The 144,179-nt window shown below is 40.1% G+C and overlaps 5 protein-coding genes across 6 annotated transcripts in view; 3 read left to right on the plus strand and 2 right to left on the minus strand.

The window, feature by feature from the left end:
• The window catches only part of LOC141798403 (homeobox protein otx5-like), a 4,852-nt gene extending 4,230 nt beyond the window's left edge, over positions 1-622 (plus strand). The window contains exon 3 of the mRNA XM_074680325.1: positions 1-622. This exon is cut by the window's left edge and continues 1,725 nt beyond it. The gene's annotated coding sequence lies outside the window, so the exon portion shown is untranslated.
• Positions 623-20,716: 20,094 nt separating this feature from the next.
• Positions 20,717-26,520, minus strand: LOC141798406 (histone H3.3A). The gene is made up of 4 exons (XM_074680328.1): positions 26,387-26,520; positions 25,224-25,367; positions 24,807-24,960; positions 20,717-22,386 (listed from the first exon to the last, which is right to left on the minus strand). The coding sequence occupies exons 2-4, from the start codon at positions 25,349-25,351 to the stop codon at positions 22,258-22,260; spliced, it is 411 nt and encodes a 136-aa protein (XP_074536429.1). The 5' UTR covers positions 25,352-25,367; positions 26,387-26,520; the 3' UTR covers positions 20,717-22,257.
• Positions 26,521-28,003: 1,483 nt separating this feature from the next.
• LOC141798405 (histone H3.3A) lies at positions 28,004-31,007 on the minus strand. Its single transcript, XM_074680327.1, has 4 exons — positions 30,850-31,007; positions 29,783-29,926; positions 29,147-29,300; positions 28,004-29,055 (listed from the first exon to the last, which is right to left on the minus strand). The coding sequence occupies exons 2-4, from the start codon at positions 29,908-29,910 to the stop codon at positions 28,927-28,929; spliced, it is 411 nt and encodes a 136-aa protein (XP_074536428.1). The 5' UTR covers positions 29,911-29,926; positions 30,850-31,007; the 3' UTR covers positions 28,004-28,926.
• On the plus strand, positions 30,443-40,582 carry nop53 (NOP53 ribosome biogenesis factor). 2 transcript variants are annotated; one of them, XM_074680321.1, is made up of 13 exons: positions 30,443-30,525; positions 31,490-31,766; positions 32,153-32,229; positions 32,374-32,476; positions 35,120-35,322; positions 35,667-35,722; positions 36,587-36,682; positions 36,866-36,967; positions 37,077-37,241; positions 37,378-37,553; positions 39,388-39,454; positions 39,834-39,910; positions 40,021-40,582. In XM_074680321.1, exons 2-13 carry the CDS (start codon positions 31,561-31,563, stop codon positions 40,079-40,081), a joined length of 1,389 nt encoding a protein of 462 aa, XP_074536422.1. In that variant the 5' UTR covers positions 30,443-30,525; positions 31,490-31,560; the 3' UTR covers positions 40,082-40,582. The 2 variants fall into 2 exon arrangements, with proteins under 2 accessions (XP_074536422.1, XP_074536421.1); XM_074680320.1 differs by having other exon boundaries at positions 32,371-32,476; positions 40,021-40,580.
• Positions 40,583-50,878: 10,296 nt separating this feature from the next.
• Positions 50,879-104,621, plus strand: gjd1b (gap junction protein delta 1b). Its single transcript, XM_074680324.1, has 2 exons — positions 50,879-51,992; positions 96,739-104,621. Exons 1-2 carry the CDS (start codon positions 51,922-51,924, stop codon positions 97,586-97,588), a joined length of 921 nt encoding a protein of 306 aa, XP_074536425.1. The 5' UTR covers positions 50,879-51,921; the 3' UTR covers positions 97,589-104,621.
• Positions 104,622-144,179: the final 39,558 nt, after the last annotated feature.

Below are 144,179 nucleotides of genomic sequence, written 5' to 3' on the forward strand. Positions count from 1 at the left end.
CACAAGTGGAGCAGGTTGTCTCCGGAGTGATTTGTAGACTTTATCATAAACATGTTTGCTGAAAAACTGCTGCGGTGAGGTATCCGATGGGAGAGAAGACTGCACCAGAGAAAGGGAAGGGACTGGGCCGCTCTGCAGCCTCCCTTTGCACAGAGAGTTCGGTGCCTCTCTCACACTCCAACCTGTAAAGATGTGATGGCTTCCACTTTATGTGTTTGATGTTTCTTTTGATTTTTGTATTAGATTTAAACAATATTATGTTTCTTTTAAAAATTGTGGATTCATTGAAGTAAAATTGTGTTAATTTGTTTTGAAGTTGATATTATTATCAGTATTATCATCCTTAATATGTCTTCAGCTGACATGGACGTTGCTAATAACTTTTTTTGTTGTCTTTTTTTGTAAATATTAAAAACTTGAAAATGCAATCATGTCTGGTATCAGCGATGAGCTGTTACACAGACGCTCCACCCTCCTACACAATCTTTCTTTCTTAATTTCTAGAAAACTGCCAACTCTTTTTATGTTTTTCTGGTTTCTGCTTCTTCTTTTTTTTCTTTTTTTCAAACTCAGGGGTTTATCCAATAAAAGTAGCAGTAATAGGATGCAATGCTGTTTATGCTGACTGTACTTTTATCTTTTGCATTACTCTAATCTTCTCTGCTTATTTTTCTGACATGAATTATTTTGTATATTTCATTTGTCTCCTGTGTTTGACCAGTCTCACCACTACCATGCTAGATAGCGATGATGTTTCTGAGACATTAAACAACTTCATCAAAACTCCCGTGTTGCTGTGTATTTTTTCTGATTTACTGAAAGGCCACACCTGAGACATGTTTTATCTCTCTTTACACTGGGACTGTATGAGGAGAAATGGGGCCTGCCAAGCATCCACAGAGGGGACACTGGGAATCGGTTTCTGTGAGCGTTCCAATAATCCAAACACGAGGTTGAGTGGCATCAGGCAGAGATGAGAGGGAGCAGGGCAGAGAGCTCCAAAAACAGATTAGACCCAACAATAATACTGATTCCCAATGCTCCAGCCAGTCCCAAACTGAAGTACTGAAGAGATGGGCAGATTATTGCGGATCGGCGAATGTTTCTGAGGGTCAGGCTCAGGGCCACCGGGGTCACTACGAGTGCACTGGATGAAAGGTTTTAGCACATCGTGTTTGTTTGGATGCTTTTTTGTTTAGAATGGATAATGATGAAAACTCAACCCAACATGTAACATTCTATTTTATCTGGAGCTGTTGGTCTTAGCTACACTGGAAATGCTTTCGTCAGGCAGCTTGGTTTTGATTCCAACAAACATTCCCTTGGCACATGTCATTCACTACTTTATTTCCAGTTTCCTACACTTTCCACTGTCGTCTCTATTTTACTAAAATATTACTGCTTCAAAATCAACTTGAAGAGAAATGAAAGCATCAGCCTTTGCTAGTGCTAATTCTATAGCCAGAGCTAATGTTACCCACGTGTAAAGAATAAAGTTTCTTACTGAGTACCAGCAAATACATGATATAGGCTAAAACCAGTGGTGATTGCTATTAGTCTGAAAGGGAAGCTCAGCTTCCCCTAAAATGTCCCTAAAAAAAGTGGTGATATGTTCTGCTGTGTGTACAATTCATTCACAAAATACGCATTTGAATTTCTTCATCTTTTGTTCAGAATCAGCTACCTATCACAGGTAACTGGCTTGACCCCCTTCTCATTCATCCCACAGCGTCTCCGTGCTTTAACACAGTCAGATGCTGAGCGTCTTCTGACTTCAGCGGGGAAGCATAGAGTGGGTTGTTCCACTGTGGAAACTGGACGGTCATCGGATGAACACCGGGCTTTGTCCCGCCCATCGGACGCTAAGCGTCTCTGGGGGTCTATGAGACAATGGGCTGGCCTAGACTGGGCTTCTGCATGATGACTGGATGATCTGTCTGAGGCCGAATCCCTTTTTGATTGACAGTGAAATGAGCCAGTCAGCGATCTTGTAGTATAACCCTCCATCTTCTCAATTGTTCTGGACTGATCCAGAGGCTTTATCGATCCCCAGCAAGTTTACCTTTCTTAAAAATGACCAGCGTTGAGAGAACACTCGTAAAATCCCTGGAAACAACACCTGGTTGGTACGACAGGGTCACAGATCATTTCTTGAAAAGGAACGGAGGGTAGAATTTACGCTAAAATAAATAAACAAATTTATGATGTAGGCTAGAAAAAAATGAGCTTCCCCGCCTTGACTGACCAGCGGCTGTCACTAGCTAAAACTTGGTGGCAAAAGGAAACCAACAAAATGCTGTTGGTTTTCTTTCATTTGACTTTTTCTGGCTGTGGACCCCTTCTACTTCCAGAACTACCTTCTTGGTGGCATAAGTTCAACAAGGTACTGGAAACATTCCTCAGAGAGTTTGGTCCATATTGACATGATAGCACCCAAAGGTGCTCTATTGGATTGAGATCTGGGGACTGTGGAGGTCATTTGAGTACAGTGAACTCATTGTCATGTTGAAGAAACCAGTCTGAGATGATTCCAGCTTTATGACATGGAGCGTTATCCTGCTGGAAGTAGCCATCAGAAGATGGGTACACTGTGCTCATTAAGGGATGGACATGGTCAGCAACAATACTCAGGTAGGCTGAGTATACCATTACACCAGCAGCAGCCTGAACCTTTGATACAAGGCAGGATGGATCCATGCTTTCATGTTGTTGACGCCAAATTCTGTCCCTACCATCTGAATGTGGAGCAGAAATCCAGACTCATCAGACCAGGCAACGTTTCTCCAATCTTCTATTGTCCAGTTTTGGTGTTGCTGTGTGAATTGTAGCCTCAGTTTCCTGTTCTTAGCTGACAGGAGGGTCACCCGGTGTGGTCTTCTGCTGCTGTAGCCCATCTGCCTCAAGGTTGGACGTGTTGTGTGTTCAGAGATGCTCTTCTGCAGACCTCGGGTTGCAACAAGTGGTTATTTGAGTTACTGTTGCCTTTCTATCAGCTTCAACCAGTCTGTCCATTCTCCTCTGACCTCTGGCATCAACAAGACCTTTTGGCCCACAGAACTGCCGCTCACTGGATATTTTCTCTTTTTGGGACCATTCTCTGTAAACCCTAGAGATGGTTGTGGGTGAAAATCCCAGTAGATCAGCAGTTTCTGAAATAGCCCGACCAACAACTATGTTAAGTTCAAAATCCCTGCAGCAAGTTTGATCTTCAGCAGGTCAACTTCACCGAGATAGATCCACATTATCACAGCTCCTGTTTAACAAATTTGGACCAGAGGAAAAATCACCCCAGTCTATCAAAAGAGTTATGTCTGTCTAAGGGTTTTTCTTGGCTGATTTTTCCTGTTTAGTTCAAGCCTTTCAGTTAAATTCAGTCACATACTCAAAAACACTAACCACTGCTATGCTACGTCATGACCAGTTCTTGGCTAGTAGCAACACCTTTGTAATCATGTTTGCCCAGTAACAGTGAGGGTCTGCCTTCTGACTGGGATTTAGCCCGAGAACAGAGAGCTGGGTTCAGCCTCATGGTGACACAGCATAACCTGGCCACACAGCCCAAAAGCTCTTTACAAAGAGCCGTACACTACACCCAGTGACCAGCTGGGGCTGTGATGGGTGATCGTTTACACTCCACTTGTGGAAGTTGTCGCACTTTTACTGTTAGAGCTCAGCTTTAAACTTTTGAAGTTTTTTTGTGTTTCTTGCATTTTGAGCTATTTGTTAAGGATGCAAACTGAGGCTCATAGACATATGAGGATGTAAAGATATATAGATTTTTATATGTGTACGTAGTCTTCTTCTCGTGCCCTGCAGGCAGCGTGTTCCTGTAATCCCCTGCAGCAGCAGCAGCAGCAGCAGCATATGGGCTCTGCAGCACGGAGACACAGACGCAGATACACTCAGGACTTAGAAATATGAATCATTTCTTTCCTCACTCTAATCCCTCACAAACAAGCTGGTGGCCAGCCTGCTCTGGAGGCACACTGTAATCATGCCACGGGCTGCTGCCAGAGCCGACCAGCCTTCCCATCAACCCCCCCTCCATCCTTTCCTCCCTTCTTCCTCCCTCCCTCCTGCCGGCCTGCAGTCCATTTTCCTCTTAATCGATTCCTAATCCCGTGGCCGCCAAGCATACACACGCTGGACACGCGCTCAAACACACACAGCTACACACTCACGCACACACACATTTGCGATGATACATATAAAAGCACAGGCTCTCACACACACACACACACATGCATACAGACCATCCTTTTCAAACAGGCAGCAAACCACGTTCACAGAGACAACGGTGCGCACAAACACACAGTTCACAAATGTAATAAATTGTTCCTCTTGTGTTTTATATAAACCTGGACCGAAGCAATAAAAATGAAAAAGAAATCCATTACAAAACAGTTCTGAATTAAAATCTCTTTAAATAAAGTGAGGGACATTTTGTCCTGTTGTTACAGAACAAAAGTCAGACCAGGTAACAGCAGTAAAAAACAACACTCTTTATATATAAGTTTGCTGTGAATTCAGTTAAACTTAAATCAGTGAGCTTGTATTCTTGCTCAGTCTGTGTTTACCAAATCACACTTTGGAAAAACTCTTGTTGAAGTTTGGTTTGAATTTTCACTCTTTTTTTGTCATCATGGAAGACTAAGGTCAGGAGGTTCAGTTCAGCCTCAGGGGAAATGTTCTTCACCAGCTTAAAGTGATAATACAGTGACTAACGGGAGCTATAAATCCCAAGAGGAACATGTCAAATGCTTGTAACATGTCAGTCAGGAAGAAGGTAGGAATAGAGGGCATTGTTGGTAGTAAAAACTGTGAGAGAAGTAAAGAAAAACTCACAAAGGTTTCAGGTAAATCTCTACAATCAGGCTCTGTAGTGATTTCGGTTTGTACCCTGAGCATTATTGTTCTGCAGCAGGCAGTGGTTATAATCAACCATAGACTGGATGATAATTGGAGGTAGTCTCCATGTCACGTGTCTGTTCCTGACAGAGGGGTTATGCCAATCGTTGGTGGGGGCCTTATTGGAAATGGGGTGAGCTTTCCAACTTGTAGCTATAGGGCGTCATATGTGAAGTTGCGCCTCTGATTGATCTTAAAACCTTCTAAAATGCCAAGCTAGAATGAAATTTAGTCTCTGTACAGTGTGTGCTAATGTTGAAATTAGCGATTTAGACCCAACCTGTTTTTTTTTTAACCAGGCTGTAAATAGTTAAAAAAAAAAAAAATTCTTTCTCTGGCTTGGTGTAGATGTGGATTCTGGTTTTATCTGCTGCCAGCCTCAAGAAGAATCTCAAAGAACTTAAACTTGTAGCATAGCCTTTATTTCTTAAAACTGGATGTTAACTCTTGAATGCAACCCTACACCAACTCCATTTTTCTGCTGAAGTTGCTGACTAGTTAGACTGTAAAAAAATGCTTTGCAGAGACAGGAAGTTATAGCCAGAGGTCCTGTAGGGACAATGGATAGTTATAACAGAATACCAAACTATTGCTCCAAGAAGCTTTCACAACATAAAACAAGTGGTTTCCAAGATGAGTTTGTGTAGGTACTTCAGATTCTGGGTTTGTGAGGTGTTCATTCCAAACTTCTGTGGGTTATGTTTTATCCTAAATCAAGACTATAGACCCAGAAGTATCATTAAGACCTGGACACAACACTGCCATTTAAAGCTAATCACAATTTCCACCCAGAGTATTGTCTGAAAATTCCTTCAGACAAAGTCATATTAAATTGTTGGTGTCCAAAAATGTTTGGATCCAGTGTTTTATCCAAAGATGTGTCTTCAAGTTTAAACAAATGTTTTTAAAAACTAAGATGTACCAATGTGAAGATGGTTGAAAAAAAGGCCTTATGGCCATGGCCAGCTGGAGGAACATTAGGGTGCCAATTGAATGGCTGCTAACCTGGTGAGTAAGCTTTGGGCTCACATACCAAGCTGGACATTTAGCTTGGACTTAATTAGGACCATTTTGTCCAGTATCCTGAAGACAGTAACGTCAGGGGGTTGCCCAGCTGGAAGCTCTTGTGACTATATTCAATCTTAGAGTCAGAGGGGAGGACTCAGGCTAATTCACTGATTTTTTTTTAAATTCATTTTTTTATAGTTAGTTTTTGTGTTTTTAATATTAGACGAGACCATAATTACTCAGTTTTGAAGTAAGGCTGAAACATGTGTTTACCTGCATGTCCATCCAAGTGCTGTCACAGGGGGACCAGCTCTACTCACACATACACATTTTTTCTGTCTTATTCATTTTTCTTGCCTGAGTGTTAACACTGGTTTAATCTGTCCTCCTGCTGTTGTTTCCCTCCTCTTTGATTACCCTAACAAGTTTCACCTGTGTCTTTTTGTCACACCTGTGTGGCTCTGTTTTCCTTCCCTGTCGAAGTTTTTTTTTATTCTCAAGTGTGTGTGTGTTTTCAAATGATTGGTTTGGTTGGTTTGATAAATCTTTAGTTTCCTGTAGACTAGTTCCTGTAATGAATTTGCAGTCATTAATAAGAAATAGCCTATAATGAAGGACAACCATTTAAAGCAGTTGAGCTAGTTTATTAAATACATAAAAAGCTTTAAATTCCCCTCTATAATTTCCCCTGTTGTCATTGGGTTGGTTGTACAGACAGCACGATCATTTGAATAAGTCACTGAATAAGATTTACAAATGTGCAGTAATGCTGCTAAACCACGCAGTGCTGCGGTGTAAGTAGGTGTGGGTGATCTGTAGCTAGTAGTGGTAACAGGATCAGTATTACAGTATGAATGGATCAACCAGCCACTGTCAACCTCAGCATACACTTCTGCTAAGGGCTTTACCACAGATTACAACTTAACACCTAGTTAATATCACTAATAGTAAAAGTCAGAGTTTAGAGCCACAGATTAATCATATGTGGGACTGAAACGCTGGATTATGGGAGTGTTTGGATTTAGGTGATGGGAAATCAAATGTGATCAGAGGCACCAGGGGGATATTTTTGTTGCAGGAGTCAAAAGGTTGCTGATGTCTTTTTGACCACATTTATAATCTTTTCAATGTTTTCTAAGCAGATCTTTACCGCTCAACGCTCATCTATCAGTGTGTGTGAGCTCTCTGTGTCTTTTTCAATGGATTGGTCTGCTTTGAGTCAGTATTTTACATAAAGGAGTGAGCTTTGAGGTCAACAGGAAGTTGAATGCCTTGCTCAAGGGCAACTACAAATTTATGCATTTTCTCTGATTGAAAATAACAACCTATTTTTATTGTTTCATTTCCTTTTTGGTGCACCTATCCTCAAAATTACCTGTATCTTTCCTTTTTCCCAGCATCCTCCTGTTCCACCATTACTCCCCATGTTCCCTCATTCCCTCATGTGCCCCCTCTTCCTTGCCACCTCTCCCAATGTGCCCCCTTGTCCCCTCCACTCCACCTCTCCTTGCAGTTTGTTATTCTTGCTGATCTAATTTAGAGAATGTCCCAAATCCTCTTAGTGTCCTGCTCCCTCAGCGCAACACTAAGTGAATTAGACAGGATTACTGTCTCCCTCTTCCTCCTCCTCCTCTAACTCCTCTTCCTCCTTCTCGTCTTCGTCTCTATGCCGTTCCTCTCCCTCCATCACCCTGCTCACCCTGTCTCTCTGCTCCTGTGTCCATCTTTCTGTGGACATTTCTCTCTTCAGCGGCAGGATTAAAGCCTTCTCCCTCTCCAGATGACAAATTGGTTGCAATGTTCCCCCGGTGACAGATGCTCTCGCAGGCCCAGTGCATCATGGGACATAAAGTATCGTTAATTAAACTTTGACCTCTTGCTAATAGAAATGGAAAAAAACTCTGACATAACACAGCAGGAAGTGCACCAAACATCCACACGTACATCTGCACAGGGAGATGGAGTCAGAAAGAAAAATGAAGCTGCCGATCAGAAAAACTCCCTCCTTTGATTTTTCTACTTCTGCTCTCTCGTTTAGCAGAAACATCAAATATTCACAGGAAACAACGAAGACAAAGACGGGTTCCCCTGCTGTGTGATACGTGACCAAGGATGGGTAGCAACCCGGAGAAACCTCAAGTCCAGTTAAGCAATCCAGGTCCACTTACATGCCAGTGTGGTATGGTTTAATCCTTGGTCTGGCTCTTGCAGGTTTTCCCTGAACTCTGCCGTGCCAGAACAGGTCAAACTAGGCTCTCTAGTGTTTTCCAGGACAAAAAAACTCCTCCTGTAATGTGATTTAGTTGCATCAGTTTATTTCCTTTGTATCATCCAGGACTCACAACGTTTGGATTAAAGGCAAAACTTTTAACAGAGAGCTACATACGAGATGACACAAGACAGGACGAGATGCAAGTGGCTTTCTTTACGCATACTGAGTTAACAGGATGCAGATGTAGAGATGCAGGAGTTACAAACACAAAAATCCAAAATAAAACAATTACGTGTCCAGAAAGCATCACTAAAAGGCAAGGATCAACCTTCTGCACAAAGCAGAATCTATTTTTTTCTTTGAATTGACATTGCCTTGAAAAGGTCATTGCAGCATGGTTTCACTAAACTAAACTAAATAGTTTAAGTGTATTATTCTACTTTTTTAGAATCTAGGGACTGTACCTTTATTTCTTGTAAAAACAAAACAAAACAAAACAAAACAAAAAAACAAAAAAACAACAACAAAAAAAACTGTTGTATTTGAAATCAGCTCTTCGTTAAAGGAATGAAAAACACATCCAGTTTTCAAAGGTTAGGGCTGTTTGGGAGCATGTCTATCAAACTGGCTTCAGCATTGCCAGCATTTGGATTGATCACTGTTTTAATTTGTAAACCATCTCTGACCAAATTTCCTATTAGGAGTTGGTTATTTTAGCATTTCTAGAGCAATCCAAGACCCTAATCTGAGGACAGGACAAATTTTTGCCACCATTATGAAAGTTTTATATCATCTGCAACTACAGGAGCAAAGAAGAATGGTTTTAAGTAGGGGTGCACGATTTGTCGGTATCAATATTGGTATCAGGCTGCACAGTGGCACAACTGCAGCCTCATAGCAAGAGGGTCACCGGTTGGCTAGTGACCCTGTGTAAATGGTTGTCTGTGTCAGCCCTGTGATTGGCTGGCGACCAGTCCAGGGTGTACCCCGCCTCTCACCCAATGACAGCTGGGATAGGCTCCAGCCACCCGCGACCCTGAACAGGATAAGCGGTTCAGAAAATGAATGAATATTGGTAAGAGATGATGTTGGTCATTACTTTAACATATCATCAGCAGTTAGTTTTTGTAAAAGTGGGCCGATATTTACTCATTGACTGCCAGCCATTTTCAGAGCATCTTGAATGATCTTTCAAGCCCCAAATAATATTGTTTTCTATGACAATGTAAAAACCAAAACTACCTTTGAAGAGTGGACTTTCTTCTTTTATGTCTCTCTTCCTGTTTGTGATCCAAAAAACAGACTAAACATACTTTTTTGATCCCATTCATCTTGGGCACTCCATCCTTTGATCCTCTCCATGGTCGTCTTTTTTCTCGATTGCGCCGCTCTTTCTCTCTGAACTACCTCAACACATCCTCTCAGATTGTATTTTTTTTTTTTTTTTTTTTTTTTTTTACCAATATTCAAAACAAAATGTGTCCCATTCTCAAAACTTTTGGCCATGACTATAGTTCACAGGGGGCTGTGAGCTGAGCTGTCATAGGGGCAGAGGCTTGTTTTTAGAACATGAGTCCTTCATTTTTCCACCTTCCCAAGTTTTAAACACAAGCCAGATTATCAACTAGGGATTCCCTTAAAGAAGAGGATCGAGGTTGAAACCAGTAAAACGCTGAATGGATCAAGTTCATGTTAAGCACCAGCTTCTCTCTAAGATGTTTTGTGAAAAAACAAGAAAGGCATGTGTCTAAAAAAATTATTCACCTAGTCAATTTATGCATCCTTCAGTCAGGACTTGTTTAATAAGATGAGTGCAGAAAGTTGATTGCGTGTGGTTTATGTGTTACATAAACATGGCCTGTCTTATAGAACAATGAGAACACTCACATCTCAATCATACTGGGTTAGTCGAACTGGTTCTGCTGTTTCAAACACTTTGGTTTCTTCCTGCTTTGAAGCTTGCCATCCCAAACTGAGTGTTGTGCAGAGTTCATCGTGAGCTCCTGCTTTTAAACTTTGCCCCATCACCTCAACATGTTTACTTTATCTCTGATCTGACTTTCTTTGTTCTGAATGCACCTTTTATCTCCTGATAAGACGTTTTAAACTTCCTACTCTGCAGAGCTCCACTTTGTCAAACACACTTTGCTGCATTTAGAGCATCAGTGTGTTTATTCGTCAATCCTGCTTTTAGTGTAAACCCTGCATATCTTCATCCCTCTGCCTCTTTATTCTTCTCTTTCTTTGTCTCTGTCCATATCCTTTCTCTCTTTCCTTCTCCTCTCTTCATGCTGGCCATTTAACCCCCCACCCCTCCTCCTCCTCTCCACTTCTACTCCCTCACTTTCAGTAATTCCAGCGTTGCCTCTCTCGCTTGCTCTCGTAGCTCGCCCTAATCCAGCTCTGACCTCAATCCCGTGATGTAACGGATCATGTGATGTTGGGGGGGCAGAGAGAGAAATAGAAATGAGAGGAGAGGGGGGAGAGAGGAACAGGGGACGTGAAGTGGGGAAACATGGTCTAATCCCTGGACCAATCACACACTGATGGAGGGGGGTCAGGGGGTGCCTCCATTAAGTTACAAAATATTAGTCTGACACACACTGATGCAAGAGCAAACACACACTCGCATACCAGCACATGCACACACACACACACACACACACACACACACACACACACACACACACACACACACACACACACACACACACACACACACACACACACACACACACACACACACAGCCTTCCTGTAAACAACAAGTCAACATGTTTGTTTCATCTCTGTGACTCAGTGGTTATTTACATGAAGAAAACCACAAACACATCAACCAGGTTGTTATGACCGACACATGTTTGCTAAGCATCATGGGTGTTTTTTTTTTTTTTTTTTAATGTTGTTACAGGGGGAGGACAATCTTCCTCTGAGGCCGGGGCAACAAAACAAAAACCAGATTGAATTCATATTTTAAAAAATCAATTTAAGACTTAGAGGACATTAGACCATGCAGAATGTTATAATGTGGGTCAAATATAATAATAATAATAATAATAATAATAATAATAATAATAATAATAATAATAATAATAATAATAATAATAATAATAATAATCCCTACAATGTAATCAAATATGAAAAAACACAATATTTGGATCCACAACATCCCAATTTCTGTTTCATCCAAGTTTCTTCTAAGCTGAAATTAATTCAAAGTACTTGCATCAGGACTTCTTTCAGAGTCACAGTGTTACAAAGAAACATCTCCCCTCAGTCCTTTTGTTTTTCATGTTCATTTAACCTTTCCTTAAACCATCCCAGAGTCTGACCTACACTTAAAAGCAATCTGAGCTGTCATGTGCTATTCTAAGAAACAGATTACTATGTGAACAATCAGGGGAAATGGGATCAAACCCTGAGCATGTTGAATTTCTTTGTTCTGATTCACTTGAGTATTCAGCAGAGTGGAGTGGTGGAGTGTGTGTGTCTGGTGTAATCATGTAACTGGTCATCAGGGGGAGCAGCTGAGAAACACTAGTACGATGACAAGAAAGCGTGTCCACAGAGACTCGTGTGCGCTCTCCTCTCCCTCCCTCTCTTCTTTCTGGTGGCTGTGTGACTAGAGAAGCACATGGCCTGTGAGATGCAGGCCAGCACACGCATGAACACTCACATACTCACATACTCACATACACAAATTCACACAGTGATGCGCTACAAATGCTTTTTTCATGTAAACCTGCTGAAACGCAAAAAATACAAAAGCAAAGAAGATGATTGTGGTGATGAAAGCTTTAACATCACATCCAGAGGTTATCACAGTCCAATATGAAACAGTAGACACTTGGAATCTCTTTTAAACATGTAGATAAAACAGATGTCTGAGCATTTTTGGTCCAGCTGTCAAAAGTTTTAAATGAACATTTGGCATATTTAAACTAATTTTTTAATGCTAACTTATAAAGAGCTTTGATTCTCATATTCTTCACTCAGTGAAACTTCTGCAAACACAACGTATCAGAGAAGAGGTGTTTTATCATGGACATCATGCACCATAAAGGGACTTAGAGCCAATCTCAAGTCTACTCCTTAACCCTTGGTTTTACACACACGCACATCTGGTTAAGTGGTGTCCCAATTCTCTGTAAGGTGAAGGTGAAGGGCTACACAGCCTTTGAAAGGAAGACAACCAGGGACCTCACTTGAATTCAGGGGGAATGACAAATTTCCCAATGACTTTTTTTTTAACAGATATCCAATCTTTTGCTACTCCACACACATTTTAGCCACGTTTTCAACTTTTGGTTGTATTCTGAAATCGCTTATTATAGTGTATCATCACTTTGTAAAAATGTGTTCAAGTGAAGTGATGTGGAAGTGAATAAACAGTTGCTAGAAGTGATGAAGTAGCAGGAATTGAGTGGCGTCTCATTTAGAGACGCTAAGAGATGTGTTTTCATTCCTTCACTTCCCCTTGGCCCTTGAAACAGAGGACCAGCGGGAAGATCTTGGGGTAGATAAAGGTGTAAGACCAAGGGTAAGACCAAAGGGAAGGGGAAAGAGTGAAAATCATAATTGGCCGTGTGTCTCAGAGACCTCATTCCCTGGTTTCTGAGGACAAGTTTTTGAAGCTGGAACAGCAATTTCCTTATTGGAATTATGATACAATATAATCATTATATTATATATAATCAGCCTTGCATCTGAGGTCTGGCCAACCCTGGTTATAAAGTGGGAACAACAACATTTACAAATACAAAAAAAACCCACAACATTTTGAACCAGTTGAAGTCAGTGGAGGGATTCCTAACTGACGCCACTTAAAATAAAGATACATGTGAAAAGAGGATGAAAGCCTCTGGCATTTGAGAGTTGGTCAAGAACACCTCAGCAGAGTCCAAGAAGTGGAAGAATTACAACTGAATGATCTTAATGTTATCTTGACTTTACACAGATCCATCTGTCCAACAAGGAGGATGGATGGATGGATGGATGGATGGATGGATGGATGGATGGATGGATGGATGGATAGATGGCTGGATAGATGGCTGGATGGATGGATGGATGGATGGATGGATGGATGGATGGATGGATGGATGGATGGATGGATGGATGGATGGATGGATCATTCCAGATGGATGCGTTGGGACATCTTTAAAAGGAAGTCTTCAGAATGAATCCTTATCTTTATCAAATGCATGAACTACCTGAGCTGATTCCTTTTGTGCTCCCTCCAGAAACTCATTCTGGGCTCTTGTGGATTGAAAGATTTTCCTTGCTACTCAACTTCCTCACAAGGCTGGAAAAACTATATCACTTCATGCATGTGTCGTGTGTGTGTGTGTGTGTGTGTGTGTGTGTGTGTGTGTGTGTGTGTGTGTGTGTGTGTGTGTGTGTGTGTGTGTGTGTGTGTGTGTGGGACCATGGACCCCTGCAGTGTTGCTAGTTGAGTAGCAGGTTGTGCTAATGGCTCAACATGCTTAATCCCTGGGAGCAATTCTGGACCCCTCCTGCACCCTCAACCCTGGGTCACCCCCCACCCATACACACACTCCCCACCCACACACACACTCACACACACTCCCCACCCACACACAAACTCCCAGTACACACACTCCCCATGTCTCTTTGTGCGCTGGCACACTACAATAATCTGAGCTCATGTAGTCTGAACCCTCTCACCCCCCTGCCCCAGCCTCTGCCCACAACCCAAACACACTCATTCAGTCACTCCCATCGCTGTGCTTAAAGCTGGTCTGTCTACCTGGACTTGGTTCTTTCATATCAGAGAAACAAGTGTGGTTGAAAAACTATCACCGTCCCAGTTCTCTCCATGCAAATGTTTAGTATCCAATAGTTTTCTGTATCACACGGTTTTGAAATAAATTCATGTTTCACTACATGTCACTCCTCTTTATTTTAACATCAGTTTATGAGTGAAACGTTTGGTATTTTAGCAGTTATTCCCACATACTCCAACTCCTTTTAAAGCTACTATAAGGAACTTTCAGTTTGTGTTGAGTCTGCCCATACAAAGGAACAGTGACTTTAGATAGACTTTAGATTTTTAATATGGTGACCGCCATCATTTGACTTCATAATCCCTCATCAGAGAAGAATGGGTTGGGACACAGTCACTTAGACAATGTCCACATTTCATGGAGTTTGTGGTTGGAAACACAGATGTTTGATATAAAATGTTGCCACCACTGGGTTAAAAGCAGGTTCACCCTGTACAGGTCACAAGTTTATAACAAGTCTAATGTATCATGCCATTGACTACTTAGCAGCATACAGTGTCACTGTATGCTACAACACACAATATTGTTTTTCTTTCTTTACACTCTGACTCACACATTTGGTAGGGGAGACTGGGGACAGTTGCAACACTTTTTACATTACCCTCAGTTACTCTGAGAATATTTGGACTAGTCTCACCAAATCTTTACATATTAAACCTACATCTGTCTGCTAAATGCCCATACCATTTAAAGATGGCTACATATAACATATTAATCACAATATTAATTTGAATAGAGGACTTCAGACGTTGCAACTGACCCCAAACCTGGGGACAGTTGCAACACAGATCAGGGACGGTTGTAACATATATATATATATATATATATATATATATATATATATATATATATATATATATATATATATATATATATATATATATATATATATATATATATAAATAATTTTTCACCAATTATCCTCAGTGTTTTGTCTAAATAGGACAAATACTAATTTTATGACCCAGAGTGGGCTCAAATTCAATTTTCTTTTCTGTACAGCTTTAAGGTGTTTAATTAGTTTAGTTTTCTTTAAAACATGGGCCTACCTTGAGTCAATGTGCAGGTGTTACTCGAGCTATAAAAACTCAATATTGCATTTTGGGACAAAAAGAATGGAATAATTTCTTTTTTTTACAATTTCTCTATTTAGATGATTGATTCACTATATGACAAGTTTATATGACACATACAACATACAACAATAACTAATTGCTAATTTTTGCTTAAACAAGTTATTTGGGAAATTATTCTGTTTATCATTAGCGTTAGTTTCTCCATATGATTGCATGTTCTGTTCATCATTAGCAATAAAATATATTAATGTTGACTATTTTGAACTAAAAATCCTAAAAAATATGTTTGTGTGGTCTCTTCTAATATGACTAACCTAATAGCATAGGGACAGTTGCAACAGTTGCAACTGTCCCCATGGTACAGGTCATGACAAAACGCCATGTGCCAGCTAGCCATATTGACATTGACACATGCTCACCATGTCATTTAATAGTCAACAAACAGTGATTCAAACTAGATAGGTTTGGATTCATTCATACTTAAGGTCAGGACAGTATGACAAAAAAACAGCTCATGAAAAAAGCTACTTTCATACCTCCAAAACAACTTTACTTGATAGAAGCAGGACCAGATGCTCAATATGGCCTCTCTCTTCTTGGTGGGTAGAGGGTCTAACTGAGCAGGTGCAGTGTGAGTGTCATCACTCTAGCATGTTTCTAATTGGAGAAATAAGGCTTGTTGCAACTGTCCCTTGTTGCAACTGTCCCCAGTCTCCCCTATGGTTAAGTTGCTGATAGACAAAGTGAAATCAAATGTCTGTTGATTTCATACAGTGCTGGCTCTCGAGAAAAAACCTTTCTCTGGGTCTAGTTATTTGTGCTTTTGCCGTTCCATTGTGTCTGCCTGAGGGTCACCTTAGTTTGAGTTTCCAATGTGTGGCCTGTGTCTCTCAATGATGTCAAAGTCACATTAAAAGTGACCTGGCAGTTCAAAAAATTCCACTATGTTTATTATTCAGTGCCACATTTGAAAGTGGCCTGACTCTGTCTCAAAAAAATCACATTCATTGTGACTCAAGTTGTTAACACTGTCAGAAACAAAGCAGGTACAAGTCACACTTAAGTGAAAAAACCCAGCTCAGGTCACTTTTAACTGCAGCCTGAACATAACCTTTGAATCAACAGTCAGTCAGTATGACATGGTTTACAGGAAGAAGTCTAAAACATGCAAATTTCTTGTTATGACAGGAGAAGGGGTTCAGAAAATAAATGAATGAATTTCTTGTTGTGAAGCAGCAGAGCAAACCTCTACAGCAGCATGCACCACATCAAAATCTGGAGGCTGTAAATCAGGGACTTCCCATTCGTGCCACTATAAAATACAGTCATGCCCAAAGTGGCAAGACTTATTTCTTTTATGAAATAAGTAACAATCAAAAAGAAAGTCTCCTCTGATGGTTTTCCATGCTTAGCTATGCAGTAAGAAATGCTATAACTTCCTTCCATTGTTTTTAGCAGCACAGAAAGTTTTGAATGTGTTGCTTTGATTCGCATGCTTTGCTAACACTGTTTAGCAGCCAAATAAATGGGATTGTGAGCAAGCCGACTGATGTCCCAAGATATTTATGGTGATACACTTGCAAGACACATTGGCACACTTGTATCGTCAATGATTTAAATTTATTATTTAAATTTATTTGTTAAATTTTTTACATAGGAACATTTATAGTGTGCTAAACTTCTTGTTGAGTGTTGAATAGAATAAAACACAATAGTTTTATCTGTTTTATTCATTTTGTCCTCTGTCTCATTGAAATTACGCTTTGAGTGCAAACATAAATAGCCTCACATGCCAGCTGTGACACGAGCCCTAGGTTGCCTACCCCTGTGTAAATGATACACACCCAAATTATTAAATATGGAAATAAGAAGTCGACAAAAATGAGAGCTACAAATATTTTCCCTCTATATTATTTTTACGTCTCAGTAAGTTTTCATATTTGTTCCAGTAAAAACAATATGTTTTGGTTATTCTAAGAGTTTTTGTTCAAGATAATAAGCTTGGTGTGAAGCATGTAGAGACTTTTTATAAGACTTTTTTTTAATCATTATTATTTTTTAGAATTACCGTTACTTCTCTTGTGTCCTGCTGCTGCTGTAAATGTCAATTTTTTTCCTATTGGAGTAATAAAGGTTTATCTTATCTTTCAACAAACAATTAAACTACTCAGCATGATTATGTTAACACTGAAGTTGGTCTAGAGGTTTTCCAGAAGATGTACAAAAGGCTACCAGATAGATTTCAAAAGTTTTATTTTATCCCAATCAATCTGTTTGTTTACATAATCATAATTACACTACTGCATTCATGTGGTTGAATACTTATCATGTACTGTTCATCAGCCCCCCCCGCTCCATCTCTGACCCCCGCACACACACACACACATAGACTCTGTACCAGCTGTGTACTAATCTGGGCTCGACCTCCCAACCTGCCTCTACCCACTCGGCCCCCCAACACACACACATCTCTCTTCTCTCTTCCTCAACATCCTGGACCCACATCTCATCGCTTCCCACCCAGGCACCACCTAACCCCCCCCCAGCCCCCTCTCCACCACCACCATCAATCCCAGCACTGTGTTAATCTGGTGCTGGTCTGACGGTCAGCACTTTGAGCAGCAGACAGACAGATTGGCTTTAATCCCCTGAGTGCCACAGATGGAGCGCCACGACGCAGACCGTAGGGAAGGCGAACACACAGTTGTACACAACACACAACACAACACACATGCAGATACAAATGGGGGCATCACACAACATTCTGGTCTGTATATGAAGGCATTCTCCAGGTTATTCATCCCTCTGTCTCCATCTGCCCTGAAAAATCACTCCTTTAGAGCCGGTTTGACATCCTTAAAGACAAACACACCCAAACAGAGACAAAAAGTAAGACAATAAATCAACAAGTAAATCCTAAAACAAAGGACTTCTCTTTACACTGACTGTGGCTGATAAAAAATAAGACCTGAACAAATCTGTTGGCCTGTTTTGCTCCATTTCCCTCATGGTAACATACAGCTCCTTGTCTGCAAAATGAAACATTTCTGAAAAAGTTATTTCCAGATTAGCACCATTATGCAAAATAATGCATTCATTATAATTCATATTTATGAGGCTTATTTGGAACAATAAAGGCCTGACTCTTAGTCCCACATACCAGGCTTTGCTCAGTATTTAGGTCCAAATCCTGAAAGAAATGCTGCTTTGATACGCCGCAATAATCCTGCAGTTAGATTAGAGTTAGCATTTTTATTTTATTTTAATCCAAGGAATGAAACTATTTCATCTTTAATTACCTATGTGAACTTTTTTGTAACAGTCTGGGAAATGTTTGACAAGAGTGTGACAGTAAAGGAGAAAACAGAAAGATGAAAATAACAGAATATTTAGTTTTTTTTTTTTATTGTTGCTTGATGCTGTTTGGAGTTTTCAGTATTGGAATTAGCTTTTGGATAAAAATTTAAAAAGATTTGATGTATTGATACCCAGGTGTTACCACTCAGGGAAAAGACAAAGCACTTCCTGATCCTGTTGTTGAATATTTGATAAGTACTGGAATTGAAAGGGCATTTAAATTATTTCGACTTAAGAAACGAAATACCCAGTCTTTGATGCTCAGTTCGGTAGCTGTCTTAATTAAAACTTGATCAGCCTTTTTTGGGTCAATATGACCACTTTTGGTTCAGAAACAATTGAACTATTAGAAATGTAGACTGGGACAAAGTCCATTTCTGAGCTGCAGGGGAAGAAAACAACCCTTTCTATGAGAATTATTCATTGATTTTGCTCCAGTCAAGTAAATGGTAAACTGAGTTGTATTTATGAAATGTTGAAGTGAAGTGAAGCACTTTTTACACTTCCCCTCGTTGACTGTATCACTGGAAGCACCTTAGGGCTCAGTGTCTTGTCCACAAGAGTTTCAGCATTTGAGCTCGGAAATCATTTCTCGCCTTCAGACTGATAGATAACCCTTTCTACCTCTATGACACAGTCACAGGAGCACATACAGGAGTGAATAAAAACAACTTGAGCTACATTGCTAAGTTAAACAGGGATCAAGTCACCACCAAACCACCAGGAACAGTAAAAGGTGGAACAAAGGGAAATTTTAAGGAAAGTTGACATAGTTAATTTGACAAATTGTCTTTTTTCATGATTGACATCTTTTCATGTTTTGTCCATCTCAGTGATAATTATCAGCTTTCTGTCATTAACCCCACATCAAAACAGAAATTGTCAGGTCTAAGGTCAGGGAAAGGAAATACTCTCAGCTCTCTAAAATGATTTGACACGTGTGAATTGTGATGCTAACGATGCCTTGAGTGTGTTTTTGTGTCTGCATATGTGTGTGTGTGTGTGCGTGCCCATTCAAAACAACAGGATTACACACTGGTGTTTGATTAGATGTTTGTTTGTCTCTGTGTTTCATTGTAATGAGAAAAGCCAAGGCCACAGTGACATGAGTGAATGTGAGTGTGTGTGAGTGTGTTGCATTGTAATGAATATGGCTGAGGGCAAATCTTTATCCCTTTTAATCAAGGAAGTAGAATGATGAAATAAAAAAATAAATAAAAAAACAGTAAAAGGGAATCTCACCAATGTGTGTTTGAGTCTGGAAAATATAACAAAGCAACATGACGTTGAAATAAGTAAAAAAAAAAAACAAACTTCCATCTAGGGTGTCTGGTATTTAAATCTTATTTCTTATGAGGAATATCAAATGAGAAAAAAAGAAAAAGAAAAAAGGACACAGCCATCAGTGTTAAAGGTGAAGCAGAATGTTCCTCATGCTAGTCTTTGTGGGTTGCAATGAAACATGGTGCATTACTGCCATCTAGTGGTGTGTTTTTCATCCAGCGGCCAGGATATGAGGAAAACCTGCAGGCACTGTTTCATCTGATCTGAGAGGTTTTATAGGTTCAACATTCAAAATCTTTTTAAAAAGTACATGAAATATACTTTCCTACAAGTGAAGGAACCAAACATTTGGCTTTAGGACTGGAGATGTACTTTGAGGCATCTGTTTTAGCATCTGAACTATGTCCTTTTTAAGAAAAAAATGAAAAGGTCATTAAATTTGCAGTTACTACAAAATTTAGACAAAAACCAAGGCAAACTACAGTAATTCCTTTTACTGCGCTCCTGCTTTGTACAACAGGAAAACTAAAATGTTGGCATTCAAAGCCAAAGAGCAGTAACATCACTTACTGCAGTTTGGCCTTGCTCAGAAATGTGGTGCTGTCCAAAGCCAAAATGTGCACCGCATTCACCGCTCACTTACTTTGTGGTAAACAGTGGTGGTTTTGGGGGTGTTAACAACTGTGATTATTGTAAATAGGCCAAAATGCTACAAAATTAAAACCAATGTGTTTGTCTCATTTCCAATTAAAAGTATCTTGTTAGACTAAATGTTAGCAGTATAATTCAAATCCAAGTGTAGAAGAATTATCCTCGGGCTGCTCTGTTACTGAGTCACTGGAGCTCATTTCCTGAGTTGCTTATATTGCAGGAAACATCTCATTAAAGGAAACATCTCATTCAAAAATCTCGGATCTTTTCACATAAGGCCAGGCTTGTTATGAGGAATGTTTAAGTTTTATTTGGTCACAAACTGTTAATTAACACTGCACTTTCTTTGGAGACCAATAAGATCTCTGAGTGGTTAGTGCCAACAAAACAACAAACTACACCATTCAGATAAGGGAAGTAAGTTATACAAGTGTTTTATTTCTATAAAAGAAACACTTTACCCGTGCTCTTACATGAGAACTTCAAACTGTTCCTTTAATAGGATATAACTTCTGTATTTCTTATAATGAAAAGTGGATCAGTATGAGTTGGCATGAAAGACAGAAAACAAAATCCACTTGAACTGTAAATGAGTGTAACATCCATTTATTACCACCTTATATGACAAATCTGGAAATTACAAACATTGTTTAATTGAAACATTACCCTCAACATTTCAAAAAAGAAAAATAAAATCAAACTGAGCTAAAAAAAGAAAAAGAAAAAAAAAGCTAAAAGTCAACCTGAGAGACGATAAAACGACGGATCTGAAGGAGAAAAAAAAAGAAAAAAGGGGGGACATGTACAGAAAACATGACCAGTATTATTAGTCATGTAACACTGAGCAACAGTTATTTTTTACATTTTAATCAGTTCCTTTGTTTTTAAAAAAAAATCATTTTCACACTTGAAGATCTTTTGGTTTCGGATAAAGTTAAAAACCACATGAACCTCTTTTTTTTTTATTAAAGGTCTTTCATTTAAAAAAATCAGCCGCTGCTACAAAAGCTCTCTGACACTGTACTCCAGTTCTCAGGCTTTGGCTTAAAATAGAGGAAACCAATTCTATCACCACAAAGCAGGTGAGGTTCAACTCTTCTGTCTTCAGGAAAAGAGTGTCAACAAGAGGATCAACTTTGGTGCCAAAACAGGTCAGATGCTCGGTCTTTCAGTAGAAAAATCTCTTCAAATTAGATTTTTTTTCCTTTTTGTTCTCTGTGTTTGAGTCTGATTTATCCCCCCCGTGTTTCATCACCAAATAGTTAAAGTGAAAAAAATATATATCCTGTTTGTGCGAGACTTTTTCAAAGGAGAAAAAAACGACAAATGACAGCAAATATCAATGTGGTAATCATAAAGCAACTCCAAAGGTGCTGATGGATTGTATACATGACTGTGGTGATCAGACCTGACGCTCACGCACCCTCTGCCATCAAGATTTTGCCTCACTTATCTCTGCATGTTTCAGCGAGGCAAGTGAAGAACAGAGAGCAGGAGAAGAGGTCTGGGGAAGTTCTTCTAGCACCCTGCTGCAGGAAGAGACCAGAGTCCCCCAGCAGACAAATCCCCTCCCTCTCCTCTTGTATGTCCCCTTTACATATGTATATTTGCACCGCTCCCATCCCCGAATTTTTCCCATCACTCATCATCCTCTATCCCCATCGTCCGATTAGAGTCAGTGCAATCTAGGAGACATACGCTTGAGGAGATCTAATCACCAAACAGTCAAACATGCACAGAATGAGAGTACCCTAGAAGTCTGCTGCCAAGAGCACTAAGAAAACACGACTATACACTTTATCCATAATATAATCAGTTTTTCTCTACACACTACTAACACAGGGAGGGAGGGAGGGAGGGAGGGAGGTGGGGAGGTGAGGGGCAGAGGGACGGAGAAACAGACTGGTGAGGGGAGGTCAGGAAGAAGTTGAAAGGAGATAGATAAAGAGGAGAGAGTGTTTAAGCACGTTCCCCACGGATGCGACGTGCCAGCTGGATGTCTTTGGGCATGATGGTGACACGTTTGGCGTGGATGGCGCACAGGTTGGTGTCCTCAAACAAACCCACCAGGTAGGCCTCACTGGCCTCCTGCAGATGGAAGAAAAACAGAACAGGTAGCACTTGTCAGATTGGGTTCAGATAAAAAAGCAGATACTACCATTTCAAAAACTTTGTTTCTTCAATACGTCAAGACTTCAAGAATAACTTTAGTTGAAGCCTAAAAACCAGCCACCTTTAAACATCAGAGCTGATGTAGTGCAGTTTGAAATGACCCAGGCCCGTATGCACGTTCTGTCATTAAACAAAATGGACCATTAGTCCTAACGTTCTGTTAAGGAACGGCCCATTTGACTGCAGCATTAGCTGCATGCATAACTGCAAATAATCGTCCAGTTAACTAATGACACCTTGAAAGAGACGCAGGTGCAGATTACGTCATAATCAAGGGAAACCTCCCGGAAAACCCCATCCAACAAACTCAAACTGCGCATGTCTATCACTCATAAACTGGTGACTGGTCACAGTGTGACCGAGAGAAGATCAAGAAAAAGGTTTTTTAGAGGAAGAAATGTAGATTTTATTACAAGAATACACAAACAGCTGTTTTTAGTGAGTCAATCAGGTAAACAAAGAGAACGAGAAAGTTTGGCGATCCTAAACAAAGTAAATGCGTGTGGTGTTTCTGAGTGCACTGTAGGAAACCTCAGAAATAAAATCAGTAATATGAAAGCTGCTTGGCGGATTGCCACAGCAATGACCCAGTACCTCAACGAATAACTCTTGAGGCAGTTTATGGACACCAACATTTCACCACACACATCTTGGAAGGACCCAGAGGTATAAAAGCAAAGAGCGAATCAAACTTGTTAAACTGAGGGCAGTGAGTCTCACCGGTTTGAGACTTTGATTGTCTCCCTTGTCTCATCTGTTTACTGGAAATAATGTCATGTTTCCTAAATCTAAATTTGCTGTTTGGCTACACATTGCCACCTTTCCAAAGGATTGTCCACTGTCTTTATATATTTAGTCTCAAATGGTAACGTATCGCGCAATGTCCTCCTTCAAACAGCCGAACAGGCGCTGTAATCCTACTGTTAGCACCTGTAATGGTGGGGTCTACCTCCATTAAATTTAATGCTCTTTTTGACTGTTAATCTGGTTCATACACCACTAACCCATTTTTTATCATGGATAGTACAAACGGTCCGTTTTACCCGCTAATGGCTTGTCATGCATACTGGCCCAGGATTTTGAAATAGGGGTTCTGATGGGAGGGTAGCAGGGAGGTCCCAGACACAGACTACACCTGTGACTGTGACTAAGCTCCCTCACACCTGCACATTTGAGACAAACGTGCTGCTTTTGAACAGCTGATTTCATCCTCTACATTTACATTACCATTTCACATTTCCGCTCCTAGATGTCCTAAAAAAAAATCCTCTTTTAATATGTCTTTCTATAATTTTATCAACAGGTCTAGACTTGTTAATGTTTGAAAAGTGTCTTGAGATAACGTCTGTTATGTTTTGGAGCTATATATATATAGATAAATATTGATTGGTTTGTTGATAGTATGTTTGAATATTCATGAACCATACAGTTTTGGAGGAATCACATCCCTGGTTACAAACTGCAAAACTTGGTCGGCAGAATTTCCAAGTTTAGTGACAGCATATACTGATAAAGACTGTAGCTACGTTTCCATTACACCTAGAATTGCACAAAGTGTAAATATCACTGTAAAGAAATGGTGATGGAAACACCACATTTTTGAAAACCTCTCAAATTTCGGATGAGAAGTTTTTACGCTCTCATGGGGTGGTTTTTCAGAATTTTTAATTTCGAGCTTTATCGCAAAAGTGCAATGAGACACCTTTATCGCAAAAATGTGCCACGTTGTCATAACAACGAACTTCCATCACCTCCTCGTACGTGTCCACTGCCACACATGCAGACTTGATATTTTAACAGCTCTGATTTTAGATCTGTGTTCAGTACAGATGTTTGTGTTTCTGACCGTCAGTAGTGAAGGCATCAGGAAGTCTGTGAGCGGGTTATAGTACAGCAGGAGAGCGGGCGGAGGTCTGTGCGTGTGTGTGAGAGAGTATGTGAGCTGGAGATGACGATTTTCATTCTGTTTTGTTCCTGCCTGTTTTGAGTAGGCATGATTACTGCTGACAGTTTGACCAGTGAATAAAAACACTAATGGTTATGAATCGGCATCGTCATGATGCAGTGTCCGGATGGACGTTACGTACTTTACTCAAGTTGTGTACAATTCTAGTTGTAATTCACTACTAAATTGTTCTTTATCCAAACTTCAGAAATACTGCTTCTATGTTGCGAAAAAGTGTAGTGAAAACGCAGCTAGTGTCACATAACTAGTTGGGCGAAGCTGTAAATAACTCTGCTTTGTTTTTGTAAAGATACTGTTTCATCCCTATTCTTAAAACAGTTCACAGTTATGGTCTGGTAGTCATGTGTGAGGGGTATAAAGTAGCACAGACCTGCAGAGCACCGATGGCTGCACTCTGGAATCGCAGATCGGTCTTGAAGTCCTGGGCGATTTCCCTCACCAGGCGCTGGAAGGGCAGCTTGCGAATCAGCAGCTCAGTGGACTTCTGGTAACGACGGATCTCACGCAGAGCCACGGTACCAGGTCTTCACAGTACACAGGCAAAACATAAAATAAGACCCTCTTTTACAAAACTCTACAGTGAATGCTACTAAAATTTACAAGCAAAACATTTTTTTTCATAAATTCACGGAACTTTTTTAGTCAGGTTTGAAATATTGTTTCTCCATGTTTTCAAGATTTTCATTGTTTTTATTAAAGCTTCAAGTCCTTCTTAACAACTTTATAAACACTGAAAACTTATCATTGTGCCTAATATATTTTTTAGTCACATGTGTGGAAATGTCACCTGTAACGATGAGGCTTCTTGACTCCACCAGTGGAAGGAGCGCTCTTGCGAGCAGCCTTTGTGGCCAGCTGTTTACGAGGGGCTTTGCCTCCAGTGGACTTACGGGCAGTCTGCTTGGTACGGGCCATGACTACTGAAGATCACCTGAGGACAATGAGCAAAAAGAGACAATAAGAACAACAATTACATTTAGCAACATTTTTTTGCAATATATTTCATAAACAAGGATTTACTATAAAGTTAGCAGATTTCATTGTGCTTGTTTCACAGTTTTTAAACAGATATATAACTGTAAATGCACAGCAGCCTCTCAGCGCTCTTCTAACAGATAAAGTATGTGTTTTGCTCTTTTATATTAAAATTAAAATATAAATGTATTGTGTACAAAACAACATACTCTCAAGGTCTGATAATTGTACACATGAGGTTCCATTTCCTGAATGATAATCCCCTCCTAAAATGCCACCTATGTTTTTCAATGCAATCTTCGAATTACAATAAAGTTTTTAGGTGAACACAGAACTCTGAATAAGTTAACTTTTTAGGAAAGTAAACATACAAGGTATTCTTTATCACAGTCAGTCCGGTAAACATCAATCAAAGGTAAACTATGAGACTATTGGCTGTAAACAAACACACAACAAATGTTGTAACAAAAGAACCAATCAGCATGCAGAGTCTTCCCAGTGGGCGGGCTCTGCAGCTGCGTTCCACTGTTGCGAGCACCGCCTCCTCTGCTCTGATGATGGCGGCGGTTTGATGCGCAAACGGGATAAAGACCCAGGGCAGAAGAGCAAAGGAGTAGCTCATAAACAACTTAAATTTTACGAAGAACCACTATTCCAGCTTACCGGTGAAGGACACAACAAGACAGAAGACATTTCAAGGAACTCGTAGATACACATAGGAAAGCTTTACGAACAGGAACAGCTGCGTAGAACCGAGCTGAACCGGCGCATAATTTGAAACCGAATTTTCCCTCATCTAAACGACTGCAGTAAAGACTGCATTTCACCGTCGTTTCAACTGCCGTGTTTGTTATTTTCAAGCGCGACAAGATTCGATATTTTCTACTGTTTGTAGGGCTTATAAATTTAAAAAATATACAACTTTACAAAACAAAGTTAACTGACGGACAGAGGGAAGTATTTTAAGAGGCTTACCTAAGGGAAAAGTGAGTAGAAGTCGGTAGAGATGTTTCGCTTGTCTCTATTTTCTTCTTCGGATCCACAATGGGAAGCAGCGTCCAGCGGGAAAATGGCCGCCACGTCAATCATTAGTCCCACAATGCAACAGTGTTCACAACATTTGTTCTTACTTTTATCTGATGAACAAACATACAAGTAAACAAAGCGTTATTACGATATTTAAAGCTCCAGTTAGGTATTTGAATTCGGTTTCGCTGACGGAGGTGAATATGTGTCGCTGCTGGGTATTTTTTTTTATGAAATAATAATAAAAAAATGTTATTACGGAATAGTTGAGAAAATTTAAAACAAATTACGGCACAACTAACTCTGGCCGACCCAAATACAGCAGTCTACACCAGCACAGCAAAATGTTTCAGAAATCCTTCGAAAAAGAAAATAGAACATATCTCTGTTGTTTTTATACATTGTACAACCAAATTGGAATGGAGAAACTTTGTCAGTCCATGGTTAAAAAAACAAACAAACAAACAAAAAAAACGACTTTTGAATTAACATCAATAATAATAAATAAAAACACAATAAAAATCAAAAAGTGGTTGAACCCTTCAAACTTCTGTAAAGTCCCTACTTATTTTTAGTGTAACTGTATTTTGTATTTAGTGCAGTTATTGCTTAAGGGTAAAAACTTTCTTTTTATTTATTTTTTTAAGCACGCCTCTTCTGGTTCCTATTGTTCTGAATCTTCTGCCAAGGGGCATCAGTTCAAACATGTGGTGTCCTGGGTGTGAGTGGTCTCTGAGAATGTTTCGGGCCTTTTACAGTCACTGTGAATTGTAATTGTCCAGGGAGGGAAGAGGGCGGCTGTTGTCTTTTTTTGGGGCAGTGATGATGGAGTGTCTTTCTTTCTGCTGCTTTGCAGCTGGCACACCACACACATGAAGAACGTAAGCACGCATCCACTCTTAAAAGGGCTGTGGTAAAATAAAACAAGCAGGTTTTACTGCAGATGTTTTGAGATATTTAAACCAATTCCAGTCATTTCGTGTCTGATTTCTACAGTTCTGTAACAGTCCAGTATCAGATGTCAGACTGTTTCATTCTCTTTACATGGGGGCATTGGACACTTTTTTGGTGTCATAAAACAGATTAACTAGACCACCACTCAGACAGGAAGTCTATTCACACTTATTAATCACAATGTGTCCTTGAGTTCTCCAGATAATATTTTATCATTCACGTTTTTGATTACCTGGGGGAACTCTGCATCCTGTGCATGTTTACTATGATCCAGTGCTCCTTTTTTTCTGATTGTTTATAATGTTGTATGCCTGTTTTGTTGTATAGCCAGTCTATGTATATAGCCTGTCCATTTTATATGTAAATGGTCATAAACTGATGTAAAATCACCTAACAGGAATTCTTAATATGGTACATGTGACCTTTATTGTCCTTCAAGTTTGCTCCTGTGGGTTTTTTATTTAGTTGCTGACCAGCTGGCACTGCTCAGAGCATTAAAAAAAAACAAAAATAAAAGTGTTAATGAAGACAGTATGGAGGTCAGGTGCCCTCAGGCTTCTGTTTCTTTTAATAATATTTCTTTCCATGTCACCCAATGTGTGAGATAATGCAGGTCAAAATGAAAGTGAACAGTTGTGAAAAATGTGTTGTTCTTGAGGGGTTAAGGCTGAAGTTTTGGAATGTTTTACATAATTAGAAACAGATCATTAATGTAGTTACATAAGATTTCTCAGCAAAGAATACATAAGTTATGTCGATTAAGGCATTCACTAGCACAGCTTTAACCACAAGGATCTGTTTATTATGTTTGTATGTGAATTTTCAGAGTACAAATATTTCGCTTTTAAAAATGAAAACATAAATCAAAAACATTGTAGAAAAAAAATAGGTTATCAACCTGAGAGAGGAACAAAAAGTCAAATATAACCTTGACAAAAGAAACGTGGCTGACAATCAAAAATACGATAAACATAAATCTGCTACATATACGCCGCGTGTAATCTGCCAAAGATGCGGTGTCATCACAGGACAATGACGTTCTTAATCCAAAACCAAGTTCAAACTGAGATTTCCTTTGATACACTGAACAGTAGAAATACACTATTATTGTAAAAAAAAACACTATGTTTACAACAAATTTCTATTAAAAAAAAAAAGACAGAAGACCCATTTAATTGATGCATATGACTGTCAGAAGATGAAAATGTCTTTTCCTTAATGCTATTTCCTATGCCAACATCATATCACACACTATTCTTGGCTTGCAAAAATGCCATAATCATAAAGACAAGGCATTCTCTCTGAGCTAGCAGGTTAAAAGTGAGGAGTGTAGCTGTGGCTTAAAGTTTCTGACAAACATGGTATTTCTAAGGAAACTCTGCTACTAGTAGCACCAAAGAGGACATGATCACACATTATACGGTTATCACAATCATATGATATATTTATAGAACCTCAACCCAAACTACTAAGTATAGAGGAAGGAAAGAGTAGTGAAAAGACAAGAGGATAGCATCAAAAAGTCAGACAACATTTTAAGCACGCTCCCCACGGATGCGACGTGCCAGCTGGATGTCTTTGGGCATGATGGTGACACGTTTGGCGTGGATGGCGCACAGGTTGGTGTCCTCAAACAGACCCACCAGGTAGGCCTCACTGGCCTCCTACAGATGGAAGAGTGACAACATTTGTTTTTGATTAGGAATTGTTCAAATAGTAGAAGCTAGATAAATTCTAATCCTTCATGATGCTGACCTGCAGAGCACCGATGGCTGCACTCTGGAAACGCAGATCGGTCTTGAAGTCCTGGGCGATTTCTCTCACCAGGCGCTGAAAGGGCAGCTTGCGAATCAGCAGCTCAGTGGACTTCTGGTAACGACGGATCTCACGCAGAGCTACAGTACCAGGCCTGAGGGAAAAAGCAAAATCATAGGAAACTAGATTTTGATCCTTAGCACTTTCACTGACTTCACCACATCAAACTTTGTCTTAAAACATGTTTAACTGTAGCCCTTTTTCCTGAATGGGGGTCTAAGAAACATCATGGAACAAAATTTAAAACCCACTCAAGTTTTTTTCTAAAAACAAAATTGTGTCACATTTTACAGAACTAGTACAACATATTTTGATGACTTGTCAGTGAAGTTGGAAAAAAATATAAAACAAATATTGTGAATTCAATTAATAAGCATTGTGAAACATTTCTCTGAACAAAAGGAAAAGTGTTCATTTTATTTATAAATCAGTTGGGTTGTAAAATGTTTGCATATGCAGACACATTGTTTTCTTACAAGGTTTATCTTTACCTTTGTCATGATTTTTCTGAGTATTTTGAGAGATGTTCTTTGAATTAAATTAAAAAAATCAAGAATATGATGCCTGTGATCTCACCTGTAACGATGAGGCTTCTTGACTCCACCAGTGGAAGGAGCGCTCTTGCGAGCAGCCTTTGTGGCCAGCTGTTTACGAGGAGCTTTGCCTCCAGTGGACTTACGGGCAGTCTGCTTGGTACGGGCCATGACTACTTAATATCACCTAAAAAGACATAAGGATTTAAGCTTTAGTTTAGAAAATATTTAAGGCATGTGAGCAATAAAATGGTTTTAAACACTTAGGAGGTGACTATTTTAAAAAAATGAAACGTTACGTTCATTTCAAACTTTCACTTCTATTTTAAAAAGTGTAAATTCGTATAAGGGTCGCGGTATTTTCTTCTTTTTTATTTTTTGCTATTTTATTTTATGCAGCTTATGCAATAACCGTAGTTGAAAAATGACAGAGAAGCCATCCAATCACAGCCAAGCTAGTCATTTCGTTAACCAATCAGGCCGTTTCTACGAGACTCTGGGGCGGGATATTGCCATCTTTTCGACCAACCGCAGCTCGATGACTACGAGAGAAACCCCACCCCTTGCGCAGTGATCTAGGGTCTGTTGGTTTCTTTACACTGCGCTTCCCGGTTGCGTTCAAGCCTTGATTTTCTATTCAGAATGAGCTATTTTGAAGAAAACCGAGCGACACCGCCCGCTCCTACTGCCCGGTTCATTAAAACAAGGACACCTAACAGATTATGGCTGGCTGCTGGCTTCAAGAATGTAAACGGGAAGGAAAAAACGTTGAGGCAAACGAGGAAGGTGATGATAAAACCGTCGAAATAACGTGAAAACCGCGACTTTAAAGTGGGATTTACTTGTTTAGGATGAAACTACAAACGTTAGAGGATCTATTAGTGAACGATATTTTGTCAGATGACCCCTCACTGTAGGCGCATTTCCGAGTCAAATTCGACTAGGATCACAAGTGCCTTTTTAGGTCCCCGACTCCCCGAGCAGGCAGATAATAGCTCGACAGCTCTGCGTTTTCTTTTCCACCGAAAAAACACGAATAAACACATCCATCCTAGAAATCACACGACATGAAATGATACATTGGCATGTAATTAAAAAACTGGTACCTACCTTGGAAAAATTAATGATCGATAGAAGCTTGAAAAGGGGAATTTATTCTTGAGTCTCTAAAGCGTTGTTCTCGCAATAAAATGAAGGGACGAAAAAAAGGAAAAAGAACATAGGAGAGCAACAGGAGACACGTTTCCCATGATGCATCTGGAATAAACATACAACATACACGGTGCTTGAGAGACACGCATGTCCATACTTATGTTGACAAAGTCTGAAAACTTTACTTTTCTTTTTAAACACTGGATTAATATAATTTGGGTAGGTTTTTAAACAAATTTTGTTTACCCTCAAAGAAACAAAGGCTCCAGTCCTTAAATTATTTTTTTTTTGTCAGAGAACAGAAAATAGGTGATGTCATGCCCGTTCCCTTCTGTATGTAGTATCTTTCAAGTATTTAATCACATTAAGTAAATGACGAATAAATAACCAGGGATTGTGATCATAATGACAGCTTTCTATTTTTGTTCTCTCTTTGCTTGTTTGTTTATTTGTTTGTTTGTTTATTAATATGTATACATTCTCTTGCCTGCAAAAAAAAAACAGGGATTACACCATTATAAATTATAATACACTGAAAAAAAGTTTGAAGTTTTATTTTAATTCAGACAGTTTTCAAATTTGTCTATCGTTCCTGCAGGTGGCGCCACCACCAACAGCAGCAGCAGCACAAAAGAAGAAGCAAGGAGCTGAATCGCTCACTATTCCATCATGGCGGCGGCCAGGAGGTTGAAACGCGTGGTGGCCTCACAGCCAGGTTTTCTCACTCTAAACGCCTCTACAAACCCTGAAGACTTGGTTAGCAGCCGGAGAAAACGCGTCAACAAAAATAAAAAGAAAAGTTGGCACAAACATAGCGACATAAACGATGTAGAGGAGTTTTTAGAGGACGTAAGACACCAAGAGCGGACCACAGGGTGAGTTTTGTTTGACTGTTTGTTCGATGAACACCAAGAAATGGGTGTCGTAAATGTCAGTTTTGCTCCAAATAATTTCTTTGTGTCAGTTTTCTAGTGATGGAGAATATTTCATCAAATTTAACCACTTGTTTCCCTCTGATGCGATGTTGTATATGCCACGTAACACACATTTGCTTTGGGTAACCATATTCTCTGTTTTTACTTTTAACAATTTCAAGGGAGTTTACGCCACATCAAGACATTCTCAATTTTAAGATCCCCAATTCCTGTATAAACAAGGCCATTTTTGTCTCTTGTCTTTTAACCATTAACATTATCTCTCACTAGTGACATTGGTGGACAACAAAATGCATGTGACTTGGTATGCTCTCTTTGTGTTTCAGGGGTCTGCTGTCTGAGAAACCAGATGACAGTTTGTTTTTTGTGGATATCGGGCAGCCAAAGACAGCTGAACAGAAGGGTAAGTTTTCAATAGCAGATTGAAACACTCCACGTTTGTAACTAATGCTAATGAGCAGCAATCAGCTCCATTTGTGTCCTTACATTGTAGCATGGATTAATATAAGTCTGATGCTCAATCTAAGACTTTTTTTCTACAAAGTAGACGCAGAACCCCTTGAAGAGAAGAAGAGGAAAAGGAAAGCATCGCGCCCCCTGAGGATAGACCTGATCCTGCAGCATGACTCCCTGGTTCCTCCACCCAAAGAGTCAGTATTTCTTGTACCTCTGTATTTAATATCAGCATTTCTGAGCTACATTTCTAGAGTTTGTTGGGTAACTCACAGAGTATCAGAGTCCTGCAGTCCCCCATTCTTTCAGGCTATGTTTCACATCCAAGCAGCAACCTGATGTGTTGACATATAAAGCTAATGCATAAGTGTGGGGAAAAAATACATTGCTCCTAGTGTCAGTTGAAATTAGGCTCAAAAAGATAAAGAAACCCCATTATAACTTATATTAGAACGAGACCTTTTTAAAGCATAGTTTGATACCTTTAAAGCCTGGGAGTGGGATTTTATCTCGTAACTTTATTTGCACAGACGGGGACCCCAACATTGTGTTCTGACAGAGTGAAATGTTTGTGTGTACAAGTCTTTAACATGCATGGGAAAAGATACCATTGATAAACAGGAGTTCTTATTGAATGCAGTGTAAACATTATGTTTAATAAGGGTGTCTGCTAATTGACGTGTTGGTAACTTGTTGCTGTTTGCAACATTGCAGCATTGTACGGCTCCACCTCTGTGCCACTCTCTCGACCAGGGGTCTCTACTTCTAGTCCCCTTATTTATTTATTTTTTTCTGGATACCTATTTAGACTTGATTATAATAGACTTTCCTTTAACATTATGTTTGACACTAGGGGTGCACCGATCACAATTTTATGGCTGATCACTGATCTTTAAGATGCCTGACCTGCTGATACAGATTTTTGCCGATATCGATTTTTACTTTTTGTTTTTTAAAACTGACAGCATATGCCTTCAATGTTCCAATATTATGCTATTGAAAATCATTGAAAAATACCTGTGAAACAATAAAATCTTTACGTTTTAATTTGAACAGCCAATAAAATGTCCTGAGTTTTAAGTCTCAGAGCAAAGAGCAACAGTGGCTGGCTGTCAGACCTTCCTGGAGGTATATATGGTCAGTTTCATATGTAAGGATGGACTGATAACCTATCGCTGATCCCCCAAAATTAAGGAAATCGGGTCAATCAATAGGTGCATGTCTATTTGACACTGCATGCTTTTCACCAGGGCTGTGTCATTTTTCTGTTTGTTGTGTATTTTTGACCTGGTTTGCTCATGATTTATTTCCAAACAGCACACTAGCTTTAGTAATAGTCAAATAAGATCCAAGTTTTAGACAATGCTACCGTTCACATTCGGTTCAGAATCAATAGTTGCTGACTACTAGTCCACGCACTAACTGCTGCTATAAGGGCAGGTAACAGAGTCACAAATACAAATGTGGTTGGCTGATATTCTTTATAGGGCGGGTAAGGGGTGTTGGATAGATGTAGAGTTGTTGTATGTGGTTAGGGGCCGTTTACACAACAACTATTTTAGGATGAAGTGCAAAAGTATGGTTGCGGGTTTTACACGGTATGACGCTTGAGTCAACCTAAACGCAAACTTTTGAAAATTGCCTCCAGAGTGGATTTTTTCCCGAAACGCTGCAATCATGTTGCCATGTAAACAGCAAGCCGGTGTTTTCAGTGGAAATGCTGACATTATGCAAGCGCATACAACAGAACAACAATACCGTTGTTATGATTGTAGCGGACCGCCGTGTTGTGCTTGTACTGCTGAATCTGCTGACTGTCTTTACACAAAATGTGCATCTGTTGCTCCACTTCTGCACTTAGCATTCACCAATACACCAGATGATCAACCCAACTGTACTTCAGTGGAGATCTACCAAAAGCTGCTTCTGGACAAGACAGTTATAGCGCCAATTACAGGCCTGGCATGCTCACTACAGCATTTTCAGTCCCTCAGCGTTTCTGTGTAAACAGTTTTTTTTCCTTTGCGTTTTGGGTTGAAACATTATCGTTTAAACAGGGCATTAGTTTTCATCAATTCTTTGTATTTTCTTCCTTTCCTATTTTTTTTTTATTTAAAATTATTTTGAAATAGCTTCTAATTGAGGGCCTGTGGGCTCCAGGTAGCTTGTGAGCTTGCTGTTGGAAACCCCTGCTCTAGACTGCCCAAATGGTTCCAATGGTTACTTATAGCAAGGCTTCATTACACCACTTCAGGCAGCATGGTTAGCAATGTCAGTGTACATACATTCTGCTTTCATTAGGCCACTTAAATTAATGGAAAAATAAATGTTTTTTTTTTCCTAAGACTATTAAATCTTGGTATCGGATTGTCAGATTGGCACATTCAGTCAAAGCAGATCAGTTTTGCTAAAATGTTCTGTCTGTAAAGAGGAAGCTTCTCCTGTCCTGTCAAGATATTGTAGATGAGATAAATGTCAACTTTTTTTGAAATACTGGTTCAGTGTCTTCTTTTAGGTTGTACTAGTTTAATTCTGAGAGATGGACTGGTATTGTAAAAGCAAGATATCCGTGTTCACTAGGTGAATGTGACTGTTGATGACTTTGTCCGATGATGATCTCATCCTTGCGCTCCCAGTATTTCCTTCTTGGGAATGTGAAGAAGACATACAGGAGCTCAGGAGACTGTTGTGTGAACGGTTTCCTGGGATCTGAGGATGATAAAGTAGGCAGTGTTGAAGCAACCAGACGTCATCTATAATTCTGTAACTCCAGCTTTTTGTGTCCTCATGCCTCTTGCATTCTGCTAACTGCCTGGTATCTGTGCCCCCTCCCTCCCCAGTGTGTTGGCTTTTCAACAACCCAATGCCAAGAAACTCCGTCGCATTGCCCAGAAGGCTGAGCAGCTGGCAGCCAAAGGCGTGGTGCCGCGGAGGCAGAAACAGCTGCTGAACAGACGGCCGCTGGAAAGGACCGCCAAAAGGGCCGTGACGGAAGCAAACAACAACCCAGACAGAGAATATTACGACATATGGGGACAAGAGAGTGAGTGCTGCATGTTCTGATGTCTGACAGTGTCTGTCCAGTGATGATCCCATCCTTGCGCTCCCAGTATTTCCTCTGTGGGAATGTGAAGACCAATGTGGAGCTCAGATGACTGTTATATGAACGGTCATTTGGGATCTGAGGATACACATGTGGAACTAAACAAACAGAAATAAATAAATTGCACTGGCAAAAAAAAAAAAAAAAAAACTAAATTTCTAAAACAAAAGTTGTATTTAGAGCTCTTGTTCATTTTTCTACACATTATATGGGAAATGTGAACATTTTACTCAAGACATCATTAATACTTACATATGAAACCTTACTTTTTCCTCCTGATTCAGCCAAAGACACAGCTGACCCCTGGTACCTTCAACAGACGGGCAAGAAGCTGGTCAAGGTGAGGAAGTGATTCATTATGTTTTAAAGAAAAAGATGGTTTGTGCAATTTACATCCAAAGACTCCTTTTGTTCCATTAGAAAAAGATGTATAATCTAAGATCTGACTGAATGCAACATTCCTACTATCTACTTTGCCAAGACACGATGTTGTGATGTCGGCTATTGGAGCAGGAAAGTTGAGTGTGCAGTGTGAGTTTGCTGGTTTGAAAAGATGATGTGTCCCCTAGCTATCTTATGCCGCGGCCACACCAAATGCAACGCGAATTTATTTGCGCGAATCGCCTGTCACGTGCTGCGTGAATGCCTGAGTTTGGCCGCCGGACTATTTTATCGTATCACATATTTTATCACGTATATCGTATAACTCTAGATGATAAACACAGCACACATTGTTTTCTCCTCCACCCTCCTGCAGAGTTGGAGCCAGAGCAGGCGACGGTCCCCCCCGCAACGTCGTAAAATCAATGACGTCGTGGGGGAATGTCATTGCTGATTGGCGGCCACGGGATTCACGCGAATTCGCGTCAAAAGTTCAATATTTTGAACTCGAGCAAATTCGCGTCTACCGCCCAAACGCGTGAATGCTCCAAACGCGCCGCCCGAGGCGAATCGGCAGCTAAACGCATCTTTGCATTGACTTTGTATGTAATCGCGCCGCAAATTCACGTTGGGTGTGGCCGCACCATAAGTCTAGCATCAGAACTTGTTGCAACAATCCTAGAATCCTATTCAACCATCTCTGCTTCCATTACTCTTAGTTTTTCTTTGCTAAGGGATGTCCTTAATCTGTCTGTACAAAATTTTAGCAAGGGTCATTTCAGTTTGCCTAATGTATGATAATTGTTGTTTTTGTTTTGTTAAGCGTCCAGAGAAGTTGAATGAGAAGCCGTCAGTGCTTCCTGCTGTGGAAGTGATAGCTCCCGGAGGATCTTACAACCCAGACTTCTTCTCCCATCAGGTGAGGCTCAACTTTACTTCTTAATGGCTTTCAAAAAATGGGCTGGCTCCTCACAATTGGTAAAAGGTGACAAAAGATGAAACGTCATGCGACTCTGTTTTACTTCAGTTTTATAAGTTTTTACAAGTTGTGGCTCTTTTTCTGACTTTTAATCTCTCTCCTACTCTCAATCTGTGAACCCAGGCTCTACTGCAGGAGGCCCATAACATAGAGGTCGTTAAGAAAAAGGAGGAAGACAAAGTGGAGCGACAGCTGGCTGTGAACAGAGAAGACACAGCAACAGAGGTACAGATGATTATTCCCCTTCATCCATGAACTGCTTTTTTATTTTCAGCACTTTAAAATCTGGATCTTTAAGTTTATATGATGTGTGTTTGTGGTGTGTGTTCTGCAGGAATCTATTTTAAGAGAGCAGGTTGAAGGCCTGGTAGAAGAAGAGACTGAAGAGGCAGCAGCTCCTAATGAGGAGGAGGAGGCTGATGGGGCTGTGGGAGCCATCACACTGTCTGAGAAGAAGACAGAGAGACAGAGGAAGAGAGAGAAGGCAGACAAGATTAAGGTACAAACTCATACCTGAATCATTTCAGTTATATCAAGATGATTTACTTTTCAGAATGAACCCCAAACACCTCTGTCTGGTTTGCTCTTCATCCTTTCTTTCTTCGCACTAATCCTGTTTCTTCCTCGCCTCACAGGAGCAGCAGAGACTGTCTGACAGACAACAGACTAACCAGCGGCAGCAGCTCTTCCAGCTTCGCTCCATAAAGGCCTCCATCAAGAAGCAGGACCAGAAGACAAAGGACAGACAGACAAAACGCAAGGCCAAACAGGAGGCTCAGAAAGCCCAACCCAGACGCCTCGGCAAACTCAAGTACGCACCTGACACTCCTCACACACACTGTGACACATTTCACTCTACTTTAGTTTGATTTAGTGTGTGATCTTTTAGTAAGCTGGGGGATCTGCAGAAATGAATATGAAAGACTATTAAAGATGAAAGTCCAATTAAAAAAAAAAATCCCCTGATCCCAACTAATCACAAACATCACTTCTCCAGTTAGTGACACAGATTGTTTTCAAAGATCTACATAGAAACACTATATATATTTGTACCATACCGTAACACACAGAGTGGCTGATCCTCACTTTGACTGAGAAGTTTTTTTTGTGAAACTTGACCTGCAGGGAGACAGTGCTGGTTTGTTGGCTCCATTAGCTCAGCTGAGCTGTTAGTTTCCAGCCAACATGTTCCAACATGTTCAGAAGAAGTCACATGTTCTCTGGACCCTCTATTATTGTAGTATCCTGAAGTGACCACTAGAGGTCTCTGTATCCAAGCTATAACTTGACTGTCTTGGTTGAAGAGAGGAAGGTCTTTAACTTATCACAACCTTATGTTTTGCAAGTGGCAGCAAAACCCAGTGTGAAATCAGAGACATTTAAAAAGTGTGTAGCCCAGAGGCAGCTGAATAAATAAACAATCTTTGAAAGTGTTTTCGTATTTATAAAGATGATGGAACTTAAAACTGCATTTGGTTTGCAGACCTGAGGGTCTCTGGTGCAGAACAAGTCTAACTTGTTGAAACCAAACTTCCAGCATAGAAGGCACTGTTTTCCTCAAATTGATACATAAGGAAAGAAAACATTTGATTCCTCTTCCTCCTCATAAAATGTAAAAAAATATCCCCAACAATTGGAGTTGCCAGGTTTGTTCCCTTTACAGACTAACAATTCAATTCAATTCAATTTAGTTTATTTGATAAGGAGGGGCAATGTACATTCATACACAGTTTAAAAAATAAAATGTAAATGTACCCAAATCTAGCTACCAAGCTAATTTCCATTGGTAGCCCCCCCAGCTAAAATATGAAAACAAACAGGTTAAAAAAGGAAAAAAAAAATACAAGTATAACATTTAAAGGGCTCTGTTCTTCTTCTTTTGTTTCTTTTTTAGGAAAAGAAAGAACAGAGAAACATTATCATAATAAAACATTTTACAATACATTACAACCATAGTTTTGTATTGTACACAGGTGGTTAGTAGCAGATGTTAAAGTGCTAGATTTAGGCAGTGAAATGCTGGAGTTGAGTATAAAGTGCTAGAGTTATTAATTAAAGTGCTAAAGTTGATATTTAAAGTGCCAGGTCTCTTGGTTAAATGAGCAGTGATAAAAATTTCAAGAAAGGAGAGAGAGGAATTAATAAAAAACAAATAAATAAAGAGGAGACGGGTGGAGATGGAACGGGGCTGCAGCAATGCAAGTCCAGGTCATATGTATTGATTTAATTATGGTGTTAAAGGGTTAATGCCAGTTATAGTATAATCAGACTGTGGGGATGGGGCCAAAAAAGGAGAGTAGAGGAAAGGTAACGAAAGAGAGAGAGAGAGGAAAAAAAAAAGTAAACAGATAGATAAATCAATAAATAGAAGAGAGAGAGAAAAAAATTAACTAAATGAATAAATTAAAAAAGGTGATACCCTAGCCTCTTTGAAGTTTGCAACTTTTCAGGATTCATCCGAGGTTTTAGGTGAGACAAAGAAACATCTGAATACATGACAAGTCACATGGTCATTATTTCACATCAAAGGGGCTGTTCAGTTGTTGCAAACTTAGATCAGAAGCATAAGCAGATGTCACTTGATCACCTACTGTATCCACGTGGTTTAACCACTCAGCTGTAACAGCGTTGGTCTTTATTTGCAGGTTTCAGGCTCAGGACCTGGAGGTTAAGCTGAGTGATGAGCTGGCCAGCACCCTGCGACAACTAAAGGTACTTTAACTGTTCTGCATGTTTAACTTGCTGATCCCCTTCGACCCTTGAATTAGAGGGCACTGAGTCTTTATCTGTAATGAGTTTGGCTTCATTAGTTGGTGTTATTATCTTCAACACCCTGTATTGTCTTATTCTAAGCTCCATCTTTTGTTTAATGCTGTGACATTCCTTTTTCTGAGGACTTCAGGGAGCCTTTTGCTCCTCTGTGATCTAATTGCCGGCTCTGCTCTCGTATCTCATGTAATTATGTCTGTGAATAATGCTTAAATCAGGCTTTGTGGTGTAAATGGGTTTTTGTAATTTGAGTGGGAATTGAGTCAAAGCACAGTCTCAGTTGACTCACGTGAGCTTCTCTTGTGATGCTTTGACTGTGCAGCCAGAGGGCAGCGTGCTCAAAGACCGCTTCAAGAGTCTGCAGAAGAGAAACCTGATCGAGCCAAGGGAAAGAGCCAAGTAAGGACCTGAGCCTCTTATGTAACATCCCATCACAGGCTCGTAGTGGTGCACACATTCACAAGGTGTCTGATTTTTTTTAATGTGCCTCTCTTCCTTCTGTCTCACAGGTTCAAGAGGAGACACAAGTTGAAGTACGTGGAGAAGAGAGCTTTTAGAGAGATCACTTAAAGCTGATCCACAGACCTCAGCGGCTGAACACACGAAGCCTGACTACGTTTAAATCCACAAACCCAACATGATGGAACTGTGTACATACAGGTTAATAAATATTGAAGGCCTTATGACCCTTTCATACAAATGCTCATACATAAATAAATAAACATGTGGTTTATTTCCACTCATGGTATGCAGCATCCTACATATTTAATCGTATTTAGCACCTTTAATGGAATAATCAGAGTGTGTTATGTAACGTGAGCCTTATCGGGAAGAGGTTTTCCTGAGGGTTTATAGTAAACAGCTCGGTCTGCTGAGGACGAGAGTCAGTGTGTCACTACTCTCTTCATACATGAGGTAAGGCTCGCAGCTTAGAATAATATCTGAAACACGAAGGGTCACTGGAGACTGTGGATACAGATACTTTGTCAGTGGCTGATGTATCTCATGATAATGTTAGATCAAACATGAAAACCTTGTTATATATCCTGGATTAGAGGATATTGGTCAACCACTATGTGTTTTCCGTTTTCCAATAATAATTGGGGAGCAGGTCAGCTGATGATAAAAAAAAAAAATTGAATTCTGCATTTCATTTAAATAGTTTAATTACATTCATTATATCACACACTGACAATTTTCTCAATGTTTCAAATTTTTAATAAACTCAAGAAAAAGAAGATGCTGTAGATTTCAGAACAGTATGTGATATTTTTTCAGTAGCCCTGTTAAACTGTCAATTCATTGATTCATTGTAACAGACTTTGAAACTCACACACCAGCGAGTAACTGTTTTAGATTCAGTTTGCGTCATTCAGGATGAGGGAAACAGTCAACAGTGACTAAGAAAAGACTGTACAACAAGGAATGGCAAAATGGGCGTAAAACAAAGTGCTATCGTTGCTCAACAGCAGCCAATCGGATGTGACTGCCCGCAGTATCTGCTGACATCATTTATTTTTTAATCATCAGTGTAATGAAATCTGAATGATGCACTCAGAGGTTAATTGATGCATCCATGTATTACTTTAACATCACTTATGGATGTTTGCCCTCTGAGGCATTGGCCCATCAGCTATTTTACAATGCCCCAATGTCATTAGCTGATGTTTGTATCCTATCACACACTATCTTTGTCTTTAACTCACCACTTGTTACTCCTAAGTTGATTCCTATCCCAGAGACGAGGGTTTTCATAAGGGAGGAGAGGTTACCTTTTGGGAAAACTTTCATGTGCAAGTGACATTTAAGAGCAACCAGGATCAACAGTTTAATTTTATGAGAGCACTTTGATAAAAGTGGGCAGGAAATAAGAGTTATGTAAAAAAAAAAAAAAAGCAGCATCACAGTTGGTTTACAGGCTAGATCAGTGGTTCCCAAAGTGGGGGTCGGAACCCTAGATACCTAGATATTTTATCCATTGTAGAATATACATTTTTGATTACATTTCATATCAGACCTTTAAAACACATTTTTTAAAATCTGTTTTCCACATTTTTTTTGTTGAAAACTCTCAGGTGACTAGGACAGGATAACAACAGTGTGAGTGGCAGCATATACATGTGGGAATAAAAAATCAAAAATCAATTGGTACACAAAAGTAGTCTTATTCTTTTCACTGATCAGTTAAATTAAGTTTCTTTACCCTATTATTTTTGATTTCTAGGATGGGTCTATTAGTGTATTTCTAAGGCAGACAATTACTGGTTCCATAGCAGAGCCACTTTTGGGGTCATGGACTGCAAACTTTGGGAATCCCTGGACTGATTTCAGAATCAGAATCAGAAATACTTACGTGTTTCCCCGAGGGGGAAATTACATTTCAGTTACATCCTGTCCAAGACATGTAAGAACACACAGTGACATGGGAGTACAGGAATGGGAGAATTTTGGAAGCTGCTAATGTGCCCAGCGCCCTGTTACAATTGATATTACTTATAACAATCCTTGCATCTCTACCAGTGCCTCCAAGTTGCATGAGATTGTCATATCTGCCAGTGTTTTAAATACAAAACTGGTGTTTCTAAAAAAAAAAAAAAACAACTTAATTTTGGATCCATGCAATCTCTTGGTAGTTCAAGCTATATTTTTACACTATTGAGAACCAATTTCTGTAAGTTTTTTTTTATATATATCTACTTGAAATATGAAACCATACCTTCACTGCTTTATGTTGAAAACTGTTGTTGTCAAGCCTCTGAAGCTGTGACGAATTCTGTGCATTAGAGGTCAACACAACCTTTGGTGTCAAAAGTTAATACATTGCATTAATACCTTTAACTAGCATGTTTTCAAACAGGCAACAGGAATACTGTAGGGTGATTATACTGCACGTACAAAAAAGCCTTATAACTTGACTTCTTACCTCAGTAGATATGATAATTATGGCCATATGGAAAGTAAAATGGGTTTTAATCCAACTATAGTAGAGACATGGTAAGGTTTTCAACCTTTATGGTCACTTGAAAGATGGGAGTGACTGAGTTACCCACTGATGGGGCTTCAGATAGACTTTTATGCTCTCCAGTCTTTGCTCGATGTCACTAAAGGTGGGTCTAACCAACAGCCTGGGATTTACATTCATACAACAGATTAACATACTTTAATACATATAAAATAAAACACTAGAATAAGGCAACAAAATGGTGAAAATATGCATTTTGTTTGTAATTTACTTGGTTATTGAATGAGGTTCAAGATGGTATGAGGAGGATCTGTTTTAGATGCACTCCATCGCCACCTTCTGGACCGGAGTGTCACACTCGCTGTTGTAACTTTCTTTTAGCGAGGCATGTGTTTGTTTTGGGACTAACTGGATCGAAACAAAAATTCTTTTTTCAAGACAACTTTTTGCTGGATACAATGCACAAAGGTAAGGTATTTATCAGTATAGATACTTAGCCATATGGCTTGAAATGTGTCTTCAAGCAAAGGAAATAGCAAGCTTTACGTAGCTTGTCAGTAGGTTAGTAGCCGTTTATATTTAGCGCAGTTAATAGCCCGGTGCTGACATGTCCGCAATGTGTAACGTTAGTAAATCCTAGTTATGTCCTGTCAGCCATTTACCAAGCAGAGCTAACGTAACCTAACTCTTCATTTTATTGATAGATTTAAGTTTGAACAGACCACTAGCCATTAGGTCTTATTTCAGCCTTTAGCTTGTGCTCTATCACTCTCCTGTTTAGCTTTCTCCTGCTCTTCTGTTCTTTTTCTGTCTGACAGTTAGGCTCCTGTGCCCACCATCACTACAAAAGTAGTCACAGAAAGCGTTTTCAGCAGTGAAAAACACAGATTTCTCTCATCGTTACTAAACTTTGTCAGCTGGCGTGCTGTAAATCAATCCGGTCCTGCTCGACCCGATCAGGAAGCTAAAATCACCTGTAACCAGCAATATTGGTGCTGATAATCTCATTTTAAAGTGTGGATTACAATCAGGCATATATCTGGAAGGGGGACTTTTTCAGATCACTTAGAAACTCCTAACACCCCCTCTAAATTGAAGTAGATAAATGTTTTTAATCTGAGGTTAAATATAATCTCATACAGATGGTCTTGGGGAAGTTGACATGTGATAATTGATTCCAATCCTCTGGCTTAAAACCATAATTGCCTTCAGTCTCCTGTTGGTGTGAACAGGGACACACACACCTCGCACACACTGTGACTCAGTCTCATGGTGCCTGGAGCTACGCCAAAGCTTCTTATCCGTTAATCAGTGTGAAAATGTAATCTTTTACCTTCAGAGTCCACAGAAATCCCCCCCACCCACCCACCTAGCTGCCTGACTCAGACGATCTCCCTTCCCCTCAAGACGAAGTGTGAACCCAGGACCACCTTCCATCCGAGCGGCTTATCAATGTTTTCATGCTGAGTACCTGCTGATGAATTAACCCACAGACTGCACAAGCCACAGTTTGTCCCCGAGGAAGCTCATTCATTACTTTTCTACTTAGAGGAATTAGAGCTAAACACCCGTTAATGCATGGTGTGGAGGCTAATGTGAGCACTTTACAGCAGTCACCATGTAAATATAAGAAACATTATGACATTGATTCAAAACCTTGTTTGAGCTTATTTCTCTATGCAATGCTGTTTACATAGACCCAACAAGTATCCACCAATGAGAAAGCACTTAGCAACGATGGTAAACTAATGGCACAAATGGCGACAAGATATAAGGTAGTTATTTTATTGAATGCCTCTTGAATACCTACCTCTATAGATGAAGTGGATGTCTGCCTCTTCAACCCTATCTATTGGATGATTTCAAAGGGGAATCATCTGAATTGGAGACTGGAAGAGTCAAAATCTACTCTGTCTGAGAGCAATATATTTAAAGTACAATAGGCTGATAGTATTGACCTCTGTATGAAATGACTGATTACAAGGTGGAAAGAAAGATTTTCAATCTGACCCATTGCAGTCTGGTAATTGTGTTTTGCATTAACCCCAATCCACAGTCCAGTTATGAATGCATGGACTGTTCCCTACCCGGACTGTTGGAATTGGCCTAAACTTGTTGTGCAAATTATGTGCAGAAAAGGAGGCTGTGTTTGGAATTTGGGCTATGCTAGTATTGAAGGGCAACCCCCATACAAAACCTCCAAGATGGCATGTGTCATGAGGAACCCTGTCTTAGGTGCTTAGGGCTGCTGTGGGCTCAGTGGTAGAGTCATTGCTCCTCAAAGGGTTTGATCCCAGCTCCTGCAGTCACATGTTGAAGTGTCCTTGAGCAAGTAAGTGAACCCCAAATTGCTCCCACTGTTGGTCAGTGGTGTATGGATAGGTGTGAATGTGTTGGATAAACTCATGCTTCCCAACGTAGCGTCAGTCCCTGCCATCAGTGTGTGAATGTGGTCTGGATGGGTGAATGAGACTAGTAGTGTAAAGCAGTCTGAGTGATCAGAAAGACTAGAAAAGTGCAAAATAAGTACTGGATTATTTACCATTCAAAGCAAGCCACAAGATTTTTTTCAGTGAAGAAGCAAATTTGTGACACATCCTTGGGGAAAAGAGAAAAATGAGGAAAACCCAACAACCCATCACTTACCCAAAATAAAAATTGCGACACAGATTATAAGTATTATTTTCACCATATAAAGTGCAACAAGTACATGGCATAAGGCTGAAAAGATGTTATTTTTGGTATTAAACTTGGGTAACAGACAGGAATAAAAAAAAAAACTGCAGTTGGTAAGGATGTGACTACACAGCAACTAATTGCAAAACATCTCATCCAAATCCACCAGTATCAATCCTGTGTCGCTAGAGAAATAGCAGGCATCCCGAAAGCAAATGGATTCAAACTTGTGTTTTTTTCTCTCCTTTTTTGTGGTCAGGCGAGACACAGAGCATTAAGTCCCCTTAAAGGGACTTTAGGAGGTCAGACAAATAACCTGTGTTTTCTTGTTAGTATGCCAGACGGAGGATTGCGGCCAAGTTGTTTGTGTTTTCCTTCCTTTTGCCTCACTCTCTTCACGTGTGAGACACAGTGCTGTCAGATTGCCTTGGCACAGGCCGGGCCAGATTACGTGTGTGCAATCACTCATTACCTCCCTAAGAATAGATTACTACTCCTCCGGTCCGGTGATATGGGCAGTGACAGGGGAATCCACTAAAACACTTAACTGCTCTGCGTGGAGCTTGCACTGCGCTGCCTGTGCTTGTATGCGTATCTAAATGAATAATGTCATCTGATCCCAAGCTTGTTTGCTGCAAAGTGACATGCAATCGCGTGGCAGCTCACTGTCCCTCTGCCTGCCTCACCTCTTCTCTGCGTCGAGCTCACAAACAGTGTGTATGGACACGGAAATAAAAGACACATGGACACACTGATGTTTGTGCTGCAGGCAAGCTAAGGTCACACACATGCCAGAGTAATCCTCAACAATGGTAAATCAATTTATTAAATTGGAGATAAATGAAACTTCTTGTCATCCAGGGTTTTTATAAAAATGAGACATTCCTAACACTGTACAGTCGTAAAATATAAAAAGTTATACTGTTCACATGAGCTTTTTAATTGTAGCTGTACGTCGCCCTTTGACAGAATAGCTGCAGATGCTCCTTAAAAATCAACTCAATTTCTTCACTCAAACGGATTAGCTGGTCTAGGTTAGCACCAAGGATAAGTTACAAATCTAACTCTGAATCTGGGAGATTGACGGATGACAGTCACTACAATCTTGATTTAATTAAAGCTGTTGTTCCACCTCCTAACACCTTACGTAACCAAAGTTGTGTCTATGACCCCATGAGGCTGGACTCTGGGCTATAAAACTGGCCCGTTGTCTGAGTCCAACCTTTTCCTCGAACTCCTCAAGTGTTCCCAACGGCTGCAGTCATTTACTTTTATGTATTTTAAACAAAATCGACAAATGAACCTTAATATTCAAGTTCAGCGCCAAGGGCGTGTAAGAGCAGTGTTTTCCTGCTGGCAAAATTAAATACCAAACAAAGACCAAATAATTAATTGTATTAATTAAGAGTAATGCTATTACTGCTTTTACCAACAATCCTATCTTTAAGTTGAGTAAAATTTCTAAACACTCCCCCCCCCCATGATCAGGCCTGTAATTGTCTGAGCTTTAGATTGCTCTCCTGCCATGATCTGTAAATGTGCCAGCTCCATCTATCTGCCCTGGATTACGTTATCTAAAGAGGGGGCACAGATTAGTCAGTCATCCAATATACTTACAGGATTTTGAGACCCTGAGACCAGAGAGGGGTAAAGGCAGCCAAAACCATTTGAGCAGAGATCTTTGATGTCAGGGACAGGCTGAGTGGACAAAACCAGAATCAGAATCAGAAATACTTTATTGATCCCCTACACTGCAAAAACTGAAATCTTATCAAGTGTTTTTGTCTTATTTTCAGTAGAAAATTCCTTTTTAGACTCAATATGAGCCAAATTCACATGACCAATCCTAAAAAGATTCTTGTTTAAAGTTATTTAAGGACAAAAATGAGGTCTGAATTGCTCGTAACCAGTAAAAAAAAAAAATCTGCCAATGGAACAAGAAAAAAGTTACTTGTATTAAGACATTGTTCTAGTCTAAAGGAAATTTTCAAGCAATTTTTTCTTGTTCCATTGGCAGATTTTTTTTTACTTAAAAAAAGACTTTTTACTTCTTTTTTTTTTTACTTAATTTTTACTTAAAAAAAGACAAAAACACTTGATAAGATTTCAGTTTTTTGCAGTGTAGGGGAAGTTGCCTTTTTGTTACAGGTACTCCCATTCAAAAAGTGTTAAAAATACAGAAAGTACATTATATAAGCATAAGTGTAATTCAAAATTGAATATAAGTATAAAATATAAGTATGTACATTTACTAACAATATATGGTAAAAAAAATAACATAAATCAGTGGTTATAGAACAAAAACTGACATCAACTATGGGTATTACACAGAGGTCATTATTGCACATTTTTGCTCAAACCAATAAGTGAGAAGTAAATGCAAAAGAGTAAAAAGAAGAAGTGTTTGTGTATCAGCCCCCAAAACCTGATTAGCCTGCCCATGTGCCATCCCAAAATTTCAAATTATGATTGTTTATTTGCAAACTAGCTTACTTCATGCTACTAAGTACAAAAGTTGTTAGCTCAGCTCTGCTTTTTAGTAATACAATGCAACAAAACCAGCTAGAAACACAGAGACATGGAGCACTGCATGCAGGGGTAATGATTTGAGTGGATTAACAAGAGGACATCAGTTTCCTACCTTGTTGTCTGAGGTGAGGTCAAAGTTGGACGGCTGGAAGTTGACCCAGCTTTTAAAATAGTGCAAGAAGGTCTGCCTCCAAGGTTCACTGCAATGACTTTGCTCTCATAAGGTGTCACAGGTTGGCTGAACAAAAGCTATCATCCTATTTGGATCATAGTGATTGTTGAAGTGAGGTTGGAACAGATCCACTGAGAGTCCTCCTTCTCTTCCAACGCTGCAGTAGTAAGAGGAATACTTGACAATCGGTTTAAAAACTCCGCTTTGCTGTTGCTTGCATAATGTTCTTTAAAATCCATATGCAGTGGTTCACTGGTGTTAAGACAAAGGCTGTTTTTTGAGCCTGGGAGAAAAATGTCTTAACTGTTCTCCTGTATCAAGACTTCCAGTGCATTCAGCAATGTGCAGTTACGACGCAAATGTGTAGCTCTTCCTTAAACCATTTCTTCAGGGATGTAAACAAGAGACACATCAGGAGCCACAAAGATTATGGCTAATAGTTGGTTTAAGTGGTAATGTGAGTGGTAATGAGTGATGCTTTTTGGGCCAGTCATGTGATAGGTGACATCTTTGAAGGTAACATTCCTGGTTTGCTTCTGTTTAGTTATGTAAAGTTACACTGCGTCTTGACTGAGTTTGTTAACTTACACTGGCTACATGTATAGTCTAACAAGCTGTATGACTGACAGACAGCTGGAGTCACAGACCGAGAAGTTCCCGCACTTCTCACTACATTGATAAGTCTCTCTTTGTTCATGTTGGGCTGTAAAACCTCAAACCTGTTGACTCCTGGTCTGGCTCCACTCATTATCTATTTTTCATTGTAGTTAGGCTAAATACAAACTGGTTTTGACACGGTTTGCTTTATTTTGAAAGTCACTGGGTGTTATTAGGTAGTTTCTGGTCACCACTTCCTGTTCCGCTCCCTACGCTGAATTTATTTGTCACATCGCCACACCCGTCAAAAATAAGATGGTTGTGTATTACCTGCAACATGACAGAGCTGCCAGGCAAATGTACTGCCACAGAACAGGTCCAGTTTAGGTTGATGGATTGACTTGAATGGAACCTATTTGGTCTATTTGCCGTGACGAAACGGAGATGCACTGCTGGCGCATCTGGTGTATTTCAGACGTTAGTCCATCAGATTGTCTGTAAAAGAGTTTTTCCCTGTTGTTCATGCTTAATGCTTATTTTTGGGGAAATGTACTGCAACCAGCTCTGGGCATGTGTGTCAGCCAGCATGCATTGGCGTACAACCATAGATTATAAAAAATTGGATGTCTTGATCTGCTCGAAGTGAGGTTGCCACAAAAATTGCTCCCTCTGGTGGCTGGCTGCAGTACAGGCCAAAAAATCCAGCTCTCCAGTCATTGCAGATGGGCTGTGGTCAAACTTTAAAAAATACACCTTGTAGAAATGTTTCTCACGTCTGATTGTTGTGGTGAATTGAAGATATTAGTTGGCTGCCATGTATTCAAGTCATTTTTTTCTGAAAATTTTAATTTTCGTTAGTTATAAGAGGTTAACAACGAAACTTTATGTCATGGTTATTGATGATTGACAGCTGCTGTTCTTGTGTATCTTTTTTATGGATAGTTAAGTATGTTGGGAGGTAGAGCCAAGAAGTGATTAGACTCTTGAAAGAAAAAAATATTTTTATTTTTGTCACCCTGCTCCACTCAGATTCTCTCTGAGTCCATCTGAGCCTCTGCTTCACAGACTCTGTCTGCACAATGGCTACCAATGGTGGCGCCCGTGACGGGGGTTTTTGGCTTCAAAACTGTACAATGGTAAAAAGATGCTACGCTGTCCACCCTATATACAGTCATTGCGTAAGACAGCGAGAAAAACAACAATTTACTCAGCTTTCTCAGTGATTTTCTAGCTGTTTAGGGTGCTTGATTCTGATTGGTCAAAACCCTTTTAAAGACTTTTGCTGTTACTTTCACTAACAGGAGCAACACCAGAGGCAGACTAGTTTGGCAAGCTACACATTGGACATTTTATTCTCTGGATCCTGCCCAGCAATCTTCGTAAAGACAGCAGAACAGGTGAGTGCAACTTAATGTTGAGAAGAAACATAAACCATGAGTGGTGATGTTGATGTCAGCATTGCTAAAAATTGCAATGTTTCCTTTGTTTATTTTTGCCTCAATTAATCTCTGGCCTAAGCAAGAGTACTTAAAATTTCTATTCCAAAAATTTCTTCTTGAAATCATGACAGGCATGTGTTTATCTCGGGATGGGACCCACCTGAGAGATCTATGATGGTTATCGGTGAGTAAAATATGTGTTTTTATAAGTCTGACCCACCTAGCTGCATAGACAGGGCATTTTGGTTTTAGGCGTCATAACGAGTGTAAAGTAAAATGTTAGCAGTTATGGATTTAAAAATCTATTGTTTCGATGTTGGAGTGCTTCAATTTCTTTAATATTTTCAATGTCATGACTTCATTGTTTTTATTGGCTGTGCAGCTGTGCTCATCATGGACTGTGAGGATCAATTTTTGTTTCATTACGTACAAATTAAATTATTTTAATCAGAAAACTAATCAACAGATTAACTGATGATAAAATAATCTCACCCTCAATTACACCATGTTATGATAAGTGATCTCTCAAAAACAGCTCTTTTATTATGTTTCATGAGTAGGCGCATGTGTGTGTATGTGTGTGTGTGTGTGTGAAAGAGAGAGGCACTGTACATCCTTTGCAAATTACTCTTAATGACGGTCACTAATTCCATTTCCATCTCACACACTCATTCTCTGTCTGGCACTGCCTCTCATGTCTCACGTGTGAGTGAGTGTGTGTATGTGTGTGTGCGTGTGTAAACAGCAAAGATTATCCTCGTAGCAGTGAGTATCAATGCAAACAGGCATGAGGACAGAAGGTAATGAGGACGGAGATGGAGGACAAAATCATGAACAATGTGAGGCAGGAGAGTGGTGGAGCAGTAGGAGATGAAGAGGAGGAGGAGGAGGAGGAGGAGGGATAAACACAGTGATGGAGAGTGAGTGAGAGGGAGCGAAAGGGGGGAGGAGCACGGAGATGATTCCTCGCTGTAATCCTGTAGACACACGCTCGGTCTGGCTGCCTGCTAGCTCAGAGGGCGAGAGGGAGAGACGGAGGCAGGTGGAGGGCAGAAGCAGAGAGGGAAACCAAGAGGGAAGGAAAAAAAACAAGATGAAGGGAAGAGAAGAAAGGATAGCAGCTCCTTGTAAACTACGCTGAGAGAAAAACACAGAGGGGGAGAGAGGAGGAGGAGGAGAAGGAAGAGGACTGGGGAAACCAGCGACAGTTTGGAGCTCGGAGAAGGAGCAGGAGCATGATGCCTGAGTCCAGCGCTGCCTGATCCAAAGCAGAGATCAGTGAGGAGGAGAAGGAGCCAGCTGAGAATTGCTTGAAGAGAGGAACAATAACAAGGAGAAAGAGGAGGGAATGAAGAGGATGGAGGAGCGCACAATGAGCAGACACACAGATCCCTGGTTACTCAGGCTCACATGAGTACACAGACTTGAGCCTGCCCAGAGTTACTACAAGATGCTGTCAAAAGACCAGTGTGTGAGGGCGGAGTGTTAGTGTGTGAGTGATGGGTGTGTGTTTGCAGAAGCCGCCGCTGCTACCTGAAACTCAGTAGAAGTAGAGGAGCGCTCGTGTCTCCAGGTGCTGTGTGTGTGAGAGAACATCTAACAGAGCAGCTGTTTAGGGGGCTAAACAGGGTCATACGCACCCAGAGGAGAGAGGAAGGCAGGAAGGCTGACACGCTCACCTGAGCACGTGCATGGACGGAGAATTACACACAGCCACACACATGAGAACGCTTGTGTGTGCGGCTTGCTCATAGAGAAGATTCAGTCCAAGCATCTCAGGTGTGCAAGTCAGTGAGGTTTAAATTTGGGACATCACAACCGAGCAGGAATGAGGTGCCACTAAGCTCCTGCGTCCCTCTTTGCACCTGACGAAGCCACCTGAAGCCACCGCCTACCTCATCTCAACACAACAAGTGGACTTAACAGAAAAAAGGGACTCTGACACCAGCTTTGGTGCTTTGCTGACTTGAAGACCCACCAGAAGTGGGGTGCACCCTGATTCCCTGTGCCCAGTGGATGCCTCCAAACTCCAACCATGGGAGAATGGACCATCCTGGAGCGCCTCCTGGAGGCTGCCGTGCAGCAGCACTCTACTATGATTGGAAGGTGAGGTTTTCTTGAGTGCTGTGTTGGTTGTGGAGTTCTGAATGATGCTTTTTTCAGAGAATCTGAATCACCGCCTCGCCTGTTCTCATGCATGTTGTGTATTTTTGTCTCTTCTGCACAGCGCACACAACAGTGAGGTAGTTAAAATAAAGAGCACACATGCAAAATATAAATCCCCCCCTGCTTCCAGTCAGTGATTCCTCGTCAAACGTGGCTGATGGCAGAGACAGGGGGGGCTTTAGCTTCTATAATCCCTCTGAGTGACATGATGGGACGTTAGGCTCCAGCAGGGACACTATTAGTCCACACAGAGGCTTTAGACTTTAGACAATCCGCAGCAGTGTGAGGACATTTCACCTTAAATGTCCACTCTCGCTTCATTCACAGTTTTCTCTTTCGCTCTGCTCTGAATCCTTTGCTTCCTCCCACTTTAATGTCAAGGCTGCTTCAAGAGCCGCGGCTTTCCACCAGAGTGCCTCTCTTGAGCTTGGCTTATGATTTCCCACCCTCTGCCTTTGCTCTTTCTTTCTCTCTCAATTATGAAGTCATTTCTCGACTGAGAGAAACAGGCGACCGATGCAAGGTTACGGAGGTTATGTTGACTCAACATGCCGTGATGTCTTGTATTTTAGTTTGAATAACTCATCCTCATCGGCCGCAGGATGAGCAATTATTGATGAGCGTTTTAGCCACAGAGCATGGGAGCATCAGCTCTGAACTTGGTGTTTGTCTCGGTTTTACATCTAGTAAAGGATGTGTTTCTGACTTTGGGGTTTTCTTGGGACAAAACCACAGGTTCAGCATGGGTTCATTAGAGTGCTTGTATTAGCTGTGCAGCCCAGTCTCCCTGAAGCTACTCTGTGGAGTGGCTCTCTTGCATTATTGAGTGAATAAATGTCAGCCTGTTTGTGGGGGAATGATGTGGGGAGATATTCCTTTTTTCGTTTTTTGTTTGGCAGAAGATTAGTCGCCTCACGCTGACAGAGCTCTGAGTGTGAATTCTTTGTGATGAGATATGAAACTGATGTGATTTTGAGTCTTCTTGTGAGCGCAGTGTGTCGGCTAAATGGTTAGTTAGAGTTGTTTCCTTTGGTGTTATGACAAATAATTGGTCCGCATCGGCTTCTCCTCATTCATGACACACTGAAAGCAGAGCATCGCTCATCAGCTGCACTCGTCATCCTCGCTGCGGGGTCTTTAGAGAGAAAGATGAGCGAGCAGAGAGGGTAAATGAGGAGGAGAAGCACAAGTAACAAAATGAAATCCACACAGGGAGTGGAGAGAAACAAGTTTTTACTGCATACTGGATGAGAGATGAGCTGAGCTGACAGAGTGCGAGATGCGACAGACAGGGAGCATATGATGGAGGAAGAGTAAAAAAGACAGAGTGATGGAGAAGGCAGAGAGGAGCGGTTATTCACAGACAAGCGAGCAGACACATGGTCTCAGTCTGCAGGGCGTTGGGAGGAAGCCAACAGGACCGTCTCGTCACGAGATGGTGCTGCATGTCATGACCTGAGCAGGGCAACCAGGACACCCGGCAGCGAAAAAAGCCTGGGATCATCTTCACACAGATTATATCGGTTGTCCAGACAGTTGAAATGTTCAGACAGCGGGAGGAGCTGGCCAAAAGTCTTCAAAATACAAAAAAAGTACATAAAGGATTTCCTGCAGCCCTCCAGAGCTGCACTTCTATTTCTCTAGCTTCACATTTGGTTTCTGAACAGATACCTTAGATTAACAGCAACTGTTTTAAAGAGCTGTTGAATCTTTTACAGGAGTCCAGAGATCAGAAACATATCAACATTTCTCTTCAGCTGACAGGAAAGTGTTCAGTGCTTTGTTAAAGATGCCCCAGCAGCCTGGATTCTCTCTGTTGAATAGCTTGAAATCGAGCTGACGTGTTGAAGGATGTAACGATTACAAGAGCTGCATTAGCGGCTGATGTTCAATTTAAATGGTATTTTTAGTCACGCTACCAGCTTAGCTCTACACAGAGATGTCAGTGTCAGTCACTTATTCACACACTTTGGTCCAGAACTGAAATAGCTCATTGAATATGACTGTGATGGCCATGACATTTTGTGCTGACGTTGATGGATACCTTAGGGATGCAGCGAGTCAGAGCATGCTGCAGAGATTATATTTCTTTTCTGGCCTAAAAAGCCTCAAGGCCTACTAAGAGGAGCTGGACAGTGTTGCTCTCCCCAGAGAGACTTCTGCTGGCTAGCTTAGCTTGACTCTGTGACTCAGCTATAGATTAGCGTCACAGATGTACAGATGGATGAACCCTGCTGACTTTGGTGACCCCCTAACTCTTCTTCTTTTGGCACCATCTGATAGATGTAACTTGATCATTCTGAAGTTTGTTGATTGCAACTGCTGACAAGAGATTGAAATTAATTATCATGAGTATGCTGCTAATCTGATTAGGGATGAAACCATACATCAACAGGCAATGTGTCACACATCTCTTTTGCAGTAAAGTTTCTGTATACCCTACCTACCATGTAATGATATTTTTGTTCAAAAATAGTACAGTGTTTGAGCGCAAATCTGACCTAGCAGTCTAGTTGGTGCATCATGAGGTTTGCCACCAAGTAGGTGGTCAGCTTCCCCAATCTCGCCCTGTTTCCTGCTCTGTCTACTGTCCAGTCCTCTACGGTTGAATGCATTAAAATGCCCAAACAAATACCTTATAACCTTTATATGTATATGTATGTATATATATATATATATATATATATATATATATATATATATATATATATATATATATATATATATATATATATATATATATATATATATGTATATGTATATACATATATGTATATATATATATAATATTTCATCGCACATTAGTGCATGTTGCTCACATGCTTTTACTTTTATTTTGTAAATGTTTGTCGCTGACCGTGGTGGAACCGGAAGTGAAATTGGCAGAAAAACACGATGAGTAACCAAAACAAGCATGGAGAAGAGGGGCAACGCCACGGAACTTAAAGGCGCTGGCCGCTTAGTGTATCAGTCCGCGCGCACGGCTTGCCAGATATAAACAAACGCAGGTAGTCTGCCAGGACGAAGAGACACGGTGAGAACTAGAGCCTTATTTAGCGGTGTTTTTGTGTGAAAGTAATGCGCTGACAGTTTTCTAAATAAAGCATGAATGCAGACTGATATCAGAGTTTTTTGGTGGGAGTCCGTTTATTTGTGTTTTTGGTCAAGTAAAATATGTCCCCGTCTGAGTGCAGAGGAAACCAGCAGACAAGCAGGGAGGGGGTGTTTGGTGCGTGCGCTCTGGGCTTCTGCTGCACAAAAACACTGCTGTAGGGGTAATTTCTGCCCTAAACCTTGTGATAGGACCCAACTTGTTCCTTCCCGGAGTATCACTTTAATGCCATGACAGTGGCAATAAGCTTTAATTTTTTTTATTTACATTTTGTTAATTTGATTTGCACTAAATATGTAATTTAACTATTACTGTATAACAAGTACTGATTTAGTGTTTGCATGACAGATGTTATGGCACTTTCACAATGCAATTAATTATGATTAATCAGGGAAATCATGCAATTAATTACAATTAAAAGTTTTAATTGTTGCCCAGCCCTATATATATATATATATATATATATATATATATATATATATATATATATATATATATATATAACAGTGGGCCTCTAAACTTTGCTTAGTTTATACAAGTTAATGTACAGAGAATCTACTCGTTGTTCCCATAGACTGTTTATCGAGTGGACAGCGTCACTCCGCCATTTAGCATTGTTTACCATTTTTGTTTTCTTTTGAGAGTCTAATCACTTCTTGACTCTACCTCCTGACACACTTTACGATCCCCAAAAATTACACAAAAATGGCAGCTGTCAATGCCTCGTTTTTCACCTCTTATAACTACTGAAAACTTAACTTTTCAGAAAAAAAGAGGACTTGAATACAAGGCAGCCAAATGATATCTTCAAATCACCACAATAATCGGACATGAGAAAAATTTCTACGAGGTACATTATTTTTTTAGTTTGACCACAGCCCATCTGGAATGAGTGGAGAGTTAGATTTTTCGACCTATACCGCAGCCAGCCACCAGGGGAGCAGTTTTTGTGGCGACCTCACATCAAGATGAGCAAGATGACGTCCATTCTTTTTACAGTCTATGATTGCGTCTGGTTTGTGTCATTCCCCTCTTTTCTCCCCAAGTTTTATCTCTGTCAAGTTTCTCTGTCATTGATATTTTAAAAAAAAACCAGCGTGTTCAAAAATGAGCTGAAAAAAAAAATCCCAATAAATAAATAAATAAATAAATAGATAAATAAAACACTTTCCAATATGGCCTCCTATGTCATAGCTGTGACTCCTGGAGGTGGCACCCATGACACTAAGCCTGCATCTAAACACTGCAAAGGTCTGTACTCATGGTGTGTTAAGATGAGTTTAGCCAGAGTCTTGCCTGAAAGAAGAGACTTCATGGTATCCTGTCCTGATCTTAAGTTGCTATCAATTATATAACTTAGAGTACACTTAAGAACGGCATTGTTAAGTGTTACCAAAAAGTGTGAAGACAAACGTCTTTTAACAGGCAGAAACCTTGAGCAGAACCAGACTCCTGTTAGACAGACGTCTGATGAGACCATGCTGGGGTTGTAGAGGGGGACAGTGGGAGACAGAGACAAATCAACAGTAACTCTGTACAATCATTTGTATGTGACATGATCAGCTGGACAAGGCTGTTTCCATCCATCGTGTCATAAAGGGTAGGCCTGATAATCTCAGCTGCTTAGTTTAACCAAAGCTGTATCTTTGCTGCTGTTAGAGCTGCTTTAGACCCTTTTTCTAGACATCTGTGCGCTCACTCAGCTGACATATTGACTTGCTGACTTATTGTCTGACTGAGCCATCCTTTTAGATTGTTTCCACTGTAAATTTGTTTTTTTTTGGGGGGGGTGTTTGTCTTCACAAAATGCCTGTTCTCATTCTCTGGTCTTATTTTAGCGAACATCAAAAGTGGTATTTTTGCTCCACCAGTTGAAAAGAAGTTAAAAAAAAAGAGAGGATGTCAAAAGTGGCATGTTCTTCATCTTTAAATATTTGTTTATCAGACGCTCTTTAATCACCCTCTGCTGTTACTGATGACATGAAAAGAGCCTGTCATCCATTTTTAGCCCCGCTCTGTGTCTGACAGCCCGCACGTTCCCGTCATCAGGCTTTTCTGCAGCTCAGAACCGTCTAATCTGGGACATCACTTGCTGACATGAATTTTTAGAAACGTGCGCTAATTCCCCCTCAATCCCGAAACCTATTGGTCTCTCTGCTGCTGCTCCTCGCGTCCCATTGGTCGGAGCAGGTGCCCTTCTGCTGGAGAGAGCATTGGACAGGTTTCTGCCCCTGAGGCGATGCCAGTGTGTGTTCTCATGAGCCCACCATGACAACAGCCTGCAGCTCAGAGTCCATTCGTCATACATGAGTCACACACACATTAGAGGGGATCTAACACTTGTTTGTGTTAGATTACAAACAGCCTGAGAGATTCCCTTCTATGGTCAGGATATGTGTGTGTTCAGGCAAAAAATGCATGAGCTCAGCGTGTCTCAGGCTGTGTCACATGTGCTGGGTTGAACGTGTGTTGCTACCTGTGATTAATTCAGGCCATCATGGGCTTTGAGGTGAGGGTGAATTGCCTCTCAGACTGTGGTGCTGCCCGCCTCTGACGTAACGAAGCACCCGCTATGAAACCACCGTCTGCACATCCTTCATGCTTTCCCTTATCTTACACACTCCCACAGGCCTCAGTCCCACTTCTTTGCTGCTATTGGTCATTAGTATGCTTAACATGCAGATGAAACCTTGCACCTCCCTGATATTGATCTCCAATAATGGAAAAGGAAGCAGAGCCTGGCAGAAGACAGGGCACTTAATGAAAAAGTCTTTAGACCTGTCCGTTTGCAATACAAATGCACTCATTGGCTGCAGGGACGTGAATGTTGAGAGAGTGATTAAGGATGTAAGTACCTCATTGACTTTTTGCCTGTAAAAATAAACCTTGGTCGTAATTATCAGTCCTAACATTTACTCTCTCCATCATTTCCTCAAGAGGAGAGCGATGGTTAAACACCTCGAGGACAGATAAAAGTGAAGGTGACTCTTCACAGTGGGTGCTACTGACCATACAGGTGGATGTAGCTGATGTCACCCATTGGTCTTTGAAGAAGAGTTTTGAAACCAAAAGAAGGTGGCCAACATATTAGAAATACTGACCCCAAGTAGACTTCAGCTTATCCAGACACAGGCTGAAGGGTGGAGCTGAGGCGACATGTTAGTCACACTAACCTGTCCCCTAATCATACACTACTGGTAGCTTTAATATGATAAAAACAGGTGAACCGTAACACCCCATCCCCTGTTCAGTTTCCGCCAATAAAGAAATGAGGAATAGAGACTCGAAGCATTTCTCTCACCAGGCTGTAAACATCTTTTATTCTGCAGTAACAGCACAGTTCAATACAAGCTCTAATGGAGCTCCTTCGGCTTTGAGAGCCTCAAGTGAATACTTGGAGAGCCGAGGTTTTTCCCACTTCTGTATCATTTTTCAGCACCAGAGGTTACCGTTTTACAATGATGCATGCACTCCATCGACTGCTCAATGTTCTTGAACAGCAGCAAATGGATTTATGAGGGAAAAATAGAGTCATTTCGCAAAGCTGAAAGGGGTTTCCTTATTGATAGTGAGTGTAAAACACTGACAGGGCTATTCTGGTATTACTCACTGGTTTCCATGAGGAAAAAATCAGGCATTTAGAAACAAAGAGGCTGAGCAGCAAGTTCTGCTTCTCCATGCACAGGTCTTAGTAATATATTAAAAACAAATAAGTCTGATAAACTGACCCCTTGTTCAGTGAGTATGAGAAAATAACTGAGCTTTGGGCCAAAATCAGCTTTTCTTTGCACCGTAACATGGAGAATTCTGCTTTATTTTCTTCCTTTCTTTCTTCCTTTCATCCGCTGTAAATAGCTGTTAAATACTTGATTCTGATTGGTCAGAACTAATTAGCAGTTATTATCAACTCTGAGTAGCAAATGGGATTTTAGAGACAACCTCCACAAGTTAATCACTCACTCACTCTTACTTGGCTTATGGAGTCAGCCTCAAGTGGACACCCTTGGAACTGCAGTGTTTTTTTTTTTCCTATTTGTATGATGTTATTCTAAACCAGCTTAAGCTTACTTCCTCTGCTTCCTAAAAAATTTTTCTGGCCTGAACATAAAAATCCTCTAATGATAACATACAGTCCCTTCCCCTGGCTGTCCTCTCTGTCTGACTCAGATGAAGGGACACTGTTGGGAGCTGCATCATGCTGACTGTCACATGCCCCCTTTGGTCTGTGAAGAGCCAGAGAGACGTCATTAAAAACATGCTTGGCTTCTCCACAGCAGTCTTAAGAAATGGTCTGAACAACAAAAAGAGCTACTTTTGACCTGGATAATAAAACATTCATGAAAAACTGTTTTACTTTGTTAGTGCTGATGAGACTCCACTCTCATATCAGTGTACTAACAAGCTTATTTCTCAGAAGATCATCTCCAGCCGTTTTTCCTCCAAAATTGAAAAATGAATAATTTCCATGAAAGGAAGAAAATAAAAATCTTGTTTTTGATGCCTGTTTTCAAGAAACTCCTTGTTAGGCTTTTGTCTTTTACAGGAAGCATCTCTGGCTGTGAAAATTTATCAGAATTTCCCACAATGCAAGTGTCTGCAGGAGTCAAACCACATTGGCACTTTTCACAAACAGAATAGTTAATATCATATGCCCATAGCTTTAAGCATCTTTAATGTGATATAAATAGTTTTGTATTGAGCAAACAAAAGTAGAAGTTTATTTATCAGGGGCAGTACATGAAGGAATTGTTACATCTAATTTAAATCAAACCAAAGCAGAAACAGACAGGCAGCCATATGCATGCACAACACCATGGAGTGTATAAAACATTTGACATTGGCCAACTTATTATGCTAAACTTGTCACTCAAATATTGTTAAAATTAATTTGGGAGCTCACACCAAAGGAAATAAAATCATTCATGAGAGTGAAACACAGGTAAAGTTCCTGTTTGGCAGCATAAATGACACGAATGATCCAAATAAACACAAAACCGTTGTGACACCTTTCGTACACATTTGTAAGAACTGCATAATTGTTCCCCCTTAGTGTGCATATCAAGAAACCTGCTTTAAGACCAAAACCATATTTGGCACCAGGATGTAAACATGTCTTTACTATGAAGATGGGCTTTTGTGAGTGAGTGTGCTTGTGTGTGGTTTAAAGTATGTGACAGCAAACATGCTGGTGCACTCCTGTGCTAAAAGCATTTTTGATGTTGTTAACTGAAGAAGAGATGAAAAAAATTCAAATAGATAAATAAGTAAATAAAAACCAAAAGAGACAGAGGAATCTAGCAGGTATCTTCTTTCCTTGTTAACTCAAGGATTTTTGATATGTTTCTGACTCGACTTTTATGCAGTAGATTAAGTCTATTACTGAAAAGTAAAATGTTTTATAAAAAAACACATCTTTCTTGGGTCTACCTTCACCTGTCTTTGGTTATGGTCTTCACTCACTGGACACCAAGCATTGAAATGCACTGATATTTGTTTCAAGTTGTGGTATTTTTACTCACTTTGATCTGAACTGCCTGTCAGCTGTTCTGTGTGAGTATGTAAGCCAGAGTATTGACACATCTGAATTTACAAAGTCACTCTAAAGTCGAGTTTCCACCAAGTAGACCGCTTCGGTTCGTCTCGGTACAGCGCACATTTTGTGGTGTTTCCACTGACTTATAACCGAGACAAGCTGTCCCACTTTTTGGGACCCTTGCGTATGGGTGCCAGACTGAACCGATCTGCTCTCAGAAGGTGGAGCTACAACACTGCAGGCCGTTGATTGGTCAAAAAAAATCGTCACTTACCTGGTGACAGCAGATGCATTTCTCCTGGCGGCACACAGACTTCTCTGAAAGAAAGTTTGATTGCACTTTGTATCAAATAGCTACATGCCAATCACAGAGAGGACGAAATGCTGCATGTCTTCCATCCGTGCTCTTTGTTTACTGTGTCACGTTTTTCTTCTTTGTTGGATTTATTGGCGGGGTAAACTGCTACGGCGTCACGCTATTGTTTAACAGCTGCAGCTTTCAGCATCCAGCTTACACGCCACCTACCACGAGAGTGCACAGTTTGCTGTGGAAATGCAAACGGGATCAGGCTTAACTGTACCAAACCGAGCCAAACTGTACTGAACCGAACCGAACTGCTTGGTGGAAACGCGATTTAAGTAAAATCCAGACTCTGTTTCTTCCTTTTTCTGTCTGAAAGGCTGATTTCTTCAACGGCACACACTATACAGGGGGTTCGCCCAATCATAGGCACAGCTCAGCTGATTGACCAGTGCTCACCCTACAGCTGTATATCCTGACGGAAGTCTGGTCTGGGCTTGTAATGAAAGCTTGAAGCTTTTCTGCATCACATCTTTCAACAGTCTTCAGACTGATTTATAATCGCTTCACTTAGCAAACCTGAATGTTTTCAAATCTAGAACAAAAAGAATTTAGGTTTTCAGAAATTAGGTGTTTGGTGGAACATTTTATTTTTTTATTTTTTCATAAAAATTAAGTTAGTGGGTTGATGCTTCATGTTGCGTCTTCTTGGCCACAAAAAAACTCTGTCTTATTGAACTATCGGCAAACATTGTTAAAAACAGAGCCCATTCAGCTGTTGCTCCTTTTGCTTCACAAGGTGGAATCTCTCAGGAGGAGGAGGAGATATTTTGCGGTTTGCTTGTATCCCAGCATGCCTCTGCCTACTCTCACATCACATTAGGTGATGAAGAGTCTGTGTGGGTGTGCACTTATAGAGGGTCGACACCTCTTTCTTGACATAGGCCGGCTCGCTCAGTGTGACTCCTCAGCACGACTCCCATGAGTGTTGTCAGTCCAAAGCCCTCGACTCATCCATCAAGGAAAGCTTATGTGAGGGTGAGAGTGTGTGTGCTGCACGTGTGCACTCCTCTACCACAGCCTTGCGCGTGCACCAAGCCAAAACTAACATTTACTAGTCCAGCTTGTGTGTGTGTGTGTGTGTTTGTTGACAGGTTACAGCCCCGGCGTCACGTGACCTTTAGATCATCATGCCTTTATACAGCCAGTTCCCTGTGGAGTGTTCACGCCCCCCGCGGACATGATGGATGATTTTGTTTGCACAGAATGAGGCTTATCTTGCAAATGCGCGCTCTGTTCCATAAAAGAAGAAAGTGAGAAGGAGGCTGTGATATTATCTCACTCGTTCCTGTTCCCCCTGAGAGATTTTAAATAAGACACACTCAGAGAGGGCCAGTCGCTGCTTTCACACTCTCTCCATCCATATGTAACGACCCTCGGGATGGTGTCGCCTATAACGCCACCGCCTCCTCTTTGCTGCCATAAGAAACTAGTGATTAAAATGACCTCACATGTTCCATAGGGAGCCTGTGAGTCCCTGGAGGGAGATGGATGCATGTAATTCATCCTCAATCTTAGACGTATCACAAGACATACAGCATCAACCTGCTCATAAATCCTAAAGTAAGTCACAAAATCTTCAAAATAACCATGTCAAAGATGAATAAATTATTAAAGATGTTGCGAGCATTAGCGTTCATGATAGCGTTGGTCTAATCTAGCTGTGCTAGAGATGAAAAAATCCTGGAAGTCAGCCGAGGCAGCATCAGAGAGCTGATCTGTGTTGCAGCCTTTCATGACTGAGGAACCACAACCAGGCTCCACGGGGACGGTTGGAGATGCAGGGGGAGACTGGGGAGAGAAGCTGCATATAATTATGGTGCTTGTGTTCTCATTTCTTTCTGCTTACCCTTCATATCCACTTTCTCCTCATCCCTATTCTTGTTCTCAGCTGCTTACTCTCCTGATCTTGATCCTTACAGTCAACATATGCTGAGGTCAGGGTCGACGTGGTGTCTTTGTGCTGATGGATCAATCGATTAAGCTCCTTTTGTAGTGGGTGTCCATTATGGAACATTATGTTGTTAAAGCTCTATCGACATCCTCAGGCCATTTTGGTAACGGCCATTTCAGTCAGCTTTAACGTCTAGGCAGTGCAAGAGAAAGAGCTGTCATATAGAAATGCATTAAGCTGAGATCAAACCACACTGGCTGTCAGAGAGGAGAGACGGAGAGACAAACGGATAAAGACAGAGGGATTAGGGAGAGTGACAGGGTCAGAGTTGAGACAGATTTCACCTTGCAGTGCTCCAGGGAGAGTCTGTCCCTGGCAGGGTGATTCAGTGAGGCTTATAGGTTTAGTGTTCGCACCTCGCAGGAGGACGGAGCAGGTCAGTGTTGGGATGATACCAGGGGGGTTTGTTTAACCTGGAGATCACCTCACATACAGAGACAAACCACCTGCACATAGTCAGATTTTCAGACAATATTCAATGAAAAGGAAATAATTGACAGATTTTCAATTAATTACTGAAAATGTTCACTCTTGGGGCTTTCTGGTGCATAACTTTCTCTCAGCAGGCTTCGATTTGAGTTTTTTTGGATTTAGGACAGTAAAATCAACATAATCTATCTGTGACCACTTCTGGATGAATTGATCACAGCGGCTGCTAATCCAAAGTCAAACTGCTTTGATTATAAATCCATCACTGTGAGTCAGGAAGAGTGTGCGTCAGTTTGAAAACCCCTCCGTGCCAGTTCTTCCAGAGACCTCTGGTTGGATCTGACATCCCAGGATTAAAACTCACCTGCCGTGATGTGCTGCATGCTGTCAGGAAATCAATTCTTAAACACGCCAATGTGAAAAGCAGTCCCTGCTCTCATCTGCATTACCGCACGAAGGTAACGCTGAAGTGATGAATTATTTATCTAAGGCAGGCTTTACATCTCAGTAAGGTGGTTTTTCTAGCTTGTTGACATGAGGTGTGTGCACAGCAGGCAAACAAGTCTGAGGAAAATATGCTTGTTGAGTGTCACGTTAGACCACTTTAAAGTCTTAACTTGTAAACCTGCATGTTGTCACAGTCAGCACTGAGGACATAAACTAACAGCTGGTGTGTTGGAGGACTCCAGTTAGTTACCTGAGTGGGAGCATCAATAAAGATGTTTATGATGTTAAACTTAAAATAAAATTTGTTTTTGTAAAAAAGAAACATACTGAAGTTTGTGTATAAATGTTTCACTGGTCACAGAATATAATCAAACAAAATATAATCACACAACATTTATAGTTAAAGCCTGACTAACCTATAATGTCTTATACCATGGTCTGGGTGAATACTTGATTCTGATTGGCTGCAGGGTGTCCGTTAAAAGGTGATAATGGACACCTAGAACTGAAGTTCTGGCCAAATAGTCTGATGGTTCTAAATTACTGCGCTGGATCAAACAGTAGTTGGTAACCGTGGCAACGGAAACTTAATATCGATGTATGATAAACTTACTTTCTTGATAGCACATTTTATGATCAGAGTGAATCGTGGACAATATTTCTTGCAATAAAAATGATTTAGTTAACTATCTGTTGACTTTGATTCTTTGAAAAAAAAAAATCGCATCATTCTCTGGATACACAAACGATAAGAGGTGCACTTGCCCTCTGAAATCACACTTTTTTCACGTAACGTCCAGCAATCATCTCACTTCCCTCCACTGATTAGGTCTAATACAACAACTGTGGCTGACCGAGCTGCAGGTTCTGTGGCCAGAGGAGGTTACCATTATTATTAAATAGTCCGCTCAGCCACTTCTTGTTTAAAAAGGAATGATTTTAACTGTATAAAAACAACAGTAACGTTTTAATAATTGATTAAATATGTGTTTCTTTCATAAGTGACCATGGTATAAGCCAGATAATGCCACCCGAGGTGTCCATTATCAGAAATTAATGGACTTTGCAGATTTCTGATAATGGACACCTTGTCGGGCATTATCCCTTACAAATAGGACACTTTGTTAAATTGTGTAAAGCATATTGTTCCATAGTAAAGATATGTAGCACGGTGTTATAATGTCTGTGTTCAGAAGGAAGTCCAACTTTAGTTTGTTCCCAGTGAGAAACCAAGATCAGAGACCAAAACAGAAAAGAATCAAGGTAGGATGAGGTAAAGGTCTCAAAACTGTACACTATAACAAAAATATCCTAAAAATAAAATTGAAGGTGGCACCTGAAGTCAGCAGTTGATGAAACTCAGCATGAGAGGACCGACAAATGGAAATGTCACAGACTCCAACAGTGATGAGGCAGAAAAACTTGATGAGGTGCAGTGTGGATTCACAGAATGAGTTGTGTTTTTTTTTTTTTTTTTAATCATTAGCGAAAAAATATGCAACAATATTTCTTTCTTACCTTTTTGTATGCCTTTAATCAAAAGTGAGGATGGCATACAGAGAAACAGTACAGAAATGTGGGTTCACGTGGGATTGTTATTTGGGGTTATGAGGGTTAGGGTTTTAAATCCCTGATTTAAAAGCTGATCAGGGATCGTTGATTGGTGCATCCTTACATATGAAACTGATCTTATGTACCCCCGGGAAGGTCTGACAGCCGGCCACTGTTGCTTTTTGCTCTGAGACCTAAAACACAGGACCCTTTATTGTTTGTTTAAGTTAAAACATAAAGATTTTATTGTTTCACAAATATTGTTCAATGATTTTCAATACAATAAGATAGGAACATTGACGGTATAAGCTGTCATTTATACATGGCCTTAAGTTGTTTGTGGCTAAAGAAAAAAACTACAAGGCTGAAAAGTAATTCTCTCGTATGAATATCTTTGCAAGTATGAATGAAGTTTAACAAACCATGGAGAAAAGTTCTTATTGAATGTACTTATCAGCTTCCAAACTGTGAAAAGCGCCGTGAGATTATAGTGTTTTTGCAGAGAAACACAGAGTCATGCTGGACTTGCTGCTCGCTTAAAACATAAAATGTAAAATCAAAACAAATAGAAAACTTTGATCTGTGCTGCAAAAGCAAGGCTTCTGCTTTTGAAGTTTGCTCAGTTGGGTTTATTCGTGCAAGGTCTTTTGTCTTATTTATAGAATCTGCTTTGATAAAACATCACTAAGAGCATTTTAAGTTAGGACCAGAAGAGTTGGCATTCTTGTTTTGTCTGAGTGATCAATGTTTGTGTGTTGACTGTCTGATAAAAACCACACCCTACACGTCTTTCTCAATCTCACCCTTGTTCTTGTTTGCTCTACCCCGCCTCTTTGTCTAACTCATCTCACTTTTTGAAGATGAAATGAACGCTCTTCTGTCAGTGATTTATTCTCCTCAGCCTCATCTCTCCTCAACTCTCATCACTGACTGCGTCTTCACTCTTTAGCTCAGATTGTTAGAGCCACTTAGGCAGCAGCACATCCATCTCTTTGAACATGTTTGTGTTAGTGAGGACTGTTCCTCGGAGGCAGGAGAAGCTGTTGCACAGTTACTCTGACTCCACATGAATAAAAAATCATGAGCACATACAGCCAAACACCTGACACCTTGCTAAAACACACACCAACCCTTCCAGGACCAACATACCATAATGAGACATCTGATTCACTGCCCCCTCACCTGGGTGTGCTCTCACAAACACACACACACACAAACACACTCATAACCAGATGGTCATCCAAATATACAAACATGTGCGTAAGCAACCTTGCAGCATGGCTGTTATATTTACCCGTTACTCAGAGGCAGAAACATACACATAGACACGTTTTCTCACACTTGCACACGCTGCCAGAACTGTCGCAGACTGCAACCTTGCATATGAGTAGCCAGATAGAGTGTGACAGTGCATTCACACCTCAACACACACACACACGCTTCACACACATGATCACATTCACAGTTTCTGTAATTAGGTTGTAAATCCAAGATGTGTATGTCTGTCCCTCAGCAATATGTCACAGTCACACACAGCTCCAAGCCAATGGTGGAGCAGATCCTGAGGATGAAGTGCTCTAATGTAGAGCAGACTTAGCATTAGCTTTAGCCTGAAGACAATAACATTCAAGGCTCATCTTAGAGTTACAATGTGAAGCCTCAAGTTGGGGTCCTAGGGTCCACGAACACCTACTTACAGTGGATTACTCAGTTTACTACCCTGATACCAACAAAAAATACAAACAAGTTGACCTTAGGTGTTGATTTACAAAGGTTCATTCATACAGCTAAAAATAATCCATTAGATTCAACAGTGGGTAATGCTTCCCTAGCACTATTCTCATCAGCCAGCTATCAGGTGAAATTAAAGTCATAATTGACATTTTCATTCACGCTTACGTATGAACAGTAGACTTCTATACTTCAATAATACACATTAAACTTCTACTCATTCACAATGAAGTCTAAACTAAAATTATTTCAATGTCAAAATTACCTTTAAAGTTAGTTATTGTACTATTCCAGGGGTCTGCAACCTTTACTTTCAAAAGAGCCTCAGCTCACCTGGATGAAAGTCATTTGAGAGCCACAAAATGTAGTTTATCTTCACAATAAAGACAAAAAAGTGTTTATAATTTTTTAACAAAGTAAAATCTAGTGAATAATTATCTAAACAAGATTTTTAAAATAATAATAATAAAAAAAAAATATGTGCAAACATTTTACAATTTTTTAAAATTTTTCTAAAAAATGCAAAAAAGAAAAATACGGGATATAAATAAAAACGTCTCAAATTTGAAATTCTTTACTAAATTTGAAATAATGTAAAACGAAATTGAAATTAAAAAAAAGAAAAAATTCAGAAAAAAACAAAAATCACAAAAAATAAAAGCTTTATTGCAAGAGGTGATACATATTTAGTAAGGCAAAATGTTTAACTGTGATTTTATTTAGCATCTGTGTTGTTAATATTAATACCCTCTGTAAGAAAAAAAAAAAACATTTCTCTGTACCAATGATATTTTTTTAAAGCTTCAAGGAGCCACTGCAAAGGAGCCAAAGAGCCACATGAGGCTCCAGAGCCACAGGTTGAAGACCCTTGTACTATTCTGTTCAGTATTATTTTACGTTATTTAAAAAACAAATTTATTGTATAAGTCTGATTTAAGCCGGACTTTAAAATACACATTAACAAGTGAGTCCAACTGCAGTCCCACTCAGTTGAATTTCTGGAAGTTGGGGAAACACATCTTGAAACTGCAGTTGAGGATCTATTGTGTTTTGCATCTACACTCACCAGTAAGACCAGAAACTGGCCTGGTGGGTTTGATCTGGCTGTCAAACAGCATCAGTGTGTAGAGGACCGTTGGGTAGTAAAGAAAACCTCAGTAGATGAAGAAGAAGAAGATGCACATGTAACACTAAGCTATCTACCATTTTACTATTTAACAAACAATTTTAAATCTTTCAAACTTGATGGTAGTTTTTAATGGTATCTGTCACAGGTTGAACGACTGGATGGTTCAATAGTAACTAAATGTAAGGGGAATATCACCACCTCATAAGCTTTTGTCAATGTCAAAAATCACAATTACTACCTCTCCCTTGTTCATGTGCTAACACAGATGTTTGCTGCGACATCTTAACAAGAACCTTTGTAAGCTAATGTTAGCAAACCAAAATTACCAAGACACTCAGCTGGCTTAAAAATGGACACTTGTACCTGCTGTTGTCTGATGTGTTTTGGTATTTCTTACACTGTACTTGCTGACTAATTGTAATGTTATTTTTTAAAGGCAAGAACAAAGAAATGGTGGCTTGCATACTCTTAAATCTACAGGATCAAGATGCTGCTGGTGTCTTCATGAATCCTCTTTCTTCACATGCATCTAAGAAAGTACAAGTACAAATCAGTGCGCAAACACACTTTTCAAGTTCCAACCATCTACCACAGACCAGTCTCATTACCTGGTTGCTTTTGTCTGACAGTGATTTTAAAGACAAAATTGAGGTCTGAATTGCTTGTAACAAGTACAAAAAAAATCTGCCAATGGAACAAGCAAAAAGTTACTTGTTTTAAGACATTGTTCTAGTTCTAAGCAATTTTTCTAGAAATTTTTTCTTGTTCTATTGGCAGATTTTTTTTTACTTATTGCAAGCAATTCAGACCTCATTTTTGTCTTTGTATAGCTTGAAATAAGACATTTTCTGGACTAACCAGTTGAATGTGGCTCATATTGAGTAAAATAAGGCCATTTTTATTTAAAATAAGACAAAAACACTTTATTAGATTTCAGTTTTTTGCAGTGAGCAATTTAACCAAAACTTGTGTATTTCCACATCCTGAAGTCACACCTTTAATAATACTTTTAGTAAGTCTCAGCTTTACTGGAAAAAGCAAATTACACCTCACTTCTTTTTATTTACACATGACAAAGGTTTTTGGTTAATGTGGAAACAAGGTGTTTGCAGGTCAGTGAAAAGTAAAAGCACAATCTCAGGTGTGTTCTTAAGAAAAGAAGAAAACAAATCTTTAAAATGTCTGATGATAGGAGATTAGATTGGTGAGAAAGCTTAAAACTGTTTGACTTTTGCATCAGCCTTGAGCATAGTGTTGATAAGGTTCAAAGTTTGATCCAGAACTGAGTGTTAGCTGTACTAGCATGCATTCATCGCAATAAATAAATCTTTGGCAGATTGGTATGCAGGAGCAGGGATGATATTTCAGCGTGTTGCATTCTGTCTTCTTTTCTTTTTTCCTTTCCCTTTGCATGCACCAAAGCATGCTGATTCGTAAAAGGTTAACACTACTTGGACTGTAAATGTGCAACTCCAGACCCCCCAACAGTTTAATGTTTTTAAATGTCTGTCAAAAATGGGGCAGATGAAAATGTGATATGAAAATCAGGATATAAAAGAGCCAGGTGTCATTTAATTCTAACTACCAACGTAACCCCTGGACCACACAAGAATGAAATCCTCCCGCTTGTAGATTTTATGTGATTTCTGTTGGAGCGACCACAGAAGATTAAAAAAACAGCATAAAAATCGTCAGCGGAGAGTTTCAGTGCTGGGATGTTCCCTGCACGGCCATGTGCTGTCTGCTTGTGTGTCATGGAGGCTCCCTGCATGTGCCAGAGCGGCTGATTTGGTTGAGGGCTTGGCACGGGATAGCTGCTGTGGGTGGGGAGTTGGCACGGACGCGACGGTCCTAACTCGGGATTGTCGAAAAACCCACCATTTTAATCCGGATTACGGCCATCATCATTTCTCTCTGGCGCGCACGCGTTTTTTCTGTATTTCCCTCTTCTGTCCTCTCCTGCCCACACGTTCGCTGCTCTCCTTCTCCCTCCCGCTGCTCTTTCTCCTGCTTCCCCCCAGCTAAACCCCGCCAAAAACCAATACTCCACGTCTGTTGCCATGGTGACCACACATGTCACTTTTGCTCATTCGTGCCATTGATCTGCTGAGAACGATCACTCGGAGTAGATTTTAGAAAGTCTATTTTTAATCTCCTGTGCTGCTATTTATGTCTTCCTTCATCACCCAATCTGTTGTCAAGGTAACTGCTGCGGTTATTATCATCACAGAGACCGCTGTGTTTGGCAGTCTGACCAATCGGTGCAGCCCGTTTGTTAGCGCTGATCACAAACCACAAAAAAACCTCTCATCATTAACTGTACTTATTCATGCGTGTGTTGTGTTTATGTGTTTTCTTTTCCCAGCCTGCTCAGTTCACATTCATTAACACGCCACTTACATACCTTTGTGTGTGTGTGTGTGTGTGTGTGTGTGTGTGTGTGTATGTGGAGAGAGACAGAGATAAAGGGAGAGGTACAGAGAGATGGGTAGACAAGTGAACAGTATTAGAAAATGCTATTATTAGATTTCCATTTCAGCAGCTTACAGACGGAGGATTACACACAGAGACTGTAACATAATAGAGAACTGCCAGCGACCACCTCATCCTCACAGCAGGACTCTGCAGTACTTACTGTGTAGTTTTTGGAGAGGATGATCCTCTATCCTCTGTTTTTTTTAATGCAACATCAAAAACATATTTCTTTTCAGCAAATAAAAAATAAATGCAGAAAAATGATTTGCAGAGGATTTTAGTTTAAAGGTGGATGGTGCATCTCCATCTCGTCCAGCTGTGCAAAAGTAAAGCCAAAATACCCCATGTGTAATGGCTGCTGACATATTCCATTAGTGAAATTATTAAAGGAAAGTTCGGTGCAGTGTAGAGACCAGCTGATGGAGCTTCAGTATTGACGTTTCTCCCGCTGACCAAAAGCTCCCAGACTGAGCAGTAAATACCCTTCAGGTTGAGTAACAGCTCACTGTGTGGGCTTCAGACCAATACTCACAGTTATGGAGAGCTGAGTGACTCTGGTGTTGATGATCATTAGGTCCCGTCTTTCTGTTTTTACACTCAATCTTCTGATCCCCTGAATGTTACTGCAAATTACACTGCAAAAATTTTGGCATCACTTTTGGGGAACTGTTGTGTGGTCCGTCATTTTATATAGTACATTGTTCTAACATATCCTGAAAGTTAACCCATCATCACCTCACTTTAACCAAGTGGGACCTGTTTCCTTAAAAATTATGCTGATCTAACTGACATTTTTTTTAACTATTTAATCTTCAGATTATTCATAGTACTACTGTTCAGCTAATGAAAAAAGTTAAAGGCAACTGAAACTGTCAAGTATAAAACGCTGCACATAGGTTGGTAAAAAGAGCAAAATAATCTTTGCCACCTGAGGTTTGAATAAGCATGACCTGTAATTACACTTTATCAAATCATTAAAATTTCCCCATGTTTTCGCTGATAATCAACTAAGAAGACTATTGTATGTCATCTGATGCATGAGCGGTTGAGCTGGTTCATTAACTTATTCAGGTATGACATGAAGTCTGTGTTTATATACACAGATCTATAGTATTTCTCCACCTGTTAGGGCTCAACTGATCATGTCGACTTAAACTAACTCTAAGCTTCATAAAAAAGATGTAATGCTGTGACCGTATTGTTTTAATTTAAAAAGTAAAACAACAGAACACTCACATTAACATAATGTTGATGTAATATCAACATAAAGACAAGAGTAACATTTTTCCCAGAATTCAAAGTATCAGGAAATAATTGTGTCATATTTCAATCCAAAGATGGCTGCTGTTATGACGCTGCAGCTATGATGATTTCAACATGAGTCACACCTCTGACAAGACAAGCAGCCAATCAAGCCTCAGGGTCCATGCGAACTTTGGCAGCTGTCTGGACATGCACCTGTATGTGACAATGGCATAGCTATGACCAGGCAGTAGCTAACGTCAGCAATCAGCTAATGAAAGCTAATATAACAGTGAGCTAAACAGAAAATTCATGTGCGCTGTACATTCTCTATTAAGTTACTCAGCTGGTGTGGAGTGGAGAAAAAAATGTCTGATATCAATCTTAAACATGACACATTGTTTCATCATATCAGCTACAACCCACACAGTGTAAGAAAATAACTGTTTCTCAGATGTGTGTAAAGTGTTTCCTCTGAAGTTTTTTTTGCGTAAAAGGCTCCTTAAAGATTCATCCGTGTCAGCGAAGTGAGGTTGAAAGAAATAAACCAGACTAAATTAGAGATCACAGGCACCCAGACGACACTGAAGACTGGTCAGTATGATAAAAATTCATCTACGTCTCCTCCTGAGAGGATGAAACCAACACCCGGTCATGTCAGAGACAATCGGCTTTGTGACGCCCCGAACAGCTGGAGGAAAGTGTGTGTGTGTGTGTGTTTGATTAAAATGTGTGTGCAGATGTGCATGGAGAGTTGTCCTTAGAAACTTAAGTTCATTCTGTGTTTCTGTGTACACAGTGTGAGTGTGACACTGTGTAAGGCCCCGTTTACACGACGCCGAAAACGGTCGATTCCGCAAACATTTCGTTGCGTTTTGGCCTTCCGTTTAGACGAGACCACGTTGCGTTTTCAGTGAAAACGCAAACTTTTGAAAACGCTCCCCAGAGTGGAAAGATCTGAATCCGCTCCTCCATCCAGCTTCGTGTCAACACAAGGCGGAGCGTCTCAAGGTGAAACGCTGACGTCACCGCATGCGCACTCGCAGTTTTAGGTGAAGGCTCTGCGCTCAGCCACATTTCCAGTTGAGCCAGTAGTTGGCGGTAATGCGCGTTATGTTTGGATTGCCGACCGTCTCACACAACAAAACGGCAGAAAAAGAAAGAACAGAAGAGGAGACTTCTCCTCCTGGAGTCGTATGAACGCGGATCGTTTTCACGCCATCCTCGTGTAAACGCGGGTGGCTTTTGAAAACGCAAAGGAAGAATCGTTGCGGGAGTCTCCGTGTAAACGGGGCCTAAGAGTGTGTGATGGGAGGTGGGTGGCCATGCAGGATAAAGGTCTGTCAGCAGGGGAGAGTGCAGCCCCCTCACTCCTTCTGTCACTGGCCTGAAGCACCGGAACATCCCTTTTGGCTAGTGTGTGTGTATGCAGTGTGTGTATCTGTGTGTTTCTCTGAAGGCTCCTGTGTGAGGCTGGGAGCAGCTTGGTCCCCGATGACCCGCCGTGAACTACAAGCTATTGATAAACCTTGGCAAATGAATACACAGACTGACAGAGACAGATTACGGCAAGTGTCCGCCCGTGTTTGATGTGACAGGATTAGATTTGTAGCCGCTGGTTGGCGGTATTTGGGTTACCACCTGGTACCCTGAAGACACATAACACTGATGAATCGTCAAGACATTCAGACGGAGAAAAATGAATTCACAGAAAACAGAAAGGATAAAGCTGAGGAGAAACAGACTCAGGGATGGCCTTGACAAATCACCGCTAATGCTTTTTTGCAAATCTTATGATGCTTCACGTCACCGAGCCATGATCTGTTCTGACACCAGAGCTTTCTTATGTCTGCATATTTCATCACTTCTTTCTTCAATGGGGAAATAGTCCAGGTGCTAGTTTGTGTGTGTTTAACTGACACGAGTGTTTTCAAACCCACTGTCTGATTCTTCAAAGTAGTCTGTGTTCACTTTAACTAAATTTTGTCATTAAGAGTGTTAAAAATGCCAACGCATATGACAGGAAGTCAGAAGCTGGCCATCATTTCAAGGGGCTGTGCATTTTTCAGAGGATAGCGGACAGGTTTAGGAGATGACACTTGTCAACTAATTATCTAGTCCTGTGACTATACATAAAATGCATGAAGAAACTGTATCTGATCGTGGGAATGAGGACACATATCTGTCCATTGGAGATGATTCTAGCTTGAAATGTCGAGGTTCTCAATGCATGCAGAGAAAGATTTACTGCTCTCCTTCATGTTTTACACTCAGACCCTGTTAACACAATAACGTTTCATCTAAAAATGCTAAAACACAGTGAAAAAAATCTATTTAAACAGAAATGCTAAGGGACTGAAGATGCTGCCAGGCCTGTATGTAGTGCTATAACTGTCTTGTCCAGAAGCCGCTTTTCCACTATAGTAAAGTTGAGCCAATCATCTGGTGTTTTGGTAAAAACTAAGAGCAGAAGTGGAGCAACAGATGCACATTTTGTTGAAAGACAGTCAGCAGATTCAGCAAATTCAGCAGATTCAGCAGCACAAGCACAACACAGTAGTCTGCGACGATCGTAACAATGGTTACTGTTGGACTGTATGCGCTTGTGGGAAGCAGAGTGTGGCTTACTGTTTGCACAGCAATGTTTCAGAAAAACCCCACTCTGGAGGCTGTTTTCAAAAGTTGGCATTTTAGGTCCCCTAAACTGCGTTTCCATGTAAACGTAAGGCCAAAATGCAACAAAACCGTTGTCGTGTAAACAGCCCCTCAGACATGAAAAAAGTTTGGCTTGGTGGGACTGTATAACAGTATCATAGCCACAAAATCTACCCTGTAAGGTTGATGCTGACCTGAAAACACTAACAGTTTTGAAAACCTGCACAGCTTTGAGCTCTGAGTATTCAAAAGAGTCTTATAGAGCTATAAAATCCCACCTACCAGGGGCGTTAACCCTGTTCGTCACAGGGGCTAAGGTGTGCTGCACCACACATAGCTCTTAGATCTTAACCAATTTCCAAACCATGGAAATCCTCACTCAAGGAGTCTGCTCCATCCCTTTTTTTTATAACACCATGCTTCTCTGTAAACACACACCAGACTATTCCATGAAACAACTCGACCAAGCTTGCGACTCTCAAAGGTTCGGAGACCAGCAACCCCATACAGGAGAATACACTAATAGGCCAATCCAACAAAGGAAACAAACCAACAAAAAGGACTTAGGGACCAAAACCAAGTTTCCTAATTAATTTGCCACCATGATACCATTGTTATCTTGTCTTAGTTTCCTATGGGATCTTAAGGCAGCAAAACATTTTCTTTTTGCATGATAATACATATAATTTAACTCATATTTAGTTTCTATTTTTACAGTAAAGGATGAAATATGCAATCATAAAAGGTTTTGATTTGCAAACCCCCTATCAGTGTTTCACTCACCCCCCCCCCATAAGATAAGATAAGATAAGATATACTTTATTGATCCCCGAAGGGAAATTCATGTTGTTTGGGCTCTCTTCCAAGCAAAGAATTGTACACTCTGATGGCTGCAGGGAGGAACGATCTTCGGTATCTCTCGGTCCTGCAGCGCACAGAGGTAAGACGTCCCCTGCTGCTTTTTCTATTGAGCAAAAATAAGCAAAAGAAACAATTAAAGAGAAAAATATAGCTAAAAAAGCAGAGTAATAACAGAGAGCTGCCAAACTTTGCTGCTACCGCTAGAAGCGCATCATTCGAAAAGGTGAATGGTGACTTAATTCGGTGGTCACAACTTTATAAGCATGAACTCCCACTGAAACTGGAGAGCTTAAACATGACCTTAGAGGAGAAACAAACAACTGAAATTTTCAGCTGCCTGTCGTGTTGTGTGCTCAGTTTTGCAGTGAAAAACACAAAATGAGAAAGATTTTGGTGGAATTATTCCACAGGTCACTGTGAGTTTCAGTCCTCAGTACTTGGCTTGGGGTTCAGCTGTGTTAACGACCAGTTTTAAGAGTACGCCACATCTGGTTGGTGATGCTTCCCAGTCTGCTCCTCTCATTGGTTGATTGTGAGATCCATGGGAAGCTGTCTGACCCTTAACTGTGAACATCAAACATTTGAGAAATGTATCCCCAGGTCAAGAGGGCTGGGACACAATAGTGACTCTGTCTCTATATTGAGCCTAAAATCATCAGCCTGTTTTCGCTTCACGCTGTCCCCTTTTTCTTCTTCCAGAATCCAAACTATGTCTTTTTATCCACCTTTATCAACAGATTCCAAAATTGCCTTTGTGTTTTTGACATAAAGTATAAAACAAACTCAACTGAGAGCCATTTATTACGTTTTTTTTCATCCAGCTCCGAGGAACATATTCCCACTACAGGCTGTTTCGTAGTGTCGTAACTGTGTTGGACGACTGCAGGCCACCATCTTAAAGGTCGTTTGAAAATGTCAAAATAGATAACTATAATGAGCTTGAAAAATATGCCAACAATACCCTGGTTACAGCTGAAAAGGGAATACAGCAGTGAGGATTCAGATCTTATCATCTAGCTCTCAGCTAATTCATATGTGCCAAAAATGTTGAATTATTTTGAGGTGCTCTGAAAAACAGCCAGAGAAGAAGCTGTGCCTTTTGAAGTCAGTATTGCATTTAGTGTAACCATAATGAGTTCCTTTGAATGAAATCACCTGGTATGACCTGCAGTGGTTCAAAGTGATCAATCAAATCCCCGATCATGAGACATTGTTAGCTCTCAGACACTCCTCTTCTCTGCTAATCCGTACAGATCTGCGTGAAGACCCCTCTCCTTCCTCCTTCATGTGCTTCTCAGACGCCCCCTTTACCTTAAATAAACCTGAGCGCTCTAAGGGCTTACACAACACAATCTCCTCCTGTGGTGGGTGTGCGACAGGCAGGTCCAGAGTCTGAGTGCTTTGATATTACACAGAAAATTAATGAATGGTAGATGTGTGAAAGAGGCCTGAGGGTCCAACAGGTTTACAGTTATCACTTTCATTATAGAAAATTCAAAGGAGACTTCCAGGAGCCAGCCACCAATGAGAGTGTCAGTGTCAGACACCCTCTCAAAACTTAAAATACTTTTAGACTTTTATGGTCATTTCAAAACCACCACTGCAAATAATGTTATTTCATCTAGATTAAGTAAAGCCAAGAATATCTGCCTGCAGTGGTTTGCGCTACCTTCATAGATAGCAGATATTTTATCATCAACAATTCAGTATTTTGTATTCATCAAGTTTGTATTTTTCTTCACATAAGATTTTTTTTCTGGACATGTCAGGTGAATGTGACTCAGGTAAAACATAAACGCTTGCTTAGGTTGTAGTTTTTGCTGTGCAATGTCTTCCCACAAATGTGGAAAAATGGTGGAACTCTATTCCATGCCTGTTGTACAATTGCAAAATGTAAGAGCCTAAGGAAATCATTGCTATTTAAGTTTTTCAGAGAGTTAAGGAAAAAAAGTGAGTATAATGAAGAAGTATACAATTTTGTGGCTAGTGTTCCGAATCAATGGCCTATTTCTTGTGTAGAAATCTATCGTTTGACCTGAGAGTAAAACATAAACATGCAGGTTCCACAGTGCTGTGAATGCGGGGACATCTTTGCAGGAAGAGCTGAGAAAGACAAACAGAGTCCACATGGAAAATGTTGAATTAATCCAGAGCTTCAAATACATACATACATACATACATATATATACATATATATATTAGTGCTGCACAATTATCGCAATCGCAATCGCAATCGCAATCGCAATCGCAATCGCAATCGCAATGTCAGCACATGCAATTCAGATTTTTCTCCATGATAACCAAGCAAGTCTGTAGACTCATCTTGACACAACTTTTTTTATTAAATCGCAAGCACAATCGCAATCAGTATTGTCCACCTAATCACAAATCGCACCTTTTCCCCAAATCGTGCAGCACTAATATATATATATATATATATATATATATATATATATATATATATATATATATTGTAGACTAGTTCAGTATGGAACCCCAAAAGATTCATAATTTAATCAATAGAAACAAATTTTTGAAATAAAAACTATTTTGTTAAATAACTTACAAACATGTAATATGGCCATTAAATTGTGATATAAGGCAATGTTAATATGAAATGTTTTGTTAACCTTTAATACCAAATAATTATAATTAAATAATTCATAATGATAATTGTAACATATTTTTACTTAATAAAAAAGTGACTTGTAATTCATTTTCCAAACTTTTATAAAATAAAAAAATGTGGGTTTTTTTTACAAAGCCCATTTTCATTTTATAATGTTCTTTTCCACATTGGCCTTTTTATTTTATAATGTTGTTTTTCAGCATAATGACTTGGACTGTCAATCAAAGCATGTTGACGACAAGAGAAAGAGGAAAATTGCCAAGGTGTCAGAGCCAAGATTTTCTGGGAACTTCCATCCATCCATTTTCTATACCGCTTATCCTGTTTAGGGTCGCGGGTGGCTGGAGCCTATCCCAGCAATCATTGGGCGAGAGGCAGGGTACACCCTGGACTGGTCGCCAGTCAATCGCAGGGCTGACACATAGACAGACAACCATGCACGCACACACTCACACCTAGGGACAATTTGGTGAGACCAATTTACCTGGTAAGCATGTTTTTGGACTGTGGGAGGAAGCCGGAGTACCCGGAGAGAACCCACGCATGCACGGGGAGAACATGCAAACTCCACACAGAAAGACCCACCAGCCGAGGTGGGGAATTGAACCGGTGACCTTCTTGCTGTGAGGCTGCAGCGCTAACCGTTGCACCACCGTGCAGCCTTTCTGGGAACTTTTAGAAAAAAATCATTTAAGTTCATGGCCCAAAAGAAAAGTTCTTCTCTCATAGCGCCTGAAAATTTCCAATATTCCTGAGCTAAAATACTCATGGGAATTTTCAGGAAATTTTCCTGAAATGTACAGAAATTTTTTCATCCCATTTGCAACCCTAATATCATCACAAGATTATGTCTTATTTCTTGTCCAAAATCTTTTTTAGACATTTCCTGTGACAAGTCTTCTTTCCTGCTATTACATCATCTCATGGTTTAAGATCTTTAAATAAGAAAACTGTCTGGACTTGTCAGGTAAATATGGCTCATGTTAAGTCTATCAACATATTTACCATGAACAATTAGGCATAAAATCACCAAAAACAGCACAGTATTGGTGTCTCAGTGTGTGACAATACACTGCATCATGGTGTTGTAGGAAAGCTAGTTGCGTGTAGAAATTCTCTTATACACACAGCGCTGCCCAGCCCTGCTTGTTCTGATGCTACACATCGCCCCTTTATTCTCCCCTTTCTCTTACTGCTCCTAAAAAAGGATCAGAGGAGGAACTACTTAGCACCACTATTACACGCCTTCATGCGCTGCGCTTTAATGCGAGGCAGAACGGCACAAATAACCCTCCTGGAAACAGCAGCATGTCAGATCTTCTTCTCTCACAGCGCCTCCTATTTAGTTAAATGGTGATACAGTCCATCAGTCTCAGTGAGATTCATATGCATGTTCTGAATGACAGACACATGACGGAGGTCAGTTTGGTGATTATTTTAGATGGAGGGACCAGGAGGTGAGATGCAGGGATGCAGGTTTCATGTGTAATTAATGATCAGAACCAGCTGCAGCAGGTGTGGAGGTGGAGAAAAGAGGAGGAGGGAAAATCTTCAGAGGAAAGGCAGAGCTGAGCGGTGAGAGCAGGTATTGATGGGGGCTAAAGGTGAGGCTCTGAAGGGATTAGCAGGTCAGCCATAACATTGGTCTTGTTTACATTATAGTCCAGAGTAGCTGACAGACCCCTAAGCTGCAGAGACGGAGCAGAGAGCTTCTTTGTCTGATTATCTGCCTCTCGTCAATCCCAAAATCTGAACCCACCATCCAAACACAAACTATAGACTTTATATCCATATTTTAAAATGTTAGTGTCCCACTTTGGAGAGATCCCACTTCTCAATCCTCTCTTTTTGGAAGCTCTTGGACAATGGGGAAAAGAAGCTTTTGTAATGTGAGTTTGATGTGTTCTGGTGCTCTTCACTGAATTATAATCCAAGGAAATGTAACACTGCAGCATAATTTGGCTGCCCTGATGGCACAATTTGCTACTTTCACAAACTTTTCTTCAGGATTTTGCAGAAAGTGTGTCTGAATGGAGCTCTTTGAAGCACATAAACCCCGGCACATCAAATCTGCTCCCCTCCTCAGCTGAAACACACCGCTCTGTAGTTGACTTAGCTCCTCTCCACCACACTTCTCCCTATCTCTTGGTTTTCTGCCCCTCGCCTGTTGCCGTGGTAACTAGCAGAGGGAAGTTGAATGGAGGGGAGATTGATGAGAGGGAGGGGGAGAGAAAAGGGGGGTTGTTTCAGGTTTCTGGGTAAAGGAACCACAGTCGTTCTTCCTCCATCCTTCTCCTCCTTCTCCCGTCTTTTATCTCCACCGCTGCATCCTCCAATCTCCACGAAAACTTACCCTCCTTTTAGATCCCAGGCCAATTATTTCCTCTGTTTTTGCCTCCTCTTCCTAATTATCTCCTCCATTTTCGCCTTCTCCTGTTTTATTTTTGTCTCCTGTTTTCTCTTTTGCTTGCAGTATTTTGGATTTTTTGCTTTTTCTGTTCTGGTTTTTAAAGTTTTATTCAAGTTTCATGCACACCTCAGTGAACAAGAATGCACTCACAGCAGAAGTGTGTGCACATTTATTTTTCTTTAACCTCTTAAAATTCATCCTCAGGTCTTCCTAATGGGCTACAATCAAACCCCTCTTGGCCTCCACCTCTATTTTTATAGAAGGCTTTATTTGTGTTGATGAAAATAGAACAGAAAGGCAGATTTTCAGTAACACTCAAAGAGCTACAAGCTGAATAACACCACAGCAGCATTTGTTTCATTGTTTGTAGAAGTGCATGTTTGTGTGTGCATACAGAGAGGACAGATGGAAGTAGGATCCCAACTATGATTATTGTTCACATCGTTGTACATGTTTAATTTTGACAATTAACTGCCCGTCAGTAATGAGAGCCTTGAGCAAAACAAACGCCCACTCAGAGCCAAAAGTTCCCCGTCAGATAATCAGGAAGAGAAAGAGAGAAGGCGGCGGGTTGAGGGCACACAATTACTGCAGGAGAAGAGGCGTTTTGGATTTGTGTTGGCTTTATTCTTTTGCATAATCACCACCGCCTGTGTGTAAACACAGTCTACATATTTGTCAAAGGGAACACAAACAGTTTCTGCTGGGAGTCGAGGCTGTGAGTGTGCAGGATGAGCGCTCATATGTCTCTACATTATGTTTGAAACAGTTTCTCTTTCACATTCTATCAAATGTGGCACTAGAGTTAAAAAGAATGATCAAAAAACAAGTTTTCAAGCATTGTAGATTGAATTTCTATCCAGTTTTGCTCAAAAGGTAATCTAATGTTGTGTGTACAACCTGAAAGGTAATTCATTTATTCATTCATCTACTACCACTTCTTCTGATCAGGATTGCGGGTGCTGAAGCCCATCACAGCTGTCTTAGGGTGAGAGGTGGGGTACACCCTGGACTCTTTGCCAGTCAATCACAAGGCTGACACACAGAGACCAACAACCTGTCACGCATGGACTCACATCCATGGGCGATTTAGGCCATGTCCACATGTAGCTGGCATACATTTTTATACATTTACGCCTGTCACCCACACAAAACCACACCTTTACGTCACTAAAAAAGATGTTTTCTGAAAACTCCAGCCTCCAGCAGTTAAGATTTTGGAAAACTCCGGTTTCATGGTTTCCTGTGGATGCTGGCAAATGTTTTCGGTTCTCAAACATCACAACTGAATAACAGGGGCTCATTCTGACTGGTTGGGATGGGTTTTTTTTATGTCTAGAAAACACTGCCCATTGTGGGTTTGGCATACGTCGAGCCGCACTCCCTGCTGTGTATGGGCTAAAGTAGTCTTAAAAAAGGAACGGAGGGGGGATAACTTGTTTTTTGAAAATACCCGGCTATGTGTGGACATGGCCTCAGAGTCACCACTTAACCTTAACCTGACTGACACTTAACCTGATGAGCATGTTCTTGGACTGTGGGAGGAAGCTGGAGTACCAAGAGAGAACATATGCATGTACAGGGGGAACATGCAGACTCCACACAGAAAAGCCCACCTCTGCCAAACCAGGATTCAAACTGGTGACCTTCTTGCTGTTAGGCAGCAGCACTAACCAGTGCGCCACCATCTACCTGAAAGTTATATAATGTGAACCACTGTTGCACCAGGACCCTGAAAACCTTTCTGAAAACCAGTCTGGTCTATGATTTGGCCACAGCTAAAGGGCTTTGGTTATTCTGAAAAAAAAACAAAAAAAACAACTCAAATAGTGGCTTAAGACTGTTTAATACAAAGATATAGTGTCTGAGCAAACCAGTAGTGTAGAGCCTTGAACCCAACCATAAACCTGTCTATTAATGGTGTAAAAATCACTTTTTTTAACCTGGTGTGTGTGTTGATTCTGAAGTTTCTGCAGCCAGCTTCTGGCCGAATCTCAAAAAACTCCAGTTTTAAGCTCCTCACCATCGACTCAATTTCTTCCAGCTGGAGGTTCTGTTTGATCCCGTGCAGATCTTTTTAGGCATCAATATTTAAATTGACTAAATATAAGCCATAATCATATGACAAGTCTATTTAGTTCTACTTTCAGCAATTCAAAACTGGCTTCTTAAAGGAAGATTAACTAACAATGCCATTTGCAAACTCTGAGTTTTATGAAATAAGTGATTTAACTAAGCTGTTAAAATCTTAAGTTTTTGATTGCTATATCTTGAAATAATACTGTTTAGATAGCCCTTTATGTTGCCCTCATTAAAATACTTTGAATTTAAAAAGATCACCCCAGATTGTTTTAAAATGACACAAGACTTTAGTGGACTTTATCAAAATTTTTCAAGTGACCAAATATAGTTTCTTGCCCATGTTAAATATTGTTGAGAAGTTGGACAAGTACACGTGCATATATTTGAGTTTGGATGACTACACATTTGGAGTTGATTGCAGTTTGTTAAATTTACTTAAATCAAATGTCTTTGATCACACTTTGTAAGAAACAGTCACAAAAAAATTCGAGAATTTTCAAAATTAACATGAGCACACAATGTTTTACACAGTGTTTAAAAGGTGAACTACTGTAAATTAATAACATTTTCTATTTCATGATGTCAGTAAAAGTAATTTGGTCAGCATTACCTGATTCAAAACTTATGAGTGTTTTTGTTTATGTACTTACCAACCTATTTAAAAATAATACACACAAGTCTGGGAGATAAGAGTTAAATATATATTTAACGTGCTGCTTCACTATTGAGTGTATGTGCAGTTCACCAAAGAGTGTGCTCTGTCGTTCAGAGAGTGATCAGAGCACACTGAACGATAGTCAGTATCCGTCTTAGTGGTAAAGAAGTAGCATTGCTTCCTCTTCCAATTCGCAGAGAAAAGAGGGCCTTCATAGAAAACTACAGACACAATCTGGAGATTATTCCTGGCTGGAGGGGGAGGGTGTGTGTTTGGACGGGTTATAGAGGGTGAAAAAAGGACCAAAGCGGGAGCCCTGGGCGTGCAAATGAAAGTAAAAAAAGAAAAAAAAATCTGGGATGCTCTGCAGAGGAGAGAAAAAACAGGTGGGGGTTTTCTGTGCGGCGTATGATAATCTACGGCTATTCGATGGCATTAACAAAAAAAAAAAAAAAAAACTAATGCAAGAATCCTCCCTTGGCCCAGCCACAGATTACAGCAGTGGGTTTGCGTGTGCAGGCTATTATATAATTCATTCTCTGTGATGAGATTTTCCTGTGTTGCTGGTTTTCCTACCAGCCCTCCCTCCATCTCTCGCGCTCTGTCCCAGAACTGGCAGGTTTCTCTTTTAATTTCAGGGGATGTCCGAGCCTCACTGGGTTTTTTGGTGACTTTATAATCTTTTTATCCCTGTCTGGAACTAATTCATCTTGAACCGTAATTTAACGTCTTCTCTCAGTGCTTCGTTAGTCTGGGATTGTCTCCGCTCCCTGTCTGGATGCTGTTTTGTTACATGGATGAGAGTGTGCGTGTGTGGTCATACAGAATATATGTTTGTGTGCACACGTGCGCACATTCAGTGCAATACTCCCCCACCAGGGCATTGTGAATTCTCTGCTCACTAAGCTCCTTAATGGAGTCACTAGAAGGGCAAATGCATTTTCATTTTTTTCGTTTTTCCATATATTCCTCTCCCTGCACATGCATGCTCATCACAGGTGAGAGGATTGGAAATAAGTCTTTTATGTCTCATTTTGGAGGTCATCACGGCTGACCTGCAGTTTTGATGAGTGGTACATGTGAGCCACACGCCGTCAGACTCTGGAAAGGATTAACGCTGCCCTCTGACTCCGCACAAGACTGGCAAAGCTGCGGAGCGATTGGTAGATTACCCTTCACACAGCCAAATGCCATCTAATGATTATCTGGTGACATCTAAAGTGCAGTGAAGCCCCCCTTTCAGATCCTCTGCTCAGTCACAAAGGTGCCCTGATGAGCAAATGAGTTAGATGAACAAACTGTCTTTGGAAACCAGGGGATGAGCCTGGGGTATGTTTGAGGAACAGCTTCTCAATTTTACATAAAATCCAGATTTATCTTGAGGGTGAGGGGAGCAGGGGAAGAAAGAGGATGATAAATATCACTGACTGATGATCAATCTTTCAAGAAGCTCAAGGATATTAAAACAATACTTACCTAGCAATTTATCTTCTGTCATTATACAAAAATACAATGAAAAATAATAAGACAAGCTCATATTGAAACACACTGCTCTGGATGATGGATGACTGCAAGATGAGAACACAAGGAAGAAGCAGATGACTTCACTATTCGATAGATAAATATGCAAACAAACTCACATTAAGTATCAATTTACAGTCTTTTTTAATCATATAAAAGTGTTTCATTTTGTCTGCTACAAAATTCAGCTCATCAGCCTTCTCATAGGATGAATCAACATAAAATCTTCTGTTTCTGTTTATTTAAAAGCTTTACAATGGTCTCCTTTACTGTGATAAATCAGTCTGAGTTTAACATTCTATCCATGATGAAGTTATTCTCTTGGTAATCTTAATAAAAGCAGAAAAGAACAGCAGTACCACAACCAATTTAAAGACCCATTAGCTCAAAGTTTTCAACAAAACCTGACTCTCGTTTAGAGCAAAAACCAAGGCAAGGTTTCTAATAGAAGGTCACAGTAATATATAGGTCAAAAGAGAAAAAGTAACAATGCAAGATCACAGCAATGCTGGAGAAAACAAGGTAAGGGGTTTGACAACATGACAAGCAACCAAAAATCTCAGAGATTGACAAGTGTTAAAGTATAACTTCAAAGAAATCTCAATAAACAGCCACCTATACATGGACCCAATATTCCGCTTGCATTCAGTTTATTTGCTCAAACAGAAGAATTTAACCTTTGTATACACCTCATTCAGAAAGAAGAGTGCCAATACGAATGGACATGCAATCGGTTTTTAATCGGGTGGAATATTCCTTTCCCCAAACCGATTGATGTATCATGTATCCTCTCAAATGGAAAGTTGGGTGCGTTCTTTCAGGGCATGCTCAGATATGGCGTAAGACGCTACTAGAGACGTTCCTCAATTTGTTAACTTTATGTTTATTTGCGCATGCCCCATTGACTATTCTGTTTGATTATAGCAGCGCATGTAGACAAGAGACTGGAATATTCCTTTGAATATATACTATTGTTTTCAGTAAAGTCATTCAGAAAGATTCTATTGGAAAAGACAAAAAACTCCTCATGTAACCGTGGTTAATGATCTGGATTTCAAGACACAGACCTGATAACTCACAAGACAGTAGGGATGGGTACCAGATTAGGTACTTTTGTAGGTACCGACCCAATTCTGTCAAAAGTACCTGGTACCGATTCACGTAAAATCAAAAGGTACCATGTTTAGGTACCTAAATGCATCCTTGTGACTGTGAGGGAGTGGAAGAGTTAGGGATTTTTTCATGCTGGGCATGAACACAGCATTGCAAGGTTATATATTGAAGAATAAATATGTTAAATTGAAAAAATGTCATACTTAGTTATTAGACAAATTGATATTTTTACTACATAAACCCAAAAAGTACCGGAAATTGGTACCGTTGAATACTGGTACCGACTGCCAGGTACCGGGCATCTGTACCGTATTGTTTCAAATGTGAAAGGTGCCCATCCTACAAGACAGGCACAGAACAGAGGGAGATAGAAGACTGTTTATACACAGGAAGTGATGATGGCAGGGAAAACAATCACAAAGGTGAAAACACATTAAAAACTGAAGTTTTATACAAACCAAGACAGGACAGACAAAGACATGATATTATACAATATGTGAACTAAACATAAATGACGAGACGTGACATAAGCTCTTCAAATAAACTGAAAGCAATTCAAATTTCCTCCAAGATTCTTGTTTTAATCAAAAACTTTGCTTGTATCAAACTCCTTTCTGCTGATTGATTTGAATCAGTGTGATCTGTGTAATCAGGTTGTCCTTGATCTTGTTACTCAGGGTGAACTACAGGTGGTATAAGGTTTGACCAATCCCAGTTAAGTATTTATTATTATTATTTATTATTTCACAGCTGGTGATCGGTGAGAAAACGGGGTGATTGCCTGTCTGAGGGTGAAAAACTGCTCATTAACTTTCATTAAAAGATAATTGTGCACTAATGTGATATAGCCGAGAAATATAGCCGTGCTTTTATTCGAGTCATTAAATTCTCTCCCACTGTTTGATTCGGTGATTAATGTGCTGCAGTGTTTTACCCTTTTTGTATTCTTTATCAGGGTAGGTGAATGTGATTGGGCCTTTATATTAACACATGATTATAACTTTGGTTTATGAGTTTCAATCATTCTTATCCAACTCTGAAAGAAGAAAATGTACACACAGCAAAAATCTTGTCTGCTACCTTGTAGGGTTGCTGTCTCTACTCATTTAGTCCAAATATGAGCAAGTAAGTTGAGGAAGGCTTCATGCATGTCTATGAATGTTGCCATTTAGTTTCATTCGGTCAATTATACCAAGTTTTTAGGAAAGCTGATATTGTTTGGGGATGCCTTTGTTATTACAGCTTCACATTTACAAAGACAGTGGCATGTGAAGCTGTAATAAGAAAGACATCCCCAAAAAATGTCAATTTCCATTAAGAGTTGACATGATTGACCGAATGAAACTCAAGGACAACATTCATAGACATGCATGAAGCCTCCTTCAACTTAGTGACAGATGTCGTGGTAACACTTTTCTTTAGAGGTTCGCAAATTTCATCACACTTAGGTAATAATTAGACAAAGTTTTTTTCTTATTTCTTTGAAATTACCCCTGAAATTTCATGAGAATTTGGTGAAAATTAGCACATAACTTCTGTCCAGATTCTGTGTTTCAGTGCGCTCATACTCACAGTGTCTATCACAATCAGGTAAGGCCAATATACAACCCCACTCTTGGTGAATATCACATCTGAAGCCTTCAGGTGAATCATGTAAAACATTATAGGCCTAATCATAAAGCTATATCATTTTGCATGTGATCTCAACTATGCATATCAACAAACTGGGTACTAAAGAACCTGGTGAAATTAAATAACAAACAGCTAACTATCAACTGATTATTGGGAAACTGAATTATTCACTTAACATTTCAAAGGTAATTATCAGAGGAAACAGTGAACCAACTTCTGTATTCAAGAACTAAGCAGATATTTATCACCTGCTTCTCTGGAAATAAAAGAAACGTTGCTGGTTGCTCAAAACATTTTGTGGTGGGTTGTGATTTAATTTCAAATAAATCAGTCGCTTATCATCACCTTTTAACCTTGCATTTCGGAGTAAATTTCAAAGAAATTGGAAAAAAAAACAGTAACCTACAAGTTGTGACTTGCAACAATAAATTCGGACATTATTTTAAAGAAGTTATTAGCTAATTTCAGAGAAATGAGAAAAAAAACTTTGCCTTATTATTACCCAAGTGTGGTGAAATTCACAGACATTTAAAGTAAAGTGTTACAGATGTATCTTTTTCATGACAGTGTCATGTCAGTCTTATGCAGACTTCTTAAAATGAGGTGTTACCCATTTATCGACTGTTTTTAATATGTTTTTAAAACAATATCAAACAGTGATAAGGATTTCAGGCTTGATTTATATCATCCCTGTTTTCAGAGTTTCCTAAGGCCTCGGGGTCTCTGAAGAGTCCTGAGGAGGCTGAAGGTCTTAGAACAACTCGGTCTCTCTTCCAGACACAAACATGTAAACTTAGTTTGGCTGTTCTCCATTAAAGTTTGAAACCCACTTACAGTCTGTTTGCTTTGGAGCTTCATCCCTTTAAACTTAGATGCTCGGTGTTATGCATGTTGACATTTTCTCAGGAACGAATGCTGTGCCTCCCGTCAGCACCGCCTCCAAGCCCATTATTATATGTCAGCGTCTATTGACTCGTATGCACAAAAACCGCATAAATCCATGATTAATGTAATGAGGTCAGGTTTTGATGGGCAACTGTAATGATGTGTACTCTGCCTTCATATGGAGTAATGACAGTGATTTATCATTTATGGGATTTTCATTTCTATAAATGCAGGCGATTAGAGGCAGCTGACCTTACAGTGTGCAGAAGTCAGTCTGAACTCACTCACATTTGTCGGACGGCGGTGGGACGCAGCAATCAATCAGTAGATTAACAGCAACGTCCAGGCCTGTCGGCGGTCTGGATCCAGACTTTGTTTGGTTACACAGAGCGAGACAGCCAACAGGCTCGCAGACCGCAGAAAGGCTGCAAAGTAAAGTGCTCGCTCGGTCTGAAATGTAAAAAATAAATGAGCTATGAATAAAGTAAGGAAAGAACAAAGAGAGAGGGATGTCTGCGGGAGAGGAAACAGCACAGGGGTGTACAGATATGTTATGTCAGCCTAAAAATAGACTCGCATTAACACACAGTGAATTGAAGTGAACCTAATCTCTGCACAAAATAAGCTCACCGCATCTCTCACCACGGCCCACAGACACGGCACCAAATCAGAAAAATTATGTTCAGCTCAGTCTCACCTGTTGCCATGGTAGTGGGAGAAGAGAGAGGACCTGTAGCCTGGTGTTTGTAATGGCAATAGCAGTGTGTGAATGTGTGTGTGTGTGCATTTGTCGCCAAACATACCTCCAACTTAAGTGACTCTGAGGTTGCTGTGGTAACTTGAGCCTAATGATGCAGAAGACACCCAAGTTAGACGAGATGTGTCGCCGCACGTGTTTTTACCTGCAAACACCCACACAACAATACACACTGACATACACACACCCATACACACAAACCTGAATCACAGATAACAGGCTGAGAGTTATGAGCGCTGACGACACATCCAGGCCCCACTCAGAGCTGCTCGTCTTCACCAGTGTTTACTCACAGCTGATGGATGAGATTTGGAGCGCTCTTCTTCTCTGGTTCTTATCTGGAGGAACACACTGACTTCACAGAAACACAATGTCCAGCTTTTATTCCCCCTGGCTCTGTGCCGCTCTCTCACTGATTAAGGAGCGCAGAACACTTTCAAAGGCACCCTGCTGTGATTTCACTTCCGACTCCCTCCTCTTAGTCTTAATCTGTAACCATTTTTCCACCCATGATTGTAGGCTTTATCAGATTCCCTTTGTATTATCGTCCTCACTCTTTGGTATTTCTAAGCACAGGTTTTTAAGCAAGTTTGCCTAGCAAGTATGTTGTTAACCCTGTTGAGCTGTAAGCTTAAATTACAAATAAATTTAATGCACTCAACAGTAGGAAAGAGCGACTGCCATAATTTTCGCTAAATTGATTCTTTTATTGAACAAATAAAAAACAGCTTTCCTAACTAGTGTATGGCTCAACATTTCCTACACATGAAAACTTAGCCATAGTTCCTGCTTCTTTGCAAACAGGACTCAAAGAGTGGGAGGTTTTAAGTTTGCTGCGTTTACAGATAAAATTCAGTGTATGATATGCACTTTTTTACCTTTATGCATCTAAAAAGAAAAAATTATTTGCACATCAATTTTTTTGGACAAGTGCGTTGGAGGGTCAGATATCCTGTAGCACAATTCCAAAGTAAACACCTGCACACTGTCTGACTTGCAAAAGGTATAAATATTTTTTTGTTTCATAACGTTTTGGGACTGGACCTTCAAACCCTTTTTTTTGCCTGATAAAGTTCCAATACTGAAATGTTGTAGCATAAAAAAAATGTATATATTCTTTTTGCAAGTCGGACGGTATTTGTAGCTATGTGATGATTTGTCAGGGGTTCCAAGACTTTTCAGGCTGAGGCAGCGTTGCCAGAGACTGGTGACCCGTCTTCCAAGAGAATACCCCAATAGGCGAATTTAAGAACAGACAAAAATGAAACCAACAAAGTTTAAAAATATAACAATAGATAAAGACAAAAATAAACAGCCTAGGTTACTTAATGTAGCTAGCCAATGTGCAAATATTGCTTTGTGTCTTAACATAAACTTCCACCACTGATGCAGTCATTAATTATCCTGATGTGGTCACCTCTGGGTCAAAGAAATGTGGAAAACAGATCAAACTTTTTTTTTTCTTTTTTTTTTTTGCAAGGTTTGATATGAATTTCAACCAACTTTTGTTTACAAAGTTACAACAGTGGATAATATTTGCAATCGTTAACAGTTTTTTTTATTTTTATTTTGGAAAGCATTTTAGGGGCCCCCCTACCTTCCTGATGTTACCCATCTGTTTCTGAATTTTTGAAGCAAACTGGCTGGAGCAGCCATATTGGAAGTGGGGCAGGGTTCGAGTCTCTGCACTAACAGCTTTAGGGCACCCTTTGGTCACGTGAGCTGAGCTGTGCTTCTGATTGGGCAAACTCGCTATCCTAATAGCCTCTAAACTGCGTTAGAAAATAAAAATTAACCCCCCCAAAACAGTGTGTGCATGTAGCAAAATTTGTGATTCAGACTGGAGAAGTTTTTTGCACCAGGATGTACATGTGTTTATTTCTGCGTTTATTCCCTGTGTATGTGACTTCTGGCACTTCTGGAGCCAGCCTCAAGCAGACACTAAATAAACAGCAGATTTTACCAGTGTGACTTATGTAGGTGGATTTTAGGGTAACCTGCCTGTTGCTGTATGTGTACACCAAGGTACTTCATAAAACAATACCGCACAAGCATCTCTTTAAACCAGCTAATGTGGGCGTAGTTTCATAAAAACACAGATTGAGTCACAGCAGTGATCTGCACCACCTTTTTACTCCTCCCGTATGGCTGCTTGTAGGTTAGTAGTTTAGTTGCTGGTTTTTAGAAGTTGTTCACTTTTTTGAAAAAACAGATGAAATGGTATTTTTTAAGATAATACATTAAAACATTGCTGATATAGTTATTAAGACTACCTGATAACAGTTGTTAAGGAAAGAATGGGTCTTTTGACTTTAGAATCCTTTTAGTGGAGCAGATAAGTGAAAAAATCGTTCACATGATGATGCAAGCATGAAATTTGGTATGGATACTCTCTGAGGGACACTCTTTTGAAATAGAACGTTAGACACGCCAAAATTCAAGATGGCGGCCATTTTTTCAGATGGACGCCATTTCTATCAGACGATTCTTATTTCAAAAGTTCAAATGGTGATGCAAGCATGAAATTTGGTACAGACACTCTCTAAGGGACACTCTTTTGAAACAAAATGTTAGACATGCCAAAATTCAAGATGGCGGCCATTTTTTCAGATGGACGCCATTTCTATCAGACGATTCTTATTTCAAAAGTTCTAATGGTGATGCAAGCATGAAATTTGGTACAGACACTCTCTAAGGAACACTCTTTTGAAACAAAATGTTAGACATGCCAAAATTCAAGATGGCGGCCATTTTTAAAGATGGCCGCCATTTTGTTGAACACTTGTTATTTTAATATATTTCTATTGGTGATGCGAGCATGAGTTTTTGCACATACACTCTCTAACACTCATGAAAAATCAATTTAGACACCCCAAAATACAAATTGGTGACCATTTTTCATGATGGGGGCCATTTTATTCAAGATGGCTGCCATTTCAGTTGAACGCTCATTATTCCAACTCAAACTCAAACGGTGATGCAAATGTAAAATTTGGCACAACTACTCTTTAAGGGACACAAAAACTATGCTAGACATACAAAAATTGAAGATTGCTGCCATTTTTCAAGATGGCCACCATTTTGTTTTAAAAGCTCTGTTTTCAAGAACATTAATAATAATGACAATACTAATAATTTAATGGTAAAAACAATAATTACATGAATGCTAAAAAGAATACATTAAAAGACGTTAAATAATAATGATAATTGTTATTACTATTAAAATAATTTAATGAAGAAAAATAATAATAACCTGAAAAAATGATATATGCTTTATGCTACAGAGGTAAGAGAATTAAAATACAGGCACTTATTTTGGAGGGAATTTTTTTTTTTTTTTAATCAAACAGCTTAAGTTGGAAGGTGCAAATGTTTCAGGTTGGGGTTCACCTGCACAGCACTGTGCAGCTTGTCAGCAAGTGTGAATAGAAGAGTAAGCAGCCAGCTTGAGTCTTTGGTATGGCTCAGTCTTTGTGTAGTTATCTTTTCTTTCTTTCTGTGTCTCTCTGTTCCCCTCTCTCTCTTGCTCTTAAAAAAACATATATATATATATATATATATATATATATATATATATATATATATAATATAGTTTCCTCTACACTCAGACGGGGCCATAATTTACTTGACGAAAAACACAAATAAACGGACTCCCACCAAAAAACTCTGATATCGGTCTGCATTCACGCTTTATTTAGAGAATTTTCAGCGCATTACTTACACCGCTAAATAAGGCTCTAATTCTCATCGTGTCTCTTCGTCCTGGCAGACTACCTGCGTTTGTTTATATCTGGCACGCCGTGCGCGCAGACTGATACACATATACATTTTGGTTACTCATTGTGTTTTTCCGCCAATTTCACTTCCGGGTCCACCGCGGTCAGCAACAGACATACAAAGTAAAAGCATGTGAGCAACATGCACTAATGCGCGACAAAATATTTAACGGCGTTAATAGATTGACGGGTTAACGTAAAAATAACGCGTTAACTTGCCCAGCACTAGTATATATATATATATATATATATATATATATATATATATATATATATATATATTTATATATATATATGAAAGCATAAAAAGCAAAAAAATAAAGCCTCCCTTGTGACTGTTACCTTGTTACGGTAAGGGAGCTTGTGTACTCTGATGAACTCTGTGAGCTATGCCGTTAGGGGGCAGTTCTGGCAGGTTTAACCACTTCTGACAGGTCAGGGGTAAGGAGTTAGACAAAACACAGTCAAATAAACACTCTTGGCTTACAGTTTTGAAGTTTCGAGTGGCTGTAAATGGTTCCTTGTAAAGGGACCTCACGAGCACTCTTAACACCAGTTTTCTAGTACGGTGGTGGTTATCCTGAAAAATGACTACCATTTTGAACATTCCTTGTTCAAATGAGTGGCTCAGAAGGAGTATTTGTGCCATCTTTTAAGCTTGCATCACCATTAGAACCATTGAAAAAAGGAGCATACAATACAAATAGAAGCCATCTTTAAAAATGGCCGCCATCTTGACATTTTGTTGTGTCTAACGTTTTGTTTCAAAAGAGTGTCCCTTAGAGAGTATCTGAACCAAATTTCATGCTTGCATCACCACTAGAACTTTTGATATAGGAATCGTCTGATAGAAATGGCGTCAATCTATGAAAATGGCAGCCATCTTGAAATTGTGTCGTGTCTAACGTTTTGTTTCAAAAGAGTGTTCCTTAGAGAGTATCTGTACCACATTTCATGCTTGCATCACCATTTGAACTTTTGAAATAAGAATCGTCTGATAGAAATGGCGTCCATCTGAAAAAATGGCCGCCATCTTGAATTTTGGCGTGTCTAATGTTCTATTTCAAAAGAGTGTCTCTTAGAGAGTATCTGTACCAAATTTCATGCTTGCATCACCGTTTGCACATTTGAAATAAGAATCGTCTGATAGAAATGGCGTCCATCTGAAAAAATGGCCGCCGTCTTGAATTTTGGCGTGTCTAATGTTCTATTTCAAAAGAGTGTCCCTTAGAGAGTATCTGTACCAAATTTCATGCTTGCATCACCGTTTGCACATTTGATATAAGAATCGTCTGATAGAAATGGCGTCCATCTATGAAAATGGCAGCCATCTTGAAATTGTGTCGTGTCTAACGTTTTGTTTCAAAAGAGTGTCTCTTAAAGAGTATCTGTACCAAATTTCATGCTTGCATCACCATTTGAACTTTTGAAATAAGAATCGTCTGATAGAAATGGCGTCCATCTGAAAAAATGGCCGCCGTCTTGAATTTTGGCGTGTCTAATGTTCTATTTCAAAAGAGTGTACCTTAGAGAGTATCTGTACCAAGTTTCATGCTTGCATCACCGTTTGCACATTTGAAATAAGAATCGTCTGATAGAAATGGCGTCCATCTGAAAAAATGGCCGCCGTCTTGAATTTTGGCGTGTCTAATGTTCTATTTCAAAAGAGTGTCCCTTAGAGAGTATCTGTACCAAATTTCATGCTTGCATCACCGTTTGCACATTTGATATAAGAATCGTCTGATAGAAATGGCGTCCATCTATGAAAATGGCAGCCATCTTGAAATTGTGTCGTGTCTAACGTTTTGTTTCAAAAGAGTGTACCTTAGAGAGTATCTGTACCAAATTTCATGCTTGCATCACCGTTTGCACATTTGAAATAAGAATCGTTTGATAGAAATGGCGTCCATCTGAAAAAATGGCCGCCGTCTTGAATTTTGGCGTGTCTAATGTTCTATTTCAAAAGAGTGTCCCTTAGAGAGTATCTGTACCAAATTTCATGCTTGCATCACCGTTTGCACATTTGATATAAGAATCGTCTGATAGAAATGGCGTCCATCTATGAAAATGGCAGCCATCTTGAAATTGTGTCGTGTCTAACGTTTTGTTTCAAAAGAGTGTCTCTTAAAGAGTATCTGTACCAAATTTCATGCTTGCATCACCATTTGAACTTTTGAAATAAGAATCGTCTGATAGAAATGGCGTCCATCTGAAAAAATGGCCGCCGTCTTGAATTTTGGCGTGTCTAATGTTCTATTTCAAAAGAGTGTACCTTAGAGAGTATCTGTACCAAGTTTCATGCTTGCATCACCGTTTGCACATTTGAAATAAGAATCGTTTGATAGAAATGGCGTCCATCTGAAAAAATGGCCGCCATCTTGAATTTTGGTGTGTCTAACGTTTTATTTCAAAAGAGTGACCCTAAGAGAGTATCTGTACCAAATTTCACGCTTGCATCACCATTTGAACGATTCCCTTGAAATTTTACAGTTATCTGCTCCACTATTTGGCTTCTTCTTCCTTCTTTTCAATTTTTTTGTTTTTTAGATAAAGAAAAGCTAAAGCAAAGGAAACCACAATGAGAGGCTTGCTGACAGTTGACTAGCTTAAACTGAATTTTTGAATATGTTAGATTTGTATTTTATTTGACCAAATCTTTATCAAAAGGGTTTCATGTTTCATCACAGTTGGAAGCACTGTTGTTTTTGGTAACCACTGCTTTCAGTGAAACTAGTCTACCTGAATTTTGCAACTACTAGAATGACCATAGCAGCCATTTTAAGTGCTCAGACGTTATTTGCGTATAATTTGGATTGTCAATAAAAAGATCTAAGAATAAACTGATGTAAAAGGTTAAAAAACACATCAGGGCACAAAATGGAAATTGTAAAGAATAAGAGTTAGATGAACCTTCTTCCAAACACCAAAAGACATCACTCTATGAATCTTCCTTGAGGCTTTGATTCGTCATTCTTCCTCTAGTTGTCTTTTATGCCTCTTTTTTCGTGGAGCTATAGCTGGATTTTAGCTTAACAGTGCATAAAAAAAGAAACAAACACTACTACTAGGCCATTCAAGATAGTAATACTCAGATTTTTTTTGTGTTTTGAAATCTTAATGATTGAACACATTCAGACAAAGTCAGGGTCTATTTGGTGCAAAGGTTTTATTTCAACAAAGTTATGACGTTGGAAATTTTGAAAGCAGTCAGAATGACTGCCGTGGTAGTTGGAGTGTTTAATAGAACTAGAGGCTTCAGAGCAGATTTTTGTTCCAGTAGCTTCCTTTGTCTTGTTTTCTTTTACCCCAAAGATCAGCACTTCCAAAATGTCTCGCCTTTAGTGAAGATCAATAGAGTTTAATCTGATTTAAATTATTCATATGGCTTTAATCCATCTCAGTACATTAAAAATGAAAAAACATCCTTTTTTAAATGTTGGTGTGATCAGCTCTTTAGGCTTTAGCTTTTTCAACTAATTATAGCACAGAGTATTTTTACAAACTGACATTATTTTTATTTTTAGGACTCTCTCCCACACTGCTTCATGATCCATTTTTACTCTTCTGACACTTATCCTCTACCTGCTCTCAAATCCATGCCGCTTGTCTTCCCTGCTGTCTCTCTCCATCCTCTGTATCCTCTCTCTTCTGGAGAGGATATCTAAGGACATCTCTTCCTACCTGACATGTTGAATCACTCTGGTTTGCCTCTAATAACCCCTTTTTTCTTTCTCTTTCTCCTGCAGGATCCTGCTCACTGTAGTGGTGATCTTCCGGATCCTGATTGTGGCTATTGTTGGAGAGACCGTGTACGAAGACGAGCAGACCATGTTCATCTGTAACACTCTTCAGCCGGGCTGCAACCAGGCCTGCTACGACAAAGCCTTCCCCATTTCACACATACGCTACTGGGTCTTTCAGATCATACTGGTGTGCACGCCCAGCCTCTGCTTCATCACCTACTCCGTCCACCAGTCAGCCAAGCAGAAAGACCGGCGCTACTCCTTCCTCTACCCCGTCATGGAGAGGGACTATGGGGGAAGAGATGGAGCGAGAAAGTTACGCAACATTAACGGGATTCTAGTGCAGCATGGCGGGGACAGCGGAGGGGGGAAAGAAGAACCGGACTGCCTGGAGGTGAAGGAGATCCCCAACGCCCCACGTGGCCTCACTCACGGGAAGAGCTCTAAAGTACGCCGGCAAGAAGGGATCTCCCGCTTTTACATCATCCAGGTGGTGTTCAGAAACGCGCTGGAGATTGGTTTCTTGGCGGGTCAATACTTTCTCTACGGCTTTAGTGTTCCTGGAATATTTGAATGTGATCGCTACCCGTGTCTGAAGGAGGTGGAGTGCTACGTGTCCCGCCCCACTGAGAAGACGGTTTTCCTGGTCTTCATGTTTGCGGTGAGCGGCATTTGTGTGGTCCTCAACCTGGCCGAGCTGAACCATCTGGGCTGGCGCAAGATCAAGGCCGCCATCAGGGGCGTCCAGGCCCGCAGGAAGTCTATCTGTGAGATCAGGAAGAAGGACATGGCACATCTGTCCCAGCCGCCCAATCTGGGACGCACACAGTCCAGCGAATCAGCCTACGTCTGATGAAGAGAAGAATTAGGAGGAGCGGGGATGAATGTGCAAGAGAGAATGAATTAATTATGATTTTAATTTAAAAAAGATGACAGCGGGGTCAGTGAAGATGACCTCTCTTCTGCGGGGATGGAATGAAACAGAATGTAAAAAGATCTAAACTCTGGCTCCAGGACTTTCAGAGAAGAGAAAGACGACTGAAAAAAAACCAGAGGATTAAAGAGGACCAAGAGCTCTGCAGACTGCAGATGAACATAAAGAACACATGTTGATCTCATAAGGAGAACATCGACTGCCATTTTATACTCTTGTCTTTTTTTTTATTAGGCTAATGAGCCTCTCCCCTGCCTCTCATCTTCTCTGAAAGTAAGGAACTTAAATCCTCAGAGGGCCGGGGAGAGGAGAAAAGAGGAGAAGGGAATCGAGGGGCTGTTTTGTATTCTTTGGCGATATCTGAAGATGATGGCGGTGTTTGATGCATCCCATGGTGCTTTTCTTCTGGACTATGTCAGCCTCGATTAAAAAAAAAAAAAAGAAGACAAGATAGTGGATGGGACAGCAACATCACTGAAAGAGGAACGGAAGAACTGTCAGAGCCGTGACGGTCTGGAGAAAGCAAAGGTGAGTTTGTGAGGGTGAAGGGGAGGAGGTTGGAGACATCACGTTCTGGAGAAAACAGATGACAAAACCACAGAGGGTTTTTTCTTCTGCTTCCTCTCTTCGCCGGAGACTCAGTGTCGACCGAGGCCAAAAGAGAAAGCGCTGCCTCTGATCAGTGTCAGCCTCGCCTCTGCTGAAACAGCGACACAAGCCAAAACCAAGAGGAAAAGACTGACGATGTTTATGCTTTGTCTTCTGGCAGAAGATGGCTTTAACACAAACAAGAGCAAGCGAGTACCATAAACACTTTGTCCCCCTCCTGCGCTCCTATCTGGCTCTCTCTGCTCCGTGGTTGGCAGCTACATTGAACCCTGGGGCGTCAAATGACAGAAACAACTCTGCTGCTCTCCTTCTGTGAAAACTTTGGAGAGGAACTCAGTAATGGACACCCAGAGAGTAAACATCAGTCTCTCCTGAAGCACAAACCAAACTAGCCTCTGTGCAGCGTTCCAGCGAGCTGAGAAAAGAAGGAGAGACAGAGGAGAGGGCGAGAAAAGGAGCCTCAGAGGAGGGGAACAGATCACTTTTATTATTTTACAAATTTTATAAAATATACCACCATAAGTTATGTTTTTTTTTCTTTGAGAAAGCGATGGTGCCATCCTTAAGATATTTAATTATTGTTAAAAAGTTACATAGAGTATATCATGATAATAATATTTATCCATTTAGAATATATCCAGATAGATTTTATTTATCTTCTCGGGGCGGGTTGGTCGGGGAATCATGTTGCTGTTTTTTTAACTGTATAAACTGTCTGTCATTTTTCATTTTTGTTTAGTTTGGAGGATTTTTCACTGATGGGACTGATAAACAATGTGTTTGGGTTGGGAAGGGACAAGTTGGAGTTTTGTTCTGAAACACAATGAGGCTGTGCAGCTGATTTTCTTATTTGTAGCTTTTTAGCAAATCTCTTCAACTGTTATGTAACTGCATTTAATATGTAGAACAACACTGCAACTGTACTTTTTTGTGTGTTTTCCACAGAGAGCCTTGGTTTCTTCAAAATCAGCTGCACAGCTTCAGGCCCTGGAGGCCTGTGAGCCATTAGAAAAAGGCATGTTTACATGACGTGATGTTTCTTGAATGATCAAGCTATGTAACCGATGAGTAGTTACTCTGTAGGGACGGTTGTGTTCTTGAATCTCAGTGGTTTCATTTTGCATTTTTTTCCTGACTGGATTTCAACATGCATGCCTTGTAAGAGTAAAGAACGACATGAAAGAAAAAGATGAAGATGACGGGCAGTGTTGCACCTTGATTAATGCAGACGAGTGGGAGAGTAGCAGACTGGAGGAACTCGTGTTGGGATCACGCAGAAACAAATGCATCATTTAAAGCAGGAAGCTGTCGCACTGCGGGCCTGTGAAACCAGACATTTCAGTGGACCACGTTTGGCATTAATTAAATTATTAAAGTGACATGAACACACTGAAACACACTGAAACACACTGCACCTGCATGGTGCTGTGAGGGACGTGTTCAGATATCTTTGACTGTGGTTTCTTGGCTGAGGTGGCATGAGGTGATACAGATAGCATTAATTCACCCTTTTAGTCTCATAAATCGCATCCACTTTGACTACAGACTTAACACTGTGACACAAAGACACAAGAAAGTGTCAACATGAATATCCTTATCTTAAATCTAAGGACTCAAACAGGAGAAGATGGCCTTGAGCGGTAATTTAGAGAATGAATAGACTGCAAGCAAATGTCTGCACCATAGACTGTACATAGAGTGGATAGTGTGGCTCCACCTTTAACCATTGTACGGATTTGAAGCCAGAATACCCATTGGCAGCAGTTGTGCAGCCAGAGTCTGTGCAGTAAAGACTGTGAGGGATTCTGAGAGAATCTGATTGGGCTGGGTGACAAAAATAATATTTTTTTCTTTTGAGAGTCTAATCACTTCTTGACTCTACTTCCCGACATATTTTACAATCCCCCCAAAATACACAAGAACAGCAGCTGTCAATCATCGTTAAATGCGACGTAAAACCTTGTTTTAACCACTTATAACTAATGCAAACAAAAGTTTTCAGAAAAAAGAGAACCTGAATACAAGGCAGACAAATTATATCTTCAAATCACCACATCATCACCATATGAGGTGTATTAATCTTTTAAAGTTTGACCACAGCCCATCTGGTATGACTGGGGAGCCAGATTTTTGACCTATACTGCAGGTATAGGGGGGGAGCAGTTTTCGTGGCGACCTCACTTTGAGCCGAGCAAGATGACATCCACTTTTTTGCAGTCTATGGTCTGCACACTGTCTACTCTGCTAAAGTTGTATGAACTGACAGGTATTAAGACACCATGTGGAGTACAACAGATCTAGTGGGTCTTTAATGACACAAGAGATACCCTGAAACCCTTAACTGCAAAATTTGGGGGTCTCTTCGGAAGTAAATTTCGCCACGCTTCCGTTGGCTGGGTTCATATGTTCACATTTTATGTGTGTATGTGTCAGCCTGTGCCCATATAAGTGAAAAGCAGTAGTGTCCTATTTAGTAGCAGGGCAGAGTTGTTCTGTGGTCCTGCACCTGTATGCTCACACATTCTCAAATCTCCTCTGCTCTCTGTATCGTGCACAACAAAGATACGCCCTAGTGCGCAGACACACAGACCTGTGCGCTCACACACAGAGTGGACAGACAGTTGAGAAAAATAAAGTGAAGCAACTTCCCACCAGAGGTATTTTGCACACTGACTTTAGTGCTGAAACAATGCCAACATATGTACTTTGACCTGTATTAGAAATAGATTTGTGAAATCTGGAGAATAAACAATGAAAAGTGTGTAGTATTTAACAGTAAAGACTAAAATAACAACATTTTACAACTGTCTTACAACAGGACAAGATTTTCAAACTTCATGAGGATCCCATGCCACCCCTTGCCACCCTCCTGGACACGCCCCTTCTTACAAGAGGACGAGGCTCCTCTGTAGACTGTGACAAACAGACACAAGCACAAAGCAGCTCAGGTGTTTCACGCTCTGGAGAAACGCTGCTCTTCACATCAGATCATGTTCATTGGCCATAGACTCCATAGACTGAGATATCGAAAGAGGTTCACATGCATCAACACAGCTGATAAAAATAACCCAATTGATCTAATTTAGGTGTGTTTCATAGGAATCTCCAACTGTGCACACTGACTGGCCTTATGTAGCATAGCACTGTAGCAGCTCAGCACTGCCAGAACACTGAGGTTTAAAATGACTGATGCACTACACAGTGTTTGTATTTATCATATTTAGTCCATGTATTGTAGCATTAGCTGTCAAAATTAGATACAAATCTTGTTGTAAATAGTTGCATTCTTTCACTTTTTGTTGGATCTGTTTTCTTCAACTTGCCTTATCTGCTTGTACTTCAATTTGAGGTTTCCTACATTTCCCAAAATGCCTTGGGACAACTCCTTAGTCCTTTGCTGAGGACACATTAAAGAGAAGATCTTGTGAATCCTTTACCTTCGAGAGGTCTTGAAGGAATCTGGAGACAACATTACAGCTTTCTTTAAGAAATTTAGAAAATAAAATTCTTCTGAAGACAAAATCACTGCCAATATTTAAAGCACAGCTTTCAGCAAAATCACTAAATTCTTACAGTGAACTACAAATATTCACATCCTTTGTCTCCTATGTCTGGAGTGTTTAAAAGGAAGAAAATGTGTGTTTTCAAACACAATTGTAGCTGTTCTGGAAATACCTAGACATGACATTGTGTTATGTAACAGTTAGTATGGAGGATAAACACACGTTCTCCGGAGCTGGAGTTCATCTTGAGTAGCAACAACAGCCAATGAACCAGAGAGATCCATCAAACACTCTTTCTCCATTCACAGCCGCTGTCATAATCTCTGTGATTCTTACAGGTGATTATCCCCAGATTTAGACTCCTCGGAGGATCTCCATGGCTCGATGGGATCCAGCACTCTATTGTGTGTGCTGAGGACAAATGAGCTCATGTGGCACGCCAGAGCGCCTAACACTAAAGGCTGAATCACAGCTTTTCTCATTTACCGAGACCCTGTGCTGCTAGCGAAGGCTTAAACACTGACCTTGAGCTTTAAGACCAAGCCAATGTCCTGTGCTTTACACAGTCCCCGTGCAGACCAGATCTAATCTCCACAGGGCTCAGGTCAACTCTAAGGTTAGGCCTATTTTTAGTGAATGGCAGATACAAACATGCTGAACATATATCCATTCTGAGAAAACAGGCAAATCTTCCTGTCAGAACAGAGGCCTCGTCTTGCTTTCTTCCTGTTGGACTCTGTTGTCATGTCTGGTTTCATTCAGATCAGAAACACACGTACACACAGTGTGAGGATGTAGACGGCCGTAAATGTGTCCTGGTCTTCTTCGGTTTACATTCGTCCGGCGTTCATTAGTGACTTTTACAGCCAGTGGGTACACAGCTTTCCAAAGACAAAGCCCGTCCCAGCTCTTCCAACAGTCCACTACTCCCCACAGTCTCCTTTTTTTTCTATTTGTCAATGTGAAATGAATTATGCAACCTTTACTTTTTCTCATTTGCTTATCTTTTTTGACTTGTGGATTCATTTTGTTGTCTGTTGCTCTTTTTGTGCAGTGACATATCAAAAAAGAAAGATGTTTTTTTTTCTATGTAAAAGAACAAAACGTTTTTTTTAATGTTAAAAATCAAGGGTAGAAAGTTGAATTATTATACTAACAGAAAAAATACTGTATTCTTCCCTTGCCAAAGTGATATGCAAAATTACATTAATTTAAAAAAGATTTTTTATCTGCATGTGTAATGGCTATAATAGCATGTTTCTATGTTTTCTTCGACAGAGTCTTTACTGAAATACTTTTTTTTTGGTTCAAACTGTGGAGCGAAGCTATTATGTCTTGATGCCAAGTGTGAATTTTAACAACCTGATTGTTCAGATGGTACAGTTTCAGGCAGATCAATCCAACTCAGCGATGTTAAAACTTTCTACCACAGGTTATTAGTCTCAGTTCCTACTCAAAGAAGAGTATCTGAAAAAACAATGTACAGAGAAATTTATCCAATTTTGAGAAATTTGCACATGAGAGAATACCTTTATAATATTTAACAAGATATATAATTTATAAGCCAGTCAGTCAAATGATTTACTGTAAAACACAGGGTACACAGTGGTAAAAGCATACAGGTAAAAGACTGACATGAGCTGTCAGATGAAGACATTCCAGGGTTTAGTCCCCAGCACAATGTGTCACTAACCTGCATTAAGAGCCTCAAAGATTTCAGCAGAAATTAAAAACCTCAGTGAATCTCCTCATGGACCACAAAACCGGGTACAGTACACTAAACACAGACTCAGGAAAGAAAACAATGCTGATCTTTTGAACTAATCTTTTCTAGTGAAAATCACGTTCTTACAGTAGAGAAACAGAAACTTTTCTAGGAATAGAAACAAAACATTTCACCATCATTAAAGGCTGTGTTAAAGAAGTGGACGACGCCATCATTGATTCACAAACGCCACTTTTAGAGCCTTAGTCAAGGGTGACAACTGTTGCCCTCAGTGTACTTTCCAACAAACTGATTCTGAAGCTTCTTCTATATATGCACTCCTGAAATTTTTGGAAATTTGAAGAAGCTCTGCCTCCAAATTAAAAGAAGGCCAGTTTACACATGTCCCCTGTAATCTGACTGTATGAACTGTTAGACCTGTAGGATGAGAGCAGGATATGACATCAGAAGCACACTGCAAAAGCCATGAGTCATATTTCTAACTTGCTGAAGCTGATAAACATGCAAACTCTTCCCATGACGGCCGTTTTGTTTTCGTATCAGTGCAATGTGAAAACTGGCATATGTGCGGAAATCTTTGCAGTTAAGGTCATGAAAAAGATTCTGGTTTCAACCTCTGCTTTTTCATGCCAGCTGTGTGATAAAGGTGCGGATAAAACAAATACAGAAAATCCTATTCAATTTATAAAAAATGAAAATGACCCCTGGATTGCTTGTGAAGAGTATAAACAATCTGCTGATTGGCTAATTGAGTTTTGTTGTTTTGAAAACCCTGACCTCGTTATGGACTCGTCAGCTTGATGTAGCCCATATTATGTCTACAAATATTTGTTAAAATAAAGAAAGAAAGAAAGAAAAAAGGGAAACACATACACACCTTTTTGGATTTTAGTTCAGTTTTTTTTATCATTATGTAAAGTTGGGGTAATAATTTTGGCTGTTTAAGTAACAAATGCAGCTTAACCAGAAAATTTCCACAAGATTTCAGGAGCTTTCTGCATATGTAGATTTAGCTGACAGGCATTCATAGTTGTGCCAGACTCATGATTTAAAACATAGCAACTGAGAACATAACCAAACAACAAACACAAATTTTTTTTTTGTTTGTTTTTTTCAATCAAACAATCGAGTCACCCCCTGCTGGTGCTTTATAATTATGTTTCAGGCACTTCTCATTAAGTTTTAAAACCAGGAAGGCCAAGTCCACTTTTTAAAGTCTAAGTCAGCATACTTTCCATTTACCATCAAACTGTGTACTGTGGAGCCCACTAACTGAAAATAGTCTCTGAGCTGGGTAATTCGCCCCTCCGTGCTGTTTAGGTTCAACTCTTTACCAAAAACATGACTCCAAACACATTCCCTCGCAGACAGCAAACAACTGCCCAACATTCTTTAAACCATGTAGCAAAGCAGATTTCTTAAGAGAAAAAAAAATCAGCTGTTACTGACAAAAAGGCTTATGTAGGTACGGTTCCGTTTTTTATGAATCCACCCATGAACTAGCTGAAAAGTAGCAACAATTAGATCCTCAGGATTTCAGCCTGTAACTGAGCTGTTTCATTCATTAACACAGAGCTCACTGAAGAACAACATTAGTCTTTCTACTGCTGCCAAACAAACACTGAATCGATTTATAGTTTAAATATGAAGCTAATCCAAAGGGTTTTTTGTGCCCTTGAAAAGATTTTGAAACCTTTTGCATTCAAGGGCTTCTTACTTGTTGCAAATTAAAAGCCATAGTTTGACGAAGAAACAACATTTTCTTGGCAAATTACTTTGAAAGAGTACAACACGCACTAACAGGCCAAGATCAATCAACCTCATATGTAGACGATTAGGGAATCATTTTGCGATTGAATCGAAACAGGACATCTTGTATCTGCTGAAAATCTTTTTACTGTGTTTAATGAAAGAGAAAAGTGTAAGTTTTACAGCTCCTTTTATCCAGATGTTCAATGTAATTTTCATTTCAGTCTAAAAATAGGCCTGAGCTCCCTCCTCCCCCCTCCAGCCCTGTCAAACACTGGTGCTCTCCTCCTCTGCTCTGGATTACAACCATTTGTGGGTTCAGAAACGGACCTCTCAGCCTCCCACTAATCTGCAATAATATCAATTGTGATTACTTCATCTAATTACTCTGAGTGGCAGACACAGGCAGAGTGGAGTTAAGCCAAACAGCCCCTGAGCATCCCTCTCTCACCATCTCTATGACAACCTAATGGCAGCAGGGTTTGAGGATTTAGGATCATGACCTGAGGAAACCTCACACTGTGTTCTGAAAAACATCTTGAGCTTGAATTGGAGAAAGAACAAAAGGATCACAAACATGTGGCAGAGAGGGAGAACACACCTCAGATCCACCTCTCACCTTTCCACTTATCCTCAAAGACCTCTTGAGCTAAGACCCGGCCTCCCTTGTGGCATGACGTGTGTCTGTAAGCTGTGTGAGAGGGGAGATGTTACAGTAAGAGGGATGGCACATGAACCGTGGCGTGTCGGGGGAGAGGGGGAGCAATGTCAAGTTTAGCCAATATTTGGCGCCATATAGAGGATCACATTAAAGGGAAAATAGTGACGTAGTATCTCTGCCCTTGAAACTTCTTCTGCGTAGCTTCTGCTGTGTCTGTATGGATGTAAAAGCATGGACTAAAACAGAGATGATGAAACACACGCTCAAACACGCTCACGCTTTATAATCCTCATCTAAAAATCTGTTCATTGCAGATTTTTACGGTGTAGCTGATGGACCTTTGTTGAAGGTTCACTGTATATTTCTGACTGGTGTACTGTATGTAAAGACTGAATAAAACCTTGAATGTTACATCAAGCCTGAACTGGCCTCATGCCTGCTGATTTATGACCTGAAAGCATTTGTGATTGTGTGTGTGATATTCCTGTACGCTGAGAATGTGTGTACAGAAAACGTGAGTGGGTGGATTTCAGAGAATGTGGGAGTGATGGGATTTAGGACGCAAAATGAATTCTGTGGTGTGAAAGAAAGGAAACAAAGGTGGCAACAATTCCTATTGATACTGTTCTAAAAATAGGGGCCAGGAAGCAGCCACAGCCGAGCGGTGCGTGCAGCCCAGCTGGTTGGAGTAATAACATTTCTGGACTCGATAGGTGACACTGAAACCTTTCAGCAGGATTAAAACCTTTAGACCATGGCACTGATGAAAGGAGAGGAAACATGTATGTGTGTGTGAAGTGTGTGAGTGTGCGCACAATCATATTTCCTTTTAAATCCCCTTAAAGTGAATGCATAGTTTAGGGGAGTGCAGCAGTGTGTGTTCTGTATGTGCATGGATGCATCATGTTACCAAACCCCTGTGTGTGTGTGTGTGTGTGTGTGTGTGTGTGTGTGTGTGTGTGTGTGTGTGTGTGTGTGTGTGTGTTTTCTCTTTTTGGTGTGTGCAAGTTATGCCTATGTGTGTGTATGTCCAACCCCCACCCACCTTCCTCAGCGAGGTCACATGGTGGCTGCGCTGGACTGGGATTGAAGGCTTGTTGCCACGGCGATAAGCCAGCCGGTAATATCTCTAAGCACAGCCAGGATTAATCTGCCGACAGATGGCTGGCTGCTCAGCATCACTTCCTGAAACACACATTATTATACACACACTCACATACACATACATTCACATATACACATTCACCATCATCATCATCATCATCTTTATTGTCCAAGCATTACCTGCACTTACTATCTCATGCAAACACACTTGCACACACATGCACGTGCACTCATACAGTCATCTCTCCACGCCGATGCCATTATAGAAGCCATCCACTGAGCTGCATTCACTAAGTATTATCATCAGTACTGCAGTATCCTTCATCATCCCCATCATTATCCACCATCCTCTTCCTCTTCATAACCGCCACCCCTCTTTTCTCTACCACTGTATTCATTACCAGCACTATCATTTAAGAAAGCGGTGGTCATTACTGAAAACTGTCCTGGTCCTGTGGGGATCGATACCCCAGGCAGCGGTTAAATCACCCAGTGAGCCTCTATATGCAGCGGCCTCTTTCATCAGCACAGCAGAGGCAGCGCCATAGTTCATAGTTCACAGGGTCTGCACTTCAACCTCATGGAGACTTCTTCATTCACTTTACAATCAATTTCTATCAACTCAGACGAGGCTTTGAAAACAGGAAAATCTTTTGGCGTGAGGATAATCACTGAAAAACTTTGAACCTGCATAAAACAACACTAAGACCTTCAGAATAAAGGTATTATCTACTATCCCATAAATGTATTACTAACAGTCATCAGTGATGTGTTCATTACTTCAGGCAGGTGGTTATTGTTTTTTTTAAATATATAATGCAGTTTATGATGCTTTAAAATGTGCCCTCATCAGTTTCTCTGTCACTTAGAGATGCCCCCTTCTGTACCAATCAATAGTTATTGTTTTTGTCCCTGCGGGTTGTTGATTAGTAATAATTACAACAGCTGCTGAAGAAACGTGTTAAATTTGATTAATTATTCATTCAGAGATAAAACACTGCCTTGGGTTAACTCACATTAATCAAACCTTCTTGTCTTCTCTCACCCAATACATCTCAACCATGCAACAGTTTCATAAACATGATAAAAACCCACTCCACTAAATCAGTAAGTTTTATCACCAACCTGTGTTAAATACTTGCTTTTAATTGGTCAGAACCCCCAAAATACAGTGAATGATCCACAATAGCACAAACAACACTGAAAACAATCTGATAAACATAAACAAATCAATCCACACCTGTTGACACTGTGGAAAAATTGTAGTCTCATTCCAGCGCTTGTCTTCACAGCAGTGTTTCCAACTTTTCTGACTTTGACGCTATATTAAGCAAGGATCCAGACCATAGATTGTATATAGAGTGGACAGCGTGGCTCTGCCATTTACCTTTGTATGGTTTTGAAGCCAAAATTCCCAAGTCATAGGCGCCGCCATTGGCAGCAGTCGGTCAGAGTCTGCGCAGAAGAGACTGTCAGGGACTCAGAGAATCTGAGTGGAGCCAGGTGACAAAAATGCTAACATTTTCTTTTCTTTTGAGAGTCTGATCACTTCTTGGCTTTCACTCCTGACATATTTTACAATCCCTGAAAAAAATACACAAGAACAGCAGTTGCCAATCATCATTGAACGTGACGTGAAACCTCTTTTTTAACCTGTTATAACTAATGAAAATGAAACTTTTCAGAAAAAAAGAGGACTTAAATACAAGGCAGCCAACTGATATCTTCAAATCACCACAGCAATCAGATTTGAGAAAAAGTTAAAGTTTGACCACAGCCCATCTAAAATGGCTGGGGAGCCAGATGTTTGACCTGTGCTGCAGCCAGCCACCAGGGGGAGCAGTTTTTGAGGCGACCTCATTCTGAGCCAGGCAAGATGACATCCATTTTTTTTTAAGTCTATGATTCAGACCTCTCTGACGACTCTTTTTCAAGAAAGCATCTAGCGAAAAACCTAATGAGCAGCTATTAGGTTTTTCTAGTGCTACTGAAGACTTTTTGGCGAGTCTGACCTGAAAGCACAGAAGCACTTACAGGCAGCCCTGGCCTAACAAGCTATTGAGCTCTTTGTATCCAGGACACGTATGAATCACCCATCAGTGATTTATTATCCACAAAAGATGATGCTCTCATCTGTAATAATCTATTGAGCGAGAGCTGGCTCCCAACTTTTTTCCTTTTGTTACTCAGCTGTCACTTAGTTGCTCAGCTAAAATCACATCAGAACTTTATTTGTCGACAGCATGGCAACCATGGAGCCAATCAAACGTGAGGATATGGGATAATACCATCATGTGATAGCAGAGAGGGGTTCACTTGGTCAGGTATTGCGTCTTGTCCACACTCAGTGAGTCAGACAGCAGGAGAGTGCTTTGCTCACGACACTGGAAAAAAACAAAAATCTTATCAAGTTTTTTTGTCTTATTATCAGTAAAAAATGTTAAAATAAGCATTTTATAATAAGCCAAATTCACCCTACTAGTCCAGAAAAATGTCTTGTTTCAATTTGTTTAAAGAAAAAAATGAGGTCCGAATTGCTTAAAAAGGTTTAAAAAATCAGCCTCTGAAACAAGAGAAAGTTTATTATTATTTTTTAACACATTATTCTAGTTACAAATTCTCTATTTTTTTGTTCTGTTTTGTTTTCATTGGCAGATTTTTTTTTTTATTTGTTTCAAGCAATTTAGGCCTCCTTTTTGTTTTTAAACAACTTGAAACAAGTCATTATTATGGACTAGTCAGGTGAATGGGGCTCATTGTAAGTCTAAAAAAACATTTTCTATTGAAGATATGACAAAAACACTTGACAAGATTTCCTATTTTTGCAGCACTGACATGTTAATGTGAGTCACAGCCATAAACAAAGCAGCATCTGGATCAGCATCTCTTGTTCTTTTGTTTGTATGTGAAAAAAATGGATTAAAACAATAAAAGTAGTGTTGCATGCTTTGGTGACAGAATAAATGCACAAAATGAGGCAATTACAAGGCTTCTCATCAAAACACTGAATGCAAAAGGCTTTATCAAATAACATATCCTTCATCTTTGCGATGATAGACTAGAATATGAGGCTATAAATAGAACAAATACCTGGTTTTTCAATGGGAGCTGTGCCAAAAAGAACTGTCTCCCTGAAAAAAGCTGAAATTCCCATCACAGTCACCGATGTGTGTAGCCTCTGCTGACCTGAATGAATTTCATGAGTAGTTCTTCACACAATTAGGGTAATTTTTATGTTTTTGTCTCTTCAGCAACATTATTCACATTTTCTACAGCATCCATTATAACTACATGGACTTGGTCAATGATGCAAATTATCTGATAATGTCAATTAGCAACATTTAGCCATGTCTAACAACCTTCTACTACCACTTTTCATACTGAGGAGTTGGCAACAGTGCTTGAACTTACAATTGTGAGAGAAGCACATTTTTCTCTGGTAGTGAAAAGCCAAGTAAGGTCTCATCCCACAATTCAGAAAACAGCAGCAGAGCTGCTATCAGTTGCCAGTTTAGCTTTAACCATTACCAGAAGTGATGGTAGCAACAAGTTTTAGCATTTACCTTATTGATGCTCAGTCAGCTGCAAAACCCTGAGGAAGAGAGGTTTATAATAGAAATTTCAACATCAATAAACCTGCAGGAGTTTCGTTCACCTCTTTGGCCTTCACTGACAATATTCACCTATCTGTGAGTTATAAGAAATATGTACAGTATTTTTTTTTGTAGGCAAAGTCCATGTTATGGGCGTGATATCAGTCACTTGAGACTACCTACTAGGTCATGCCTGGGCATGCCTTGGTTGCACCAGTGCAATCTATCGCTGCCTGAAGAGGTCACCTTGGCATTTAAAGTTACCATGGGCAGAAATAATAATAAAAAACTGTTCTATAGACAATAGTTTAACTTTTGCCTGCTTAACCTTTCAGAAACTACTTTGACAATTTTTGCAAGTAAATCAATCTGGAAGCAACAGATTCTCTAAAATATACAAATATTGAGAAATTTTGTCTGTTACATTATTTTCACATACAAGTGCATTTATACTTTCTGGGGAATGGATTCCACTCATCTATTCTTTGTCTGACAGAAAACAAACAAACAAACAAACAAACAAACAAACAAAAAAACCCAAAAACATCGGAAAAAAAGAAAAAACAACCAAAAAAAAAAAGAACTCTAAAAATGTGCAAATACTGCCTCTATCATTCCATAAAATGTCATCAAAGACTCTGAGTTTACTGTTGAGTCTCATCTGTGTTTGTGCTCTGGATATTTTAAGTTTTCACATAACTCCCTAACCTTGGTGTCACAAATCAAGCGCAAGTGTGTACAAATTAAATCCTAATGTAAGGAGAACATAGAGGAGATTTTTTCTGCTTCATTAAATAAATGTAAAAAAAAGAGCCCCTGGGAATAAATTTGCACATAAATCATTCTATGAAACAGAGCAGAGAGCAAAACTAAGTGAAGCTCATTTCTGAGTGCATGGTACTTTAAAGTAGGCGATTCACTCAGCAGTTATAATGGTTCACATGATTGCCTGAAACTACGTTCGTACTGTGACTGTTTCTTAATTAGTTCCCTGATCCAGTGAATTACCATAAAACACACTGCATGAAGCTAGATCTGTGTTTGATAACGTGGTCAGCATTTCTTGTCTGTAAGGGCTTCCAAAAACAGCTCACATGGTACCAGAACATTTTGGATCAAAGCTGATGAAAGGTACGATAGCAGCTTTGTTGAGCTCAAAGTGTCCCCAAAAACAGAGAGATAAGAAGAGATAGGAAGAGATGGTCTATCATGACAAACTTACATAAAAACAGAGATAAAGACAGGGTTTTTTCACTTGAAGCTCAGGCAGAGGTATATGATATGAAATGAGATGCCAGTACGTTTTTCCATATTGATATTTTGTTAAAAATGGTAAAATTCAAAAAAAATCTTTGACCCCTGTTAAACCTTTACTTAGCACTTCCTGTCTAATTTTCCATACATATAACGATAATAGGTAACACTTTACTTTACAGGTCTGCAAAGTTCATCACACTTAGGTAATAATAAGACAAAGTTTTTTTCCTATTTATTTGAAATTAGCACATAACTTCTCTAAAATAATGTCCAAATTAATTGTTGTAAGTCACAATTAGTAGGTTACTGTTTTTTTTTTCAGTTTCTTTGAAATTTACTCCAAATTGCAAGGTAAGAAGCTGACGATTGGCAATTAATTCAGTGTCTTTCATAGCCCTCACTGGAAACAGGAGTCAGGAGGGGCTGAAAGCTGAGCTGTTACCAACAACACAAGCTCAGGGTTCAGTGTAAGGATCCCTCTAATCCCAGAACCCAAGGGTTATGGTCTAACAATTAGTCAGAGGTGTTTTGTGCTCGTTTCAAACCTGCTAAGTGTGCAGCACAGCACAGCTGTGAAACGGCTTCATTTCATTTCTGAAAAAATGTGTTTTTCAAAAACCTGTCCTGGAGTTTCAGTGGAAACACGCTCATGTATTTCCCTTTACAGTACTTGAGTTCTCATTTTCTCCCATGCAGTCTATCTTCATCTCCACCAAGGTTGTTTATACACCTGCATGTAAATTAAAGACCTAATTTAATTATAAATAAGATGTTTTCATAAAGGGCAGCCCTCTGTAGGTTGAGCTAACAGCCTAATGAGAGGAGAGTGGTTCATTTGTTTAATTTATTCACGTGAATTAATCAAAATACAGTGAAGCACATAACACTTCACTCTTTCTGTGTAGGATTGGTTCTTAAAGCATTGTGTTAGATGGTTTATGGCTCCAACTTAGTATCAGCATCTACTTAAGGGTCTTTTTTTCTCTAACATGTTTGCTTTTGTAAAAGTGCAGTTCAATAATTTAGTCTAGGTGTTCTCACCGTTGTAATGATGTGTTGTTCCTGCTGATGGTAGTGGAGGTAATGGCGGATTATTACACATGGATGACTTCTTACTAAAGATGGCTCAACCTTACTGCAACTCAGGAAAATAAAAATGTTTTTTTGTCACATTGGCTACAACTTAATTCTCTGATTTCAAATCAAAGTGCTTTGAACACATGTAGATTGTACTTTTAAATTGGCCACACTGGACAGCTCAGAGTTCACAACTTTTACAAGCACAGGGATTTGTTTGAAAAAGGTCTATGACCGAGCATCATAATAGAGTTCTTCTCTCTGGAATTTGGCCATTGTGTGGGAACTTTCTTGTGTTGACGAGTATAGATTGTAATCTACACTTTAAAATGAGATTATCAGCCAGAATTACAGATCACAGGTTATTTCAAAATGCTACTTCTTGGCTTCCCGATCAACAGGACCACATTGATTAACAGCATGTGTTCATCTTTATGACAACACCACGATGACTGACAAAGTTCAGTAGTGAGAAACTTGAGAGTCTATCAATACAATGAAGAGTGAGGTTACATTACCTCTGCTTGGTAGATGACTGACAGGACAGAACTAACAAGAATTTATCAACGTTACATGTGACAGACATTTCTAAGGGCACCTGACAGCCAGCTGCGCTAAATATCAACGGCTACGGCAAGCTGACAGTGTTTGCTTGTTGTCTCATTAGCCTACGAATATGTCGGTGCACCTGGCTGACGATGTTGCTTACATATAGCCTGCTACTACAACGTTTGCTTGATGTCACATTTCAAACCCTAGCGCTATGTAACTGTATTGATAAGTAACTTACCTTGAAGCGTTGAATCCAGTAAAAAGTTGTCTTGACCAAATAAAAATTTGTTTTGATCCAATCTCCATTTAATTAAAAAAACAAACCCACCCCTTACTAAAGGTAATCTTTGACAGTGTGTGTTAGACTCCAGACCAGAAAGTGGCGAGGGAGTCCGTTTAACACAGATCCTCCTCACAGCATCTTTAACATAAATAATGCTATGTTCCTATTGGTGGCCATGTAGTTTTCCAAACCTTTAATTTGTAACTGACACAAAGATGCCAGCTTTGCAAACAGTGAACATGCGCCCTACCTGTCACACCACGTGAAAAGAGGGGAACTTTTTTTCCAATTCATTTGTAAAAATGTTTTTTGGCTTCAGCCCTTTCTGTCTGAGAGCACAGGCAGTCTGAGCATGTTTTTTATTTTTATCTGAGAGAAGGCGTGGGCTGGGTCTTTTATGTCATAACGTGTGTGGCATACATGTTCAACATCTTGACAAACAGGTATATTGGAATAATGCCTGTTTTATAAAATCTCCCAGACATGAAAGGAGGACATATCCGAGGAAAGAGGATGTGTGGTCACCCAAACATCTTCATCTGATCAAAACCATAAAAATCAATATTCTGTTGAATTAAATGCCAAATTAGCATAGATTAAAGTTTAGACGTCATCCTGTTGATGGAGATATCTGCAAAAAATAAATATTAAATATTGAGCTGACAACAACTGAAAGCTTTAACACTGGCATGTGGGCGATGGGGGTTGTCCCCCATGTCCTGGGCTCTTGTCTTCCTTATGTGTGTTTTCATGTTAAATCTTTAGAGTTTCCTGTTTTATTTCATAGTTCTAAGGAAGTCCCTGCCCTCCAAACATTGGACGTCAGAGAGACATGCAGATCATGTCAGTATTGGGTCAGTCTGTCGAAGACCATATCTAGACGTCAGTGTCAGGGCCTCTAGCTCTGCTTAGTGGCAGCCTCCCTTTTCCCCCCCTCCCTTCTCTCTTTTCCTTTTCCCAGGTGGGCGTGAGTGAGGTGTGTGGAGTGCAACCAGGTGTAGGCAGTTGGTAATCAACAGCAGTTCCCTTCCTCTGCCTTAAAGTCAGTCTGCAGTCACCACTCGGAGCCAGACCGTTGCATACCCCGGTCAGTTAAGCTTGTTGCTAATTTTCCACATTACGCTTTGGAATACTAACCCTTGTCTCCAATATCACAGCTTCTGGACCCACTCTGCCTGAATCACCTGTTTTGGAGCTCTCTAGCCTGAAGCCTCTCCTGCCTCGCCACACACCTCCTCAGCCTGCCTCCCCTCAAGCTCTCCTCTCGGTCAGGCTGTCCTCCAAGGCTGCCCCTCTCTTCCTGGGTCGGCTACTCGCTAGGGAGAACTCAGTAGAGAGGTCGTGCAGTTAGTTTTGCCCAGTTTGGCTTTCTTCACGCAGGTTGCGTGCTTCTTTCTTTAGCCTTATTCTAGTCACAGTTTGGGTCTTCATTTAATCTTTATTTAAATCTCAGCACAGCCTCAGTTAGCCGGTTAGTTTCCTTTGTAGCTTCTTAGTTAGCCTGACTCCTTAGTTGTTAGCCTCTAGTGGCCAGTGCCTGTTTTGTGCCCTCAGTTTTTGTAATTAAACTTTTGTTGTGGATTTTCTGGTCTGCTGTGTCTCCTTGTTGTCCTGCATTTGAGTCTCTGATTTGCTCCGTGACAGCCAGAGCAACGTGCATCTAGATCTGACCATTTTTTGGTTGTTGTTATGACGTTCAGCATTTGCAGACCAAATCTAGATGTCAATGAGACGTTCAAAATGGATCCAAACATTCAGATGTTATTAGTAGACCTTTTTCAGACGTTAATCTGACCTCCATACAACGTCCGAAAAAGACGTAATAAAAACTTTCATTCTGCACCTTCAGGAGACCTGATTTGGACGTAAAAAATTACGTTAAATATACATTATTTCAACTTCACATTGTGCAGTGGGTGTGTGTGTGGGTTATTTTTGCCTCCTGACTCTGTGTTTCCCCCCTCTGATGACTTACACCTGTGTCTCTTTGTCACACCTGGGTCCTGTTGCTGATTCACCCTGTGTGAATGTTAACTGTCAAATTTTTTGTGTCAACATAGTAAAAAGTGTATTTTACCAAGATGGATGAACAAAATCGACACCACTTTGTCCACAAAATCACCACAAAATAAAAACTATTCCAACAGGAGCTGTAATGACAGTTTCTTATAATTCATGTCATTGTTTGGTAAAAGTTTGATACTGTCAAAGGCGTTGAACAGATTTGAAAGCTCTTTCAAACTGAAACAGTCCAAAGGCTGGCCTGTTGTGTGTTTTTTAAGGTGTCCTTGTTTTAAGATCAGTGAGACACAGAGCAGAGGGACGGCTGAAAGCAGCCGGTTTCACAACAGTCATAAAAACAAAGGCTGAAACACTCTGACTGAAATATAACATCCTCTCCCTGGATAGTCACTCAACTTCAATAAGCGTTTTGTGTCTTTAATCTAAATTAGCTTCCTGTCGTTCTGTTTTTAGATTAGCATCTGCCCCTTCAACCTCTGCTGTGTCTGACGTGAGAGGCTGAAGGTAAAATAAAAGGAAAAGACATCACCATAAACATGAGCCCATATGTGGTTCCGTTATGAAAAGTATACAGGATAAGGAAAGAGGGGGAGGAGATACGAATCACGGAGAGTAATGACTGAGCAGAGCAAGAAGGAAATTACTGGAGAGTTGTTTTGATGCTGAGCAGAAAGGAAGCTAAAAAAAAAAAAAAAAAGAAAGAAAGAGAGGAAGCAGAGGAGTAATATTGTTGAGGGTAAAAACACAGGGGGGAATTATAGAGGAGAAGAGGGCTTGGGGAAGAGGGAAACAAGAAAGGCCTGGAGCGATTTTTAGGCGAGGAGAGATGCAAAGACCAACGATGAAGCCTGGAGGCAAACCAAGGGAGAAGGAGGCAGAGGGGACACAGAGTACAAGAAAGGAAGGAAGGATGGTATGATGAATGAAATGAGGAAATTCAGAAGTCAGGGGACATTAAAAAGACAAAATGCAAGAAAGGGTCTCATGTGCATGAGAAAATGAGGTTCAGGAAACAGAAAGGCAGGCTGATGGATGGGGACGCTGAGAGGTTTAGGAGCGCTGCTGCAGCCGCAGAGCTGGAGTAAGAGAACATGGGAACATGCTGGCTGTTCTGCCTGGCTGCATCTGCTCTGTCTTTAGGGAGAGCAGCTGAGGAGGAGAGGAAGAGGGTGAGGCAGAGGGGAGGAGGAGGAGGAGGAAGGGTTGCTTTAGGTTTGAATTCAAAGCAGATACGGAGAGAAAAAGTGGAGAGGAGAGGAGAGGCTTCATTGACGATGATGATGAACTGGCTGTCAAGTTGTTAAAACCAAAAGTGGCCCGCTGAGTAAAGAGGGAGCGCAAAGAGAGACAAATGGATGAAGAGCGAAGGGAGGAAAGGAGCACTTCAATAGAAGAAGCACAATGAGAGGAAGATTAAAGTAAGGCTGAGTGGAAAAGAGGATAAGGAGCGAAGTGGGAGCAGGGATCCAGGAGGCGGAAGATTGAGTAGCAAGACAACGAAAAAAGACAAAGTAAGAGGGACAGTAAGTCACGAGAGAAAACGAGGAGAGGGACAGAGAAAAAATAAGGAGAGGAGAGAGAATCGTGTCAGAGTGATTGTGAGACGGCGAGGCAGTAGCTCTGGGCAGGGTGAGAGGAAGTGATGCGTGCGCTAACAGGAAGGAGCAGATCTCGGCAGCACGCGCCAATCAAACACCAGTCCTCCCAGGCGCCCTCCTTGACCGCCAGCACAAACACACACATAAATTACCAGCACGTGCACAAACACACACACACACACACACACACACACACACACACACACACACACACACACACACACACACACACACACACGAAGACATTATGAAGTAATGAGGGGAATCCTTCAAACAGACAATGACTGTACGCACAAAAAACACAGGATTAACTGGAGCATTGCGTAAACTCACATGGGCTGCTCAGACACACACACACACTCACACACACACACATATACAGACACAAACAGGTCAGTTGGCAGGCCCTCAGTGGCATGACACAGTGTCCCAGCGATGTCTGGTTAGTTTCTCAACCCCAGCGAGCCAGTTTCTGTTTCTCCATACTCACACGCAATCCTCACAACATATAGCTCTTACGTGAGAAGAGCTCCCATTAATAGGAGTCTATAAAGTCAAGAGTACACAGACTAGTATGGAGGCTTGCGTGTCAAACGATCATCATTAAACAGGATCGTATTGGATTATAAAGATACAAAGACGTTTTGTTCCTTAGAGGAAATTCAGCATCATTCAGGCCCAAATTAAAACTATCGCCATTTATTTTCCCTGTCTGTCAGCAGTATGATATGTAAGCACATTGAGTCACAATTTTATCTAAATTTGGAAACTGTAGTATGGGATAGCTTTTGGATTTTCTTTTCTGCAGAGTATACATGAGTTTGATACTCTGAATCAGTTTAGAATAACCTGACACATCAGACGGACAGTTTCATATATCTGCCTCCGAAATATTTCACTAGTCCATCTGGGTAGCAGCTCTTTGGATTTGTTTTCAGAGGCCGGACCTTCAAAAAAATCAGCAGCTGGGGATTGGACGGCCGCTCTGATTGACATACTCACCACAGACCAATCCGCATCAAGCAACGGTATGACGTAGCTTATGTGCGCCGCTGCTGAGAAACAAAAGACGAACAACTACAGGAACATGAGAAACAGCTGTGATAATGGTGTTAGACGACTGCTGCCGTTTTTGTAAAGAGAACTCAAGAATCAAAGGAACTCTGACAAGTACAAAAATCTGTTGATGTCACGTCTGCTCCCACAGCTCCTGCCTCTCTTCCCTGATTGGGCCGGATAGAATTTAGCCGAGTGAATTCGTTGATCAATGGACCCTGGCAAGATGGATCTGCAGGAGTTCAGAAAATGAATCAGGCAGGTCCATCTGCTCTGCATGGTTAAGTTTAGGATAGAGTTTTAAAAAAAGTCTTTCTTAAGGGACAGTGACATATCTGCATATCAGTCTGTGGAAAGGACCTCTGGCACATATCGCCTCCATCTGTTGACACTGTAGCAAAATACTAGCTTCTATTAGCATACTAAGTTGGTAAGCAATGTAGCAATATGTTAGTTGTCCATTGCAGCAAAGTAGGAGGACAATATACTTTAAAAAATAAATAAATAAATAAATAAATAAATAAATAAATACATAAATAAAAAGAGAGAGAGAGAGGACACCCTACCAATCTCTTAGTCATGCTGCATATATATGCTCAACATGCTCTACATCTTAACAGGCAGAAACATTGGAAATGTGGCCCAGTGGCCCAGTACATCACTTTGTTTATAAATATAAATGGTCTGTACAACAAGCTGAATATTACACACAAAACAACAACAACACAAAAGAAGGAGGACATGAGCAAAAAAGGACATATGGTCACCTGAATTACCCCAAACAACCCTAAATAAAGTAACTTAAACTATAAGTGGTTTCTGTCACAGCTCACATACAGACACAACCAATCATTCACATTCAGACTAATGGGAAATTTAGACACTCAATTTTATCAAACAAGCATTTCTTTTGACTGAGAGGAAGCTGGAGCACGTGCTGTAAACTTCCTTAGAACATGCAAACTTATAGAATAAACAACTTAAAGAGGGGGTATAATTTTTGCCCATATTTCAAACAAGGGTATAAAGTATCAGTACTGGATGTTAATTCTAAACATGCACAGAATTTCAAACTGCTCCATATTCTTTTCATGTAGAAATCCCGATATATGTCTGTTACTTGCTCAAAACAGTTCATCCTAAAATGGCATGAGATCTTCATGCAAGCTTTATGAGATCTTTACAAGACTTGCTGAAATGATGAGGTCATCACATAAGGATCTCCTGACTTATTCATGACCTCAAACACCATGGTCTGCCCATTGCTCTGCCCCTGATAGACCTCCAGAGGACTGACCAATCAAAGGGAAGGGGTTTTGTAGAGCAGGGAGCCTTTTAGAGACAGCAGCTGTGTCACGACCTGGCTCTAGGCCATGACAAAGGAACAGAGACGTATGGTTTCAATCAATAAAAGAATGAATTTATTAACAAAATACATATTCAAAAGGATTTACCCATCCATCCATCCATTTTCTTGACCGTTTATCCTGTTCAGGGTCGCAGGTGACTGGAGCCTATCCCAGCTGACTATTCCAGCTGGACTGGTCGCCCAGCCATCAAAAGGATTTACAACTTAACCAAAATTAACCAAAACAACAAAAGAGATTATTAAGAGAAACTAAGGTGCAAAAGAGGAAGGACTGCGCCCAGCCAGGCCACGCCGAGCCTGGTAGTGTTGGCAGAGGGGGACCCACAAAGTGTGTGGCTGGCCAGAACTTGTACACCTGGGGGATCCACGCAGGTGCACAGATTCCTCCCACAGGGACTGCAAGGACACACAAAAGAAAAGGGGAGACACACAACTTCAGCAGGCCCTTGTGGCAGGAGGCCGTCACAAACTGAAACAAAGAGTTTCAGGCAGAGGCTGAAATAAGGGTTTTCTAAAACATCAAAGAATTATAAAAGATAGTGGATTAGGGGACTGTAAATCATGTTAAGGTACTAACAGTACAAGCCTTGAAAAGCATGGTATCCCCTCTTTAAAGAACCACTACCAACCCCAACCATGCACTAACAACTGAAAAACCTATTTTTCTCTACAATAAATGAACATCAAGCGCCATAATCTGTTATTCACACCTTCATCACTTCAGTCTCTAAGAATCCTTTGCCTCTCTGCTGCTCAGTCTCGGGTGTATTTTAAACTCTTAGAAAAGAGTGAATGAAGCTCTGTCTTTATATAAAGCAACAAAATGAGATCTTATCACGAACAGTGTCTGAGACCCTGTGGTCACAGAGGCACATGTATGAAATCTCATACTCAGTGCTGTCCACATTTTCTGCTTCTTTTCTCAGGCTTTCTTTCTAAAAAACATCAAAACATGAGCGTCACGCAGGAAAAGATTCATTTTGCACGATTATCTTATTGAATCCTCTTATGTACGTGACCTTCATGGTGTTACACAGGCCTCAAATGGCAGGTCATAATACGGTGCATAAATAGCTCATATTCAACCTGACGTGCCCTTTAAAGCAGCTCGTCTCTTAATGTCTTGAGCAGGCACTTACACCACATACTGTTTAAGTCATGAATATGAATTAATTCCTGTGATTTATGAGCTCTTTCTCTAATCTTAGTGAGAGAATACAAAGTCTGCTGTTTTAATAAGAGGTGTTTGAAGTCCAGAGCTATTTAGGCCCTCGGAGCACTCTGTTTTTAAATGTCTTAATGAATTATGTAGTATTTCTGAGGGATTTTGTTTTTGTTGCTGTGACAATGCAATTAAGACCTTATAATTTTTGTATGTGGTGGTCAATCCACAATGAAACTCATTCATGAAATCTCCTAATTTATACTCACAGGCAAATGCTGTCTCATTATTGTGGATTAAATACAAAAGCAGATAGAGACAGAAATGGAAGGCACAGAACTGAGATGCTAGTTTTAAATAATGAAAAAGCCTTCAAAAATATTTGTGTAGTTTCTTTGATTTCTTTCCTCTCTATGATGCTGCCAGAGGAGTATTTCAAACAAGCTCACATCCTGTGCTCTTGTTTTGCTATGTTTGGATTTATCCAGTGTTCCTCCAAATATAGTGACCTATCAAAAGCTGGAAACAAAGTCCAGCCTCGCCTGAGGAACAATGCTGCATATCTGCAATTTATGTCGTCTTGTCTGTCATCACAGTTGTGGAAATGATTGCTCGATGAAATCCAGGATAAAGTCAGAGAGCATGTTTTGTAAATGAGGCTCCAGTGTTTCCTTACATAATTCCCAGGAACAGAGGGACACCGGACATTAGACAGGAGCTCTTCCGCTGCCCTGTGTCTGCTAAACGCTTCCAGAGAAACAGCAGCAAGGTGACTTACACTGACAAGCACACATATATACGCATACACATAGATATAAAGTACATTTCAGTGGACAAACACATGCACTCATTCCTGCCCCCTTTGAACCTCTTCTCTCCTCCTCCTCTTCTCCACACATACACAAACCAGAGAGATCCCCATCCATCTACATGACACACTCTCCTTATATAATCCTCACCACTAGAGATCATTACAGAAGCTTTAAAGCTCCAATCTGTCACTTTAACCGCATCCCCAGGCCCGTCCACTTTGTTTAGGGTAAGACGAGCGATGTGGCACAGACTAAAATAATCTTGGAAGCTTGTGCTACCAACCGTGCCAGGAAAGTGGCTCTAAATGACAAAATGATGCCACTGACTCAGTTTAATATCTCAAGGAAGAAGAAAGAGACAAAAAAGTGACGGCTCATCCTTCATAGCTGGACTTTTAGGTCACAGCTTCTCTCAGACCAATTAGGGTAAGGTTTTTAGCGTGTGCCATTTGTTAATGCTGCACGGAGCTGGAAAACAAGGAGGCAGAACAGAGACCACCAAGGTTTTTATAATTAATATTTAATACATTAAAAGCTTAAATCAAGACTTTAAGGGAAGTTTTTTTTAACTTTTTTTTTTTTTCAAAAGTCAGGTCACATGAAGTGCTTTTCCACAAGGACATGCATGGATCATAGTTTAGCTACTCTGCTAGTCCCCTTTGCGACCTGCTAAAGGGCTGCAGATGTAAAGACGCCTTAAGCTAACCCTGGTAAATGCATCCAAAGATAATCTTTACGCTCATTGTCCCTCCATTAATAAAACGTATTGATTTTATTGATCAACTTTCCAAAGAGCTGTCAGCTAGGGAGTCAGTCCCTAAAGATGGGGTCAGCTCAACCTTATACCCACGATCCTTTTTTTTTAAATTGCAGCGAGATTTGTTATTTTTCTTAGTTGAATTTCTTTTCTTTTCTTTCCTTTTTCTTTTTTTTTGGCTTGTTTAACTGTATAAATATTACTTTTTTGCAAGCAGTGTTAACAAAGAAAAAAAGAGTTCTGCCTTAGCAAAGTTTTCACCATTGGCAAATTGAACTGTCCAAAAAATGTTTATAAACATTTATGCCTCCGTGTTTGACACTGTTTATATGATATTTGATATCTAACTGATATTTTAACCTTAGTACATGAAATTGCTTTATATTTATTGTAGATTTGTAAAATGTCGTTTGTATGTTTTAGTTTCACAGTGAACAAAAATAAAGAATGAGCACCAGTTGGACTCTTTGCTGCGTTATTGATGCCAAGGGCAGCTACAAGGTAAATGTTGCAGCTATCAGCATCCGGCTTACATGCTGCCTATCAAGAGGGGGCACGGTTGGCTTTGGAAATGCAAATAGGATCCGGTTCACTAATCCAACCTGGACCAGACTGTATTGATCCAAACTGGACTACTTGGGGGAAACGGGGTTTAAGCCTTGCAGCAGATCGGCAGCTCAATACCACAGCACTCCTTTAGGGCGCAATCATACTGGCCATCCGTACCGTGCCCAAGCATGCTTCAACCTTAAAGTCCAGTTCGTTTGGCCAGTGTGACCACAAGTGAACCGTGATCAGGCACAGTATATTTCATTGGCTTTGGCACAAGTCATTCATGATGATGAAAGTGGGGTATGCGTGTGTCGCAATTGGAGTCTGGTTCATACCATAGTGGCTGTTGGAGGAAATGGTGCTGTGGGGGCCAGTAGTGCTTGAGTACGGCACAGTAGAGATGGCCAATGTGACGGCACCCTGAGGTGTCTAGTAGAGTCTTGGCTCGTCACACCAGGGCTTGATCTGATAAAAGAGGGGTCCACCTAGTATGTTATGGCAGACCAGTTGGTTAATGGGTTTGATCTTTTCCTTATTCTTTGCAAAGAATCAGTTCAGCATATTTGCCAAATAGCTTCGTCTCTGTCGTAAAATAAAAAAGAAAAGAGTTTTACAGCAGCTTTATCTGTCTATATGTGGCTTCAACATGCAGAACTGACTGGGATGACTCATCCATGATCCATAGAGAGAACAAAAGTACCCAGAAAGTATTGTCTGTCTCCAAACGTAAAGGAAACCCACTGTCACTTTAACTCTCTGTTATTTCAAAGTCAGTCTGTCAGCGTCAGCAGTTAGTCATCCGACTTTGGATGTAGCTACGAGCCAAAGCTCCATCAATAATTCTTCCCCTGGAGGGAGACGGCAGTGAGACTGGCTGAGCCGACAGATGGACAGATGAGTCAGCTGCCTCTTCAATGGGAGAGAGCTGAATGTCAGGAGGACCTGAGAGAACCATTCATGACATTTGTGTGGTTGACCTCAGAGAGGAAGGTGAAACGAGTCCTTGTAGATTATCCACGCACACTCAACCTCTGCAACCAACACACACACGTTAGACATTCAAACACATTCATCCAGACATCTTTCCAAATGTCAGCACCAAGGAGTAAATCTGGAAGAAGATCTGCCTGCATACATGAAGGTACTCTAGATGTGGTGAACATATTAATATGGAACAGATGACATAACATCCAACAGGAATAAATAAGAGACGGTGCAGTCTGGTCTGGCATATGCTGGCCTTCCAGCCTCTTGTGAATCAGCGGGTCTCTGTATGGGCCAACAGCAAGGACAGCACAGTCCACAGTCTGACTCTAGAGCCAGGCACAAGAGAACACCTTCAGCCTGTGTCTGCACATCCAGCAGATGGTGTGTGTGAGTGTGTGTGTGTGTGTGTGAGGTTTCAGGGCTGGAGATGTGGGGTTACATGCATGGATGCATACACGAACATGTGCTGTCATCTGTCTGTCTGAGTGCCACTATCACCGCAGGGTTAAAATATTGTTTGATCATGTATAGTTAACATGTTAGCATTATATTTTAACATTACATTTCCCATCATGCTGCATCATTTATGGGAGAGATGTTTGTGGATTCAACTGGGTTCATTTTGAAGTCACTGTATACCGAGGGCGCTCTTGTTTGACATCAGAAGATATACAAACACACGAGAGAGTAGATCATCTGTGAAGAGTGGGAAACCCAAACACTCGGCTTCTTTTGACTCACTTCAACCGTGTGAAAGTTTAGAGCACAGGACTAAGCATCAGTTCGTCTACAATTTAGCTTCAATAGTCGGTTTTTAATTGATGCTAAAATAAAAACAAATCAACATGTAATACAGATGGCATTAGCCAAACATTGTTCATACTATTCTGGATGAGTTGTGTTTCTCAGTGATGTGGCTCAATTGTTCTCTTAAAAAACTTTGGAAAAAAAAACAAAACTGAGAAATTAACTCTAAGATTCACTTTGTACCAACAGCTTTAGTAAAAGTTTTCTGACAAAGTATGTACAGAAATATAACAAGTAGAAAGTGTACACTATATTTTATTTACAATAATATACTCATAAAAAAATGAACCAGAAATGGACAGCTCATCATACCTGAACAAAACTTGTGGAAAATTGCTCTATGTGTGAACACAATCAGCTGAAGTTTTCACTCCAACTTCACATGGAGTTTTTCCAACTAAACTCCTTTGCCAAGTTTTCAGGGTGAGCAAACTAAAGGATGTGCCTGGAAATATTTGGAAAATGAAACATCAGATCAGCTGGTAGGGTGATGCATCATTTCTATGTCCATTCTGCAAACAAAAAAACAATTTGAGAAGCACATTATTGTAATTAGAGAGCTTCTGAATATACACTTCATAGAATTTCATTTCCTGCCTCGATGTGTTTCCCGCCTTTGTGATTGTTTTTCCCGCCCTCAGTCTGTCCATCTGTGCCCCATTGCCTTGTGGTTAAATAGTCTTTCTGCTGTGTCTCAAATGGGGAGACTATTTTAGTACACTCACAGGAAGTGCACTGCGTCTGCCACATATTTACTTGAGTAGTGCATAAATGTTTACAAGGCAGTGTTGTCTCGAATCAAACACTGCCACTTCACACTTTCTGGAAACGATGATCACATTTTACAGCTGTTCACAGGTGTTCCTCTGTTATTCATTGTCATCATGGAGTCTCTAAAAATAGTATGGGAGCTTGAGCCTTTAGTTTTCTGGCTTCTCTTTTTAAACTTTCCTTTTTGATAAAGCTTATAGCTAGAGCTGGATCAGGTCTGAACCAGCTATAAGGTCTTCTTAGCTCTGCTGCTACAGGTTTATACTGATTTTTTTTTTTTTATCTGTTAACATCTCTGTCTCCTCTCTCTCTCTCTCTCTCTCTCTCTCTCTCTCTCTCTCCCTCTCTCTCTAACCCCATCCCAGTCTCCTCAGATGTCTGTCTAGCATGAGTCTGGTTCCGCCCAAGGTTTCTACCTGCTGAAGGATGCTTATCCTTGCCATTGTTACTTGCTAAATGCTCCAAAGTGCTGCATCCAATGGTGGGTTAAGATGAGATAAGACTCCTTTTATTGTCTTGATGTTGGATTCTGCTAATGTAATTGTTTTAACTTTAACAGTTCTAAGTTCAAGTGTCTTGAGATAATGTTTGTTTTGATCTGGCTCTATATGAATTAAGATGGAGTGACTGATGGATTGATTGACCCATCATGTGAGCCATTCCTGCATCTTCTGCTATTCTGCTGAGAGGGTGTGAAGTGTCCAGCGTTCCACACTCATCTTTATGACCCTTTTTAAGTGCGCCAGCTAAAAATTGAAAGAGCACTGCTTTTTTCCATGATGTGTTAACACATTCCACTAGAATAGTAAGTGTAAGAACGGAAGTATGTGATCTGAGACACAACAAATCTTCCTCTGTTCTGTGCTGTGCCTGCATGTTCCTAATAGGACTTTATTTATTTATTTATATAATTCAGATCATTTTTGTTTCAACATTGAGTCATGTCCCTGGGTCTTTAAAGGGGACATATCATGCTTGTTTCTCCTTTTCACTATGCCAGACTAGGATGCCTGTAAAGCATTTCTGCCCTCAGTCATTTAGTTCCTTCATTGCCCCACAATAGCGTTCTCAATATCCTCATTTTAGGCCATTCTGAAGATCTCGTTGAAACGCTCCATTTGGAGAATGACCTCCAGTAACCTCGCAACGTCACAGCCCTTTGTGCTCTGATTGGTCAGTTCTATCAGAGGGGCGGAGGGGGTAGAGCCAGGGGGCGGTTTTTGCAGCATGGCAGTATTTACAAAATCGCCATATTGGATGGAGCAGACCAAGCGAGTTTGCTGTTTTCCAAAACTTCACTGTAAGGCATTGATAGCACTAATAAAATGGCAGAGTGTAGGATACGTCCTTTTGTATTGGACCCCTAGTCAGACCCGGACAGTTCTGCAGCTCAGGAGGAAGAAAATCCACCTCAACACAGATAATCTCAGGACACTTCAGTGTGGGGAGTCAAACCGGTACTGTACCAAGTATAGTTTATAGGTTTATACTCAGCTCTTGGTGAGTATCCCTCGGTGGCGGCTGTGTGACTAACTGACATCACAGAGGAGGAGCTGCTTTATCAGATTACTCCAATAAAAAGAAAGAGTCCTTGTGTCGTCACAAAGGTCAAGGGCAATGACCTATTTTCAGCTATTTTTCGGCATCAAATCTCGTTCTAGGATATCAGAAAAAATACAATATCTCCTTTTTTGAAAATTCAGGGGGTGAAAGGTCTTGTTTTCAAATTTATTATATTATATGTAAGTATTAAATCAGGCATCAGCATGATATGTCCCTTTAAGTTGGTTCTTGTCAATATGAATATTTTAGCATTTCAAACATTCTTTAAGCATCTTTGTTTTTTTCAGTCATCATTGCATTATTATATAAATCATGACACTGATTGTCAGATTATTACAATTTTGAAAGGGTTTTTAGTAGAAAACAAAAAGGAGGACCTAGGTGCAGATGAAATAAGTTTAAACAAAGGTTAAAATAGATGTATTAATCAAAAAAAAAAAAAAAAAAAAAATCCCACAACGTAAAAGTCCATTCAAGTTTTTGTGGTGACTTCACGTGACGCTAAGCAAGATAATGTCCATTGTGGTGCTGCAGTATTCTCAAACAATATGCAAATAATGTTAATCTCATTTTCCTCATTTTAATTTTTTTTTTTTTTTACATATTTTTAATGCAATTGTTTCTTTCTTTATCAGAGTTTTTCTTATGCAATTATTTGACAAATTGGCAATTTATTTTTAATTCCAAACATTAAAGTTATTCCTTTGGCTCCATCAACGAAACCAACATGGTTGGATAAAGTTTAAATTATTAAGTACACCAAGGGTGGAGAAAAACATTAGAACATCAGCTGTTGTCAAGAGCAATGTACCTTTTCTAAAACTCCTCTTGAAAAACACGCAGCACTGCAGTATAATGTATAATGCATTGTATTGTTTAATGTCCAGGTCTTGAGCACACAAAGTAATTACGCAGTCACTAGCACATTCATTTTACTGCAATTTTACACAATGTGCAGCCAGAGATAATAGGTTTGCTTAAAGTCAGAGCAATTTTCTCCTTCTCCCTTTATGCACTTAGAGGAGACAAACAATGTCTCAATCTATGAGGGAGAGTTATTTCCCTTTTCTCTCTGTTCCTACCTCCTTCAAACACTAACATACACATATGTACGAACTAATTGACTTCTCACCCCAGCTGTGTGTATGGCCAACATCATTGAGGATCATTGGATGTGAGCTCTAAGAATCAGACCATTTACAGCACTTCACCTTCTTGTTGCAGGCGACAATCTACTTCTTGAGATGACAGAGTCTCATGGGTGAACCTGCTGCAGGTCTTTGGATCTGGAAAATAAATCCTAAGTGAAAAATGAACATTTGAAAAACACTTTTCTTCCTCTTTAGAATGGACTTGGCTTATTTTATATTTAAACAACCTGCTTTTTTCACAGGGGTTGATAAAGTCAGAAACAAATCAAAGATCCTTAAAGGTGATGAATGTAACTCAAGAGGGGGGAATACATCACAGAGAATAGAGCACAGCTAGGCATTTACTGAAAGACTGAGTATTAAAAGATGGTGTAATAAATGGTTGAGGAGTGTGATCTAGAGAGATAAAAGTCACTCACATGAATATAAACCTTGAACTGATCTGTATAAATGTCTGTTTGTTGTTTACAATCCTTAAACAGAGCAGCACACACAGAGCTCCTCATCTCTCCAAACAAGCGCAGGCGCGATGTGCTTCACCCTGCAGGGGAGAAAGAGGAGATGGAAAGATGATAGAAAGAGGGAGGAAGGGGTGATAAGAGGGAGGGGTGAGAAAAAGAGGAGATGCAATCATGAAATCACAGAGCAGATCAACTTTGACCTTCTGTGATCTACACCAGCCCAGTGACCCTGCAGGAAGTAAACACGTTTTCAGAAACACGTTTCACCTTGAGAAGCGTGAGGTTGTGTAAAATGGCACTAAAAATGTTTCAGTATTTGTTTCAGTACATGTGTAAATCTTTAACTGAATGAAAAGGTACATGACATGAAAGGTCCTCAACATTGAAGCCAAAACAAGTGGAGCCCATATCAACTGGCTGATGATGGGCTGTTATGTAATAGGTTACATAACTCTCCTTCTCCACATTAACAAACGGGACATGCCGAAGCAATTTTCTCAAATACGGTTTCTGTAGATATATTAATCCTGATGCTAATTTATGATCACAGTTATACTGCAGAGAAGAAAACATGATGAACATAAGAGTCATTATCTCTCTGTAGCCATGAGTGTTTTTTTTTTTTAATTAATACAAAATCTAATTTTCTGTAAACTGCACCAACTCAGGAGATCTTAGCCCTTTAATTGGGATTGGGAAGGGTGGGATGTCAATGCTCATCTCAACAGATTATCTCAGCACAGACCCTGGCTCTAAGACACATTTTAAACATAAATATATAAAGTAAAAAATTGTCAACAACTTTTCTGTTCAGGCCCTTCTTATCTGCAGAGTTGTCAGTTTGTGTGACCAAAAATGCAAAACTTTGTCAGCCAATGCTTTCGCCATTTTTCCATTTACAGTTGCATGAGTTGTACGTCTATGTCTACACCCACACTTTCCAGGAAATGTTACCTGCTCTGCTCCAGGTACTGAACACATTTCTTCAACGTAAAGGACACATAGAAGCCTTATGACCAGGTTGCTGACGATACAAAACACAAAAATTCATCTTGTGGTTGAGACATTACTGACTTTCTCCCAGCTGCAATGGCATCATTACCCAAGTCTGTTGGGTCTGGTTGTTTGTGTTCCTCATACTTGGGCTTCATAGTCCACACCTTTTTCTTGTATGGGTCCTGCTGTGCTGCCATGTATGGCTCTGCCAACTCTGCTGCTTCCTCTTCAGTCTTAGGATTGTGCTCCTTTACCAAGGTGCGGACCTCCGGCAGAGGAACTCCCAGACACAGGAGGTCCTAGACTTACGTGTTTCTAGCCTTACGTCGTTTCGACTTTGCGACGCAAATAAATATATGTACATAAGAAAATAGAGAAGGTTCAAAGTTACACTGCTCTATTCGTAAGCTGCTACGACGGGTACTAGTTTTTGACGTGGAGTGAACACACAGCTATGGTCATCAGCATCGTCTACTTATCTCAAATTGCGTCATAGTGTAGATTGTCTGTGTTTGTTCTCCATAATTTTCTCGGTATCCTCACCTTTTTCGCAGCATTTCACATGAATATGATGTATAACACATGTATTTTGATAGTTTTTCAGAGACCTAGAATAGAATAGAATAGAATAGAATAGAATAGAATAGAATAGAATAGAATAGAAAATACTTTATTTATCCCCGAGGGGAAATTCAGGAGTCACAGCAGCAATTAAGAAAACAAAAGTAAGAAGGTGTATAGAAAGTGCAAAAAGGGGGTATTTATGGTAAAAATCTAACTTAAGCAGAATTTTGGTTGCGACGCATTGTAGGACTCAAACTTGTTCCTTACTCGAAGACCGCCTGTACTGTTCCAGACATTTACAGACCAAGTCATTATGCTGAAAATGACATTATAAAAAAAAAAAACGCTGTTGTGGAAAAGGACATTATGAAATAAAATTTCACATTGTTAGAAAAAAGAAAATAGAAAAAAATTGTTCATTTTATTTTGGAAAAGATTGGAAAATTAATAAAAAAGTCTCTATTTTAAAAAGTAAATTGTTGAAATAATCATTATGAAATATTTAATTTTAATAATTTGGTATTAAAAAAATAATAAAACACATTTCATAGTAATATTGCAAATTTCACAATTAAAGAGCCATTTTTTATATTTGTCTGTTATTTATTTAAATGGTATTTATTTGAAAATGTTTATTTATTAATTAATTAATTTATTTATTTGATTATGAATCTTTTGGGGTTGAGTAGTCTGGTGAGTCCTGGGTTCTGGTGGTAAATCAAGCTCCACACTCCCCTCCTCCCTTTCACTTTTATTGCTTTACTGTTGAACAGGGTTTTGCCATGTTGCGCAGCCTCATCTTTGTCCCAAGCTTTTTATTTTGTAGTTTCTCTGTTTTCTTTTCCCACTTGACCAAGGCGTACTATCCCACCACTGCCACTAAATGCTGTAATGTGGGGTGCAGGCAGTGAGAAAACAAAACTGTCCCAACCAGAATTCAAGGTTTGCTGGTAATTCTTCTTTTTCTCTATTTAGCCAGTCGCAGAAAAAATGAGGCACAAACCGTCATCTTCTGTGTAAAACAACTGGAGCAACAACAGTACACAAAAGCAGGAGTAAAGGCTCTCCTCCTAGCCCCTCAGTAAGGATACAGCCAACCAGAAACCCTCTGACTCAGAGCTTATGTAGCTAATTACCTGCCCAATCAAGCTGAAGCTTTGTTGATCACTAAGTCCTCCACTCAGGTGGGCTTTATCAGCTCACATGAAAGAAACACAGTTGATAAAGAGAGTTTTCCTCTTTTTCCTCTTTCTTTTCTTTTTTTTTCACAGTCAAAACAGCACACAACCAACCAACCAACATGAGGGCAAAAAACATAAGCAAAATAAACAACACAGTATTTGTGGAAAGAGAGAAATGCACACCTTCCACTCCATCCAAACATTAAAGCCATCAAATAAACTGGATGGTGCCATTTGGCTTAATAACACATGTTCCAGATGGATATTGTTTAAAAACAGCATCCCATCTGTCACCAGGTAAACTAGCAATATTGAATCCTATGAGAGCAGTGGTGCCACAGCTCCATTCCACATGTGTATTTTAAAACAAGACCAAAGCCTTTTCCTGCACATAACCATGGACAGGACTCCTTGCTTCTCCTTCCACTTTAAAAAGTGAATCCAAATTACAGCCATAAGAGGCGCTAATGGGGCGCAACATGTGCAGAAGTGACTGATGTAACAGCCCTCCCCCCACCTATAACTCACAATTTGCTTTGTTGTGATTAAACTTCAGACACCATTTCTGTGTATGGTATGGTCCACAACAGCAAAGATTTTTGAGGTGGTTTAGAATAGAATAGAATAGAATAGAATAGAATAGAATAGAATAGAATAGAATAGAATAGAATAGAGAATACTTAATTTATCTCTGAGGGAAAATTCAGGAGGAGTCACAGCAGCAATCAAGAAAACAAAAGTAAGAAAGTATAAAGAAAGTGCAAAAAGGTGAATAAGAAAATAGATGATGACAGCTTGTCCATCATTCTCCGGTTCAGCCAGCCTCCACCTCCACAGGGTCCAGGACTTTAGCAGTTTCAGTCTCTGTCTTCTGTATCTTGTCTGCTCACAGCAAGTGAAGCTCTTCCAATGTGATGTTTATGTCCAGTCCTTTGGCCATGTCTGTGAGTAGCATGATGCCTCTTTGTCTTCCGTTGCTGAGTTAGCAAGGCTAGCTGGATTACCACAGCTAGTTCGTTCCATCTTATTGGAGGCAACGATGGATAGAAGGCCAGGCTGATGTCGTCTCTTTTCAGCTCACACCTGAGAATCAACACGTCGTCCTCACATCCTTCTCTTCACCTTGTGGGAAACATCAGGCCTTGCACCAGCTAGCATTGACATGCTCCAGGCTGCTGAAGTGGACGCTCATTGCTTTTATGAAGGTAAACTATCATGAATTGCTTTTGTTTAGTTTTGTATTTGGTTTGGTTTTTATAGTTCTATCCTGTGTTTCTTGTTTTTTACATTCACCAGTAGTTTTAGTTTTCCTCTGTTCTTCAGTTTTAGTTAAAAGTGAGTGACACACATTTTATTATGCCGTGTTTAGCTACTCTCCTGTAATTTCTCCCCTCTTCATTGCCTTGTTGCAGCTTTCCTTGGGTCGTCCCTCCACTTTCTCTCAGTGGTGGTTCTAGTGTTTGTGAGATTACTTTTGGGGATTTCTTAATGGACATTTAGTTAGGTCAGCATTTCAGTTTGCTCTTGAAGTCTTGTTTTTGACAAATCCTTTTATGTTGGACTGTATTCTGGTCCTCACATTTGCATTTTATTTTTTGTAGGTGTAGTTTGGCTCAACTATGGAGATAAAGGAAGACAAGCTGTCCACCTGTGTACAGTCTGTGGTAGCAATAGATGCCAAACAGACTTATGCAACAAGTCTGGGATCCAGAGGGTTAAATCTAACCCAGATCATTAATTTTTTAGTGAAGAGAGAAAACAGAGAACAGACTTAATGCGGTCTCTAAAGACTGAGTGAACAAGGAGGGCAGCTGGAGGTGACATGTACAGTAAAAGAAGATGAGAAAGATGAGATGAGAGTCTGACGGCTGCAGTGTGCGCCTCTTCCATTCTGTTCTCTCAGACTTGCATGACATGAAAATCACGGCCGAGCTCGTATTAAGCATGAGCCTCGTTAATTAGCTTTCAACCTCAGTGCTTCAGCATGATGAAGTAGACTCTGATGGCACGCATGGACGGAGCATACGGGGGGCGGGGGGATGGAGAAGAGAAAAACAGAGAAAGAGAAGCAGATAAGAGTTGTTAAATCTGCAAGCACAGCCCAGTTTTTGTTATTACTCTGAATTAAATCCCTGAATTTGCATTTTACTCAGACTCTGTGATATAAAAGCACGGGGCGGTGAGAGCTCTGAAAAGGAGGGTTAGGCAGATGAGCAGGGTGGAGCTGGATAGATGGATGTGTGCACCGTCGGGTGAAGGGTGAGAGAGGAAATTGAAGACATTATGAGAGCGTCAGGGGAATAAATGAGCAGAGGAAGAGGAGAATAGGACAGTGATAAAACTGTGAGGAAGGTTATGGAGGACAAAGACGAATGTTGTGAAATGAGTGTGTGTGATGCAGATGAGGGTTGACGTCTTTATGCTGCTTTGTGTGCACACAGCTGATCAGATCCACAACCATGATTAGGAGTCGTGTCACAGTGAAGAGTTTGTGTCACAATGCATGAGATGCCCTGTGTGATCTGAAAACATTAATGTGATGGCCTGTGTTTGGTGTGGATTTCAGCCAACAGTCACATGAAGAGCCAGGGAACCATAAAAATGACATGGAACGCTTTTTGAAGCGTAAACCAATAAACCGCGCTCCTTTTGGCTAGTGATGTCAAAATCTGTTTGAACAATGGACACTGTGTTGCTGTTATGCTCCTCCCAGACTTTTGCCTCTCATCAAGTAGCTCTCTGATGTCAGGAGTGAACATATTTTGAGAAGAGGATAGGGTCAGAGAGGAGCACTGAGTAGACAAATGCTGGAATCTAAACATTTAGTGCTAAAACCTGGCTAACATTTAAACCAGTAAGTTCATGTCGCCAACATTATCAGATTTGTGGTTTTCTCTGACCACAGATATTGATATGAATAAAAACATGTAAGAGATGGGCGCTGGTTGAGCTCAGTTTAATGAGCAGTCAGCCCATCTACAGAGGCTAGTCCTCATAGCAATTGCTGTAGGATTGCGTGGTGCTCCTAAAATGATTTTATAAATGTCAATCCTCACTTTCTCCCCTTATTTTCTGTTTTTCTGTGATAATACCTCAAATAATCATTTCAACATCAAGGAAGCTGATGGAAGATGTTGGACTTTCTGTTTGCTTTGAAAAGGCAACAGACGACTAAAGTGTGTTATGAGACTTTTAATATCTATTCTTCTCCACTCTTTTCACCATATTTGCTGAGAGAAAAGCTAACCTCAGACTTGCCTCTTACCAGTGGCGGCTGGCCAATAGAGGGCGATAGGGCGCCGCCCCACCATCATTACTGTCAACAACACCTTGAAGAATGAGACATTAAAAAAAGAAAAAGAAATAATAAAATATAATGTCCTGAACTAAATATATATATTTTTAAATGTGCACAATTAATGTTACATATTTCATGATAAGTAAAGTTGTTTCATTCATCTGCGTTATCTGATTGGTGATGTGTTTCCGCCCCAAGGCGCAGAAATCTTTGGCCATAGACCCTTGTTATAAATTGTACATGCGCAAAGGCTCCTCTTTAAAACAAGAGATAGGACCATGTCGGGGCGCACCTTTCTTGCGCCCTGAGCTGAATGCGGCTGGATTTGCACACCTCTACCCTCCCGCTATCGAGCTGACGTCACAGCTGTCTGTTATACAGTGCGATTGATTGACGGGTCGAGCTGCGGGAGTAGGAGACGATCAGACAAAGACGTAAAATGGAGAGAGAAAACATAAATAACACAGTGAAGTCGCTCATAGTGTTACCTTTTGAGAGGAGAACTCATCAGGAAAAGGTGAATGTGAAAGAGCACGGACTTTAACAGTATTATGTTGCTTTTTTTTTTTTTGTTTTCATTGATGTTAATACACAGGTTAATACACAGGTGGGATACCCTAGCATGTTTGCTTGCTTATTAGTATATATACTAATGTATTTATATTAAGTTTATATATATATATATATATATATATATATATATATATATATATATATAGATGATAGATAGATAGATAGATAGATAGATATAGATAGATAGATATATTCTAACAGACTTATATGTCTGTTTTGGAGTCATAGCCCCCCCTAGATATAACTTCACCAGCCGCCACTGCCTCTTACAGTATTACAGCTTAAATACACCAGTAGCATCTCTGGTCTGTCTCCACTTTGTTGCATGTTGACTGCATCTTTGACTCACACCGGCTGTGTGTTCAGTCCAGCAAATTCTCTCTTCATTTATGTTGGGCTATAAAACCTCAAACCTGTTATCTTCTGGCCTGGTGGCACTCGTTATGTCAGTCAAGCTAAATGCAATCTTATTGTGGTTTGTTTTGATGGTTTTTTCCAAGTAGCAGTGTCTGTATATGTACATTTTAGGGTAATGTGACACAGAGACCAACTGCATGTGTGACGCCACCATTGTGTTGTCATAATTGTGATATTTCTTTAATGTTTACATGTGAAACGTATATGCTAATGTGTCAGGCATACACTATCTGTTTTGAAGTGTTATCTGTCTTTTTTTTTTTTTTTCTACATTATCTGATCAGACAGTAGTTTTCTATTGTTTGCCAGTAGGAGGCAGTATTGCACTTTGCATTACCTGTGGGATTATCTTTGCAGCAGTTGTTTTACGTCTTTTCACGTCAACTCGCTTCATTCTGTCGAACGAGGTTGAGAAGAAAAGACGTTAAACTGTGTCCATGATCAATTTCCCCTTTAAAGGTACGTGTATAAAAATAAAAAAAGTATAAAAATAATTAGTTTATTCATAGGTTTCTAGAAGATGAATGTTAAAGTGTTTATGAGAAGAATTTTGGATGAATCTGGGCCGTATATGTGAGAGTACAACAGATCTTTTAGATTGTTAGAAAATGGTGCGGCGGTATACTTTTTCCAAAGCCATGCTTCTCTTTAGTTTTGGTTTGAGCTCAAGTACATTTTAGATTTCATTGTTAGTATTTTCTGATGTGTAAATAAGATGCTTTGTAGCTTTCTGAGGTTGGTAAAAACAGTAAAAGTGATTGTTAAAAATGTGTTTTGAGTTAAAATGTGAAAAGCACTTAAACTATGTTAAAAACAGTCTATGGTTTACAAAAAGTTTAAAAATTCTTTAAGGTGGTATTCAGACCTGGACTGTTTGGTCCACTTTAAATGGACCAGGGTTCGTTTCCCACGCTGGTGCGGACTTTCCATGCAGGTGTGAATAGACACAAACAAACCCTGGTGCTGACCAAACAACCGGACCAAGACCCACTTTTTGAGGTGGTCTCAGTCCGCTTCCAAAAGAACTCTGGTGCGGTTCGTGGTTCGCCGGTGCAGGTCTGAATACAAACCAAGGTCCATCCGAACTAACTACAAGATACATGCACCTTTTGGGCCTATAAAGCCACAGTTTGATTGAAGATGATTTGACAATGATTGTCAAACCATTCGTATCATTAATCCCCACGTGTTTCACTCGCAGCCCATAGTGAATGTTGTTCTTCATACCTGATCCTCCGTCTTCTGTTTAGCCAAGCTGTTGCTAGCATGGTGTGGGTCAGGACACGCAGAGCATAGCGTCTTCTTGCTGTGCGCATTCATCTTCGCTGTTCCAAAATTTGAAACGGAGCATTGTTAACCCTTCTTTGAAGGAGCTGCTCTTGAAACTGAAAATGATTTTGCAGCTCTAATAAGAGCACAAACACACACATTTACCTCCATTTCCGGGTCTGTATTCTGTGTGCCGCCTTTGTCAGTGCTGTCCAATGAGAGCACTGATCATCACACACGTGGATGTGTTTACAGAATATAGTCCACTTGCAAAAAGTACAATCTGAATACGAACCGCACCAAACGAAAAAAAGTAAAGTCCGCTTTTGGTCCGGACCAATGGACTTTTCTGGTCTGAATACAGCCTTAGAATGTTAAAAAGAAAGAGTTTCCCCTTTACAATGGCAGTGGAAACACTATCATTGCTAAGTTGCCATAAAATATTGTTGGACAATGTTTGACAGAGATTTATGAAGCACTTTCAAAATAAACAAGAACTGCTGTTCTGAAATGCTGTGTCTATCTATAGTTGTCCTCTTGGTAGGCAAGTAGTTTTACAGTGTTTTTTGTTGAATATCATCAGAATATCGTGATCGGAAAATTTGAAAAAATAATCCAGATATATTTATTTGCCATTGTCACCCACCCCTAACTGATCCAGGTCATATGATGGACGTTGCATGTCCTGCAATGTGGCATTTGCACATCTAAGTTGTGATGGTCAAATTAAATGTCCATTAGCCCACTGAGCGGTTATTTTAAAGACTGAATTAAATGTGTTGATGTTGAGGAGAAAGCCAGCTTTCTGCACCTGGCGCTCAAAGCCACAGCAAAAAACAATTTCTTTGACTACACATTTGTATATGCCAGAAAAATGGGCATACTAATATGAGGCCTTATGGTGTTTGGCCATTTGGAGTAAACCTCAAGTGGACACGAGATCTACTTCTTTCTTTTCTTTTCTTTTTTCTGCATTTTTAACCCGTATGAATAATTCCCATGCCCATCCCTTTAACAAAGAAACAGCAGATACTGTAGCTTCTCTTTGATTCATTTATGTGCATGATTTTATGAATAATGAATCCCTTACAGTTGGACTTGTATGACTGCAGATGAAATCAAAATGCTGAGGACAAAATAGGGTTCACCTGCTCAAAACGCTCAGTATATTTGACTGCTCTTCACAGACAGCCGTGGTTTGGCTTTGAGTGATTCAAAACGAGTAAAGGGCCTATTTTAAGCCCAAAGAGTACACCACTCTACCCCAGGGTACAACTAGCAGCTGTGCTTTTACACACTTCAGTCAATGGTGTCTCTGATAAAGCTTAAGTTCAGGAGGCCTGCACACGCTGAATCATTTCACTTGTGTTTGGAGAATATTCTGCTTTTCTGCAACAACAGTGGACATTGCTTACACTGCTGTCAGAGCAGATAAATGTAGCTTCTGAATAAATTAGCTATTTTTATCTTATTTCACATTTTTAGTGTATTTCTGTTTAAAGGAGTCCTGATTTAGCTGTGCTATCTATAAAATGTTAGGACGAAGGATGGGAAGTTAAAAAAATATCAAAGTCAACTCAACCTGACCAGAGACAACATCTTTTTTGATCCCACACTTCTTCTTTGTTAATGAAACTTAAATCAAATGGGCTTTGGACACTTGGTCAGACACAAAGCCAGTCCATCATCCTCAAGTTCCCCTATAAAAACACACTGTAAGTGTGTCAGTACTTTAATTGCATTATGCTTTAAATCATTTTAATTAATCAAAAGAAAGATTACTTTAAAAGACTACACTGGCTGACTGAAGAAGAGAAGAAGAGAAATGTCTCTTACATGTCTGCCCCTACTTGAACATTTAAAAAAAAAAGAGAGGAAGAAAAAGAAGGAACCTATGGTCTGACATCACATCCAGGTGATTATCAATAGCTTACATTAACCAGTCATTGATTATTGCAACAAAAACAAGCAAAACCGTATGTATTTAATTTAGCAATTAAAATTGGGTGATCTATTGTATCCAATGCCTTCTTTAGGTCAATGAATACCCCCATGGTGTATTTCTCTCTGTCAATTGCAGTTGTGATTTCTTCCATTATTTTCATTATTGCCAGATTCGACTTATTTGTCCTGAAACCGTACCAACTTTCAGTTTGTCTCTTTTTTTTTTTTTTGATTAAACAATCTAGTTTTTGAACAAATAGCTTTTCCAGTACTTTTGAATCGGGGAAGTAATGATACTAGTGTTTATTTGTTGAAACCATGTTTACCTCCTGCCTTGAAAAGTGGAATGACCCTTGCTGTTTCATTCTATCTGGAAAAATACCTGTTTTAAATGAAAGATTATAAAACATAACGTAATGGTTTTAAGATACAGTCAATAGTCATTTTTACTATTTTCATGTCAGTTCCATCACTATCAGTTGATGTCTTGTTTTTCATTTTAGCAACCACAGAAATAATTTGATTTTCTTTAACTTCATCCAGAAACATTGACTGTGTCACCTGATTTCCCCATTTCCAGCCACTTTCTGCTTGGCCATGATTTTTGTCATCTCATTTGCCAAATTAGGTCCAATATTTACAAAAAGAATTAAATTCATTTACCACTTGAGTGGTATCTCAATTCTAAAATATGTTTTTTTACTGCTTCTCCTTGGCTCTCTGTTTTAAGGGCCAAGGGGAAGGGGTAAGGTTGACGACTGGGTTGGAGCTCTGGCTAGATTAGGACTTGGAGGACTCGGGCTTATTCATCAATGAACCCTTCTGGTCTAAAGTCCTGGTGACAGATAAGTTTTCAGGCTACTGCTGGCACGTGTGTTTGTTGATCTGCATGCCCGTTTACATGCTGTATCGTTCAGCAACTGTGTGTAGAAAGATGTCAAAGGAGGAGCCACCGGTTGGGATTTTTGCTTTTAAAGATTTAACTGCTAATGCTGGCAAGTGCAGAGCAACATGTTTCCAATGTAAAAAAGGAATCATGAAAAGATAAAAAGATACTGATGAGCTTGAGGCCAAAGAGCCATATTGTTTCTGAAGGGATAACTTAAAGCATCATCAAGTAAACACAGCTGCTGTCATTAAACTTAATCACCCAAATATACCCCGATTTATGTCACTGATGAACAACAAAGTTTGACAGTAGTCGCTGTAAGTCTTCGCTAATTGGCACATCCCTGTCAAATATACCCTTTCTTCATTTTATTAGCTGCAGCTGCTGCACCCTGCTGTGGCACTTTGAAAAAGCTCTGTGTACGTGCAGGAGCAGAAGTGAACTGACAAGTCACATCAGTGTTATTTATAAAGCCTAAAATCACAAGTTTGTCTCCAAGGAGAGTTACTGACGTCATTTCCAGTCAGTGCGAAGAGATCTCACTGCTTTTTACAGTCTGTTTTGGGATTTTTTTTTCTGGGTCTATGACACCACAGTGATAGATGGACAGCGGTGATGAGAAACATCCAAGCAGTTATTGCTTCAGCTTTCTCCCATGTGACAGCTCCAGATGGCGACTGTTAGACCAGCATATTTCAACAAAAAGGTACCGAGCTGTGGATATAGGCACAGTCAGTTGGAGTTAAGGGAAAAGTGCATCATTTAGTCTACAGAAGAGTTTATTCACCTTTCATTCGGCACCACCATGTCCTCATTATTTGTGTTATAACACACACCCACCATTTGATAAAATACTGCTCTCTGAACTGTTCAAGGGAGAACATGTTTTTAATACTCAGAGAAACTTACTTGTGAGATTTGGTGCCGTCCATGGAAACAAATACACGTGCTTACCAAAATAGAAACAGCTTTAATCTGGTCATCTAAATGAATGAGTTTTGGTAGACAGCAGAATCAGTCTGTGATTTGAGGTTTGGCTTAGCTTTACCAGGCCTCCCACTGTGAGCCTCTCTAAGCAGGTGGTCGTCTTTCTAATCAGCTTATCACCTGAGAGAGCAAAGGGTCCCTATTTTGGTTAGGAGCTGGGCCGCAGACGCACACAGATGGATTGGTTATGATTATGAAAAAGCTCTCTCCTAAACAGATTTTCTGCTTTCATGAACTACATTTTTTAAACTTATTTCCATGGCACTGGCCTAGGATTGGCAATCCAACAAATGGAGGATGTGCCGGGCCACGCAGTGGGCTCCGAGATCACCACAGGCAACTTAGGAAATTAAACTTTCTCACAGTTCTACAGTTTTATTTGGCAGACACTTTTGTCCAAAGCAATGTTCAACACAAGCAAGATATTTTTGGGTAATGAAAATATTTATTCCAGATTTAGCCCATTTGTTAGAGGTCTGGTTTACAGACAGCAGAAGGAAAAAGATGATGTTTTAGCTCATCAAAAGTAAAGCCAAACTGTTGGTGCTTCCAAAACTGACTGCCTGCATTTGTATGCAGTGTGTATGCTGACCGTAAAAGTTAGAACGTCTGCTCCTCAATGTTTTTGTTACCTAGGGAACATTGGCAGATGCTCTGCATCTGCCAGTGTTAGCCGTGACATCTTCAAAAGCAAACTGCACAACCAGTGGCACTTCCTATGACATCTTGCCGCAACAAGCAGCACATGAACGCCCATGAAGGTAAACAAACACGTCAGCTGTGGCATGAAAACTGATCTGTTATCAGTAACTTAGACCAGAAGAAATAATAAATTAAGATTAACAAAGGATTAATTGACAAATAAAGCCGTGTTTCCACCAAGCAGACTGGATCAGTTCGTCTCGGTACAGCATGCATTTTGTGGCATTTCAACTGACTTATCCCAGGACAGATCCTCAAATAACCGAGACGAGCCGTCCCACTTTTTGGGACCTTTATGTAGGGGTGCCAGACTGAACCGATCCGTTCTTAGAAGGTGGAGCTACAACACTGCAGACCGTTGATTGGTCGAAAGAATTGCCACTTACTATGCCACAGTGGCTGCATTTCTCCTGGCGGCACACAGACTTCTCTGAAACAAAGCTTGATTGCACTTTGTATCAAAGAGCTACATGCCAATCACAGAGAGGACAAAATGCTGCATGTCTTCCATCTGTGCTCTTTGTTTATTGTGTTGCGTTTTTCTTCTTCGTTGGATTTATTAGCAGGGTATGCTGTGTCACGCTGATACGGTGTCAGGTTATTATTTAACAGCTGGGATAAAAAGATCTAAATTTAGGTTTTCAGAACTGAGATGTTTAGTGGAACGTTAGAATCTTTTTTTTAATGTACAGCCTATTTTTTCTTAAATCAAAAATTAGTAGGTTGGTGGATGCTTTATGTTGCTTCTTCTTGGCCACAAAAATCGTTGCCTTATAGAACTATCGCCAAACATTGTAAAAAACAGAGCCTGTTCAGCTGTTGCTCCTTTTGCTTCGTAAGGTGGAATCTGTCAGGAGGAGGAAGAAGAAGAGATGCTACGAGAGGGTACCGTTTGCTGAGGAAATGCAAACGGGATCAGACTTAACCGTACCAAACCGTACTGAACCGAACCGTTCTGCTTGGTGGAAATACGGCTTAGGACTGAGTCCTCAGAGTACTTACATAGCAAGAGCTCAAGTCTGAGTTCAAGTCCAAGTCAAAGTTAGCGCACGAATCCCAGTTGAGTCATGAGTCCTACTTATCTGTATTTGAGTCTGAGTCCAGGACTCAAGTAGTACAAGGTAGGTACATGTGAAAATTCCTGTTTAGCTGGTGACACAGATGATTTTAAGCTAGATTCAGGGCTTGAATTACTCGCCATGTGATCTGGAGCGTAAACTGGATCAGGGCCTAATGTAACCAACTGTTTATCAAAATAATTATCCAGTGTTTAGTTTACCAACCAATATTTGCTTTTTGTTTCAAAGTGGCTATGACATTTTAACACAAAAACACACAAGAGAAAAAAAAAAAACAGACACACACACACACACACACACACACACAAAAACAAAACACTTCTGACTCCATCCCAGCAGAAAGGTTGTGGGTTTCGTTTGTTTACGGCAGAGGACATGCCTCATGCGGTCTGCTGCGATCGTCTCTCTTTGCTCTGCCCCTCATCTCACCTGCAGCTCTTTCCACGGCCATGACACAGCAGCCTGTTCTCATTCACAGGTCAGCAAATACTGACATTTTGTCAAGACACTTCAGCTTCTCATACTGACAGACAAGGTTTCCCCCTTCAGCATCTTTTGCAGACAGACAGACAGAGCTGAGGAGGATGACGGAGTGCCACTGAGTTGCTTCCAACCTTCAGTGATCTTATGGTTCTGATATTGCAGAATTGATTGATGGCTTTTCTGAGAAGAAGAAGAAGAAGAAGAAAAAACACAACACAATGACCTTCTTTTGTGGGTCATGAGGTATCTCGTTTTGGTTTTAATTCTTTAATTGTGCCACATTCAAAATTCTGAAATCTTCACCCGAACCAAGAGGCAGATGCTGTACTTCCTCACACCTTATTACCTCTTTACAACAAAAGTCATTTATCCAGTTCAAAGCCAAACTGAGACTTGCCCCTCCAGATATGTCTGCAATATTTTCACCATCATATCTAGGTTACATCCCTCTAGGAGTAACCCTTGACGCATTTTAGTTTCACTGTAAATAGTAAGTTAGATGATTCACCATGGCTTCCTTATTTGTTGCTAGTTATGAGTTTGTGAAAACAATAATTTTATTGCATCAGAGGGAAGCTGAGAGTTATGAAATCTTCTAGTTGTGTGCTCATTGCTCACTCATATGTTACAGACTCAAAAACTTACTACAAGTCAAAATATCACCATAAACAAACGTTATTGTTAAAGTTGGTCAGTTGGCCGTTTTGGCGCTATGGTAATGTATAATGAATGATTTAAAGTGACAATAAATAGCATCCGGAGTTTTACCGTCTCATGAATATAAAACATATATGTTGTACAACTCATGAATTATTGTTCCAAGTCTATTTATGGCAATGTGACCCTAGTGTTTTTATGATTGAAGACGAGAGAAATAACTTTGGTTTCTGCTTGGTTTGTTGTTGATAGGCTTTCATGACACAACAGTACGCAGATTTGTCGCTCA

The sequence above is a fragment of the Halichoeres trimaculatus genome, unplaced genomic scaffold (genome assembly GCF_033239565.1).
Source record: "Halichoeres trimaculatus isolate MK-OKI-2021-1 unplaced genomic scaffold, fHalTri1.1 fHalTri1_scaffold_9, whole genome shotgun sequence".
Classification (NCBI taxonomy): Eukaryota; Metazoa; Chordata; class Actinopteri; order Labriformes; family Labridae; genus Halichoeres; species Halichoeres trimaculatus.

Bases quoted from the DNA above. Each gene is read 5' to 3' on its own strand.
- LOC141798406 (XM_074680328.1), bottom strand. From the start codon at position 25,351: ATGGCCCGTACCAAGCAGACTGCCCGTAAGTCCACTGGAGGCAAAGCC. The intron at 24,961-25,223 runs GTGACATTTCCA...TGTACTGTGAAG, and splicing joins AAGAAGCCTCATCGTTACAG to ACCTGGTACCGTGGCTCTGC. The intron at 22,387-24,806 runs GTCTGTGCTACT...TTCCATCTGCAG, and splicing joins CAGCCATCGGTGCTCTGCAG to GAGGCCAGTGAGGCCTACCT.
- LOC141798405 (XM_074680327.1), bottom strand. From the start codon at position 29,910: ATGGCCCGTACCAAGCAGACTGCCCGTAAGTCCACTGGAGGCAAAGCT. The intron at 29,301-29,782 runs GTGAGATCACAG...TTTTTCCCTCAG, and splicing joins AAGAAGCCTCATCGTTACAG to GCCTGGTACTGTAGCTCTGC. The intron at 29,056-29,146 runs GTCAGCATCATG...TTCCATCTGTAG, and splicing joins CAGCCATCGGTGCTCTGCAG to GAGGCCAGTGAGGCCTACCT.
- gjd1b (XM_074680324.1), top strand. From the start codon at position 51,922: ATGGGAGAATGGACCATCCTGGAGCGCCTCCTGGAGGCTGCCGTGCAG. The intron at 51,993-96,738 runs GTGAGGTTTTCT...TTTCTCCTGCAG, and splicing joins CACTCTACTATGATTGGAAG to GATCCTGCTCACTGTAGTGG.
- nop53 (XM_074680320.1), top strand. From the start codon at position 31,561: ATGGCGGCGGCCAGGAGGTTGAAACGCGTGGTGGCCTCACAGCCAGGT. The intron at 35,723-36,586 runs GTGAGGAAGTGA...TGTTTTGTTAAG, and splicing joins CGGGCAAGAAGCTGGTCAAG to CGTCCAGAGAAGTTGAATGA. The intron at 39,455-39,833 runs GTACTTTAACTG...TTGACTGTGCAG, and splicing joins GCACCCTGCGACAACTAAAG to CCAGAGGGCAGCGTGCTCAA.